Consider the following 144,179-nt stretch of genomic DNA (forward strand, 5'->3'; position numbering starts at 1 on the left):
GCAATTAAATACCACCAAAAGAAAGCTCTACTTCTGTGAAAAAAAGTATATACATTTTTTTGGGTACAGTGTTGCATGATCGCGCAATTGTCATTTAAAGTAATGCAGTGCCAAATAGCAAAAAAGGCTTGGCCATGAAGGTGATAAAATATTCTGGAGGGCAAGTGGCTAAAAGGAAGTTGCATACTCAGTAAGTGATTGCATCATTCACTGAAAGTGTGTAAAAAACTGAGTGTTTAATATCACTTTAAGGGGACCCTTTGTAGCATCCCCATATGTCTCCTATTTACTGTTATCAGCAAGCAGTAGATCACTAATGCACAGCTTACAGGAAATCCTGATGACATTATGGGAATTCCCCTGTACACTATGCGTTAACCCGAAACCAGTCTACATGGCAGAGTGCACTGTATGTTCTGTACTGCTCTTTGTTTCACTATTCATGCTGTGTGTTACACATTGCACACCATTCCACTCTGTACTCTCTGTTGAACGATTCATACTACACACAGCTCCACTTTGTGCTTTTGGCTCAATTTACTACAGATTACACACAAAAGAAAATAATAAAAAAAAAAGATAATGTTTTCCGAATTTTTTTGTCAGGCTGCAGGCAGCGCTTCACACAAACTTGGCTGACCAATATTTCACTTTCACGCAAAAAAGCTTGCTTTATCAAACAGCATTGCCTGCTACTGTAAGGCTCCATTCACACCGAGCTGAGCGTTTTACAGGCATTTTTTTCAAGTGTTTTTTTATCAGGCGTCTTTGACCGTTTTTTTTTCAGCAGATTTGCAAATATTATAGCCGTTTTTTCAGGCCTTTTTCATTTAGGCATTTTTGCTTTGGCCAATAGAAATAGAAATAGCTGCTGTTTGAACTGAAAATGTCTGAAAAAGCACTTGAAAAAATGCTCATTTCCGCTGTTCAGGCTTTTTTCATTCAAGTCTTTGAGGATAAAATGCTCAGATCTGCCTGAAAAGTAGCGTTTGTACATTTTTGAGCGACAGGCGTTTTTCTACAGGTGACAAAAATCTCAAGTGTACACAGGGGCCACTGATAATAACTGAGCTGATTGGTTGTTACTGCTAAGGGCTCATTCACATTGTGATCCCTATTTTTTATGTGTGTTTTCACTTGTGTGTCTACATGTGTTTGTAATATGTGTGCAATGTGTTATGGGGGCATCTTCAGGTGATTGGATACTAGCAAAAAAAAGGCTCCGGGTCTGAGCAAGCCATGATCTACCAGCAACAGGGATGGGATCTCCTTGTCCCATGATATCCTCAAAGATTTTACAGGTTAAAAAAAAAACAAATCTGACTTTTGTTTTTTTTTTCTGTACATCCTGGGCTTTCACCTGAAAAGATGGAATCTCACCTGTAATGCCCTTCGGGTTAGTTAGGTAGTTTTTGTTAGACAGAGGCTGAGTAGCAGCCTGGGGATGAGTCAGCCTGGGGCAAGAGGTAATGAGGCTACCTCAGGACAGGCTAGGAGGCTCTAAGAGGTCAGGGTTTCTGGAGCCCTCCCATCTCTCTGGAAACCTGAGAGCTTTCTGGAGGAGGGGTAGAGATGGGGAGGAAGCCCAGATCTGCATGTATGAGAGACCCTGGCCAATCCCCTGGCAGGAGGCTGGGCATGGTGTCCAGGGCAACCCTAAAAAGTGGCAGAGCCTGTGCAGCGAGTCAGTGAGTGTTGGGTGGAAGATAGAGTGAGGAGCTGGAGTTTGAAGCCTAGCAGGGGACCCAGGAAGGGGGCCTACCTACGGGCAGTTGCAGGAGAAGAGGAACTCCACTGTGCTTTCGTCTCCAGTGGAGGACATCCTGAAGCAGGGAAGGAGCCAGCCCAGTGAAAAGCCTGAAGGCAGCCACCAACTCATTAAGCTTGCAGGACAGGACAGTGTGAGTACTCTTACACCCCCTGGGCTGGATAAGGGGAGGGGTAGTCATGTGGAAAACCCAACTAGCTTCTCATCTGGGACTGCTGCATTAAATTGGCAGCTTCTGGGCCCCCTTGCCCAAGGAATACCCTAAGGCAGTTTGGGTGAAGAGGAGGATGCATCTAGGGTCTGACAAGGTATACCAGAGAACTGGAGTGCTCTTAAAGGAGAGATTATTTTTTGTTCATATCTGTACATACTGTAGTTGCTAAGGAGTTTGTCCTCATGTTTCTACAGTTCAGTGGGAATCCCATATACCCCTGAACCCCATCCAAGTTTTAAACCCGTTAATAAAATCACAAAACCAAGCTCAAGGACTTGTTACTGACTCCAGTGTGCAAACTGTGGAAGAAAATGCGTGTTGCCTGGCTGTGCAGAGCTTTAGGAGGATCCAAAACTCAGAGACTCCTAAGGGGGTAGTACTACACACTCTTTAAGATATAAACCTGAGAAATACATTGCTAGATCTATTGGGAAATGGGAGATTTAGAATTTGCATAAACCTTCTTTGGACCCTCGGGAAGTTTAGGAAGGTGGGAATCCAATTGCCAAAAGCAGCAGTTAAGTTCAGGTAACGCCTGATGACATGAACCACATTCAAAGAGTGCAAAATGTTGTCCTTAGTTATCTGAGGATTCGGGCAGTAGTACAATATCTTGATTAAGATGGCACGAAGAAACCACCTTAGGTATAAAGGATGGTTGAGGCTGTAAAACCACCTTGTCCCCATGGAGTATCAGGGACAGCTCTCTACAGGAAAGATAAGCCAGTTCCAAAACGCTGCAGAGCCAAAATAATGTTATCCAGGACTCAAGGAATATCCCAAATGGGTTCAGATGAAGAGTTCTGCAAAACACAAAGTACCAGGTTAAGGTCCCATGACATCAATTGTGATTTAACTGGTGGAACATTGTGTGTAACACATTGAACAAAATGCTGCACTAAAGAATGTGAAGCAATATTTCTCTTAAAGATATTTGTCAAGGCCAGCCGCTGCTAGTACACTAGCAAAAAAACCCCAGAGCCTAGTTTACCGGAGAGGATATATTTGGGAGGGGACTTCCTGGCTTTCCTTTTTTACCAGTGTCCAATCACCTAATGGTGTCAGCATAACCAAGTTTTTATGAATATGTACATTCTCCATGTCCCGAGATGTACGAAAAAGAAACATTGATTTTACTGTGCAAGCAATCAGAATGCATTTAGAAAACACACCCAAAAGCATCTGGTGTGAACAAGCCCTGAAAGTAATAGTATTATGGAAAATGATGATCTTTATAGCTTACAGCTTAATTCATTTTTTTCTGCCACTCCCCTCCTCTTTCGTCTGCGGACAGGAAAAATGTTTTCAAAGTTGTATTTACTCTCTCCATGGCCAAGCACTGTCCTCTGTATCCTCATTGGTCTTCCATTCCTAGTCTTCCTCCAGAGTGCTGTCTGGGTTCCCCATGGGTGCCACCGGCATTGGACTCAGTTTTCCCTGGATCAGCATCATTCATTGCCATGGTCATGGTGGCTGGTTTACCTGTGCCATGGCAACCCCTGACACTGTCCAGAGCAGGCACAGGCAGGGCCACCCCCAGAACTGATGTGATGGGGGGGGATTCCTGTAGAGGGGGCTGTCACGGTCCACCCCCCACCCCCCTTGCCTGCTGTCCCTCTGTCCTTTGATCACTCCCTCCCCCCTTGCAGATTCCTTGCGTCCTGCCACAGCCTACTTCAAAGGCTGTGCAGGATGGGAGAAAAAAGCCCCTGTGATGCGGGTAGCACCTCTCCTCAACGAGGCCGCTGAGTCGCGCCCCCCCCACCAGGAATCCCCGGTGCAGGCCGCCAGGGTGTCTCCGCGTGTCCCCCTGGTGGGCGCAGTGTGGGCACGAGGCTTCCCACGCTCTGTGCCCACTGGAGACAAAGGCCGCGCTCACGAAAGCATGGCCAGAGTCAGGGGGGCATGCCTCGTTGCCCTGGCAACGCGACGCTGGGCCGGCCGTTGCAACCGGGAAGCGTCTTGCTCCAGTTTAAAAAGGCCGGAGTGGGACCCAGCCCATGTCTTCTGATCGCGGTCACCTTGAGCTGCTTCTGGGAGGTCTGAATTGAGGCCAGACCCCCGCAGCCATATCCACTGAGCACTCTGCTGATCCCTGGGCTAGGGTTACCTGCTGCTGCTGTGGGCCCAGAAATACTCTGCTGTGTTACCTGCTGTGTGCCCAGAAATACTCCGCTGTTACCCACTGTATGCCCAGAAATACTCCGCTGTGTTACCTGCTGTGTGCCCACAAATATTCTGCTGTGTTACCCGCTGTGTGCCCAGAAATACTCCGCTGTTACCCACTGTGTGCCTAGGAATACTCGGCTATTACCTGCTGTGTGCCCAGGAACACTCAGCTGTTACCCGCTGTGTGCCCGGGAGTATCACTACCTGCCTGCTGTGTGTGTGCCCAGGAATATTTGGCTGTTACCCGCTGTGTGCCCAGGAGTACCGCTGCCTGCTGTGTGTGTGCCCAGGAATATTCAGCTGCTACCCGCTGTGTGCCAAGGAATATCATTTCCTGCTGCCGGCTGTGTGTGCCAGAGGCGACACCTGCCAGAACTGTGAGTGTCTATACCCCTCTTTGCCCTGCCTGGACTATCCGTGAATCCCCCTACTTTCCCTTGCCTGGACTGTCCGTGAATCCCCCTATTGGCCCTGCCTGGACTATCCGTGAATCCCCCTACTTTCCTTGCCTGGACTGTCCATGAATTCCCCTATTGGCCCTGCTTGGACTGTCCGTGAATCCCCCTACTGTCCCTGCCTGGACTATCTGGGAGTCCCCATTACCCTGCCTGGATCAATACTTGCCAGAGACCATCGCTGCTCAAACTTGCCCTACCTGGGGGCCGGATTACAATTATTTTGGCCCTTCCCCTCTCTTCCCTTTCTTTGGGTACCCAGACACTACCTTCATACCCTACTTGAGTGCTTGCAATAGTTTAATAAAGCTTTGTGTGTTTACCATCCGTGTGTGTTCTGTCCTGCCTGGGCTTCCGTCACAGGGGCCTTTAATGTATTGGGTGATTCTGGGATGGAGGGCCTCTGATGTGACTTGGGGACATGATTGTGTGCACTCTCAGGCTCAGGTTTCCCATTCATAAGGAACATTTAAATTTTTTACATTTTAGGCTGGGATGCCATGAGATTTTGCTACTTTTAAATGGTGCCGCAATTGACAATGAAAGATGTGCACAGCATAGGTGAGAGACTATTCCAAGATGATGGCAGGTTGCTGTGGGGTGAAGGGGTAGAAACTGCCCAGCTTTCTTACAGAGGGCCTGGAAAGCTAGCATTGTGGTTGAGAAAGCCAGTGGGAAGGGCCCCGTAGAAGTTTCTGGGTGAATGGTCTGAATTGTGGGAACAGGCAGTTCCCAGGCTGTGATAATCTCTCTGGATAGTGGCACCAGCCACCAGCTTACATCCAGGTTCCAGCAAGATGGTGTTCTCCACCGAGGTGTATTGCCTTTGCTTTGACGTTCTCTTGCCATCTGTAGGTTCTGGCCAAATGGGAATAGGGACTCGGGGGATAGGAGAGCTGAGCTATTTGCCAGAACAGATTTGGATTCTATATGATATAATGACTGACAGTGCCACTACAGCCCTGCCAAGACAGAACAGACAGCAATAACTCAAGAAAACCAGTCAAGAACCAATCCAAATGTATCTGATTATAGGAAACTAGAACTAGTTGCTATGGGTTACTGCAATTTGTTCAAAACAATTGCATTGTTTTACTGCTTTGTTAGTCATGACAGTGTTAAGTGTATTAAGTAAATGTGATTGGTATGCCGATTTCATTAAAGGAAAGGCTTCCAGTAAATCATAGTTTGCCAGCAATGTAGCCTGACCTCAATATAGTTTAAATTTAATCTTGTAAACTAATTTATGTTGTAGCATTGAGTAATTAAAAACAACAAACATTTTTTTTTAGCAAGGGCTGTATTCTGTATATCATACCCCCAACTGAAGATTAGCTTCCTTTTTCAGATTTACAGTGCAACTTACAATTGGTAAATGCCCTTTGGCATACACGGTGTACAAACAACTGCCATTTTTTAATTAGTATTATTAAGTAGTCATCTTACTTTTATTCTTTTGCACTGTATGATGCCCTGATGATCTCCTTTGGCAGTCACTTTCTGAACATATGCACACAAGCAAAGGTTGTGTGGCATTTCTCAAGGTGGGTTTCCTTTTAATGACAACGATGGGCGGTCACTTGTAGTAGAAGCCAATATGACAGGGTGGCAATGCAGGAGCACAACTGTTGCTTAGCTTTAAATCTTTCAGGTAACTACAGTGCTCAGCATATATGAATACACCCCTTTTGAAAAGTAAGATTTTATTCAATATCCCATTGAACACAAGAACAATTTCCAAAATTTTGACAAAACTGAGTTTTATAAAACATTTATAGAATAAGATAGCAATAAAAGTGAGCGCTCTATGGGGTAAGCTGCTAGACACTCAAGGAAACCAAATAAAGCCTTGTGAGAAATACATAAAAAATATATAGTGCAGCGCTATAAATAAGGTGCAAATTATAATACAAAGTATAATCCAAGAGACTAAACGGACAATGGAGCAGTCAATATGTAAAAGGATTCTAAAGTATTGTTAAACAAATGTTCCGTATTGTCACTAAAGGCTACTTGGTAGTCTAATATGTGCTCTCCTTAAAATCCGTGATGATGTTCCAAGCAATGTGGAGAGATTGTGCACTCACCAGATGCACAATGTAAATGTGCATTAAGTAAAATCCACAGAAGCCTCCTTTAAGGGTCTGGTCTGGGATGGGGGAAGATGTCCTCCCTCTGAGTGGTTGGTCTGGTCAGGAACACACGGAGATAATCCTCCCTCTGAGTGGGTGGTAGTGATGGAAGCACACAGGATGATAAGAAGATCCAGCTGTTTTTTTTGACCTGCAGATGAGAGCACATGGCCTGCTGCAGCCACATACTTGTTATTTATTCATAGCACCTGCCTGGTCCAGCAACATTAAGGATTCCAGAGAAGGGAGATCCTGTATCCAGGCACCTGCACCCACCTATCCCTTAAAGGGACCTCTGACCAGCTGGATCTTCTTATCATCCTGTGTGCTTCCACCACTACCACCCACTCAGACGGAGGATTATCTCTGTGTGTTCCTGACCAGACCAACCACCCAGAGGGAGGACATCTTCCCCCATCCCAGACCAGACCCTTAAAGGAGGCTTCTGTGGATTTTACTTAATGCAGATTTACATTGTGCATCTGGTGAGTGCACAATCTCTCCACATTGCTTGGAACATCATCACGGATTTTAAGGAGAGCACATATTAGACTATCAAGTAGCCTTTAGTGACAATACAGAACATTTGGTTAACAATACTTTAGAATCCTTTTACATATTGACTTCTCCATTGTCCATTTAGTCATTTGGATTATACTTTGTATTATAATTTGCACCTTATTTATAGTGCTGCACTATATATTTTTTATTTATAAAACATTTGTTTAGCTCATTACATGAAAGTAAGGTAATAATATAACTTAGATTACAAAATCTTCAATTTTACTCAAATTAGTTGATGCAAAAATGAATACTTCCCACAAAAAAAACTACTGCATCTAGTATTTTGTATGACCTCCATGATTTGTGAGGACAGCATCAAGTCTTCTAGGCATGGAATGTTTGCGACAGATTGCAACATCTGTTTTTTTTTTCCATTTTTCAAGAACAACCTCTTTTAGAGCCTGGATGCTGAATGGAGAGTGATGCTCATCTTGTTTCTTCAGAATTCTCCATAGGTGTACGATTGGGTTCAGTTTAGGAGACATACTTGGCCACTGAATCACTTTCACTCTGTTCTTCTTCAGAAATGCAACAGTGGCCTTAGATGTGTGTTTTGGATCACTGTCATGTTGGAAAAGTGCACGACGACCAAGGGCACAGAGTGATGGTAGAATCTTCTCTTTCAATATAGAGCAGTACATCTGTGAATTCATGATCCCATCAATGAAATGCAGCTCCTCGACACCAGCAGCACTCATGCAGCTCCACAGAAGGACATTGCCACCACCATGTTTCACTGGAGGCACCTTGCATTTTTCTTTGTGCACCTCACCTTTTGCGACATCATACAGTTTTGAAGCCATCAGTTCCAGAAACATTTATCTTGCTCTCATCACTGCAGTGTACAGAGTCCCAGTAATCTTCTTTTTTCAGCATGGGCCCTGGCAAATTCTAGGTGGGCTTTTTTGTGCATGGGCTTTAGGAGAGGCTTCCTTCGTGGATGACACCCATGCATGCCATTGCTCTGCAGTGTATGCTGTATTGTGTTATAGGAAACAGTCATCCCAGTTTAGTCTGCTTCTTTAGCTAACTGCAGTGAACTTGCATGGCGATTTTCTTCAACCCTTCTCATCAGAAGACGCTCCTGTCGCAGTGTTAACTTCCGTGAAACGCTTGGATGCCTCTGTAAGGTGGTTGCAGTTTCGTCTTTGTTCAATTTTTGTATCACTTTTGCTACAGTATTCTGACTGATAAGTAAAGCTTTGCTGATCTTCTTGTAGCCTTCACCTTTCTTGTGTAAAGAAATTATTTTCTTTCTCAGGCCTTGTAACATTTCTCTGCCATGCGGTGCCATTGCTGACAGCATGAAATGGGAAGGGGTTTTCTTTGTTAAGTAACGCCCTTTGATAATCAACTGTCTGCTGGACACCTGTTAAATGAATAATTAGACTCACCAGTAGTTGAATTCTTGATAATTAGGATTTTGTTGTCTAAAATTTAGCTTTGCTCCTAAGGCAGGCCACACATTATACAATTTTCTGTCCAATTTCTTCCCAATTTCCTTTAGATTTACCTTCAACTATGTAGTGCAAGGGCCTACCTAACTGGATACAATTGAAAGTGTTGTTAGGTTTGACCTCCTATTATATGGTTTTTGGTAAATCTAAACCAAAAGTCTCAAGAAAATTGTATAATGTATGGCCAGCCTAAGACTTTCATTGGGGTGTATTCATTTCTGCAATATGGTCTTGAATGAATTTGTTAGAAAAAATACTTTTTGTATGTGCAAATTAACAAATCTTGTTTGCAATCAATGGCCCGCATTCGTGGGAGTACTTTGTAGTATAGTGTCCCATAGAAAATGTTTATTCTGAAAGGAAAGGAAAGAATTTCTGACATCTCTTAGGGTGTACTCATTTATGCTGAGCACTGTATATAGTCATTTGCAGGTCGTGTGGTGAGGTTTTTTAAAGTTGGCTTAGTTCTGATTGAGATTTGCCTAGGCGTGCTCTATTGTATATACTCTGAGTATGGTATACACTCATCCAAAGTCTGTTGTCTCCCCAGACATTAGACGTCATTGGTTGTCACCTTCCTTTCTGTACCCAAACAGGCCTGTTTTTATTAGCATTTTACATATACAGTATTATGTTTTTTTCATGTTTTGAACTCAATAGTTAATTAGAGCCCCTATCAAATTTTTATTGTTCATTGGGTCCTTACTGGGTGGGTGGCTCTCCTTCTTCCAGCCACCAGCACTCCTCTACTTAAGCCAGTGTCCACACTTATGCAGGCCATAAACGGGTCAAATATCGACCGATTTTTCGAACGATAAACGGAAAATTGGTTGTTCGTTTGGCTGACATTACCACCAATTAAAAAAATTGGCCGACTAAATCATAATGTTCACCCCATAACTTCTGCCCCTTGCAGGTCACGGCTCATGTGCCGATTTTTTTATCGTTAAAACGATCGGCCGATTTGGCCATCATTGCTGGGAAAATCGTCCGAACATCCAAATCGGCCGCAAATTTTCCAACATGACCGATAATTTTAAAGTGCAAAAAACCCATAAAACGGTCGACCAATTAACCACTAACAGTGCGAAAATGGGCCAATTTTTTTTCGGACAAAAAATCGGCTGATTTTCGAACCGTCTATGGCTGGCATTAGGCCACTTTCACACAGGTGTTTCCTTTTTTCATCAGATCAGTCACATATTTTGCAAGAAAACATGGATCAGTTCACATCAGCTTTTCATCAGTTTACATACGTTTTTCATCAGTTTTTCATCAGTTTATGTACGTTTTTCATCAGTTCACATCAGCTTTTCATCAGTTTGCATACGTTTTTCATCAGTTTGCATACGTTTTTCATCAGTTTACATACATTTTTCATCAGTTCACATCAGCTTTTCATCAGTTCACGTCAGCTTTTCATCAGTTTACATACATTTTTCATCAGTTTACATCAGCTTTTCATCAGTTTACATACGTTTTTCATCAGTTCACATCAGCTTTTCATCAGTTTATATACGTTTTTCATCAGTTCACATCAGCTTTTCATCAGTTTACATACGTTTTTCATCAGTTCACATCAGCTTTTCATCAGTTCACGTCAGCTTTTCATCAGTTTACATACGTTTTTCATCAGTTCACATCAGCTTTTCATCAGTTCACATCAGTTTATGTCAGTTTACATCTGTTTTTTATCAGTTTACATCCATTTTTTATCCGTTTTTCATCAGTTTACATCTGTTTTCATCCGTTTAAATCCATTTTCATCCGTTTTTGTCTGTTTACATCCCTTTATAGTCCGTTCTGTTTTTTTTTATATGGAACAAAAATAGGATTTTCTTCTGTTCAAAAAAACAGATGTTAACGGATGCGACATTAACAGATGAAAACAGATGATCATATGAAAAACAGAAATACGGAACACCTGTGTGAAAGGGGCCCTACAGTACTTCTTGTTCCCCAGGTGAAGGTCACTGGAGTGACGAACTTTAGTCTGCTTCTTTCTGAAAATTTTGTTTTACTTGTACAACAGCCATCATAACAGTCTATTTAAATATAGTCTTTTACAGTATTTTTGCAAAGTAACATGCATCATTCTAGAAATGATTTGTCATGTAGACTGGAGTGATGGGATGATGTGAGTTGTCCTTGACAGGAAGTTCAGAGAAGTGGAGAAAAAAACAGGAAGCTGTGGCAGTATCTGCCAATATGTTTAAACGAGGCTTTCCTAATACTTTGGCCAGGAGTCACTGCTGAGTGGAAAGGAGGACATTTAAACTGGGCTGCCCTGGATGGTGGAACTTGAGGAGAAGAGGAGATTCTTTCTGACTTAGGCGCACATTAACCTGCTTTTTTTATATAAGGAGTCAGAGGCATCTGGTGTGTGAGCACTTTCTCACCGAATCACATGTGGTGTTGAAGAGTGTATACATACAGTTGCAAGAAAAAGTATGTGAACCCCTTGGGATTACGTGGAGTTTTGCATGAATTGGGCATAAAATGTGCTCTGAACGTCATCTAAGTCACAACAATAGAAGAACACAGTCTGCTGAACATAATACTACACAAACATTAGATGTTGCCATGGGTTAATTGCACATAACATGTAAACATTCACAGTGCAGGGAGGAAAAAGTATGTGAGGCCCTAGCTTAATGACGTCTCCCAGAGCTAATTGGAGCCAGGAGTGAGCCAACCTTGACTCCAATCAGTGTGATGATATTGGATGTGTTGCTGACAGCTGTCCTGCCCTTAAAAAACACACACCTGTTTTGGGTTTACTGGTTTCAAGAAGCACTGTCTGATGTGAACCATGCCTCGCAGAAAAGAGCTCTCAGAAGACCTACAATCAAGAATTGTTGACTTGCATGAAGCTGGAAAGGGTTACAAAAGTATCTCCAAAAGCCTTGATGTTCATGTGTCCACGGTAAGACAGACTGTCTACAAATGGAGAAAGTTTAGCACTGTTGCTACTCTCCCTAGGCGTGGTCGTCCTGTAAAACTGACTGCAAGAGCACAGCGCAGAATGCTGCATGAGGTAAAGAAGAATCCCAGAGTGTCAGCTAAAGACCTACAGAAATCTCTGGCACATGCTAACATTTTTGTTGACAATCTACAATAAGGAAAACATTAAACAAGAATGGAGTACATGGGAGGACACCACAGAGGAAGCCATTGCTGTCCAAAAAGAATATTGCAGCACGTTTGAAGTTTGCAAAAGAGCACCTGGATGTTCCACAGCACTACTGGCAAAATATACTGTGGACAGATGAAACCAAGATTGAGTTGTTTGGGAAGAACACACAACACTATGTGTGGAGAAAAAAAGGCACAGCACACCAACATCAAAACCTCATCCCCACTGTAAAACATGGCGGAGGGAGCATCATGGTTTGGGGCTGCTTTGCTGCCTCAGGGCTTGGACGGATTGTTGTCATTGATGGGAAAATGAATTCCAGAGTTTATCAAGACATTTTGCAGGAAAACGTACGACCATCTGTCCGCCAACTGAAGCTCCGCAGAGGATGGGTGATGCAACAGGACAATGACCCAAAGCATACAAGTAATTCAACAAAACAATGGCTGCAACAGCACAGAATACACCTTCTGGAGTGGCCCAGTCAGAGTCCTGACCTCAACCCGATTGAAATGCCGTGGCATGACCTTAAGAGAGCGATTCACACCAGACATCCCAAGAATATTGCTACACGGAAACAGTTTTGTGAAGAGGAGTGGTCCAACATGACTCCAGATTGTTGTGCAGGTCTGATCTGCAACTACAGGAAACGTTTGGTTGAGGTTATTGCTGCCAAAGGAGGGTCAACCAGTTATTAAGTCCAAAGGTTCACATACTTTTTCCTCCCTGCACTGTGAATGTTTACATGTTATGTGCAATTAAACCATGGCAACATCTAATGTTTGTGTAGTATTATGTTCAGCAGATTGTGTTCTTCTATTGTTGTGACTTAGATGACGTTCAGAGCACATTTTATGCCCAATTCATGCAAAACTCCACGTAATCCCAAGGGGTTCACATACTTTTTCTTGCAACTGTACATGGAAGAACATTCACTGGTTACATCAATAATGCACAGGTTGTGAATGGACTGATGCAATGGTGGAACACAAGGACACTTGATCACAGTGTGTGTTATTTTATGTAACCCTGGGTTGGTTCACGGGCAAAAGGAGAGTGCAATTGTTGCATGGGGAACTTTATTTGCATTTAGGTTAATTACTTATATGTATATTTTAACACACCGCTGCTTCCTTTCATATTATTTTACTTTAACAAGCACCAAGGTACAGTTTAGCAATAGCCAGGATGATAGTCTGAGGATAGTCCCTCAAAATGGACCATGCATTTTCTTCAATAAAGTGGACCTTCACTCCTGGGAGCTACTTTAGAAATCGGTGCTTTAGAAATGGGTGTGGCTCCAATCAAGTCGGAACCGTACCAATATGACCACCGCTGTAATTGCAGACAATAGGGCGAGACTTGGCATGCAATTTGCCAGTCGTATGCCATGGAAATCGCATGGTAAGTCGCACCCAGCGTGAACAGGGACTTATAGGTTATAAGGTAAATGGCACTGAAATCGCACCTGTGTCTATATCAGCGGTACTTTGAAGTTGTGCTTTAAGTTCTGGTTTACACTGGATGCAACTTGCATGCCCTGTGACTTGCAAGCCAAGTCGCACCCTATTGTCTGCAATTGGAGCGGTCATATTGGTGTGGTTCCGACTTGGTTGGAGTCGCACTGATTTCAAAACTAGTACATGCACTACTTTTGGTGCAATTTGCATAGAAATCTGTATCAGATGTCTTGCAAATCGCACCTGAAATCGGCGGGTCCCCCGACTTTGAAATCGTGCAACTTCTCTGTAAGTCACACGACTTCAAAGTCGGGCTTGATGTGAACGGAGGGTAAGCAGAGATATCAGCACTGCTAGTATGACAGAAAGGTTCCATTTCTAGGAGTGTCAAGTCTCAAACTTCCAGGCTGAATGAAGCCACACCCCCTACATCATCACAATGTTTCCAAAACTACAAAAATATTGCTAGCTTAATTACAACAGATTACTGCTACAAGGGCAACTCTATTTAAAACGATTTTTGGGGAATTCTTAGAACCTTAACCGTGGTTCACACCGCCGCCATTTCAGGTGCGATTTGAGAATTGAAATCGTACCTGAAATCGGATCTAATGTGAGTGTCTTAACATATGCAATTTGCTGCAGCGTGATTTCAAAAGTAGTTCTTGTATTACTTTTTCTGCAGTTTGTTGCGATTTCACATAGACTACAATAGAAATCGCACTGCAAAACGCAAGAAATTGTTGAGAAATCTTCACAAGTTGCAAACAAATCTTCAGACAAGAAATCGCAAACAAAACACGCAATTTTAAATTGCATCCAGTGTGAACCAAGCCTAACACATCAGGTGCGACTTGACATGCGATTTGCATACCATGCAACTTGCAAATTGTATGCCGAGTCGCACCCTATTGTCCACAATTACAGCGGTGCGGTTCTGACCTTGTTGGAGCCGCACCGATTTCTAAAGTAGTACATGTACGTTTGGTGTGATTTGCATAGACATCTGTAAAATCGTCGGGTCACCCAACTTTGAAATTGTGCGACTTCACTGCAAGGCGCACGATTTCAAAGTCGGGCTTGTTCTGGGAGGGGGGGGGGGGGTGAATTGGACCACTTTGAAATGGCATTTGGTGTGAAGCAGGGTTTATAACGACAGTGCTGAAAATTGACCTGAGCAGACGGGGTGAAAGTGCACAGCAGGGGCGGACTGACCATTTGGAAACTCAGGCACTGCCCAGGGTCAGTAGGGGGCCCCATGAGATGCCCCTGGTACCTTTTTCATAGGCTTTTTTGGTTTGGGCAAGGACACAGGGGCCCCATGATCCCCTATTGCCAGGGGGCCCCATGAGTTGTCAGTCCGCCCCTTGTGCACAGTGTAGCAGCAGTGGTTAAAATCAATGGCAGCCACCAACTAGTCCCCGGCTCATCGATCTGCGGCTGGAAACCGATAAGCAGAACGCACAGAGCTCACATCAACTCTTCCCCTCCAGATGCCAGTGACGTCCATTCACTTCTAACGGTTTTCACAAAGCCGCGCCTCTGATTGGCCGTCCTCCGAGGCTTGCGGAGGTCGCGCGCACGCTCTCACTGGAAGTCCCGCCCCCTTTGGCCGTGAGTGGAAGTCGGGGGCGCGCACTAGCTAGGCGGGTTCCCAGCTTGAGGTGGTTGTAGCGGTAGTTGTGTGTGACTGGCCGGCCAGGAGACGGGGCTGTGGTCCGTTTAGTAGAGTTTGGCTTTGCCGGGGGATCCGGCTCCAGGTGGCGGCCACTGAAAATAAAGACTGGTGGTAAGTGACTGGGGTTTGTGGGTGTGGACGGACCGCTGTACGGGCGGAGGAGGGGAGGTTAGTGAGCAGGAGAGGCCGGGGATGCGGCCCTCAGGACTTGTAGGCCCTAGGAAGGAGTCTGCCAGCTCTGGTTTTGGGTGGAGAGGGCGGAAGGGACAGAGCTTGTCACAGACTGGACTTCCTCCAGGCGGGTGCAGTGCATGTCACTCGGCCATAGGGACTCTCCCTGCCTTCTCATTACATGGCTGCCTTCCTTCCTTGTCAGTGACTGTGTGCTGTGCCCATAGAGCTGACAGTCTAGGCTGTGTGATTACAGCACTAAGCAGAAGGATGGCTGGAGGGCTTTGGAAAAGTTCTGCATGACTTTCCATCAGGTCTGAAACTTGCTCAGCGCTCTGAACATGTTTATGTCACAGAACTGCCTGACTCTTCGGGATGGTCCTCCCATTCTGTCCAAATCATCTTTTCTATGAAATCTTCCTTTACCCTAGAAAAGCTTTCTATGGAATTAGCTACAACAGCTATCTGAAGATGACGAAACTTGTGGCACTAACATCTTGCTAGCTGCCTAACACGTATACATCAGCATGGAACTCGGGGGTTTAATGCCTAGCTGTCGTTCAAAGCTGTCTGTGGTACACACACTGCACGAGTTGTTACCACAGCTCATGATCAAAGATTCCGATTGGGAGACAGCAGGATGGCTGTCCAATCATGTGACATATGTGAGAACCAATCACCATGGTTACGTGATAAGAGAAGCTGGGCTGTATCCTGGGCATTAAAGTGGAACTAAACCCTCCTATCCTTTTCAGCCAGGGAAGCTGCCATCTTAGCCTCTGTTTGATCTGCAACTGCCATGGTGCTGCACATGTGATCAGTTATGACTCCAGCCATTTGATGCTTTGACAGTTGGGTTGAAAGTAGAAGCAAATGTAACAGCTTGCCGGGAATGTAAGACTGGGTTCACACATTATCGGTGCGGGACACCACATGTGCTTCGAACAGGAATCACACCGCATTCTTGTTCAAATCGCATGTGATTCTTTGCAGTGCAATTTATTTATTTCAGGTACTTATATAGCGCCATCAATTTACACAGCGCTTTACATATATATTGTACATTCACATCAGTCCCTAACCCTCAAGGGGCATACAATCTAAGGTCCCTAACTTACATACACCTACTAGGGCCAATTTAGACAGGATCCAATTAACCTACCAGCATGTCTTTGGAGTGTGGGAGAAAACTAGAGTACCCGGAGGAAACCCATGCAGGCACAGGGAGAACATGCAAACTCCAGGCAGGTGGTGCCGTGGCTGGGATTCAAACCAATGACCCTAGTACTGCCAGGCGGAAGTGCTAACCATTTAGCCACTGAATTTGAGCCCATTCATTTTGGATCGGCTCAGATCGCACTGCACCCGCACAAAAAAAGTGCAGGCAGCTTTTTTTTTTTTGCCATGCTGGAACTGAATCACATGGGTGCTTACATCCATGTGATCTGATTTAGGCAATTGCACTGTGTTTTGCGACCTGTTTTTGGGGTGTCGTTATTCACTGTTTCCTGCGTCACATATTTGTGAACCTGGGATTACTGTTTTTTTAAACCATTAAATCAATCAGTTTAGTTCCACTTTAAGGGCCAGTTCACACTGCATGTGTTTCAGTTGCTTTTTTTTCTGCATCCAAAACGCACAGAAAGTAGGTTATATGGTTGTCAATGTCATAGTTCACATCAGTGCTTGCAGTTCCAGTGCGTCCGGTTGCAGAAAAAAAAAAGTAGAACATGCTGCATTTTTTCAGCACAGAACTGTATTGGAACACAGTAAAATGCATCAAAAACCCACTGGAATGCACGTCCCTATTTCAATTGAAGAAAAATAGGGGGAAAATTAACTGGAATGCATAAAACGCACCAAAAATGCACATGCAGAAACAAATTCGAAACGCATCTGGACTGTGTTTCTATATTAAATTGATGGCGCTATAGAAGTACCTGAAATATATAAATAAATAAAATATAGCATGAACCAGCCCTGGAGCAGAACTAAAGGCACCATCCTTACCTTTTCTCTAACTGCCCAAAGTCCACAAGACGTCCCTTGCTGGCATCTTCTATCTGGCAGCTGGGTATCATTAGAGTCAGTCATCTCAGCACACAGCGATATAAGCTGAGCAAGCACATAGATGTATTTTATTATAAGGATCCATTCACAGTAGACTGCGCTGGGTGGTTATTCCAGCACAGTCCCACTGCATGACAAGGCACAATACCTCGTCTCCTGTGTACCGGAGTCACACAACTGTGTTGTGGTGGTGTTTGGGCATGGTACACTGAGAAAGTAGTTTTTTTTTTTTTTTCTTTTTCAGCACAATGCAGCATGAAGCACCTCACAGTGGCCCATTGAACTTTATTAAATGTCTGTGTGACATTACAATAAAGTTTATTTAAAAAAAAACAAAACAGGAACCGTGCAATACATAGTATTGAAAGCCACACACCAGCTTCTGTTATAATGAATGGACTCGTCCCTCTACACCAACTAAAAACACTCAGGCAGTTTGTAGTACATGTCCTTACTGCAGTGTTTCTTGCCTAAAACTAGAATACTTTGGAAATAGGGATGAGCTTGTGTTTGATATTTCGGGGCAAACCCGGAGGTAAACGGCCATTTCTGGGTTAATGGGCTACAGCTGGAACATGCCCTGCCCTGCAAATACACACACAGAATGGTATATTTGTGACATCATTGACCTGAGGTCATTGATGTAAGTACACCCACACCTTTTTGTACCATCAGTACTGGGGTGGGAGTCCCCTTTCCCGCAGCTCATTGGACCAGGAATGACAAACAAAGGCCAATTCCTATCTGAGTGTCAGTCTCAGGCCCTGTTCACACTTGAGCTGAGCGTCTGGTGATTTTTAAAAATTCTTTTTTTTTTTTTCTTTTTTTGGATGGTGCTTTTATTTATTTTTTTAGCAAGCATTTTTGTATGCGTTTCAGGTTTTTCTTCCTTTTTTTTTTTTTTTCTTTTTTACATATTTCTATTGAAGTATCTTTGGGCCTAAATTGTGAACAAGCAAACAATGCGATTCCTCACATGTGAATGGGCACCATGAATATAACACCATGGAAAACCTAGTGTTTGGTGAAGCTTCAGATCACACAGCTGTGGGGCCTGGCTTCTAGGCCACCTGCAGCCTCCCCCATACAGCACAACCTTTTTTGCAGCAAGTACAGTGGATATAAAAAGTCTACACACCCCTGTTAAAATGTCAGGTTTCTGTGATGTAAAAAAATTAGAGATAAGTAATCTCAGAACTTTTTCCACTTTTAATGCGACCTATTAACTGTACCACTCAATTGAAAAACAAACTAAAATCTTTTTTTTTTAGTGGGGGGGAGTAAACCTAAAAATCAGTGTGGTTGCATAAGTGAGCATACCCTATTACAACTGGGGATGTAGCTGTGTTCAGAATTAAGCAATCACATTCAGAATCATGTTAAATAGGAGTCGGTACACACCTGCCATCATTTAAAGTGCCTCTGATTAACCCCAAATAAAGTTCAGCTATTCTAGTAGGTCTTTCCTGACATTTTCTTAGTCGCATCCTACAGCAAAAGCCATTGTCTGCAGAGAGCTTCCAGAGCATCAGAGGGATCTCGTTGTTAAAAGGTATCAGTCAGGAGAAGGGTACAAAATAATTTCCAAGGCATTAGATATACCATGGAACACAGTGAAGACAGTGATCATCAAGTGGAGAAAATGTGGCACAACAGTGACATTACCAAAAACTGGACGTTCCTCCAAAATTGCTGAAAAGATGAGAAGAAAACTGGTCTGGGAGGCTGCCAAGAGACCTACCGCAACATTAAAGGAGCTGCAGGAATATCTGGCAAGTACTGTCTGTGGTACATGTGACAACAATCTCTCATATTCTTCATATGTCCGGGCTATGGGGTAGAGTGGCAAGACAGAAGCCTTTTCTTATGAAGAAAAACATCCAAGCCCGGCTAAATTTTGCAAAAACACATCTGCAGTCTCCCAAAAGCATGTGGGAAAATGTGTTATGGTCTGATGAAACCAAGGTTGAACTTTTTGGCCATAATTCCAAAAGAAATTTTTGGCGCAAAAACAACACTGCACATCACCAAAGGAACACCATACCCACAGTGAAGCATGGTGGTGGCAGCATCATTCTTTGGGGCTGTTTTTCTTCAGCTGGAACTGGGGCCTTAGTCAAGGTAGAGGGAATTATGAACAGTTCCAAATACCAGTCAATATTGGCACAACACCTTCAGGCTTCTGGTAGAAAGCTGAATATTAAGAGGAACTTCATCTTTCAGCATGACAACAACCCCAAGCATACATCCAATTCAACAAAGGAATGACTTCACCAGAAGAAGATTAACATTATTGGAATGGCCCAGACCTGAATCCGATGGAAAATCTGTGGGGTGATCTGAAGAGGGCTGTGCACAGGAGATGCCCTCGCAATCTGACAGATTTGGAGTGTTTTTGCAAGGAAGAGTGGGCAAATATTGCCAAGTCAAGATGTGCAATGCTGATAGACTCATACCCAAAAAGACTGAGTGCTGGAATAAAATCAAAAGTTGCTTCAACAAAGTAGTTGTACAATTTATAGGTCACATTAAAGGTGGATAAAGTTCTGAAATTATTTTTGTCTTTTTTTTTTTTTTACATCACAGAAACCTGACAATTTAACAGGGGTGTGTAGACTTTTTCTATCCACTGTATCTTCCTACATAGGCAATGAAAGCCGCTACTATCAATATTTACCATGCAGCATATGCAACAGCCACTTTTGGGAGATTTTTGTATTCTACGCAGATTTTGTATTCTACGTGATGTAGGGGGCGTGGCTTCATTTAGCCTGGAAGTTTGAGACTTGACACTCCTGGAAGTGTAACCTTTCTGTCAAACTAGCAGTGCTGATATCTCTGCTTACCCTCCGTTCACATCAAGCTCGACTTTGAAATCGTGCGACTTACAGTGAAGTCACCTGATTTCAAAGTCGGGGGAGCCGCCGATTTCAGGTGCGATTTGCAAGATTTCTGATACAGATTTCTATGCAAATCGCACCTAAAGTGTATGTACTACTTTTGAAATCGGTGAGGCTCTGACCAAGTCGGAACTGCTCCAATATGACCGCTCTAATTGTGGACAATAGAGTGCAACTTGGCATGCAGCTTACAAGTCGTAGGCATGCACCAAAATTTTGGCCACCGAAACATCGTCCGACAAAAGCCCTTATTGGCATTTTGCCGATAGGAAAAATTTAGCTGATACAGGAGACTGTGTGTACTGCAGATGTGAAGGAGGGGGGGGGGGGGGGAGACAGTTGAGAAAGGCAGGAGAGGAGCAGTGTATACAGTGACTGGCTGTCACTATGGGGTTTATTTACTAAAGCTGGAGAGTCCAAAATCAGACTCCCTTCTGCATAGAAACCAATCAGCTTCTAACCTCAGCTTGTTCAATGAAGCTTTGGCAATGAAACCTGGAAGCTGATTGGTTTCTATGCAGAAGGGAGTCTGATTTTGGACTCTCCAGCTTTAGTAAATAAACCCCTATATGTCAGTGCTGGTTTTTAAATGTAATTACCGTCTTATTTTTTTCTTCACTATAGCTCACAGAATTAGCTGTCACTTGGAGCTAAAGGAAACTTTGTTTCTTCTATCTCGGGAAAGAAACGTTGTTTCTTTTAACTCGGGGAAATAAACTTAAAGGAAACTTTGTTTCTTTTATCTAGGGGGAAAGTGACCGCTAATTTTTTTTGTTTTCATTTCGGAGGTATCCAGGTGTAAATGGACTCAAGGCTGTTACATCTGGCTACCCATAGAGGAGAATGGAGGGTCCGGCTGGGTCTCCCTGAAAAATGGACCCGACCAGATTGCCCATGTGAAAAGGGCCTAAGTGGCTGACATTCTGCAGCAGGGAAAGTGAGTATGCTACAGATTGTCTGCATGTGTTTAGTGCAGGGGTAGGCAACTTTAGCATTCCAGCTGTGGTGAAAGTAAAAATCCCATCATGCCTTTAATAGGCTGTTGATCTTGTATCAACTTATGAGACTGAGGTTCCAGGTTGCCTACTCCTGGTCCTGAGTAGGATGTGCTGACAGGATCACTTTAAGAATGACATTATTTGTTCTACCGTCCATATTTTCCATTTGCAGCTTTTTGGTGGTGTGTTAGCAGCGCTGAATTGTGACGTTCGGTTGAAGGCTGTTTAGTTTTGGTAGACCCTGCTGCCGATTTCAGTAACTTACTCTCTGTGTAATAGTTTTACAAGGAATGTGTCAATTCATTGTCATAGGTTGCTAATTTTAATACACATATTTGATGTGCCTGCATGAGGTGACATTATAATGTTTTGTTTTCTTGTAATGCAGACTAAGCATTTATTAGCATTCTAATGCCTGTGTGTAAAATGTTCAGCTTGTTTGGCTGTTTTCTTTATATCTGTCCAGTTCTTAATAGTAGGTTTGTAGTTGCTTGTGGTTGTCTGCCCATTAAATTGCTAGTGGAGCAGCTGTCACAGGAATTTAACATCTGTATATAGTGAATATTCATGTGTCTTTTTGTTTTTTGATAGTGTGGGGAAAGAGTAGAGTATCTGTTCCTTTATTGCTTTCTAGGCCCCTTCTTTGGGGAAGTTCACCCTCACCTCCTGTCGTGTGACAGTTTTAACTGGAACACTATGTCAAATGAAATTGTGGCCAGGATGTCAGGGGAAAATCTTCTAAACGGGCTTGATATGAGAAGCTTGACTAAGGCTTGATTCACACTGGATGCGATTTCACTGCATTTTCTGAAGATTTGTTTGCAACTTGTGAAGATTTCCCAACGATTTCTTGCGTTTTTCCCTAGCGTGTTTCAGTGCAATTTCTATTGTAGTCTATGTATGTGAAATCGCAACAAACTGCAGAAAAAGTAATACAAGAACTACTTTTGAAATCACGGTGCAGCAAATTGCATATTTTAAGACACATTCATTAGATCCGATTTCAGGTACAATTTCATTTCCCAAATCACACCTGAAATCGCGGCGGTGTGAATCGGGGTTAAGGTTCGAAGAATTCCCCAAAAATCATTTTAAATGGCAGTAATCTGTTATTAAGCTAGCAATATTTTTTTTGTAGTTTATTTATATCTGTGGCTTCCATTCTTATTGGCTGAGGCGTTGCTTTGTGGATTAGTCAGGTGCTCGGGTTGAGTCTGTATGTACATATTCTGAAAAACGCCATTGCTTCAGGCAGACAGAGATGTATGCACATGTGCATCTTTGCATTTTACACAAATTGTGACTTCCATGCTTTACAAATGTGCAGTATTTTCTAGTCCTAGCTTTATAAATTAACCCCATGACTATAGTCACTAGGGTGAAAAAGGGGAGGTAAAATGTAAGATTAGTAAAGCCAAACTGCAGGATCTGTTCTCCCTTCTGTAGGCCTTTCTATCAATATGTTATGCTCGGAAGTTTTTAGGCACATGATGTTGCAGGGTCCTCCTGGCTTTTTGCTCACTTCTCGGTTCTGGAGGACTGGTCCTCAGTGATGGAGACAGCAATTGATGAAAAGCTGTGAATGCAGTGCCCTGTGTTAATGCTCCCTGGGGCAGGCCCATGATGCCCTGCACTCAAATGATGACCACAGTCTTCCTGGTTGAATGAGGAAAGGAATCATTGAGCCCAGAAGACTGAGGACATCTTGTGGAAGAAAAGAGATACTTCTGGTAGTAAATTTAGCTTACAGTTGGGGTTAAACTGCAGACTTAAACTATAAAGTTAGAACTATGTTTTGAACTCAATCGCGCAACACAAAAATACTAATTCCTGCAAATATTTTCAGACTTTTCTGATACATTTTTGTGTTTGTACTATTTACACATGCTTTGTATGTGATTTGTTTCTAGATGCACTTCTTCCCTAATAAAGTTTGAAAGCATGTAGAATTAAGCGTGCACATTTTATGCATTTTGCTAATCTTTTTAGCGCTCATTCATACCTGAGTGATTTGAAGAGTGTGTTTCCAGCAGCACTTCAATATTCAGCACCAGATTTCCATATTCTATTGTGTCCATTTGCTTCTGAGCACGTGCTGTTGCTTTACATTCAGAAAAAGTGAACCCCAGTAGTCTTCAATGGAGCGCCTAACAACTGTTTCTTCCTCCTCCTAAGGCTCACCACAGACATTAGATCTTCCAACCACTATGTAATGTAAGGGCCTGCCTGATTGAATAGTTTAGCTAGGGCCTAAAAATACATAGTTTTTCGTAACTATAATGTTGATTGGTCAGATTATAACCTGTAAGTTGATCCTAACCAGCTTTTCACAAAAACACTGAAACCTAAAAAGTGCAGAAAAACTGCTTGAAAATCACATGAAAATGATTTAATTGTGAAACCAGGCCTAAATTATATTCACAAAGGCTCAGAATGCTGGCAGCACACAAAGGGCTACTAACCCTCACTACTAACCACTTTCCGTCCACCCTATAGTAGATTTACTGCTACAGGGTGGACGTTCCATGCATAATCATGTATATACACGTGAGTTTGCTCTCCCACTGTAAGGGTCGCGCCTGTGTGCTGCTGGAGGACCACTTCTACTTTGATTGGACACAGCAGAAACCGATCAACAGGTGCTAGCCAATGGATGAGTACCGGCACCCATTGAATGTGAAGGAGGGGGATAGCTCTGCCTATGCAAACGCGGCAGAGCTGTGTCTTGTCAGCGGCAATCTGCTATGTTTTCTTTCCCTGCAAAGCAGAGAATAAAATTAGCAGATTTCCTGGAAAAACACCTAACTGTACACAAAACACATAGCTAGGCACACAGTTAACCCTTTGATCATGCTTGATGTTGAACTCCTTCCCAGCCAGTGTCAGTACAGTGACGGTGTATATTTTTTAGAACTGATCACTGTGTTAGTGGCACTGGTTCCCACAAAGTGTCAGTTTGTGTCCGACTGTCCCCTGCAATATCTCAGTCCCGCTATAAGTCACTGATCGCCGCCATTACTAGTGTATATTAAAAATAAATAAAAATCCATTATATACCAGAGTTTGTAGACACTATAACTGTTGCACAAACAACTCAATATACAATTATTGAGATTTTTCCTACCAAAAATAAGTAGCAGAATACATTTTGGCCTAAATTTATGAAGAAATGTGTTTTTCTTTTTTTAAATAGTTTTATTGTATATGTTTTACAGCAAAAAAAGAGTATTTATTTTATTTTTTTTTTTTGGTTTATTTTTTAATTTTCGGTCTTTTTTCGATTACAGTGCAAAAAAATAAAAAAACCCAGTGATGATCACATACCAGCAAAAGAAAGCTCTATTTTTGGAAGAAAATGGTGAAAAGTTCATTTATGTACAGTGTTGCATGACTGCATAATTGTTGGTTAAAAAAAAATGCAGCGACGTATAGCAAAAAATGGCCTGGTCATGAAGGGGAATTAAATCTTCTGGAGCACAGCTAAGCAGGAACCATGAGACAGATCCTGCAATAGATATATTACAACTTACAACTTGAACCCTGACCTCTTCTCAATGGTTTCTGTTTAGAGTGAAAATCTGTCTCCTCTTTAGTAATCTGTCACAGTTGTCTGCCCAGAAGTTCAGAGGAATAGGTCGCAGATACATGTAGATCTCTCATATAGGCTTTGCTGAGTGAGAGGAAGCGTGATTTGCATCTGTGTTGTTAGTTTGCTTCATAAATGCCCCTCAGTGTGTAGTAGTGTAATGTAATTGAAAATAATGTGCGAAATTCATAAAACACACTGCAGAAGATTATTTGGACAGATTTTCTATAAGCTTGCAATTCAAAGTGGAACTAAACTCTCCTAATCAGCGTAAACTATTAATCCCTATCCTACTAGCCTTCGTAAATAAGGTAGGGTTCCACTGATACTGCTACTGCATACTTGCAAGAGTACTCGTGCAAATGCTCCCGATACCCAAAACGATTTCTTTGCGGTGCAATTTGAGTCCAGACAAAATGTATGGGCTCAAATTGCACTGCAAATAATCGCATGCTGTTTGATTCCTGTCCGAAAGTACATAGTATATCTTGCATGTCAAATCCAAAACCACGTCCGCTTGCAGTGCTCACAGGACTGGAGAAGATGTAGGACGTTCTGGAACCCCTGCGGTTATGGGGCAGAAGTGATGCCAGCTTGGGGGAGGTCTGCCTGTACATCTCCTCTCCTCACCCTGTGAGCACAGCAAGCATCCATGGTTTTGGATTTGACATGCAAGATTTTTTTGTGTACTTTTTGTGTAGTTTTCGGCCTAATTTCGCTTCGGCCGAAAATACCCCTGTTGGCCGAAATGAAAAAAAAAAGCACCTATACAAGTGCCGAAAAAACCCCGCCTCTTGCTGCCGCCCTGGCCACCGCTCGGTAGTTCAGCGTTACCTGAGATACCATCGATCCCGGTGCTGGGCATAGAGATAAAAGAAGGAAAGGTGGCCGCTACACATCTCCATGCCCTTGGAGGACCGGAGCGATGTCGCTTCCTGTTCCGGCCATTTTTTTTTTTTTTTTGATCCAATGCTTTACGTTGCAGAGGAGAGATATAAAGTCTTATTGACCCCATATCTCTCCATAAAGAGGACCTGTCAGTGAGTATTTCTATCACAAGGGATGAATGCATTTCTTGTGATAAGAATAAAAGTGATTACATTTTTTTTATGTTTTAAAGGAACAGTGCAAAAAAAATTAAATACATTTTTTAAAAAAAGTTTAAAGTGCCCCTGCCCTCCCGTGCTTGCACATAGTGGTGAACGCATACGTAGGCCATGCCCACATATGTAAATGTTGTTCAAACCACACACGTGAAGTATCGCCACGAACGTTGGAGCAAGAACAATAATTCTTGTGCTAGACATCCTCTGTAACTTTACACTGCTAACCTGTAGAAATTTTTAAAGCATTACCCATGGAGATTTTTAAGTACTGCAGTTTCACGCCATTCCACGAGCGTGCACAATTTTAAAGCGTGACATGTTGGGTATCTAATTACTTACCATAACATCGTGTTTCGGTTTTCGGCCAAGTGCATTTTGAATTTTCGGATTCAGCACCAGAATTTTTCATTTCAGTATACCACTAGTTATAACATTATTAAACTGTCGATTGCTGCACTTCTTAGCTCTTTCCTGTCTTTCTATACTTTTATCACACTAAAGCGGTGGGGGAAACCACATGCGATTCGGACAGGAATCACACCGCATTTCTATTCAAATCACATGCAATTCTTTGGAGTACGATTTGAGCTCATTCATTTTGTATGGGCTCAAATTGCACTGCAAAGGTATTGGTACTCTGTATCGACGAATCCTTGACCAAAATTATTAATACTCTCACCGGTAAAGAAAACTATATTTACTTGTTTGAATTTTTTCAATTGCTTCATGGTTTCGGGCCTATGCCAAAATGTTGTCATGCATCCCATGAGTCTTTATGGGCATTTTTTTCTTTTGTCTGGAGTAGGGGCTTTCCCAGCTAAAACACACTGCTGCCTTCATGCCTGAGCTAAGGGCAGATAGATATCAGCAAGTAAATGCCACATATATCATCTGCCCTTACTCAAAATGGCCACAGCTAGAAATGTTAGGGGATGTTTTTCAAAGTAATTTCTCAACAAAATAAAGCATGGAGACATGGATGGGTGAGTTTACTTTGAAAAATAAAAATGAAATAACCACTTGCCGAACAGCCACAGTACATTTACTGCAGCAGGTCAACACTGCACAAAATCACGTAGATATACGTGATTTTGCATTTCGGGTAGGGGGCGCGCACCCGCCCTACTCGCACCGCCGATCGCAGCCATGGGTGTCAATCACTGTGATTACCTGCCGAGCCCGGCAATTAGCGGCAAACACTGATGGGGAGGAAGGCTGCATTGTTTACAATGCAGCTCTCCTCCCTGTCAGTTTGAGCACACTGATCCTGATCGCTGAGCACAACCTTCCGGATCAGTGTGCTTAGAGTGAAGTACACACCCCCCCGTCCCCTAGTGAAACTCCCCTCATACAGTTAACACTTTGATTGCCTTCTGTTAACCCCTTCCTCCCCAATGCCATTAGCACAGTGCCAATGGGTTTTTTTTGCACTGATCGATGTATTGGTGTCACTGGGGATGTCCGTGACCCCAAGTCAGTTCCCCCCAGTGTCAGAATATCCGCCGTAGTCCTGCCGTAAGTCGCTGATTGCTGCGATTATTAGTATTAAAAAAAAAAAATTCCAGTATATATACCACCATTTGTAGACGCTATAACATTCACGTAAACCAATTAATTTACACATAGGATTTTTTTTTGTTAGTGAAGACAGGTCACAGAATACATTTTGGCCTAAATTTATGACCAAATTTGAGTTTTCAATTTTTTACTTGACATGTTTTATAGCAAAAAGTCCAAAATATTGTTTTTTTTTCAAATTTGTCGGTCCTTTTTTTTTTATGTGGGGAAAAAAGACGTAAATTTAATTTGGGTGCAGCATTGCATGAACATGCAATTGTCCATTAAAGCAACGCAGCGCCGTAACACAAACCACTTCCTGAGCACCCTATAGCAGAAATACTGCTACAGGGCGGCAAGGGTGCGCAAAATCATGTGTGTATATATATGTGATTCGCGCTCCCGTGGTTTTCACTCCCCTCCCAGATAGTGTTGGATTGCCCGTCAGTACACCAGTCATCACATTTAACCCCTTGATTGCCAGGAGCACGCTCATACACAGTAAACCTCCATTGCTAGTATAGTGTCTGAACAGATCAATATCTTTGATCAGATCAGCACTATACCAGTGTTCACATTTAGTGTAGCGTTCGCAAAAACGCAGCATTAGCGGGACCAGCCCCGGCACCTGCGTTTAGCCCCTACACTTACCCCCCAACCCCCTCCTCCCCACTGTCAAGTGACAGTAACAGGTCACTGTCACTTGATACATTGCACACAAAACCGCAGTGTTCGCAGAATCAGGCCTGATCTCACTTGCCGATAAATTTTGATGACTCTCATATGCAGCGGAGTGCAGTACTAGTGCCACGCTACCTTTTTGGTGAACTGGCGAGCACCAGCGGCCTAGTACATCCTGGTCTTCCACATACCAGCACTGCATTATCGCTTGGTGACGTGGCGAGTCCCGTAAGTGCAGTACAAGCTGGTGTGGCGGCGAGCACAAGTATTGTCCAGCAACCACCAAGAATTTGCACACAGGCCCATAGAGCCCCTAGTATCCTTCCGGATGTGCTTGCAAATCCTGATCGGCAGTCCACAAATTCTGCAGTACCCGTACTTCCCCATCCACTTCCCAACCCGAAATTCAGGTGGAAACAGCAAATTTAACTACTCCCCTTGATTTTTTGGAGCTGTTTTTCACATAAGATCTGTATGCATTGATTGTGGATCAAAGCAATTTTATATGCACAACAATTTATCACCTCCAACCCAAATTCAAACCTTGCCAGACCATTCCCATGGAAACCCATTATGGTCTCTGAATTAAAAATTTTTTGGGGGCCTAACCCTCAACATGGGCATTACTAAACAAAAATGAGTTGCGGTTGTATTGGGCCGCAGACCCGATTCATCATATGCCCGTGTTCTCTACTGCCATGGCCAGACATGGATATGAGAGTATAACGTGTTTTATGCATTTCAACAACAATACACTCTGTCATCCTCGAGGGGACCCTGAATTTGACCGGCTCCACAAAATTCAGCCCCTCGTAAATCACCTTAACCAAAAATTTGCAAATGTCTATACACATCAGCAAAACATCTGCGTTGAGTCCCTCATTTTTCTGGCCGCCTTGCATTCAAACAATTTCTCCCCAGCAAGCGTGCCAGATATGGGGTCATGGGGTCAAGATGTATGAGACCTTTTGAGAGAACAACAGGCTATACATATAAGTTTCTGATTTACCAGGGAAAGATCACATCACGTGGAACCCCCCGGATGCCCAAACTACATGGGGAGCAGTGGCAACGTAGTTTGGGACTTGGTGTCATCCTTTTTCCATATGGGTTACCACTTATACGTGGACAATTATTATTCAAGCGTGCCACTATTTAGACATTTATAGAATCTTGGAATTGGCGCATGTGGCACCGTGTGACTTAATGTGTGCCGACCATTAGAAGTGGGTGGATGCAGGGTGGTATATTCGAATGGTGGGCATACCACACACTTTTTCTGGCAGAGATTTCTTCTCTTTTTTTTTTCATTTAGCCCACAGGCTGCATACCAGAAGAAAAAAAATGCGCATAGCATATATATTCCCAACAAGAACCAGTGACATACTGGTACATCACTGGGCTTTGGTTATACCAGGATGATGCCTACAGCTGAAGTCATCATCCTGGTATTGTTTTTTTCAGCCTGCGATTGGCTTTCATGTAAAAGCAATCCTAGTGGCCAATCAGTTGCAGGATTGCTTTTACAAGCGGCGGGAAATGATGTCCCCCTCCCCCGCTGCCTTCCACAGCCTTCTCGGACAGTCCCGTGCCATCGGGGAAATGCAGCTGGTGTTCTGCCAACTGACCATAGAGCTGATAGGAGACCAGAATGGTGCCAATCATCTCTAAATTCTAAGAAATCAGAAGCTATGAGCATTTCATCACTTCGGAGGATATAAACAGCGCCATTTGTAAATTGGGAAAGCACCTGATCACACTGATCTTGGTTTGATTAGATAATGTAAGGGCAGAGGAGATATCCCAGAGTTCTCAAAAAAGAATATATGACCATGCCCATTGAAGTTATAGGGGATATTTCCATTCCCTGTGATGGCATTAAAGTGATAAAAAAAAAACGAAAAAAAAACGAAAGGGACAGTGCAAAAATAATGAAAAAAAATTTAAAAAAAAGGACCCCCCCATGTGCGCACAGCTTTGTATGCAAGCGTTGACGCTGTGCCGGTATGTAAACAGCGGTTGTACCATGCATGTGAGGTATCGCCCTGAACGCCAGAGCAAGGGCAGTAATTATAACACTAGACTTCCTCTGTAAATCAAGAATGGTAGCTTGTAAAGGATTTTAAAACGTTGCCTATGGATATTTAAAACGTATGCAGTTTGTCGCCATTGCACGGGGCATGTCATGTTTGGTATCTATTTACTCGGCATACCATCATCGTTTATATTTTACCAAATAATTGGCCAATATATTGTGTTTTTGTGCATTAAAAGTAAAAAAAAAAAGAAAAAATAATTTTCTTTTAAAACGTGCTGCTCGAGTACTATGCGACATAAAAAAAATTGCAGCACCCACCATTTTATTTACTAGTGTTTGCTTTAATAAAGTATATCATGTTTGGGGGTTTAAATTCATTTCCTAGCAAAAACTACTGTTTTTTTTTTTTTTTTTTTTTTTTTTTTTTTTTTTCATGTGAACAAAGTGTCAGAAAAGGCTTGTTCTTCAGGAGGTTAGAAGAGTGAGTGATGTGTGGCATAAACTTCTAATGCTGGGTAAAAAATGCCTCCACCCCCCAAAACGACACCTTTTTGGAAAGTAGACACCCCAAACTATTTGCAGAGAGGCATGGTGAATCAATAGAACAATTTTTTTTTTTTTTTGTTTACACAAAATTGTCACTTAAATGATTTATTGCTCACACATGCCATGGGTATATGTGGAATTACTCCCCAAAATCCATTCTGCTACTTCTCCCGAGTATGGGGGTACCATATGTGAGAGACTTTTTGGCAGTCTAGCCAGGAACAGGATCCAAAAATCCAATAAGCACCTTTAGGCTTTTAAAGGGCTTTATTTCCTCATTACACTTCCTGACTACCTATCACAGTTTCGGAGGCCCTGAAATGCCAGGATAGCACCTAACCCCCCCAAATGATCCCTTTTTTGGAAAGTAGGCACTCCAGGGAATTTGATAAGAAGCATGGTGAGTATTTTGCAGATCTTTTGTTGCCACAAATTTTTGAAAAATGAAGAAAAAAACAAACATTTTTTTTTTTTTTTTTATATTTCAAAACCTTGTGAGAAAAAATAAGGTCTGCAAAATACTCACCATGCCTCTATTTAAATTCCTTGGGGTGTCTACTTTCCAAAAAGGGGTAATTTGGGGTGGTTTGGTGCTAACCTGGCATTTCAGGGCCTCCAAAACTGTGATAGTGAGGAAGTGAAATGAGGAAGTTACGCACCTTCTGGCTATCAAACTGGTTATTGGATTTCAGGCTCCTGTATGTGGCTAGGCTCCCAAAATGTCTCACACATGTGATATCCCCATACTCTGCAGAAGTAGCAGAATGTATTGTGGGGTATAATTCCACATATACCCATAGCTTGTGCAATAAATATATCATTTAAATGACAACATTGTGTAAAAAAAGAAAAAAAAGTTTTTATAATTTTCTAGAAACTTGTGGAAAAAATAAATCTTCCATGGACTTGAATATGCCTCTCAGCAGATAGCTTAGGGTGTCTACTTTCCAAAAAGGGGTCATTTGGGGGTGTTTGTACTATCCTGGTATTTTATCACCTCAAGAAATTTATATAGCAAAAAAAATTAAAAACCCAGCGGTGATCAAATACCACTAAAAGAAAGCTCTATCTGTCTCAAAAAATTGTTAAATTCATATGGTTATAGTGTTGCATGACTGAGTAATTGTCGTTCAAAGGGCAGCTATGCTGAAAGCTTAAAATTTTCCTGGACTGGAAGGGGTGAAAGTATCTGGGCTTGAAGTGGTTAAGGTGGAACATGTTGAGCAGCAACCACCACGACCCCGCGTCCTCTGCTGGCTCCTCTCCTCTGCCCCATGGAGTGGATCCCAGCCCAGTGTCCCAGACCCCCGGAGTCCCCCCTTTCCTTCACCGGGCAAAGAACCCCTCAATTCCCCACACAGCCCCACAAAAGCAGGGCCCCCAAAGGACACCGCAGCCCCCCCCCTACACAGCCCCCCCAATGCGGTTTCCATTGCAATACATTTAATGGATCACAGAGGAGACATGCAGGGTCTTTCAGACCCTGCATGTCTCAAGGAGAACCTGTCACCAAAAAATCACATAGTAGACTGTGTCCCCTATGTGATGGGAAAAAAAGTTAAGTCAAACGTTTTTGTTAAGAAAAAAAAAAAAAAAAAAAATATATATATATATATATATATACCCAAGCACATAACATCCCCTCAGAAAAGATTTGAGGCCCCCCACATATATGCACATACGAACGTAAACCCACACGTCAGGATGCCTACTCATGAAACCGTTGTTTGTGACACACATGTTACATATCGCCGTGCACGCTGGAGTGAGAGCAATAATCCTAGCACCAGACCATCTTCGTTAAATTGATGACCCGTAGGGGCTTTTGAAGCATCTGTATAAAATATAGGGTATTGAAGTTTGACACAATTTCATAGGCACACACACATTTCCGTTTTCGCATGTTGGGTATCTATTTACTCGGCACAATCTCGTCTTATATTTGTCCCAAAAATTTGGGTAATTTATTGCGTTTGTTTGCCCTAAAATTCACGTGTCCTACCCACGCTGTCATTTGCGGCCGCGGATGTCAATCAGTGTCCTGGCCAATAATTACCTGCCGGTGCCCGGTGATTACCGAGCATCTCTGACTGGGAGGACGATTGTTTTGTTTACAGCTCGAGCACACTGCAAAATGTCCATCGCAGTCCCGCTAAAAGTCGCTGAAGGCCGCCATTACTAGTAGAAAAAAAAAATCCCATTATCTATACCACCATTTGTAAACGCTTGTAAACGCGGAAGCCAATTTAATTTACTCGTATTGTGATTTTTTTTTTTTTAAAGCAAAGACATGTAGCAGAATACATTTTGGCCAAAATTTATGACAATTTTATTTTCTTAATTTTTTTAAATTTGTTTTTTTTACTGGATATGTTTAATAACAAAAAGTGAAAAATGTTTTTTTCTCAATTTTTTTTTTTTCGCGCAAAAAATTAACGCACACAAGCAATCAAATAACACCGAAAAAAAAGCTCAATTTGTGGGGAGAAAAAATTACATAAATTTAATTTGGGTGCAGCGTTGCATGACCACACAATTGTCAATTAAAGTAACGCAGCGCCGTAACACAAAAAAATGGCCTGGTCATGAGGGGGGTAAATCCCCGGAATGGCAAGTGGTTGAAAACAAAACCATAACCAAACCTGTCTATTATGCAGGATTTATATAGCGCCAACAGTTTGCTCAGCACTTTACAATATAACGGGAGACAATACAGCAACAATACAGTTTAATACAAGAGGGTTTGGAGGGCCCTGCTCCTTGGAGCTTACAATCTAGGAGGGAGGGGCTAGTGGTACAAAAGGTAGTAACTGTGGGTGATGGACTGGTTGGAAGAGTCAAAGATTCCAGTATTAGCTGAGGGCAGGATAGGCTTCCCTGAAGAGAGAGGTTTTCAGAGATCGCCTAAAACTGAGCAGAGTAGGCGATAGTCTGATAAATTGGGGTAGAGAGTTCCAGAGGATAGGGGAAGCTCTGGAGAAGTCCTGGAGACGAGCATGGGAGGAGACAAGGGAGCTAGAGAGTAGATGGTCTTGCGAGGAGTGGAGAGTACGGTTTGGGTGATATTTGGAGACAAGATTGGTGATGTAATTTGGGGCAGAGTTATAAATGGCTTTATACGTTATTGTTAGTGTTTTGAATTTTATCCGTTGGGCAATGGGAAGCCAGTGGAGGGATTGGCAGAGAGGGGGGCTGATACAGAACAGTTAGTAGGGTGGATAAGTCTGGCAGCAGCAATCATGATGCATAGAGATGGTACTTAAAGCCATGGGAGTTTATCAAGTGACCAAAGGAGGAGGTGTAGATGGAGAAGAGAAGGGGTCCAAGGACAGAACCTTGAGGAATCCCTACAGAAAGAGGGAGTGAAGAGGAGGAGGCAGCGTTATAGGTAGCAGGAGAACCAGGAGAGAGCAGAATCTCTGAGGCCAAGAGAGTGGAGTTTTTTTTGAGGAGGGGATGGTCAACCGTATCAAAAGCTGCAGAGAAGTCAAGTAGTAAGAGTACGGAGTAGTGGCCATTGGTTTTGGCAGTTAGTAGATCATTAGTGAGTTTTAATAGGGCAGTTTCAGTGGAGTGTAGTGAGCGAAAGCCAGACTGTCAAGGGTCAAGAATGTTGTTGGTGAGGTGGGAGCTCAGGCGATTGTAGACTAAGAGTTTAGAGGTAAAATGGGGTCCAGGGAGGGCTTTTTAAGTATGGGAGTGATGTGCGCATGCTTTAGAGGGGAGGGGAAGGCACCAATAGAGAGAGAAAGATTGAAGATGTGAGTGAGGGAGCATAGGATGGAAGAAGAGTGTGACCATAGTAGTTGTGAGGGGACAGGATCCAGGGGGCAGGTAGTGAGAGACGGGCTTCTGAGAAAACCTTAGTGACCTCTTTGGTAGTAGCAAGGTCAAAAGAGGAAAGTGTTGAGGGAGGTTTAGTATAAGGTATGCTAAGTGGGATGGATGTCTGTGCAGTGGCGATGCCCCTACCAATTGCGTCAATCTTGTTTTCAAAATGATTTGCAATCTCGTGAGCAGTGAGTGAGGTACTGGGTGGAGGTGGAGAAAGTAGAGAGTTAAAAGTAGAGAAGAGACGACGAGGACTGGATGACAAGGTATTAATAAGAGTGACAAAGTAGGCTTGTTTTGCAGCATGAAGGGAGGAATTGTATGTTAAGAAAGCAGATTTATATCGGGTGAAAGCTTGGTGGGATTTGGTTTTACGCCACAATCGCTCCAGCGCATGACTATGTTGTTTAAGATTTCTGGTGTGGTCAGTCTGCCAAGGTTGTAATGGTCGGGACCTGATGCTTCGTGTTGTTAGAGGAGCAAGTGAGATGAAAGTGAACTGTTGTAGACAGCAGTGGCCAGGTCAAGGCAGGACAGGGGAGAGATTCTGGCATAGAGTTGGTCAGTTGCAGAGTGCAAAGGAGCAGGGTTCAAGTTGTGAAGGTTTCTGCGGGTAATTGCTGCTTGGAGGGATAGGTGTTTGAAGATGAGGAGACTGTGAAGGTGATGAGATTGTGATCAGAGAGAGGAAATGGTGTGTTTGTGAGGTTGTAGGGAGGGTAAAGATGGGAGAAAACAAGGTCTAATGTATTCCCATCAGAGTGAGTGGAGGACTGTATACATTGTGCTAATGCGAAAGATGAGGTTATGTTGAAGAGTTGGGATGTAGCCGGGTTGTTGACATTAATAGGGATGTTAAAATCTCCGAGAATGATAGTGGGTAGTTCAGAGGAGAGAAAGTAAGGTAGCCAGGCAGAGAAATCATCAAGAAAGCGGGACGCCGGTCCAGGAGGCCGATAGATCACTGCAATCCTCAGAGAAATGGGAGAAAACAGCCGGATGCAGTGAGTCTCGAAAGGAGAAGGATAGAGAGGGAGGGTTAGGGAGGACTTGAAAGGTGCTGAGTGGGGATAGAAGCAAACCAACCCCACCACCTTTCCGACCACAGGGTCTGGGTGAGTGGGTCCAGATGAGGCCTCCATAGGAAAGTGCTGCGGGAGAAGCAGAATCTGCTGCTTGGAGACAGGTTTCTGTAATTACTAGTAGGTTAAGGGAGCGGGCGACAAAAAGGTCATGGACAGAGGTGAGCTTATTAGACAGAGCAGGCTTTCCAGAGCGCACCTGAAAAAGGGAGGGTGGTTTTTGGGAGCATATACTTACCTGCTGTGTGCAGTGGTTTTTGCACAGAGCAGCCTGGACCTTTCCCTCCTATTGGGTGCCCCCACAGCAAGCAGTTTGCTATGGGGGCACCTTGGCATATGCACTCCCAAGCTGCTGCGCCATATGTCCACAAGGAGCTGTGCTTGACCCTGCCCCCTCTCTCTTCTTATTGGCTCACTGGCTGTGATTGACAGCAGTGGGAGACAATGGCTCCCACTGCTGTCTCACCAATGAGGAGAGGGAGTTCTGGGATAGCGGAGACTCCAGTGCACATCGCTGGATTTAAGGGGTGGGGGGGTTGGGGGGGATGCTGCACAAAGAAGGTTTTTTACCTTCATGCATAGAAGTCTGTGAAAAAATGTTTTAGCATAGGACAGCCCATTGATTTGCATGTACACCTGTAGAATGCAATTCAAATTAACATTGTACACATGTAAAATACATAATGGCAACACAGATTTCTGTTTGTCCTTTTTTTTTTTTTTTTTTTTTTTTTTTTTTTTTACATTTCTTTATGCAGCCGTGTGCAAGAGGCCATAATCTATCTTCTGTAAGCTACTAATATCCCCACCCCAATGTAATGGTGAACAAAAGGCAGATATGTTAGTTGTCAAGCCTGTTTGCCATTGATACTGTGGAAGAGTAAGTATAGTCACCCAGGGACAAGAATTGTTATTTGGAGGATTAAAGTGGTTGTAAAGGCTCAAGAATTTTTACCTTCATGCACCCCAGGCCCCCTAATACTATAGCTCCCTCTCAATCCAGTGGTGTGCATTTGAGTCTTGGCTATTCTAGGACTCCCTCTCCTCATTGGAGACAGCAGCTGGAGCCATTGGCGCTGGTGGGGGATCCAAGAAAAGGGGAATCAGGGTTGCTCTTTGCAAAACCACTGCAGACAAATGAAGCCAGTAGTATCACTTTCACTGATGAAAATAAAGGGGAGAAAAACCTAATGCTGGCTTCTACTCTAAGGACTGATAAGCTGATATATAAACCTTTTTTATTTTGCGTTTAGATATGGTTTAATGCAGTGTTTCTCAACCTTTTTTCAGCCAAGGTACCCTCTAAAATTATGGACAGTCTTTAGGCACCCTATTCTTAAATGTAAAAACTGTTCTAATAGTTTAATATAATGCAGCAACTTCCATTCATGTAGGACACCCAACATTAGAGGTGATTTTTTTTCTTCTAAAGCAAATACACTTTTGCACACTGGTACTGACTAGTATTCCAATGTTTCTTTTCTCTCTGTTTTTCTGCATCACTGAGCTAATGTGACCCTAGCACTGATGGAGAGAGGCAGGGGCGGGTCAAACAAGGATGCTGTGCAGGCAGCTGACATCCTCCTGATGATGTCATTGGCTGTCAGGACGCCGGCAGCTAGAAGGTCATAGTGGTGCACAATGAAAACCTATGGCTTTGTGTAGCTAAAAGGCAGGCTTGTTCCACCCACTAGTTTTGTATACAAGTTTTGTGAAATTTTTAGACCTTTTGACAAGGCACCCCTGAAGAAACCTCAAGGCACCCTGGTTGAAAAAAGATGGCTTAATGTTATGTTTTTTTCTGTAACCCTTTCAATACCACTGAAATAAGGCTTATGTCTGTCGACAGAAGAGCGGGAGTGTTTTACATACCTTGTATGTGTTCCAACTTCACAAGCGAACTGCTTTTAGATAATGTGCTGCAGAAGTACAGCTGCTGGGTTGCTTTCGTGAACACTGCACCTTTCAAACATCTTCAACGTTGCTTTGCTTTGTTAGAACACATTGCAAGTTTACTTGTAGGGAAAAGAGACTGTTGTGTGGTAATTGTGTAAATAAGCACTGCACAGTGACTGCATGTAACTAGATTTAGAAGCATATCTAAATAATTTCAGTGGAATTGCATGCCTTTTACATATACATACTATCAGATGAGCACAATGAACCATGAGTTGTGGTTCGTTTTTTTTTTTTGTTTTTTTTGATTTGAGTTCGTGATCATTCAGCTATGCTCTAAGCAAGCTTATTGTCCCAGATGAACTATATGTATATAGTTTGGTAAGCAGTAAGATGTAATTCAATTGCACAAGTATGTGACAAATATGTACTTATGATTTAATCTACATTTTTGTTTATCTGGGTTTTGTATTAATGCTTTTAACTTAATGTGTTCATGGCTGTTTATACCAGTTTATTCATATTTTATGTAACGTCAAAATGTAAGTGGTATTAACACCTTTCCATCCAGACTACAGCAAATTGACGGCCGAGTGGGATGTTCCTCCTGAGTTGGCGTCATATGACATCTTCTCAGAAGGCGCCGCTTACGGGGCTGTGCAGCGGTGCGCTCTGTGTCCGGCTGTGTCCACCGATGTCAGTGTCATGTGATCACAGTGACCAATCACAGCCGATCACATGACAATTGGAAGCAATGAATGGCTCCTTTTTATGCCATCCATTGTATACAATTGTGTTGTTAGCTGTGATTGGTCACAGCGATCACATGGTACAGACATGGCACAGTCCATCTGTACCATGTGATTAGCTTTGGCCAGTTACAGCGAATTGTAACAGAAGATACAGAATGAATCCGTTTCATTCAGTAAAAATGTAATAAATTGGTATAAGCAATGTGTGTGTGTGTATGTATATGTGTGTATGTATGTATGTATGTATGTATATATATATGTATATATATATATATATATATATATATATATATATATATATATATATATATATATATACACACAGTTGCAAGAAAAGGTATGTGAACCCCTTGGGATTACGTGGAGTTTTGCATGAATTGGGCATAAAATGTGCTCTGAACTTCATCTAAGTCACAACAATAGAAGAACAGTCTGCTGAACATAATACTACACAAACATTAGATGTTGCCATGGTTTAATTGCACATAACATGTAAACATTCACAGTGCAGGGAGGAAAAAGTATGTGAGGCCCTAGCTTAATGACTTCTCCCAGAGCTAATTGGAGCCAGGAGTGAGCCAACTTTGACTCCAGTCAGTGTGATGATATTGGATGTGTTGCTGACAGCTGTCCTGCCCTTAAAAAACACACACCTGTTTTGGGTTTACTGGTTTCAAGAAGCACTGTCTGATGTGAACCGTGTCTCGCAGAAAAGAGCTCTCAGAAGACCTACGATCAAGAATTGTTGACTTGCATGAAGCTGGAAAGGGTTACAAAAGTATCTCCAAAAGCCTTGATGTTCATGTGTCCACAGTAAGACAGACTGTCTACCAATGGAGAAAGTTTAGCACTGTTGCTACTCTCCCTAGGCGTGGTCGTCCTGTAAAAATGACTGCAAGAGCACAGCGCAGAGTGCTGCATGAGGTAAAGAAGAATCCCAGAGTGTCAGCTAAAGACCTACAGAAATCTCTGGCACATGCTAACATTTTTGTTGACACATCTACAATAAGGAAAACATTAAACAAGAATGGAGTACATGGGAGGACACCACAGAGGAAGCCATTGCTGTCCAAAAAGAATATTGCAGCATGTTTGAAGTTTGCAAAAGAGCACCTGGATGTTCCACAGCACTACTGGCAAAATATACTGTGGACAGATGAAACCAAGATTGAGTTGTTTGGGAAGAACACACAACACTATGTGAGGAGAAAAAAAGGCACAGCACACCAACATCAAAACCTCATCCCCACTGTAAAACATGGCGGAGGGAGCATCATGGTTTGGGGCTGCTTTGCTGCCTCGGCCTGGACGGATTGTTGTCATTGATGGGAAAATGAATTCAAGAGTTTATCAAGACATTTTGCAGAAAAACGTACGACCATCTGTCCGCCAACTGAAACTCCGCAGAGGATGGGTGATGCAACAGGACAATGACCCAAAGCATACAAGTAATTCAACAAAACAATGGCTGCAACAGCACTGAATACGTCTTCTGGAGTGGCCCAGTCAGAGTCCTGACCTCAACCCGATTGAAATGCTGTGGCATGACCTTAAGAGAGCGATTCACACCAGACATCCCAAGAATATTGCTACACTGAAACCGTTTTGTGAAGAGGAGTGGTCCAAAATTACTCCAGATCATTGTGCAGGTCTGATCTGCAACTACAGGAAACGTTTGGTTGAGGTTATTGCTGCCAAAGGAGGGTCAACCAGTTATTAAGTCCAAAGGTTCACATACTTTTTCCTCCCTGCACTGTGAATGTTTACATGTTATGTGCAATTAAACCATGGCAACATCTAATATTTGTGTAGTATTATGTTCAGCAGACTGTATTCTTCTATTGTTGTGACTTAGATAACGTTCAGAGCACATTTTATGCCCAATTCATGCAAAACTCCACGTAATCCCAAGGGGTTCACATACTTTTTCTTGCAACTGTATATATGTGTGTGTGTGTGTGTGTGTGTGTGTGTGTATGTATGTATGTATGTATGTGTATATATATATATATATATATATATATATATATGTGTATATGTATGTATATATGTATATATAAAATTAATAAGCATACTATCACCAGTCAGTATTCCTTCTCACCGCCACGCCAGTTATATGATAAAGCTGTACTGGACTGGTAACGATAAATAAAACAAAAAATTGTGAATTTTTTTTCATTTCTTCATTTTCCAAAACATTACGATGAAAAATTACAACTTCAAAAAACTTGCCATGCCTCTTACTAAATACCTTGGACTGTCTATTTTCCAAAAAGGGGTTATTTGGGAGATATATGTACTATCCTGGCATTTTTTGGGCCTCAAGAAATGATAGGCCGTCAGTACTAGTGGTGCACCAAAATGAAAATTCTTGAACTGAAAATTCAGGATGCATTTGGCCGAGATCCGAAATGGACAGTTTTTAAATATATTTTTTATATATAATTGTATTAGACTGTTTAATATTATGAATTTAAATGAACATGAGGCCTCCCCATTGAGGCCTGGTTCACAATCATGCGTTTTTTAGGGTTTGTTTGCAGAAACGCTCTAAAGTCCATTTCACTTGGTTTCCTATGGGACACTTTCACATCTGATTTTTTTGAGCTGCTGCATTTTTGGAAAGGGCCAGGGACTTTCTTAAATGCAAAATGTGTTTTTGGTTCAATAGACTTCAGTGGAGACACTGCAGAGACCGCATGTAATGCAATTTTTTTTTTATGAGTTTTCATGCTTTTGCCACTTTTTTGATGCGTTTTTGAGTTATGACCAAAAACAAATTAAAAAAATGTGAAACGCATCAAAAAGTAAGTCAAAATGTGCATGCAAAAATGCAAACTGCACTGCAAAACGCAAACTACATTGGTGTGAACCAGGCTTAAAATGCATAAAAACATGCACATGTGTTGCGTTCTTGATGTGTTTTGTGTTGTTAATCTGCCCAGCAACAAGTTTGCCAAAAAAATGTAAAAAATGCGAAATGCATAAAAAATGTGACAAAACGCACGCGTTGTGTTTTTGATGCATTTTGATCTGCCCAGTAAGTTAGCCAAAAAAATCCTTTCAAATATGTTAATGCAAACCACACTGCAAAGTGGACAAAATGCAAACTGCATTGTTGTGAGCCAGACCTGAAATGCATATAAAACCCAACAAAAACGCACACGTGTTGAGTTTTGATGCAGTTTTTTTGGTCACATGACCTATGAAAAAAATCACTCCAAAATGCCGATAACACTATTTTTGGATTCCGATATTTTGGTGCATCCCTAGTCCGTACATTAGGACAGATATTTTTTTCAGATATATCCCACAGTTTGTGAACTCTAACTTTCCTGCAGACTAAATAATATACACTTATTTTGGTTATTTTCACCCAAAAAATGTAGCAGAATACATGTTGACCTAAATTTTTAAAGAAAAGTTATTTATTTGCAAAGTTTTAAAGAAAATTTTTTTTTCTTTCAAAATTTTCAGTCTTATTTATCAAAAAACAAAAATAAAAATCAGTGGTGATTAACCCCTTCACGCCTAAGGGTAAAACAAATCTTAAAGCCTAAGTACAATTTTACAACTTTGATATATGTTAGTAAAACTGTACATACCACCACAACTACTTTGTACATCCAGGTGAATTATACCTTGTTTTTTTCCAGGACAAATTGGGCTTTCGTTTGGTGGTAAATGGTAATGGATATCTCCTGATTTTTTTTATTTTTTAAAAACTGGCCCAAAATGGTAAAAAAAAAAACATTTTTTTTCTATTTAGCTGTGTGTTTCTTGTTACTACCATAACCTACCACCAAAGAAGAACCCAAAATAAATTTTCCAGTTCTTGAAGATTGCAACGATACCATATATGTGCATGTTATTTGTTTGTACCTCTACTACAGCCCAGAAACAATAGTGTGCATTTTTTTTTTTTTTTTTTACCTACACCGCGCTGACACTAACTGACACTGATACCAATTAACCACTTCTCGACTGCCCTATAGCAGAAATATTGCTACCGGGCGGCACGGGTGCGCAAAATCACATGTGTGTATATATACGTGATTTTGAATTTCCGGGTAGGGGGCGCACGCAAGCCCTACCCGCACCGCCATTCGCCGCTGCAGCTGTCAATCACCGGGTCCCTGCCGGTGATTTCTGATGATCTCCGACGGGGAGAACTATTTTGTTTCTCCTCCCTGTCAGCTCAAGCACACTGCTTTGGATGGCTGTGCAAAGCACAGCCATCCAAAGCAGTGTGATTACAGTGAAGCACACTGACACTCCCAGCACAGTTAACTCTTTGATCGCCCCTCATGGTAGCCCCTTCCTGCCCAGTGCCATTAGTACAGTGCCAGTGCCTTTTTTTCTTTTTTTAGCACTTTTCACTGTATTGGTGTCACTGGGGATGTCGGTGACACCAAGTCAGTTCCCTCCAGTGTCAGAATGTCTGCTGCAGACCCACTATAAGTTGCTGATTGCTGCCATTACTAGTAAAAATTAAAAGGTAAAAAAGTGTGTTTTTTTTTTCAAAAATGTTTTTTGTTTAATGGCGCAAAAATTAAAAACCGCACAAGTGATCAAATTCCACCGAATGAAAGCTCAATTTGTGGGGGAAAAAAGGACATAAATGTTATTTGGGTGCAGCATTGCATGACCGTGCAATTGTCAGTAAAAGTAACACAGAGCCGCAACACAAAAAATGGCCTGGTCAGGAAGGGGGGTAAATCCTCAACAAGGCAAATGGTTAAAAAAATATTAAAATAAACCCTGACCTTTGACCCTAACACTGGCACTGAATTCGATCAAACATTGATCTAGCTATTTTTTATCTTATTTTTTAGTATTTATCTTATCTTTTTTTTTTTTAACAGGTTTTTTTTTTCTCTCTGCAAGGAGAGAGATTCCTCCATTCAGAGAGGAAAAAAAACAATGGTGGCGGACTTCACAGTGACTGATCACTGTGATAGCCAATCAGTGGCTATCACAGGGATCATGTGACCCGGGATAGGGAGTCCTGGGTCCCGATCGTTAGAATGGACCTGGGGCTCTCAGTGTCTTTGTGCTGTGAGCGCGCTATGTGGTGCACTCCCAGCACAAAGACAGGTACGCAAATATGTGGCCCCACAGAAAAAAGCCCAGTTATGTGAGGCCGCATTTGTGTGATGTTGGTGTCAAGGGGTTAAATACCACCAAAAGAAAGCTCTATTTGTGTGAAAAAAAAATGGTAAAAGTTTAGTCTGTTGCGTGACCACATAGTTGTCATTCAATGTGCACCAGCGCTGAAAGTAGAAAACCGGCCTGGGCAGGAAGGGGGTAAAAGTGCCTGGCATTGAAGTGGTTAAACTCACAATAAAAAATTTACTATATTGCAATTATATTGCAAGGATTACCAATCCTTAATCACTTCCATAGGACACAACAGTCACGGAGATTACCGGGAGCGCTCCACCGGGGGCGCGCAGTAGAGTGTGTTTCCGGGAGGACGTCATATGATGCCCTCCCAGAACTGGCCGGCCACAGTGTAGCCGTCATTCGGCTATCTGCGGTCAGCAACTGGTTAAAAAGCACATAACGTGTGAGAGTAAGTGCTTGTTCACCCCAGCTCACACGCACATCTCACCAGCTCACATGCACACCTGTTGTGTGTACATGGCACATAAAATCCAGTTGTTTTCTACATTTCCTAGCGCTGAACCTGTGTTTTAACCATTTTTTGTTGCTTTGAGCTGTACAGGATTTGATCGGCAGCTGCGGGAGCCAATGGCTCCAGCTGTTGCCTCTGTGTCCGCCTGCACAGCAGGGAATGTGTCCTCTGATCTCTGCTGAGCTGACTGATGGTTTTTCTGTATCTGCTACGCTTGTGCAGAGCAGACACTGACACAATCCACTCCCCTCTGTGATCGGTCGGATGTAAACAGATTACCTGTTCGTTTACACCCGACTGCTATCCTATCCGCTAGACAAATGAGGAATTTGTCTATTTTTAGTGGATTGGATGTCGGAAGGTGTAAATAGACACATGTCCATTTACATCCTCTGCTCCATCGAGGATAATGCATGGTCCGATCTGGTCTGCCTAAAAAACCTGCAGGTGGACCCAATCGGTCCGCCCGTGTGAAGTGGACCTAAGAGCTGATTCACACATGTGCCCTGTGTATTGAAGCTCAGGTTTCTCAGCTAGTTGAAACAGTAGTTCAGCGGTTCAGATCAGGTTCAGGACAGTTTCAGGTCAGGATTTTATCCTGTTCCCACATGTGCGGTTTAGAAACTGTTCTCATAGATGTCAATGGTTTGTAATCCGCACCTGAATCAGAGTACATTGCTCAAATTGTACAGGATTCTTTTTCAGTCCGCACTGCCAGTGCACGAGACATATGTGAACAGGCACCATAGGCAGCAATGTTATTTCACGTGTCATGCGGATTGGAATTGGTTCAAACCACATCCAATCCGCATATATGTGAACCGGCACATGACTACGCTGCTTCAAAAAATCTGCTAGCTGATTGAACGGAACCCCCGCAACAGGCTCAAAGAAAAATACAGAACCGAGGCTGAGAGCCATCTGCTGTGTGCTGGAGGGGGGGCTCCCTTCCTGGGAGGCTGAGGTGTTGACTTAAAGTTCTATCAGAGATCAGGTAAGAACCAGACTTGCTGCTTTGGATTTAGGCTAGTACATACTATACGGGAATGTGCTTTGTTCATTTTTCATGTCTGAGGTTTACAACTACTTTAGATGTACAGTACATTATTATTATTATTATACAGTATTTATAAAGCGCCAATAGTTCGCTCAGCGCTGTACATTACATTGTCTTATAGAACCTGTATTTTGCATGTTTTGAAAAACAGATATTTGAAGGATAAGCAAATTATCTGCTGCTGCTATCTATCATCTTCTGAAAACTAAAATATCAGAATTGCTTGGACTAACCCATTAAATAGCATATACGTGCTAATGTATGTCCTTAACCATCTCTTTAATTGTAAGGGAAAAATGGGTGTTTAAGGCAGTGTCGCAGATAAATCACTGAATACAATTTCCTTTTATCTGTTTTTTTATGTAAGGGAAGTCTTTGGAACTCTTTTTATAATGAACATTGCAAGTGTGTTGTATGACTAACTTGAAAGGAAAAGAATTACTATTAACATACTATAGAAAAACAGCTCCTACCTTTTTTGTATAGAGTGTTCTTGCAAATGTGAGACACACCTTTTTGCTTTTAACTTTAAATCCAATGAATACTGTAGAAAGTAGTTGCTATGTACTTTAAAGTAAATGCCAAATTTCTTATTCGTACAGTACAGGACACAGGATCTTGGTTTTACCCATGGGTTATATGCAGCTACCTTCTGGCAATTGCTTGCTGGCAAAAAAAAAAAATGCTGCAGTGTCCTTTCTTGTGTAACTTCTATCACTCCCAACAAGCCTTAAAGTGAATCTAAGGGCTGTAATTTAAAAAAACAAACATGTTATACTTACCTGCTCTGTGCAGTGGTTTTGCACAGAGCAGTCCCTTTCTTCTTTTTGGGTTCCCTGTTGGTGATCCTGGCTCCTCAAGACCAGAAATGAGTCTCATCTCCATATGAGAAGAATGTTTTGGCTCAAATATTGGTTGGCGGAATTCTTGTGCAAGAGGTACCTTGAGAGGATGCCTTTCAAGGGAGAGTGCTTGTTTGGTTCTTTCTTAGACAAGTACATCAATTAAATCATGGGTGGAAAGAATATTCTCCTCATCCAGCAAAAAAACTTGTGCTCCTGCAGGGTAGTCCTTTGACTTCTGAGGATAGAAAAAAGTTTTTTTTTTTTTTCCCCCTCAGGCCTCACGTTCTACAAGTCTAAACCTGAAATGCACTTTCATCAGATTTCGTGGACCAAATTTTTAAAATTGTTTTATTGGATATGTTTTATAGCCGAAAATCTTTTTTTTTTCTTCAAAATTGTTGGTCTTTTTTGTTTATGTAAAAAGGGGGTAAATCTTCTGGAGGTCAAGTGGTTAACATACCAAATGTTTTGTTTTTCATTTTGTGGATACAAATGTGTTTTACTTATGTCAACAAACAAAATTTAAAAATTTCCTATTATGTGTAGTTGTTAGTGCAAAAGCTTGCTTATAGTGGTTGCGTAAATTTGTATTCCAGTTTGAAAGGTGTTTTGTTATGCCTAATAATATTGAAATGGTTAGGTGGAATTCTGTTGCTAATCAAGCAGTAACTAGTCTATGTTCTGCACTTTTCTATTTAAGTATGGCTCCTTTCATAGTAAATTAACAAGCTGTATTTTTATTTGCTAAGTAAACTTAATTATATTTGTTTTTGCAGGTCTGATATAATCTTTATTCTGATATTGGGTGAATGCTGTTTACATGCTGAGGATATCAGGTATGTGTTTTGTACAAAACTAGACAACCTACTTTATGGCTGGAAATTTAAAGTGTCACTAAACCCACAAGAAAAAAATCTGTATATGCAGCAATGTATCTCTTACATTTTAAGCTCCAAGGAGCAGGGTCCTCCAAACCCTGCTGTATTGAACTGTATCGTTGCTGTATTGTCTCCCTTTTATATTGTAAAGAACTGAGCAAACTGTTGGCGCTATATAAATCCTGTATTATTATAGTAATAATAATGTATCCTTGTCATGCTCACTCTGGAACCAAAGGGGTTAATCTTCAGCTTTGTGTTTAACTGCTTCCCCGCCGCCCTATAGCAGAGCTACTGCTGCAGGGCTGCGCAAAATCACATATTTATACGTCAATGGGGGTGCGCGCGCCGCCATTGACAGCTACAGCTGTCGATTGCCGAGGAACAGTGACAGGGGAGAGGTCTGTGTGTAAACAACACAGATCACTCTTGTCAGCACGAACAGGCTGCTTTGTATTGCTCTGCACAGCAGGAGGGGGGTACCGCCTGGAACTTCTGAGACCGCCGCCACAGAGGTTGTTAGTGACGGAGTTCTCAAGATGTGTAGAGAAGGCCTCTGCCCTGCTCTCTTCTCTGCAGGAGTTGGAGAGCAGAGGGTCGTTATCCAGGTCTGGTGGCTTATCTGGACAAGCTCCTGTTTGCAGACTTGGTAACGGCTGTCGAGGGACATAACCTTAGTGGTGAGACACCTGGAGAATTTAAGCTGACTAATAAACTTATACAAGTCGAATTTGGTCCCAGCCCAAAGGATGGTGTACCTGGGCAACAAACTGGATTCCACCCTTCAGAAAACTCTTCCATCCCGGCGGTACAATGGGCAGGTTTGCCTCCAGCTGTTCACTCTGGATGTCTACTGTTGCCGGCAGGAGTCTTTATACAGGTACCCCCCTCCAGATGAAGAGGACCCTCTGGTGGTGGAGGAGGTCAGCCAATTTGGCCCAGGGGCTGTTATGGGCTTTACCCATCTCCAGGGAAGTTGCAACGGACACGAGTGCCAGGGTTTGGGGAGCGCATCTAGAAGGGTCCGTGGCGCAGGGTTCTTGGCTACCAGAGGAGAACAGATCCTCGAACTGGAAAGAACTCAAAGCGGTATCGCGGGCCCTTGTAGCCTTCCGGGAGCAGCTACGGGGCCAGCATGTACGTATCCTCTCGGACAACAATTCCGTCATGGCGTATGTCAAAGACAGGGAGGGACTCGAAGCAAGACTCTGTGGTCCCTGGCCTCGGAGCTGCTCACCTTGGCCGAGACCAATGTAGCCTCCTTATCTGCCGTCCACCTGAAGGGGGATCTAAACCAGGTGGCAGACTTTCTCAGCAGGAGACAGCTGAGGGAATCAGAATGGTGCTTAGTTGGGAGATCTACCAAGCCATCATAAGGGAGTGGGGGTCTCCATCCATAGACCTTATTGCGTCGGGCCAACATACCATAGTTCCGTTTTTCTTCCCTCTAAACCGATGGGATAGGGTGTTGGCAGTGGATGCACTAGCGCAGCGCTTGGACTTTTTCCTGTGTTCTCCCTTCCCCCTAGTCTCCTTATTGCCAGCAGTTCTGAGGAAATTCAGATCCGAGTGAACTCCCCTGATCCTGATAGACCCGCACTGGCCCAGACTAGCTTGGTTTTCAACCCTGGTGGCCCTGGCTGTCTACCCTCTTTGGATGTTGCCGTGCTGAGAGGACTTGCTGTCTCAGGGTCCGGTCCTATGTCCCCAGGTAGACAGATGGAACCTAGCGCCCTGGTTTCTGAGGAACAGCTGCTGAGGCGCAAAGGGTTTTCAGCTAGGGTAGTAACCAATCTCCTAAATAGTAGAAAAGAAGAGACCTGTTTTATCTACTTTAATATCTAGAAGCTTTTTAACAGAAGTTGTGCTCAGATTTCCTTGGAAACATATAAGTTCGTTTCAGTCCTGGAATTTTTGCAGGTGGGGGCCGACAAGGGGCTAGCGGTGAGTACGCTGAAAGGCCAAGTATCGGCTCTTTGCGTATTCCTGGAGTCTCCCTGTAATGCAAGGCTGGATACAAACACCAAGAGCAAGTCACAAACACCACACAGTTACAAGAGCGAGTCACAAACACCACACAGGTACAATTAACCAGCACTTACACCATTATTCTAAGCATGTGGGAGACCCGCTGCCAAGTGTACAGCTGCCCTGGCACATCATACAGCATCCACTCAGCACCCCAAGAAATAACAGAATCCAACTGCAGTATTCTTGCACTGTCAAAACCTCTACTTTTATTAAAACACAACTTACAGGAGGATATATCTTAGTCATCACAATCTACATAACGCACACCAATAGTAATGTGAGCATTACAGCATGAAATAAGCCCATCTTTTGACAGCGTCACAGCATAGAATTAATACATTACCGAAGCTATGGGAAGACAGGAAGGAAGAGATCCCATCGGAACCATGATGCACAGGGAATCGTGGAGAAGCCTTGAAACACGTTTGACCGATGAACCCATGTAGCCTTGGCAGGAGTCCCAGCGTCAGAGCGTCCCCTTTCGCATGGGAGGGCTTCTAGTCTCACTGTGTCCAATTCTCTTGTTATATACCCCATTAAGCTCTTCTGGCAACTTTTCCAAAATGGGCGGGCGCCACACCTATCTCATGAGGCGTTAGCAGAAAGGTCCCCTGAGGTAAGAGTCGCACCCAGTATCTTTACTGGACAAACAAATTCTTATCTGGTACTCCCAATCCTAATGAAACGTCTCTTTCTACACAAACAACTTATCTACTCTTAATTTAAGGATTTCTAACTTCTCAAACAAGTAAACATTTTTAAATACACAAACAAGTTCTTATCTAATTTAAGCAGTCTAATGTAACATTTCTTCAGGTCACAAACAAGTTCAATCTCTCAAACACTTCTTATCTGCTTTAAGCAGTCTGTCTTGTGACTGTTTCTTTAGCCTAGAGAAATGACAGAGTAATTTCTCGTGCTTCTGGCATATGGGCAACGGTGCTTTATTGTAAAGTTCCCCAAGAAACAAAGGGTCCAAGGCCAAAACATTTCATAGGCATTACACTCCCTTAGTCAGGGAGGGGCTAGTGGCTAGATTCTTTAAGTCCTTGACCAGAGAGAGACCAGTAAGAGGCCCTTTCCAAAGTGGAACCTGAAAAATGTGCTGACAGGCCCCCCGTTTGAACCTTTGGATTCAAGTTCCCTCAAAACCCTGACCCTCAAGACAGTATTCCTGGTAACGGTTACTACAGCGAGAAAAGTGAGTTGGAAGCCCGATCAATCATGGCCCCCTTCCTCCAGATTTTTGCAGATAGGGTAACGTTTAGGACGGACCTGGCCTTCTTACCCAAAATAGCCTTGAGATTTCATCGAGGCCAAGAAATTACTTGTACCTTCATTTTGTTCTAACCCCTCGTGTGACCAGGAAATTTCACACGTTGGATGTTAGAAGATGTGTTCTCCTTTATTTAGATAGGACTAAACGGGTCACAAAGTAAGATTCCCTTTTCTTATCATTTTGAGGAGCAAGCAAGGGTTGTAAAGCCTCTAGGAGCACTTTAGCGAGGTGGCTAAGACTGCCAATTAGACCGGCGTATCTGACCGAGGGTCTGTAAATCCCGGAGGGCATCATGGCACACTCCACCTGGGCCATGGGGGCCACGTACGCTGAGCTGGCTGGTGCAACCCCAGGACAGATTTGTAGGGCTGCTACCTGGTACAATTACAACACCTTCGTTAAGCATTATAGACTTGACCTGGTCTCAGTAGAGGAGCAGGCCTTCAGACGCAAGGTTCTACATGCGGTGATCCTCGTGTATCCTCTCAATGTGCTGTCCTGAAAGATGGGGAGGGGGAAAAAGCAAAGTTACACTTACGGTAATGCCTTTTCCAGGAGTCTTTCAGGAAAGCGGCAAGTAACTTTTTCCTGTCATGGAACCCTTGAAAAGTATTTTCAGTCTCCAGGCACCCCAGTCTCTAAGGCTTGGTTCACATGACTGCATGCTGGGGAATGTGTGCAGAATTGGACGCATTCCTGACACGCAGACAAAATGCACTGCTCTTTAAAAGACGCACAGGGGTACCTTAATGGTACCCCCATGCATCGGCAAACATGGTACATTTTTGGTGCAGTGCAATTTTAAAAGGGTCAGGAACATCTTTCCCTGCGTTTCTGCCAGTAGGGCAGTCCATTGAAATGATTGGGCTGCCCTACACACAAATTCACAGATGTTAACCAAAGGCTTGTTCACACATGAGGCTGGGGAACAATAAAACCATACAGTTGAGCCATTTTTTTACCACCTCCAATTGCTCCCCCTTTAGCTGCAGAGGCAGCAACTAAGGTTGTACACATGCTGTAGCTGCAGCTGGTAGTATGCCCCCAGGTTAATGGGGTTGTTCTGCGATCGCATGCATTTCATGCGGTTGTAGCACATTGATGCTGCATTTAGAGGGTTAAAACAGGCGGAGGAAAAGACATATTCCCTCTTCGCTGCCCGTCGAATGCCTCTGATAAGCAATCCGAGCATAGATTGCTTTTTAGAGGAACGGCAGTCCTTGCTGCTATTATGAATGAAACCTGAAAAAGCAGTTCTGATCTTACAGGATTAGGGAACAAGATTCTAACAAACGTACAGCGCATTCATAAACTTTTCAGACCCCATTCACTTTTCCATTTTGTTATGTTGCAGCCTGATACTACAGTTTAAATTCATTATTTTCTCATTAATCTACATTCAGTACACTATAATGACAAAGTGAAAGCAGAATTTTAGAAATGGTTGGAAATCTATGAAAAATTTAAATATCACATTGGAATAAGTATTCAGATATTTTACAACAACAATTTGAAATTTAGCTCAGGTGCCTCCCATTTCTCTTTATCTTGCTGAAATGTTTTTACACTTTAATTGGAGTCCACCTGTGGTAAAATAAATAGATTGGACAGGATTTGGAAAGGCACACTCCTCTCTATAAAAGGGCTCACAGCTGACAATGCATACTGTATCAGAGTAAAAGCCATAAGGTCAAATGAACTGCCCGCAGAGCTCAGAGTCAGGATTGTTGCAAGACACAGATTTTGGGAAGGCTTCAAGGGAGAGAAGGGCCTTACTAACAGGGGAACAAGAACTCCATGGTCACTCTGAGCTTCAGAGATCCTGTGTGGAGTTGGGAAAAAAGTTTCAGTAGGATAACCATCACTGCAGCCCTCCACCTCAGTGAAAAACACATGAAAGCCTGCTTGGAGTTTGCCTGATGGACTCTTGACTGTGAGGAACTAGATTCTCTGGTCTGTTCAAACCAAGATTGAACTGTTTGGCATCAGTTCTAAAAGTTATATCTGGAGGAAACCAGGCACAGCACATTATCTGCCCAATACCATCCTAACAGTGAAGCATGGTGGTGGCAGCATCATGCTCTTGGGGTGGGGGGGTGTTCAAAAGCAGGGACTGGGAGACTGGTTAGGGTTGAGGGAAAGCTAAAATAGAGCAAAGTACAGAGATCCTCAATGAAAACCTGTTCGACAGCTCTTAGGACCTCAGGCCAGGCCAAAGGTTCACCTTCCATCATGACAACGATCCTAAGCACACAGCCAATACAATACAGGAGTGGCTTAGGGACAACTCTGTGAATGTCCTAGAATGCCCCATCCAGAGACCTGACTTGAATCCTATTGAACATCTGTAGATGGCTGTCCACTGATGGTCCCCATCAACCTGACTGAGCTTGAGAGCTTTGCTAGAAGAATGGCAGAAAATTCCCCAATCCAGATGTGCAAAGCTTGTTGGGTCATACCCTAAAAAACCTTGAGGCTGGAATTGCTGCCCAAGGTACTTCAACAAAGTACTGAGTAAAGGGTAAATGTGATATTTCCTTTTTTATTTTTAAATACACTCACAGACATTTCTAAAATTTGATTTTCATTTTGTCATTATATGGGGTACAGAGTGTAGATTAACTGCTTCCCACTTGGCCAAAGCACATAGACGGCCGGGTGGGACAAGCGCCGTTCTGAGTGGCTGTGCCTGTATATTCTCTCAGAATCTGGGCACGGGCGTGGCACTCTGGTGATGCTTTTTATCTCCTGGGTCAGCAGATGGACTCTGTGATTGACCCTTCTGATCACATGATGGTAGTGTCCAATCACATCCATCATGTACTGTAAACATTGCAGGCTGTCACTTGATTGACTATTTCTCCTGACACAGAGCCCACAAGTGAGTCGGAGAAGCCGATCTGTGTTGTCAGCGAGGGTTCAGTGAGTTTTGAAGCATTTTCACTGCTTTCACACACTGATCACCCAGCCAGTGCCTCACCAACATTCGTTGCAATACCACCAGTGCCCCATCGACATCCAAACACCATGTCTAAAAAATACCCCAGCAAGGAGGCATTCCAGATACTGAGAATGACAGATGAGAGCAGTGGGGGAACTCTTGCTGTCAGACTCAGATTCTGAGTATGAGCCAGTTGATAGCAGTGGTTCAGTATCCGATTCTGAAGAGCAGAGAGTCCCAACAAAGTGATTCGGGTATCTGAGGAGGAGAAGGCTGCCACAAGAAGCACTTTAAATTCTGGTGCAGTGGCGAGCACAAGCAATGCAGCACTCCCAGATGATAGGCCAGGTACTAATAGCTGGGTGTCACGTCCACCACAAAGTAGGGCCCATACTAGCCTCCCAGACTTGCTTTTAAATCCCATATGGATCCCCTCTAATTCGGCAGAACCTACAATCCTACCTTTTACAGTGCAGCCTGGCCCTCAGATAATGTTAATGGAAAATGTTACACCAATTTAATTTTTTTCATTTATTTTTTTTACTGATGATTTGTTGAATTTCATTGTGAAGCAGCGTAACCTTTATGCCAACCAATACATTGCCAACAATCCCAATTAATCGTATGCCTATCCATTTGCGTGGAAGCCTTTTGGAGGAATTTAAAGTTTTTCTTGGACTTACATAGCATATGGGGCTGACAAAAAAAAAAAAATGAACTCCATGCCTACTGGTCCACCCACCCCGTACATCACATGCCAATCTATTCTTAATATATGCCCAGAATACACTATGAGATGACCATGAGGTTTTTACACTTCATTAATAATGCCCAGTGCCCTCCTTGAAATCATCCTAATTACAACAAGCTGTTCAAAATTCGGCCACTCAATCTTTTTTTCAGTACTTTTTCTGATTTATTTTTCTATTGACAAAAATTGTGTGGATGAGTCCCTCGTCCATTTCACTGGAAGGCTGGGCATTAAACAGTATATCCCTAGTAAACGTGCCAAATATAGGATAAAGTTCTACAAGGTATGCGACAGGGCCACAGGATATACATATATTGTCAAAATTTATGAGGGAAAGGACATTTGGCTAGATTCCCCTGGATGCCCTACCTATGTGGAGCCAGTGGCAAAATAGTTTATCTACATACAGATGGTAACTCTTCTCGAATAGTGGTTACAAATTTTTACACAAATCTCCCGCTATTCTGCCATCTCTGTCTCCATCAAACTGTGGCCTGTGGAACAGCAGGGGCCTCCTACAAAGATTGAAGAAATACTAGCCCTAAAGTGTAGAGATAAGATACACCTATATCCTTTCCTCAATCCACGATTACACCTCGGTGAAACAAGACAAGGTCCCCAAAAACTCAAGTGCATACACGACTTTAACCAGTTCATGGGGTGGGTGGATATGAATGACCAAATGCTACAGCCCTACTTGCAGTCAGGAGATCAATTTATTGGTATAATAAGGTGTCCATCTACTTTTTTTAGTTAGGCCTATACAGTTTATATGTCATCTTTTGTAAGTGCACCAATTCTACCTGGAATATCAAGAGGACATTATTACAGCCTTTCTCTATCCAGGTGGTCATGCCCCTGAACAAATTTGCTCTAATTCAGTGAGCAGGCTTCATGAAAAACCTTTCCCCGATAATCCTCCCTCCAACCTAAACAGGCTGCAAACCCCCCCAAAATATGCTGTGTATGTTTCAGTAACAGAATTCGCTGTGACACCCGATGGGTCCCTCCCAGCCAGACCTTTTTATTGGAGAGAGCTTCCTGATCTATCATACTTAACTACACTATTAGTAAAGTATATGTGAAGATATTTTTCCAGTGTCCGCTATCTGCTATTTCCCTGTATGACCATGCCTCTGCCTGCTGTCTGAATTGACTCTGGACTGTTTATTGACTATGCATCTACTTGCTGCCTAAACTATCAACCATGTTTCTGCCTTCCACCTGAACTGACCTCGGACTGTTAATGGATCATGTTTTGCCTGCCACCTGAACTGATCTTTTGCCCTGCCACTGTATTAGTGGGTTTCAAGATAACACGGGGAGTCTCATGTATGTGAGGGGCTCCCAAAAAAAGTTACACCCAAGCACATAGTTTACACCACAAAAACGAACGCACCCTGGATGCGTTCCAGATATGTTTTTGCTTACAGTTCACACCTCACTCCTGTTCCGTTGCGGGGTTTTTTATGTGCTTTGGTGTGTTCCAGTATAGTTCTGTACAGAAAAAAACATGCAGCATGTTTTTTTTTTTTTTTTTTGTTCTGTATCCGAAACTGACTGGATCTGACTGCACTGGTGTGCACCAGGGTCATTGGAATACATGGAACACACTGCATGCATTTTTGATGCAGAAAAAATGTACTGGACTGCATCTGTTGTGAACCTGAGGGGTTTATGTAATCTTCAGGCCTAAAATGATATTTTACACGTGTAAAGCGGACTCTCTTACAGGGTACTGTCTGGATTAAGGGGAATGGACCGGTCACCTAGGCATCTTCAGTTTGATATATCACAAGTGGGGAACCCCAGATATAGACATCCAGATTCAACAACAAACTACCTCTGTTTTTAGTCAGGACCGAGGAACCTCTGGCGCTGGCTTCGGATGCCTCGATAATTCCCTGGTCTCAGTTCAGGCTAATCTATGCCTTCCCTTCAGTGCAAATTTTGTCTCTCTTGCTGAAAAAGATAGAGCAAGAGAGGAAAACTGTGACTCTCATTGCACTAGTCTGGCTTAGAACAACCTGGCATACACATACCCAGATGTCTAGCAGACTATTCCTGGCCTCTTCCCAGCAGGCCAGGTCTGCTGTCTCAGGGCTCTTTTTTTTTTTTTTATCCTGCTTCTCAGTCTTTAGCATTAACTACATGGCAGTTAAAGCCCAATTCTTAAAAGATGCAGCTGTCCCTGAGTTTGTCTTATCTTGAAAGCAAGAAATGCCACTTCCAGGAAGGTCTACTATTGTACCTGGTAATCCATTTTTTCCTGATGTGAACACAGGTATCTAATCCCAATGTGCCTTCTATTATGGCCTTCCTACATTTAGGTCTTGACCAGAAGTTGACCTTAAGCATTATGAAAGAACAGATTTTTGCCTTGCCTATTCTTTTTCAAAGATCTCTGGCTGCTATTTCCCTTGTAGAAACTTTTCTTCAAGGCATATCTTGCATTAAACTCCATTGAAGTACCCGGTGCTTCCTTGAGTTCTTAACTTGGTTCTCTCTGCCCTGCAGAAAGCACCCTTTAAACCCATCAGGAATATTCCCCTAGATGACCTCTTGCAAAGTAGCTTTTTTTGGTTGCTATCACATGTCTCAGACTTGTCTGAATTGGTCGCTGTCTTGTACATAGCCATTCCTCATACTTCTCAAAGACAGGGCTTTTTATACATCCAAGAACAGCCTTTTCCTCCCAAGGTGATATCAATCTTCCATCTCAATGATGACATAGGCCTACCATCCTTTATACCATGCTTCAAAATCTCTTGTTGCCTGGAAATAGAGCCATTTAAGTTTATCTCAAAGCTACAGCTTCAATCAGATGGATTCCCTATCTGTTCTGTCCTCAGGACCTTGCAAGGGACTCCCTCCTTCCAAAGCCACCATCGTCAGATGGATAAGATATCTAATCGCTAGCGCTTATGCTCTGAAAAACAACTGCGCTTTTATGCACCCACTCCACCAGATCAGTGGGAGTTTCCTAGGCATTTAGACACCAAGCCACTGTAGCCCAGCTGTTTAAGGCTGCTGCCTGGTCCTCTGTTCATTCTTGTTCAAAGTTCCACCAGGTAGATGTCCAGTCTTCTGCAGAGGCAGATTTCAGATGGAGGGTTCTAGCAGTGTCATTCGTAAGTTTTGTCTTTTTGACTCTTGTTGGACCGTTTGGCACAATTCTGTTTGCCTAGTTGTTGCCCTCCCTTCTTATTCACTGCTTGGGTACATCCCAGGGTCTATGAATACTTTGCCTGTATCCTGTACTGTACGATTAAGAGTTTTTTTACTTGTATAATCCATATCTTGGAGAACAGTACAGCACCCTCCCTTCTATTTCTTAGGTACTCTGCATTGCTTGCTACAAAATTTAAGGAGTGTGGTAGAGTCAAAGGGACGGTGCCCAGTGGGTATGTCCTCGAAACCTTACCAGTGTCCGATCACCTGAAGATACGAGCCAATAACCCAGGGTCAATGAATACTTTGTGTTCTTTACTGGACTCTAAGATATGGAACCTCTGTCAGGTTTTTCATTGCTGTCTTTGTCCCTGTTGGGTAAACGTATCCTCTCTATTACCAGTGCAGAAAGTAAAGGAAAATTCAAAATATTGAGCTGTCACCTGAGCAGTAATAGAAATCCATTCATCACTTTGAAATGACAATTGTTTAAGAGTATATAGCCCCTCCCTTTCACTTCCTGTTCTGTATGCAGGACAACAAGTAAAGGAAAATCTGAGTCACAGAAGGCCAAAAATACATATGGGTTTCAGCAATTACCAACTCTGCTTTAAGTAGAAAAAAAAGAAGTACCTTGATATTCTGTAACCATTAACCCGTTATAAGTCAAAGTTGCACCAACACAAAGAACATGCCTTAAAAGAACTGAGAGCCCAGACAGAGACACCTCAGGAAGACATCTGAGCTGTGCATAATGTTTAGCCCCATAAAAGAGCAGCTCTTGGGCTATGCATGGACTTGCAGTTCATCACAACTGAAAAGCCAAATGTCATAATGTTGCTTTCCTGAGACCTGTCATGTAAATCACCCGATTCCAGCTCCCAAAAACGTATTCCCCATCTATGTGTACACAGTTCTTCTATTGCCTTAAACTCCATTAACATAACCATGGTAGTCAATAGGCTACTTAAGTGGCCTTCACAGATGGGTGCTGCACAGCCCTCATTCCTGATCCAGATGTCCCCTTGACCGGTGCTCTCCTCTACTTCCATGCTTTCTCTACATTTTGCTTTTCTAGAAAGCTATGCTGCTCAGGCCACCAGGGCTCACTCTAAAGGTATAAGCAGCAAAATCCACCTAGCTACTTGCTTCCAGCTGTGAGTATTTAGCCACTCCTAGCTGAAAGAGGCTGCATTTCAGTGCCCATCTCCCCAGCTGACTGGCTTTGTTTTCTTGTTTTCATGTTTTCTTATAGTATGAGTGACCTTCATATCTTTGATTATATTTATTCAATAGTAATATTTACTGGTTTACATATATATTATCTTTCCTTCAGTCTCCATAAACACATGTAAGCTTTGTTTATTTTATTCTTTTTTGCTTTTCTCCTTAAAACAGTAGTAGATAAATAGCTTTGCACAGCTTGCTGGGAGGAAAAATCCAATGTAGGAGTACAAAGGCATGGAAAATATGCTTTTCAAACAGTAACCACTTGTTCTCCGAGATATGATAAAGTTGAGGGTTTGGGTGTTTTAAGAGTTTATTTTAGTTTACTGTGAGACTCATCGTATACTTAAAGTACTATTAAAGACTGTATGACTGTCTAAACAAGTACTGAATCCATTTACTATTAATGCACAAGCCTCATAAAACAAAAACTACCTTTCCCTTCCCTGACTGAACCATATCCTCCTTTCCTTCATTTTTATCTCACATGCACACCCTTTCCAGACACTGCAGTTCACAGTGGAAGGGTTTCAGCGACAGGCAGTGCTGTCAATCCAGAAAGCAGTGAGCAGGACTAGCGTGGCCAGATGCTGATTGACAAGCTGCAGGCTTGTCAATTAGCAGTGAGAATGCTGATAGCCACGTTTCTGCAACATTTCTTTTTCATACCACTGTATTGCAAGCAGGTATAATCTACATGATAGATAAATGCCAAAGACCAGCTCTGAGGAGACTGTGGCTTTGAATCAGTAAAAACCGCACGTAGAGGTATGGCTTTATTGTGCAAAAAATCATGAGATGTATCCAAACAACACCCAGAGCAATGATAAACCCAGGTTGTCAAGATGGAATGCCTGCTCATCCCTTCCCGGCCTGGGGATGCAGGTGACTGGGCATTCCATCTTGACAGCCTGTCAAGACATACCTCTACGTGAGGATTTAACTGATTCAAAGCCACAGTCTCCTCAGCGCTGGTCTTTGCCATTTATCACTTCCTTCAGTGTGACACTAGCAGCAGTGGACAATGGCTCCCATATTTGGGCCTATGCGCTTGGACCTTTTGTTCCGATAATCTACATGATAGTGGCAGATCTGCTCTGAGTTCATGAGAAGTGTAGCATCATTGCCACATCATCACAGGAATCTGCATTAGGTGGACTTCACTTGCAGGCTCAACAGGTATGTGTGGGACTTTGTAGGGGGACTTAGAGAACACTACCGGTGCCGATGTACTTATAACTAAAGTCTAACTCTGGGCGAAGAAAAAACTGCAAGGGTTAAATGCTTGCAATGTCTAGGGTGTAAAGCAGGGGTGCTCAACCTGTGCCCCTCTGAGTTCTCTGATGTGGCCCTCGACCTCAGACCAGGGAAGCACGGGTTTGGTGTTCATTCTGAAAGTGCACCAGAACTCCTGAATGTAGCAGATACATAACCGCAAGATATAATATTAGTCTATGGCAAAGCGTAGCTAACGCTCAGAAAAGCCATAAGTGCACTGCACCTATGGTGCGGGTACACCGCAGCTCATCAGTGTGAAAGCAGCCTTATGGGGGTTTAGGACAGTAAGGGCTTGTTTACATTTGTGGCCTGGGGGGTGCTAAAACCCCATAGCCGAGACATGGTTTTACCACACACCCCCAAGTGTTGGTGTAGCTTCGAGGTCGTACAGTTGTGGCCAAAATTATTCAACCCCCACTGAAATTGAGTGTTTTGGCCAGTTTGACATTGCTTTTGATCATTCAGTCATCTTGCTTACATTTACATTAAAGAGGCACTTGTAGGTCAGACAAATATAACATAACAGTTATAATGAAATAACCACAAATGTCTTTTCTGTGCTCACAGCATTATCAGTTTTATTCAACCCCCAAGTGACATTCAATCTTAGTACTTAGTACAGCATCCTTTTACAGTTATAACAGCTTTTAAACGTGAAGCATAGCTTGACACAAGTGTCTTGCAGCGATCTACGGGTATCTTCGCCCATTCTTCATGGGCAAAGGCCTCCAGTTCAGTCACATTCTTAGGCTTGCGCACTGCAACTGCTTTCTTTAAGTCCCACCAGAGGTTCTCAATCGGATTTAAGTCTGGTGACTGCGATGGCCACTCCAAAATGTTCCAGCCTTTCCTCTGCAACCATGCTCTAGTGGACTTGGAGGTATGCTTGGGATCATTGTCCTGTTGAAAGGTCCAACGTCTCCCAAGCCTCAGGTGTGTGACGGACTGCATCACGTTTCCATCCAATATCTCCTGGTACTGAAGAGAATTCATGGTACCTTGCACACGCTGAAGCTTCCCTGTACCTGCAGAAGCAAAACAGCCCCAAAGCATGATTGACCCTCCACCATGCTTCACAGTAGGCAAGGTGTTCTTTTCATCATAGGCCTTGTTCTTCCTCCTCCAAACATAGCGTTGATCCATGGGCCCAAACAGTTCTAATTTTGTTTCATCAGTCCACAGAACACTATCCCACAACTTTTGTGGTTTGTCCACATGGCTTTTGGCATACTGCAGTCGACTCTTCTTATTCTTTGGAGACAGCAAGGGGGTACGCCTGGGAGTTCTGGCACGGAGGCCTTCATTACGCAGTGTGCGTCTTATTGTCTGGGCTGAAACTTCTGTACCCACATCTGACAAATCTTTTCTCAGTTCCTCAGCAGTCACACGGGGACTTCTCTCCACTCTACGCTTCAGGTAGCGCACAGCAGTCGAAGTCAGCATCTTCTTTCTGCCACGACCAGGTAGCGTTTCAACAGTGCCCTTTGCCTTGAATTTGCGAATGATGCTTCCTAAGGTGTCTCTTGGTATGTTTAACATCTTTGCAATCTTCTTATAGCCATTGCCCTTCCTGTGAAGAGAAATCACCTCTTCTCTTGTCTTCCTGGACCATTCTCTTGCCTTCACCATGTTTGTAACCACACCAGTAAATGTCTAGAAGGAGCTGAGTATCACAGTCATTTTAAAGCTGCCTAATTGGTGCTTATTATGCTTGATTGCTGCTCGGTGACATCCACAGGTGTTTTCAATACCTGATGGAAAGCACCTGTATGAACCTCTGTTCTTCAGAGTGGTAGTCTTTAAGGGGTTGAATAATTGTGGCAATGAAGAAACCACATAAGAACCATTTACTACTGTATTACATAAACAATTGATGTCATTTTAGTTGCATTTGGGTAGTTACAACGTCCTTGTAGGATTTGATTCTGAATACAATTCCAAATGTACACTATAGTCCCTAAACCCCTTTACAGCATTGGGGGTTGAATAATTTTGGCCACAACTGTATATGTGATTCACCCCATGCTCCAGGGGGCCCATGTGGCCTCCCTCTCACATTCTGTTTTATACTTGGGCAGGAGGGGTGAGAGGCAGCATACATAGGAACCAATCCTCTCCAGCTTCCTCCTGCAACTGCTAAAAGCCAGCTTGTCCTCATCCTGCAGGAGGAAAATGTTCATTATGCTATTAAAATTAAGAATTTCGAAATTCTGAACCATTTCATTTCATTGTGGTCCAATACCAGTTACCAAATCACTTAAGTGGCCCTCGCTCTTCAAAAGGTTGAGCACACTGGTGTAGAGAGGCTGCATTACCTACCTGACTTCAGTTCTCTTGACATCATCATGTACAATGTAATGCTATAAGCTACAGGTCAAGCAGATACATGGAATTTTGCTGGAGCTAGGAGAAGTAATTGGTACAGCCTCTTTTGCAACCCTCTAGCCTTAATGAAAATTTAATCCTTGCTTCTGGAATGTGATGGAGTTTCTTTCCAAAAATCCTGTTCAGTTTACAAGTAAAAAAAAAAGACATTCAGGAGGTGGCTTCACCAGTATTTGAATGCTTCTTTGCATCACCAGTACTTGAATGCTTGTTGGCATCACCTGCATAGTTCTCTGAAAAGCTAGATGCGGATCATTGTTCAGAGACCAACGCAGGTGTAAGGCATTACACGTTTTAAGTAAGCATCTCTCCTGTAGTAATGGTGTTGCATGTGTTTGTAATGAACATAACTGCACACAATGCAGGAGATACTCATCCCTTGCAAAACATACAGAAATCACATGAAAAACATACTGCAGTGCATAGGCAGCTGATTAAATTGCATGTTAAAGATGCAGGATACGAATGTTTAAGCACAGAAGTGTGCATGGACCCTAGCAATGAGTGGGTATCTCTAGCACTCTGGAAATATTTTCTGAAGGAAACAAGCTAGTCACTGATTGATTTTAATATTTGTCTGTTATATTCAGGAAAGCAATGGACACAGAATCTACATGACATGGTTAAATAATGAGTAAAGAAAACAGAATAAACATGCGAGTGAAGGTGTTTATTGCTGGCTGTGTAATTCTCCTTATTTGTCAGGGAGAAATGGCAGAGAGAGAAGGATCCAAAGTTACAGAAGGAGTTCAGAAAGATTCCCATAAAAAGGCATAATTCTGCAGAACAGGGACATAGATTAATTACTTGGAACAGCATTGCAACTTGGCACAGAAACCAATGTGTCCTCCCAGCAATCCTCAAAAAACGGATATATACATTTGTGTTTGCCCACTTGCAAAGAAATAAAGGGTTTAGAAGTTTTATCATAGGTGTATTTTAAATGATAGTTATAAATTGCATGTCAGTGAGTAAAATAGGTATTTGATCCCCTACCAACCAACAATAATTCTGCCTCCCACAGACTGGCTATGGGCTCATGTGGTACACAGATTAGTCCTGTCAGTTTTAAGAAGGTGCGCCTAACAACTCGTTATGTTTACAAAAGACACCTGTCCACAGAATCTTTCCTCCATTCAAACCTCACCACCATGGGCAATAACCAAATAGCTTGCAAGGTTCATCAAGGACACGATTGTAGACCTGCACAAGGCTGGAATGCGCTACAAGACCATCAGAAGAAGCTTGGTGAGATAGACATTTGTATCTTTGTGGGGTTTTTTTTTTCAGAATTTCAGGTTGATATTCTCTCTATAATTTAAAATACACCTATGATTGTCACACTGTATTATTTTGGTCCACTTTTCTTTACAGATCTTCCCTAAATCCTTAAGGTTTCTTGGCTGTCTCTTGGCAACTCGAAGTTTCAGCTCCCTCCATACATTTTCTATAGGATTAAGGTCTGGAGACTAGCTAGGTAACTCCATGACCTTAATGGTGCTTCTTCATCAGCCACTCCTTTCTTGCCTTGGTAGTATGTTTTGGGTAATTGTCTTGCTGGAAAACCCATCCATGACCCATCTTCAGTGTTCTGGTTGAGGGACGAAGGTTCTCATCCAAGATTTTACAATACATGGCCCCGTCCATTGGCCCCTCAATGTTGCAAAGTCGACTTGTACCTTTTATTAGAGAAATGGCTGCACAGCATAATGCTTCCACCGCTGTGGTTGACTGTAGGTATGGTGTTCTTTGGGTCCTAGTCAGCATTTTTCTTCCTCCAAACATGTCGAGTGAACACCAGAGAGCTCAATTTTGGTCTCATCTAACCACAGCACTTTCTCCCAGTCCTTCTCTGAATCATTTAGATGTTCATTAGCAAACTTCAGACGGGCCTATACATGTAATAGAAAAAATATATATATAATGGCGCCTATGGAAAAGGAAAAAAATATATCTATATATATATATCTATAAATCACTTATTATAATATACCAGCTGCAAAAAATCACCATAAATCAATAAGGTGTAGTAAATAACACAAAAAAAATTTTGCGCTAGTAAATATAAAATTATCTCCATAAATCAAATATATAAATGGTGCAAAAAAATATACATATATATATATATATGAAAAAATGTCCACACTTTAAAAAATATAACACAAAAAACGTGCACCAAAAAATATATATAAAGTGACAATACCACCACCAAAATTAAACTCACCAGAGCTAAAAAAATATTTTTAAACCATGTATTGCTCTGGGAACAGTAGTATTAATAATAATGATAAGTCATTCATAGATGTATCTTCAAGGAATAGTATTCTGCAGAGCCCAGATCCACATAGACCAATTTCAGATGGAGCAATTTACTTTCAAATCAATTATCATCAAGGAAATCCACTTCTCAAGAAAGCCACCTTCAAACGTATCCAAAGAGGGAAATGCCAGACACTCGGAAGAAACAGAAGAGCTTCATGGTGCAGTATTATTAAAACAACATCTTTATTTAGTACTCATTGTACTTAACTCAAAGGGTGTCCCAGCCGACACCAGCATCAACAGCAATCACAGCAAAACAGACCCAGCTACTCGGCACATGCGCAGTAGCTCATTGGAAACGTAATGACGTCACATCGATCAAGCTCCGCCCTACGCGTTTCGTCATCGACGTCCTCACGGAGCGAAGACGTCGATGACGAAACGCGTGTAGTTCTGGGTTGATCTCTCACTTTTCTCATGATCATCCTTACCCCATGAGGTTAAATCTTGCATGGAGCTCCAGACCGAGGGCGATTTGATGGTTATTTTGTATTTCTTCCATTTGCGAATAATCGCTCCAACAGTTGTGTCCTCACCAGGCTTCTTGCTGATCGTCTTGTAGCCCATTCCAGCCTTGTGCAGGTATACAATCTTGTCCCTGATGTCCTTTGACTGCTCTTTGGTGTTGCCCAATGGAATGGGCATTTGAATGGAAGAAAGAGATTCTGTGGACAGGTGTCTTTTATACACATAACTAGGGGTCATTAGGAGTACCTTCTTAAATTAACACGACTAATCTGTGTACAACATGAGCACATAGCCAGTCTGTGGGAGCAAGAGTGGTTGGTAGTAAATTAAATACTTATTTTACTCACTGAACTGCAACTCAATTTATAACATTTGTATTGTGTCTTTTCTGGATTTTTGGTTGATATTCTGTCTCTATCATTTAAAGTACACCTTTGATAAACATTTTAGACCCTTCATTTCTTTGTAAGTGGGCAAACTTACAAAATCTGCAGGAGATCAAATAATTTTTCCCACTATAAGTATTGCTGGGGGACATCCCATGGTGAAGACTTAGAGTATGTCCATTACTGATTAAGAAATAGTTTTTACTTACCCAGGGGTGTGGACATTTTTAAAAAAATTACTTGTCCAAAGACCAAAGGTGCCCCAATCTACTTGTCCCTCATGACAATCTACTTGTCCTGATAAAAAAGACCCTGCTTGTCTCCCCTGTACTACACTGGATGTAATGCAGTGTATATCGCACTGCATTACATTCTTTCCCGGCCTCTATTGCTGGCAAATCTGTCAATGGGGATACCTGCCTGCACCTACTGAACTGGTCCTGGGCCCGCGGATGGGCAAGCGGAGCCTGGGAGACAGTGGACAGGGGGCATCATAGTGGGCTGTGTGAAAGCAATCAGGCAGCAGTGCTGCCGCCCAAATGCTTGCACCTGACAGATGAGCCCTACTGCTTGCTTGTAGCAGGGCTAAAGATAAAAAAAAAAAAAAAAAAACTACCTGCACGGTGCCCAGAGCTACAAGTTGCAGGCATCGTGTGATATGAATTGAACATCCCTATTACCTTTTTATTTAACTGTAAAATCCTTAACTTAATTGTACAGGACTGCTATTCATAAACCATGGGATATATGCTGCTACCTTTGGGTGATTGGCAGAAACTTTTGCTATGGCCCCTCCTAGAGTGCACCTATATAACTCCATGATGTTCCTGTTTTTTTTGCTGGTTTCTTTAGGTTATTGATGACTTCTCCTTCAGAGAAATAACTTATTTTTTTAATCTATTGAAGTTTTTTTTCATCTGATTCTTCATCATCTGACTGCTCATTGCCTTGCGCTTGCAGTGTCCTGATCAGTTACCCTCAGTGTGTACCTCGGGGGTCATACCCCAACTTCACTGTGAGATGGCCCGCCTGTAATTTTTACTTATGATTCTGTGTTCACCCTGACACAAAGTGCAATCTGTAACGTTGGCTGCAAGGTGCTACACATCCAGATCCAGGTTATGTCCACTGTGATTGGTGAAGCCTGGACCTTTTATAGGCCCAGCATCATAATTGGTGTACTGCGTACTAGTCTTTGCCTAACAACATCTGCCTCTCAATGGCCAAAACCGTGCCCTAGGAGACTTGCTTTATCTAAAAAGACTTCTCCCATACACACATAGGATGATTGTGCACTTTGAGGACTGGCTCAGCCCAGAAAAATCCTCAGTTGGGAGCATCTGTTGATAATTTCATTAATCTGGAGTGTCCCGGACCTCTGAATTCAATCTCTCATTTTAAAGGGTTAGAGAATAGAACTGGGTACTGAATTAAGTCCAAGTGTCATGTTGGTGCTATGACTCAGATCCTTCACATCATGGCCCTCTGTGCTCATCACAGTTCCTCCCCCACCCCCCTTTTACATAACAAACCGCCCCATCACGTTCCACCCCCCCCCCACCCCCCACCAATCACTGACTACTCCATCACAGACCCCCCCTCCAAATCACAGACATCATCCCCCCCCCCCCCATAACAGTTTGCCCCATCACGGTCCTCGTTGCATATTACAGAGTCCTGTCCCATTCTGGATCCAGACCAGAGTCCGCCATTTAGTGATGCCTGCAATAGAAGTTCTTTTCTTGCCCACTTATCGCTTTTTTACTTTCCAGTCTGCCAGAATCGGACCTAAAAAAGGGCTTTGATGACTGTCTTGCGCCAGCTTAAGGCCCAAGGAGTGGTTCTACCATTTCTACAGAAGAACAATTTCAGTGCTTCTTTTCACAGCCCTAAAGCCAAATGGGAGGCATTAGCCCAGTACTGGACAGATTTTTTTTTTTTTCCAAAATTCTGAGTGGAATGTACGAGATCTGTCATTGCTTCCTCAGACAACGGAAACTTCTCACTGGAACATTCAGAAGTTTAGAAATCCTTCTGTAACAATGCCTTCAATAAGGTTGCGAAGGTTGTGAGAAAGCACTTTGCTTTTACCTATCATGAGATGTTTCTTGTGTGACACCTTGGTAATGAGACACCTTTTTGTAGGCCATCAGTTGAGACTGACCCAGTTGATATTAATTTGCACTGACAAGGGGCAGGATTGCTTTTCAATTAGTGATAGATTTCAACAAAATGTGATTATTTTAAATGGGAGTATACCCACTGTATAACCTATAATCTATAAATACCAGTCTTGTACTGTACTCCAAGATATTGAATATACTAGTAAGTCAAAATTCTTATTTTCTTGGAGTACAGTACAGGACACCCTCGTCTCTGACATGGCATTTTTTTCTGATTGCTAAACAAAATAAGCATTCCTGCAAGTGGGAGGGGTTGTATGGGGCTGTCCTAACAATTTTGTTTGCCAGTGTCCTTGCTATATTTTTCTCTATTCTTGAAGCATATTCAGGTAGTCCATGGTTCAGTATACTTTTTTACTGTGGATATGTTACTCATAAAGGATCTGGTTTGTGTTTTATTTTTCCCTCCTCATTTGTCTGCATTTGTTATGTGTAAATTAGACATAAAAGCCATACCTATTTTTTGTTTTTATTTTATGTGCAGAATCTCTCTAACAAGAACACAATAAAAACCTGAAAGGTTATAACCCTCTCTGCATCATTCAAATGTAAAAAAAAATGATTGAATGTCCATGGTAAATTTAATTAAAGCTTTTTTTTTTTACAGTTTCCCTTAGAATTTGACAAACAGAATACCATCATGCGCGAGTACAAGCTCGTGGTTCTTGGTTCTGGAGGTGTTGGGAAGTCTGCTCTGGTAAGCTGTTTTGGGTCCCTATTGTATACAATTGCATACTTTCAAAACAAATTCAGGTGTCCTCACAATTCTTAACACCATTTGTTAAAGCTGATCTCGAGTATTTTTTTCCCCACAGCAACAAATGTATAGTCTCTGTGAGTGAAGCTAAGCCACACTGCCAGTTTGTGTGTACCTTCCCTCCTTTAGCTGTGTACAGAAGGTTTCTGTGTCTGTGATGTCACTCCTCCCAGCTGCCTTTCAAATTTATCTGGCTTCTTTGCCCGTCTTAAAACTACACGTCCCATGATCCTTTGAATCTCTGTAGTTTCAGGGCATGCTATGGGAGTCACTTGTACCAGATCCGGGAGTTGATGTAGGTGGCCTTTCTGGACATTCATATGGGTGGCGAAAGGGGCGTAATGGTTGTCACCGCTTTCAGTCCATTCCTCTCTACAGTGAATAGTGTGCTGCTCAGCCGGTAAGACGCAAACCATATCTAGGGCAAGAAATTACATAAATAAAAGGCACACAAATGAGATTGATCACATGACTTGTTTTTTTTATTATTTTGGTCTGATTTTGGTCCCTTCATTATATTTATTGGTGAAGCCACAAATTATTTTAAGTGTGGTTTTGTGATATGTGCCTCTATAGAGTGCTGGTTAGTGCTCCCCCTTATATTGATATCAGACCCTAAAGATGAATCTGTTTCTGGTATGAATATTAAAGGGGAACCCCACACTTTTTTACATTTATGCCAGACTTGCTCTTTATATACTGTAAATATCACAGGGCTTAAAATTTCAAGTCTAGACCTACTAGCCAGGCACAAACCTTACTCTCCACCAATTGCCCCACCCAACCTTGCCCAGGTCCGCCGCCAGCCCTGCCCCCAACCACGCCCCCTTAAAGCTTATGAAATTACATTTTTCTTTAGAATAAAGAGTCCAAAATATAAAAAACTGTAATTATAACATAGCGTTATGTCAATTTTAAACATAACAGCAATAGCTTAATAGCAATAGGGTGCAATCAAAATATCAAGTTTTACAGCTTTAAACCCGTAGTGAACATTTTGTATTTTTTTTTGTTTATCTCCTGCATCTTTAAAAAGAGACTTTAGTAACTAAAGTCTCTTTTAAAAGATGTAAGTTTAGTTTACAGAAGTATAGCATAAGAAAAAGTGCTTATTTTGATGCCAAAAAGCGTGGAATAATAGTTACTGTAAACATGTATTTTTTTATCTCCAGCAGAAACCTTAGAGAAGTGTGGCATAAAGAAAAAAGTGCCTCTTTCAATGGCCAAAAACATTGCATAAAATAAATAACAATAGTAAACATTTTGCATCTTATTAAAAGAGAGCTTAGAGAAGTAGTGCATTAAGAAAAAACAAAGTGCTTATTTAGATGCCAAAAAACATGGCATAACAATAGTAAACATTTTACCAAAGATGTGCTAATAGAGCAGCCATGGTTTGTGTTGTACAGCAGGACCAAGACTTGTGTAATACCCTTTTTCTGATGCAAAATACCACTTCAATGGCTGTGTGTGGATTGCATTCTATTCAATTAAGAAAAAAAACACCAAAAAATAATTTTTTTTGGATGCCAAAAAGCAGTAGAAAGCCAGTTTCACATCAAGATTTGCAATGGTTTTCGTTGTACAGCAGGACCAAGACTTGTGTAATACGGGCCTCTCCTCATGTCCCCCGCGGCGGGAGAGAGTGTACCTCTCCTCTAGTCCCCCGTGGCGGTGGAGAGGGTGTCTCCTCTCAGCGGAGGAGAGTGGACCTCTCCTGCACCTGTCCCCTCAGCGGCGCTGCCAGTGTAATGGTGGTGCTGAAGAAACCGGAAGTTGGAAACCGGAGCTCGGCTTCACAATGAGGCTTGGAGCACAGGTGCAGCCGCTCCATCATCTGTGCTCGCCGCTTGCCACACAAGAATTTCTCCTCGCATTTGGCGAGCGGCTTTTTAAAGCCCTGAAATAGCAGACCCTATTGATGGATGAGGGTCTGGTATGGATTTTACCCCCTTCCTGCCCGGGCCAATTTTCATCTTTCAGTGCTCTCACAATTCGAATGACAATTACTCAATCATGCTACGTTGTACCCAAACAAAATTGTATCATTTATTAACACAAATAGAGCCTTTTTTGGTGATATTTATTCACCACTGGGTTTTGTATTTTTGAGACCTAAGCAAAAAATACTGCAAATTTTGAAAAATAAAGACTTTTTTTTAGTTTTTTTGAAGTTGTAATTTTTTCCACAATTCTTTGGAAATTTTTTTTTTTTTTTTTTTTTTTTTTTTTTTTGGCATATTAACAAGTTATTTCTCACAGCTGGCATAATCATACTTGCATTTGCACCCCAAAACACATTCTGCTACTCCGGAGTATGGCGATACCACGTGAGAGACTTTTCCACAGCCTGGCCATATACAGAGACCCAACATCCAAGTAGCTACTTCAGGCATTCTAGGAGCATAAATTACACATCTAATTTTTTGAGTACCTATCACAGTTTTGAAGGCCCTGGAGCACTAGGATGGTGGAAACACCCACAAAATGACCACATTTTGTAAAGTAAACACTTCAGTGTATAGTTATTGAGGTCTGATGAGTCTTTTGAACATGTCATTTATTTTTTCCACTAGTTTTTGAAAATGTGGTTTTAGTAGAGCAGTTGTCAGCAGAGGACAGCATTGGACCGACCAGGAATCAGGCAACAGCCACAAGAATAGTCAAGTCAGCAGGCAGGAATGTGGTGGATTAACAGGCCAGGGTCAGAACAGGCAGCAGACAAGAACATGGTCCATAAAATGTCTTGGGTCAGTACAGGCAGCAAGACTAGATATGGTCAACACAGCCAATATTGGTCCAGGCAGGAACATGGTCCATAAAAAGTCCTGGGTCAGTGCAGGCAGAGATATGGTCAGGCAGAGAGTATTGGCCTAGGCAGCAGGAAGGAACTTCAGGCTTAGGGCCTCGGTTTGGTAAGACTGGGGCACAGGGGTAGAGGCTTCGTCCCACCCAATCGCTTTGAATTCTCCAGACTAGCACTCTGATCTGGGCATTACAAAACCTGGAGACAATCAAAACCTGTTGTTCTCTACTCGGAACTCTACTCTGAAGCCCCTCTCTTGTGAGACGTCTGTTTTATCTTGAATCCCACTACTACAGTAGCAGGGCAAAACGTCACTCCACGCGGCAGGCAAAATACATAGTCATTTAACAGGCTGAGGACGATGCAGGTGGAAGGTAGAAATGTGTATGATCAACAATCCAGATGACCGGCAGAGACCGTGTCTAAACAGGCCAGGGTCAGTTCAGGTGGGAGGCAGAAATGTGGTTTATAAACAATCCAGATGGAAAGTAGAGGCATTGTCAATAAACAGGCCAGGGTCAGTTAAGGTGGAAGGCAGCGACATGGTCAATCAAGGCAGCAGACAAAAGATCAGCACAGTTAATAAAAATGGGGAAATGACAGGCTGTAGAAATAAGGAGAACTAATACTTTAGTGACGTGCGATAACATCAGAAGCATAGGCTCGGTTGGGAGGGACATTGGGGACAATGAAAACTGGTGTCTCTCCTAGCTCCCTCTCTGTTGCATACCCTACATTTTTTTGGACTACATTTTCCTGGTTCTAATAGTGAAATATTCTCTGGGTAAAGGCATTCATGAAGGCTTCATCAGGGGGTTGTGACGCAGTATTAGTGAACGGATCTATTTTCATATATAAGACGCACCGGATTATAAGGCGCATAAAGCGAAACAAAATAGTCGGATAAGTCAGACTTTATTCAAATCATTAACAATAACTGTCAATATTACACAATAGATCCAGTCAGACCACAATATTACACAATATTAAAGCGAAACAAAATAGCCGGATAGGTCAGATATTACACAAAAGAGTATGCTCACTTTTTCAATCATTCATATTCTATGAATCCATCAAATTCCTCGTCTTCGGTGTTGGAATTTAACAGTTGGGCGATAGCGGCATCAAGCAAGCCTGGATCCCTCTCGTCATCATCCGATTCAGTCTCATTGCTGTTGCTTGGCTGTTCATTGATGATTCCGGCCTTCGTGAAAGCTCGGACGACAGTTGAAACCGATACCTTAGCCCAGGCATCGACGATCCATTGGCAGATAGTGGCATAACTAGCCCGGCGTTGCCTGCCTGTGTTGGTAAATGTGTGCTCACCTTCTGTCATCCATTGCTCCCATGCGGCTCGCAATTTAGCCTTGAACGCCCTGTTGACACCAATATCTAGTGGTTGGAGTTCTTTGGTCAATCCTCCAGGAATGATGGCAAGCTCCGAATTGGTTTTCTTCACTTGGCTTTTGACAGTGTCAGTGAGATGAGCGCACATAGAGTCGTAGATCAATAAGGCCGGAGACTTGTGGAAGAAGCCATCTGGTCTCCTGACGTAAACTTCTCTCAGCCACTCGCTCATTTTCTCCTCGTCCATCCAGCCTTTTGGATTGACCTTGACGATGATCCCAAGAGGAAACGTTTCTTTTGGCAAAGTCTTCCTCTTAAAAATGACCATGGGTGGTAGTTTCTGGCCATTAGCCTGGCAACCGAGAACTACAGTGAAGGATGATTTCTCATTCCCTGTGGTGTGTAAAGATACAGTAGACGTCCCTGTTTTTTCTACAGTACGGTTCGCGGGGATGTCAAAGGTGAGAGGGATCTCGTCCATGTTTGTGATGTGGTCTGACTGGATCTTCTTTTCGATGATCTTGTCCTTGCAGTAAGTGCGGAAGATGGCCATCCTTTCTTCATAATCCTTTGGCAGTTGCCAAGTGCGAAGTGGTAGTTCTTGTGCGGATGGAGAGATGACGCCTTTTCATAAAACGGAAGCACCAAGAAGGACCTCCTTGAAATTCGTTGATCTTCATATCTCGTGCCATCGCTGTTGCCTTAAGTCGAATGGAGACTGTAGAGACGCTTCTACCTGCTGTTCTCTGTTCAGTAATCCACTGCTCAATTTTGTCCTCTAATTGTGGCCATCTTGCCTTGTTCCCTCGGAAACTCTTCTTCGTCTTCTTTACTTGACGCAGGTCATCTTCTTGTTTCCTCCACTTCCGTACCATTGATTCATTAATGTTGAATTTTTTCGCTGCTGCTCTATTCCCATGTTGTACTGCTTGGCTGATGGCCTTGAGTTTGAAATCCGCGTCGTAAGCATGTCTCTTAACAGGTGCCATTTTGGGGTCCTTAATTACCGGATTTGGAAGCACAGTACATATCAGGAAATGTAGTTTTCGGTAAGTGAAAAAGCTTTGATTTGTTGTTGATTGCTTGGCTCTGATTGGTTTATCATCGCCAGGATAAGCTCGAATAAGCAAGGGGAGTGGCTTCGTCGCTTACCAAAGTCATAATAAAACATTTTGACAAATTCTTCAGCACAGTGTGAACATACACTGTTCATACATAAGGCGCATTGGAATATAAGGCGCATTGCCGATTTTTGTACAAATATAGGGATTTTATGTGCGCCTTATAGTCTGAAAAATACGGTATACTCCTAAAGGAAGGATCTCCCAATTTTACCAGCAAAAGTACATGTCTAGCAGGTTCCAGGGAAAGTGAACCGAAAGCGTGTATAGCCTAATTGCAGGCATCAAAGGAGGTGAGCGCACATCTTCACTATTTGAAGGATTCACAAAAGTCACAAATTGAAGAACAACAAGCACCAAGTCACTATATTTAAACAATTGTTTATTCAATGGGACTATTATTTTGATGATATTTGGATTCATACTAATCACTACTAATTATTTATGAGCATTTGGTTATTTTTATTTATGGGGGATCATTTAAATGCGTTTTAGTTGAGGGTTATTAGTTGGTTTATTATTTTTATTATATTAAATGAGGGTATTATGAATATAAATGAAATTGAGGGTATTAGTAAGTACATCATGTCACTAATAGATGATTTATGAGCACTTGGTAAAATATTTTTTTAGAGGAATATTTCATGTGGAATTATTTTGATATTTATTTGGAGGAGATTGATTAGTTGAAACTATCTATTTAAATATTTTTTGGTATTTATACACTTTTATTAGTTATTTGTATCATAATTTGAATTAATTTAATGGTAATAATTTAATTATTATTTATTGAGAAGTATTTAGGGGTGCAACATATATTTGTAGATATTTCCAACACAGTTGTAGTTATGTGTTTCATGTTTGCGATCCTCTAGTAATTATCACACCTGTGGCTCGCAAGTCACTCTGATTCATCTATACCAGTAAAAATACGTACTCGCCAAATGCGGATCTTTAAATACGCATGTAATTAGTATGACCAGAGCTCCCTCTCTCAGGATGGGATGGATGAGTTGGGCCGTTTTAACGGACTCTCCTCCCTCTGGGTGGTATGCAGCTACAGAGACGTCTCCCTTGGTGTGTGCGAATAGAATCCAGCCAGAGGCCTCCTTAATGGATGGGTGGATACTTGTCAGCCAGTATTGGAACAGCTCCCTCCTCTGGAATGGTGCCACATGAGATTCTGCTCCTATATCATCTAGGATGGGCTCTTTGGTCTGTTCAGCCACCTTTTAACCACAGAGGGTAACATCATGAAGCAGCAATAGTCCTGATAGCAGCAGCTCCTCCTGCTCCGTGCTGAGTGTCTGTGGGAGAGAAGTCCCGGCGTCAGTACTTGTCTACACTCCCACACCTGTTCAAACAAATCTGCAGTGATAACATCTTCTATAAACTTGAGGAAGGTGGTGGGTCTTTCCTTTTGACTTTTGATTGGTGATGTATGCATTAACTAGTTGCCGACCGCAGATAGCCGAATGGCGGCTAAACTGCGGCCGGCCAGTTCTGAGTGGACGTCATATGACGTCCTCCCAGAACGCGCTCTCCTGCGCGCCCCAGGGGGCGCGCACCCGGCGATCTCCGTGATCGCTGTGTCCTACGGACACAGCTGATCACGTGATGTGGTAAAAGGCCGATCCCAGCGGCCTTTTACCACGTGATCAGCGGTGTCCAATGACACGCTGATCACAGGGAAATGCAAGTGCCGGTTCTCGGCTGCACTTTCCTCACGCTGTCAGATCGTGAGGAAAGTACTGCCGAGAACCGGCAGTTGTCAGAGCGGGGATCGGCACCGATCATCAGGGTACTGATGATCAGTGCCCTGATGATCGGTGCCCAGCAATGCCACCCGCAAGTTCCGCCCACCTGTGCCCAGCAGTGCGCCCACTAGCTCCGCCCACCTGTGCCCAGCAGATCACCCACCTGTGCCCAGCAGTGCACCCACCTGTGCCACTCTGCAGTGTCACACACCTGTGCCCAGAAGTACAACCTACCTGTGCCCAGCAGTGCCACCCACCTGTGCCCACCCACCTGTGCCCACCAGTGCCACCCACCTGTGGCCACCCACCAGTGCTGCCCACCAGTGCCACCCACCAGTGCAGCCCAGCAGTGCTGCCAGTCAGTGCCACCAGTCAGTGCCCAGGGGTTGTGCCAGTCAGTGCCGCCAGTCAGTGCCCAGCAGTGATTCCAGTCAGTGCCGTCTATCAGTACCCATCATCAGTGTCACCTATCAGTGCCGCCTATCAGTGCTGCATATTAGTGCCGCCTATCCGTGACACCTCATTAGTGCTGCCTATCCGTGCCACCTCATTAGTACTGCCTATCAGTGCCCTTTAGTGCTGCCTATCAGTGCCGCCTATCAGTGCCCATCAGTGCTGCCTCATCAACGCACATCAGTGAAGGAGAAAAAATACCTATTTGAAAAATTTTATAATAGAAACAAAGAAACTTTTTTTTTTTCCAAATTTTTTGCACTTTTTTAATTTATAGCGCAAAAAGTAAAGCGCCCAGTGGCGATTAAATACCACCAAAAGAAAGCTCTATTTGTGAGAAAAAAATGATCAAAATTTCATATGGGTACAATGTTGCATGACCGCGCAATTGTCAATCAAAGTGCGGCAGCGCTGAAAGCTGAAAATTGGCCTGGTAAATAAGGGGGTGTAAGTGCCTGGTAGGCAAGTGGTTAAAAATGGCCATATGGAAAAAGTATACTGCAACTTTTTTTTATACAAGTAGAGGAACATTCTTTGTTGATAAATAGAGCTGTAGCATTTGGTCTTTTAAATCCACCCCCCCCCCCATGGGGGGCTTGTCCAAGATGGCGACCGGAGCGGCTGCATAATCAGGAGCTCTGTCGCCTCACCAGCTAATTCGCTGCCATCCTGGTGAGCACCAGAGGTCCCGCCGTCCCTGCCTGCACGCAGAGGAGAGAAGCCGAGTTGATTTGGCCCCTCTCCATGATGACGGACCTTTGCGGCCTAGTCTGGCGCCGTGCTGTGTTGTGAGTGCAGCCTACTGTTGGGGAGGGCTATTGGTGGCCATCGGGTCCCCCATCCGGGCTCCGGGGACTGTGCCCTGCAGTTGTGGGTCCGGAGGTCCTTCCTTGAAACAAAACGCTGCCACTACTGGGCCTGAAGGCCTGCTGTGGCCAGCAGCCACCTAGGGGAGAGGAATCTGGGCTCCCTATACCCCCTCTGGTGGGCTCTGGAAGCCAGCACCCCAGAGGGTCCGCATAATAACGGCCCTTGTGCCCTATCTGACCCCAAAATGGGCTGGGGCCTGCATCTGGGCCTCTGGCCTTTAGTGAGAGCACCTGACCACAGTTTATATCTACTCCTCCCTCCCTCACTCTGATAATCATTTTTACAATATACAGATTGTTTTGAGGCGTCTGATTGCACCTATGTAGCCATAACCTTATATCTGCATCAGGCTTTATTGGTCCCCTGGAGTTATTCACATCCTTGGCTATATAATTTTCAGTTGATCACCCCCAGGAGACTTCCTGCATGCCGTCCACCAAGAAGAAAAGGGGGTAAATGCTCAAAAATCCCTTACAACATATTTACTGAAGACACAGGAAATTTGCAGCATGTCTCAAGATAATACAGACCAAGCATCCCCATCCTGTCTTGCGCAGGATACCATAGCTCATCCATCTGCACAAGACAGTGAGTATGCACAGCAGCTTACAAAGGCAAAATTGGAATCTTGTTTGGTGACTATGTACACTAAGTTGGCTGCTAAATTCCAATCAGAACTCCACAAGAGCACAAACGTCCTCTCTCAGGAAATAGCTGCACTGGGCTCCAGAACCAATCGTTTAGAAACAAAACATGATGAGGTCAGCTTAGTTTATGGCGAGCTCTCCAGAGACCATGATCATCTACAAACGGCATTTACAAAGTTTCAGGCGTAGGTTGTGGATCTTGATAATCGCAAACACAAGAATAATCTGTGCATTCGGGGAGTTCCGGAGACGGTGACTGATCTTCCACAAGCCACAACTAAATTGTTCAAGTTCTCCTTCTGGACCACGACCCTAGATCCTTTGCATGTGACCGTATCCATAGAGCTCTACGTCCAAAACCTCCTAATGATAAACCGCCTCGGGACATTGTTCTGTGTATGAAAGATTTCCCGACCAAAGACATACTCAGGGCTGCGATCTCTTCTGAAGGTTCAACTCTGCAAATCTTTCCGGATGTCTCACCGGCTACATTGGAGAAGTGCAGAAAAATGTAGGAAATCACATTTGTCTTTTTTTCAGCTCACATCCGCTGCAAATAGGGCTTTCCCTTTAAGTTGATCCACACAATCGCAGCACATACACAGCCATATCTCTTCTCGAGGGACAAGAAATCCTGGCTAAATTAGGCCTGGCGGACGCTCCTTCACCTCAACGTCCACCTCCTACCCCTCGAGTATCTCCTATCTGGAACACTCCATCTCCACGAAGGGAAAGAAGGCGAGTCAGACAAGGACCGGGATGAAAGGGTTTTGCTCATTTGCATATAGTTAATATTTTGATAAGATATTGAGACATGCTGCAGACTCCTCATATTCATATATGTCTGTTAATTTTGATTTATCCCTTAGCTATTTGGACGTGCAACAATTTTGCATGGGTCTTTGGACCCTTAATTTACAAAGCCCGTATGCTGATTTTATGGAACTCCTTAACACCTGACCCCACCTTGTTACCGAGCATGGCTCGAGATGTCACTGCCCAGATGTGGAGTGGCTGCTCTGCTCCCCATGTTTTACGGTGGCGGGGCTTGGGCCCGGTTGGCCCTTTTGATGTTAAGTTTCTTTATCCTTTCAGGAGAGGCAGCTATCCTACCTGATCCATGGTTTGTTGTGATTCCTTTAGTTATAGGGGCTCCTAGGGCCCTACTTCTATTGTTTTATGTTTTTGTTCTTTTGATAATTTTGGTACAGGATGGTAGTCATACACAATTTTGTGTACATACCAGCCGCAACCTTGGGACTTGGATGCTCCATAAAATGATACTGACAGATTTCACCTTACACGATGTAGATCTGGATGCTCCACTGATTAGACAAACTTTTTTTGATACTTCTCAGATGGTTATAATAATGTTGACTGATACTATTTTTTTGCCATGGGTGGTTCATTGTATCTCACAATGTCCAGGGTTTCAATTCCCCAAATAAGCGCAAAACTGTCTTCCTCCAGTATAGATGCCTAGGGGCGAAGATTATTTTATTACAGGAATCTAACTTTGTAGCCTCTAAACATCCCACATATTTTCACAGATCTTACAAGCAGGGGTTTTACACCTTACATTCTACTAAAAGCAGAGGCGTAGCAATTTTTCTTCAACTCGTTTCCCTTTGACGCTCAATATGATCATCGTGACCCTGAAAGCAGAGCCATTTAAGGAGGAGGAAAGAGGTGATGCGGGATGATGGGGATGAATTACTATAGGGGGGATGAATTACTATAGGGGGGATGAATTACTATAGGGGGGATGAATTACTATAGGGGGGATGAATTACTATAGGGGGGATGAATTACTATATGGGGGATGAATTACTATATGGGGGATGAATTACTATGGGGGATGAATTACTATATGGGGGGTAAATTACTATATGGGGGATGAATTACTATATGGGGGATGAATTACTATGGGGGAATATTACTATACTTACTATGGATGACACATACACATCATTCATCTACTCTTGGTCCGGCCCCCGGGTCCAATATATGAACCCATTGCGGCCCTCAAGTCAAAAAGTTTGCCCACCCCTGGTCTAAGCCGATTCCGACCCCATGCATTCTTTTCCCTGTTTGTTTTCCTGGATGTCTGTGGTTATAGCCATACACTGATTCTAGGCAGTGAACAACCATGTTTACACATTGTATCATCTCACTATAACAACTCATTGCTAGTTTATTACAATTGTAATACATCACTATTGTTTTCACAAGGTACAAAAACAGTGGTTTTCTCTAAATCAGCATAAGCCCTGCCTGTTAAAGTGTATGCAAATCCCACACATTTTTTAGCTCTGGATAGATTGTGGCATGGTTAGTTTCCTGTTTAGGTTTTTATTGCTGTCTGTGTCCCCACTATGACTATTGGCCCTCACTATTGGTGATCATTGTCTCTGGCACAGAAAGCGATGGGCAATCCATAATTTTAGAGTTGTCATAAAACCAGGGGGTGAGGGAAAATCTTCCACTGGGGAAACATGTTTTAGTGACTACTGTCTAAGAGGGGATATCCCTTCTTTTGGACAGATTACTACCTGCTGTGTAGGGAAAGGAAGTGACATTAAATATTGCAGACAGAACACAGACAGCAAAAAATGCATTGCAGTGCATCACAAAGTTGTTTCGGCCCTTACAGAATACTTGATATGGTGTGTCAGAGTTATGATATGGTGATGTGGTGTTTTACAAGGTTGAAATATGCAATTAGGAGGTGACATATCACCTCCCCTCTGCCTGGCGAACGCCTCTGAAAAGCAACCTGACCGCAAAGTGCTTTTTAGAAGCACGGCAATCTTGTCTCACATCTAAACCTAGACATATACACTGCTCAAAAAAATTAAAGGAACACTTTTTAATCAGAGTATAGCATTAAGTCAGTTGAACTCCTGGGATATTGATCTGGTTAGTTAAGTAGCAGAGGGGGTTTTTAATCAGTTTCAGCTGCTTTGGTGTTAATAAAATTAACAGGTTCACTAGATGGGCAACAATGACACGAACCCCCAAAACAGGAATGGTTTTGCAAGTGGAGGCTACTGACATTTTTTTTCCCTACTCATCTTTTCACTAGTTTTGCATTTGGCTAGTGTCAGTGTCACTACTGGTAGCATGAGGCGATACCTGGACCCTACAGAGGTTGCACAGACAGTCCAAACTCCTGCAGGATGGCACATCAATATGTGCCATTGCCAGAAGGTTTGCTGTGTCTCCCAGCACAGTCTCAAGATCATGGAGGAGATTCCAGGAGACAGGCAGTTACTCTAGGAGAGCTGGACAGGGCTGTAGAAGGTCAATCCATCAGCAGGACTGGTATCTGCTGCTTTGTGCAAGGAGGAACAGGATGAGCACTGCCAGAGCCCTACAAAATGACCTCCAGCAGGCCACTGGTGTGAATGTCTCTGACCAAACAATCAGAAACAGACTTCATGAGGGAGGCCTGATGGCCCGACATCTTCTGATGGGCCCTGTGCTCACTGCCTGGCACCATAGAGCTCGATTGGCATATGCCATTGAACACCAGAATTGACAGGTCCACCTCTGGCACCCTGTGCTTTTCACAGATGAAAGCAAGTTCACCCTGAGCACATATGACAGATGTGTGAGGGTCTGGAGAAGCCATGAAGAACTTTAACATCGTTCAGCATGACCAAGTTTGGTGGTGAATCAGTGATGGTCTGGGGAGGCATATCCATGGAGGACTCCCAGACCTCTACAAGCTAAACAATGGCACCCTGACTGCCATTAGGTATCAGGATGAAATCCTTGGACCTATTGTCAGACCCTACACTGGTGCAGTGGGTCCTGGTTTGCTCCTGGTGCATGAAAATGCCCGGCTTCATGTGGCAAGACTATGCAGACAGTTCCTAGAGGATGAAGGAATTAATACCATTGAATGGTCCCCACGCTCGCCTGACCCAAATCCAATAGAACACCTCTGGTCCATCCGACACCGCCAGGTTGCACCTCAGACTGTCCAGGAGTTCAGTGATGCCCTGGTCCAGATGTGGGAGGAAATACCCCAGGACACCATTCGTCGTCTCATTAAGAGCATGCCCTGACATTGTCAGGCATGCATATAAGCACGTGGGGGCCATTCAAACTAGTGAGTACCATTTTGAGTTGCTGCAATGAAATTTCTGCAAAATGGACTAGCCTGCTGCATCATTTTTTCACTTTGATTTTTGGGGTGTCTTTAAATTCTGTCCTACTGTAGGTTGATAATTTTGCATTTCCGTCAAACAATGGGGCATCCTTACGTTCCTACCCAGTCCATATCTATATAGATATCCAGCATGAGATTTTTCCCCATTGAGGTCTGATGTGTTTTCAAAAAGTTTTTTGAGCAGTGTAGTATTCCACTTGTGCAGGGAGATTGGAGAGAAGGGCAGAGGACCTTAACCAGCAAAGACAAAGAGTAGTTAAACACTTCCTGAAGAGGAGAGGACTGTGACATGCAAGAAGCAAGGGGGCTGTGCTGGGGAATTGGTTAGGCAAGTCCAAGATACCCTGCAAGTGAATAAAAATTATTTGTGGAAAAGAAAATTACTGGAAGTAATAATTTTAAATACTTGATTTTTCTGTGCTTTTACATCCATTTAAAAAAAAATGGTGACCAGGATCATTTTAAAGCCAGTAAACAGATAGATTAGTATCTGTTGATAATTGCCAGCGCTTTAAGAGAAGAATGCAATATGTCTACAAGCAGAATGACCTTTAATTTTGAGTTTTTATGTGGTGTGTATAAATTGAGTAACTTTTTGCTTTAAGTAATTTTAGGCTGCATGTTTGGCCTATTTTTTTTTCCCCACTTTGAATGGACTTGTACTTGACCAAAAAATAATATAGAAAATTATTTAAATACTCAAATGCAGAAATGTTATACATGATCATATATGTTCTATGTATGTACATACACAGGTGTAGTTAGTGATATAAAATAGAACTCTACCGTACTTATTTATTTTGTTTTGGGGTGTCCATGGGTTTATATGTAGTAAATTCTGTTCTGAAAAAAAAAAAAAAAATCTTACATGACTGGTATAAAATGTCTCAAATGTTTTTCAAAGTTCATTGCTACTGAATAAAATCCATTGATAGGTTTATAATAGGGATGCACTGATACCGAGTATTTCCATGAGTACTCGTGAAAATGCTAACAATACCGAAAACCGATACTTTGCAGTGTGATTTGCATCAATACAAATTGCACCGCAAAGATTAGCATGCGCTTTGAACTGGAATGCGATTCATGCCCAAATGTGGTTTCCCCACTGCTGCTCTTGAACCCAGGCTTGTCATAGCCTGAGTTCAAATGGGAGTGGTGCGGGAAACCTCCCTGCAGGGATCCCAGGCTGTGCGGAGAGTGGGATAGAGGGGAGATGTATATTATGGAGGCAGATGCTGCAGTAGGAAAGGAGAAAAAGTGGCAGGGATTTGAAATCCCCACCACTTTCTTTTCTCTCCTTGCAGGGATGACAGTTTGGGCTAGAGGGCTTTTGACTGGTCAGAACCGTCAAATGGAAAATCAGATGCCGTCTAGCCCGTACTGTCATCGCTGCATGAAGAGGAGAGAAAGCCATGGGGAGTTCAGATCCACAGACCTGTGAAGCGGCTTTCTCCCCTCTTCCTTGTAGTGATGATAGTACGGACTGGACAGCATCTGATTGGTCAGCACGTCCACGGGTTCACACTGGAGCAATGGGGAAACCGCATGCATTTTGGACAGGAATCGCAATCCTGTTCAAATCGCATGCTATTCTTTGCGATGCTATTTGCGTCCATACATAAATCTCACTGCAAAGAATCGCCATCAGCGCGAGTACTTGACCAAAAGTATCGTACTCGGTGCATCCCTACTTTTAACTAATGACAATTTTTCACAGAATCAGATTTTTGTTTTTAAGGAAATTTTTGAAGAGAAACTTGGTAGCTGTCAGTTTTGACTTCTTTCTGCAAATGCTATTTGCCTGGCTGTCTTTCTGGCCCCTTGCTTCAGTAGTTTACCAACCCAGAACAAGTATGCAGATAAAGACTTCTGATTCTTCTCTGACTTTATTGTTGTGCATACTTATACAACCTGTGATTTCTAAAGTACTGAAACCAGTGAGTCTGCATAAAACCCAGGCAACTGCATTTTCAGAAAGAGCTTAGCAATGGCAGCTCCTCTATTTTCCTCATGAAAAGTTTTACTATGTGGTATTTTAATTTCAACAAGTGTTACATGGATTTGTTAATGCTTTTCTATTTCTGTGTCTTCTAGACAGTGCAGTTTGTTCAGGGAATTTTTGTAGAAAAATATGATCCCACTATAGAGGATTCATACAGAAAGGTAAGTTAACAAGAATCTATGTAACTTAAATATACAATTTTTGTTTAGCGATTAAAGTGTTTAACTTTTACAAAAAATGAAAAAAAAACAACTTGCACTCTCCTCATGCCTCCAGTCCTCGCACTTACCTTTGTGGATGATTAGCTGTCACTACCCATGCAGTCGGTGTAGCTGTCTGGGGATTTGAAATTCCAATAATTCTTCCCCCTTTTCTGTAGAACGTCAAGGACGGATCAGAATTACCTTATTTTTCGCTCCATAAGATGCACTTGACCATAAGACGCACCTAGGTTTTAGAGGCGGGAAACAAGAAAAAAAATATTCTGAACCAATGGACTGCAGGGGATGACCAGAGACGGCGGACAGTACACTGGATGACCAGAGACGGCGGACAGTACACTGGATGACCAGAGACGGCGGACAGTACACTGGATGACCAGAGACGGCGGACAGTACACTGGATGACCAGAGACGGCAGACAGTACAGGGGATGACCAGAGACGGCAGACAGTACAGGGGATGACCAGAGACGGCAGACAGTACAGGGGATGACCAGAGACGGCAGACAGTACAGGGGATGACCAGAGACGGCAGACAGTACAGGGGATGACCAGAGACTGCAGACAGTACAGGGGATGACCAGAGACTGCAGACAGTACAGGGGATGACCAGAGACTGCAGTCCTTTGGGGAGGGAGGGGGAGCGGGTACCTGAATTTGACAGTTGTCCTCCCTTTAGTGTGGGCCCCCGGCTGATAGCCGGGTGCCCACTGAGCATGCGCGAGAAGCGCTACGCTTTGTGATTGGTCCGGCGTCTTCTGGGACCTGTCATGTGTCCCAGAAGACACCATACCATTCACAAAGCGCAGCGCTTCTCGCGCATGCGCACTTGGCACCCGGCTGTGACAGCCGAGAGCCCACACTAAAGATACCGGCGCGGGAAGACTGTACAGCGCTGGACCGAGGAACAGGTAAGGTTCTACTGCAGAGAAGAGACGAGCGGCCTGCCTGGTATTCTGACATGGTGGCGGCGGCGGTGGGAATACCGGAACGGCCGCTCCATAAGACGCACTGACATTTTCCCCTCTTTTTTGGGGGGAAAAAGTGCATCTTATGGGGCGAAAAATACATTATTCAGTTTGGCCAAAGGGTCGCATGCCAGCCCTGATCAATCTGAATCACTCTGATCTGTCCCAGAAGCCCTACAGAAAGAAGGGGAAGAAGAGCAGGGATTTCAACCACCTAGGCCGTTACACTAGCTGTGTGGGCAGTGACCCACAAAGATAAGTGCAGTGAGTACCGTGGGGAGGGAGTTAGGGTGTTCACCTTTTTAAAGTGGTTGTAAAGTCTCATGTATTAATTACTTTGATTCTCTCTGTTTTTTGTCCCTGTTTAGTGTGTGTTTGTTTTTTCCTAAAATTATAATGCTAAATACCTTCTTTGCAGAGCCTTGCTGTACTGTCATGTGACCTCCCTCTTCTTTCCTTCCCTATGTAAGGAGATTAGAGTAAGAGTACAGCGGGAGGGACTGAGATGAATGCAAGCTGGCAGAGGGAGGTCACATGTCTGCACAGCAGGACTCTACAAAGGTTTTATGGGGTTTTTTTTGTTTTTTTTAAATCGGTTAATTTTTATTCACCAGATTTTTACAAAGACACAAAGAAAAGTAAAAAAAAATACAAAAACTACACAGAAAAAAAATTAAAAGGAACAGTACACTTAACATTGAAAATGCGAAACATAGGATCTAGGCGGATATGCAGAACAGGTACATAGCACCATTCTACCATATCGTGCAATACATATGAGACACTCTGCAGTCATCAGAAAAAAGGAAAGGCTAACCACAGACAGTATCCAATTAGACGAACCAGAAGTACTAAGGTTATCTTGCTAATTTCACCCTCCACCCCTATTTCATGTGAACTAAGCACATAACACATTAGTTATACCTTTACTGTCAATCATCCACCGTGTTGTCCTGAGAACCAGAGATGTGGGAGGTATTATTGGAATCCAGCCACCAGGACCATATTTTTTTATTCTTTTTCAGGCATCCCCTGTGTTTATAAGTAAGTTCCTCTCTGCGTAAAGTGAAGATGATGGCATCACGCCATTGGGTGTGTGTAAAGGGGTATGTGTGAGACCCATTTCTGCAGTAAGAGTTTACGGGTCAAATAAAGAGACCGTGTCCTCAATAAATGCATTTTGTCAGGTAGTACACCCTCTGCAATAATACCTAATAGGCTAGTTTGGGGTCCATGAGTACCTGAGTGGAGCACAAGGAGTTCAAGGTATCAAAAATAGATTTCCAATAATGGTGTAATTTTGGGCAGTGCCACAACATATGTATAAAGTGTCCCTGTGTCTATGGCACATCTAGGACACAGTGGGGATAATGCTCTTCCCCAGGAGTAGAGTTTCAATAGAGTATAATGTATTCTATGTAGTATGAACAATTGAGTAAGGTGTGAAGGGGATAGAGACTTTTGGTAACATTTCAAGGGCATGGGTCCACTCCTCATCTTCCAATGGTACTATGTCCTGTTGATAATTGATAAAGCTATTCACCTGAGTCCTGCCATTGACCACTGTCTGGAGGGCGGAATATATGTCCCCTATCAACCCCCGTTTAGTACAGGTTGTGGAGATTGCCATAGATAATACTGTAGAGGGGTTATATTTAAACTGAAATGTGGACCCTTGACTCTGCATCGCATGAAGCTGTTGCAAATATTGAAAAAAAAAAAACATTTGTGGGAAAGCTGATAGCGGGTAGCAATGATATTAAACGTTAACACATCACTCTCATGTATTTCATAAACTGAATACCAGCCCTTTTCCAATTCTCAAATCCCTCCAGTTTTTCCAATTCTGGGAAGCAAGGGTGATTCCATAGCGACATGTGCTTAGTATAGCCGGTATGTCTAGTAATATCCTGTAGTGTGGTCCATAATTTATGTACCAGGTGAAACGTTGGATAAATACGCTTCACTTGAAAATGGTGAGCCACTACCAGCTGTACAAGTGGAGCTATAGGGAGTTGTGACAGAATAATACCCTGTATGGGATCATGTAAATTTTACTTCATTCCAGCCATACTAATATTGTAGCTGGGAAGCTATAAAATAGTCTAGTGTTAGGTACTGCCAATTCTCCCCCATCCTTCAGGAGCTGTAATGGCTAATACAAAAGGCTTCTTGAACAAAGTAAAATATAGAAGATAAACCGCCTCTTATTATTATTATTATACAGTATTTATAAAGCGCCAATAGTTTGCTCAGCGCTGTACATTACAAAGGGGGACAGAACATGTGACAGAACAATACCAATACAATGCAAAACATGAGGGGATCGAGGGCCCTGCTCTTTCGAGCTTACAATCTAGGAGGGAGGGGATGGTGGCACAGGAGGAGATAGCTGTGGGGGATGGAGTGGTAGGAAGAGTGGAGGAGGTCAGCAAGTTAGCAGGGGGTGGGGTAGGCTTCCCTGAAGAGATGGGTTTTCAGGGTGCGCCTAAAGGAGAGGAGAGTAGGTGATAATCTGATGGGTTGGGGCAGGGAGTTCCAGAGGATGGGTGACACCCTGGAGAAGTCCTGGAGGCGGGCATGGGAGGAAGAGACCAGGGAACTAGAGAGAAGGAGGTCTTGTGAGGAGCGGAGTGTGCTTGCTGGGCGGTACTTGGATATTAGGTCAGTGATGTAGTTCGGGGCAGTATGGTGGACAGCTTATGATCCTTCTAAACCTGTCTGCAGGAAAAATCCACACCATTAGCCACTAAAATGGATACTCCCCTGGAATTTGAGGTGTATGTTGAATGGTATTGGATATGATATTGGTTCCTTTTCAAATAATGTAAAGTGTCTGGGTGGAGATGAGTTTCCTGCAAGCAGATCAAAGAAGGAGAAAACCTTTTGAGGGTAGTAAACTTAGCCAGCCTCTTAGAGGGGGACGCTCAAGTCTCAACTATTCCAAGAGTATCATTTGGTGGACTCGTGTTGGAAGTCATGAAAATCAAAAACAGGATTCCATCCGCCCCCAGCAGGCAGATACTAGATAAGGTCAAAAAGAGTCCGACAGTAAATGTTCAATACAAAGAGCAGAAAGTCCTCATGGAACCTTCCGTTATCAGATCTCCTCCGTGTACATCATAGGGCAAAGAGGCATCATGCTCTGGTAAGCATTGGTTGATGCTGACTGGCAAAGTCTCATGAACTGCACGATAAAAAATGGTTGTGAAGTTCACAAATCAGAAAAAAAAATTGTAGAAGAAAAAAATAAAATGTAACCTGAGAACCAGTCAACCGGAACAGTAGAGTAACACAACAATTCGCTCCATGTGGGAGCCACTACTTGGGGGGCCTTGTGACCAGGAAAAAAACTATGAGCGCACCTATGCAGAATGCACACCATAGCCCACATAACAAGGACAGCTTTTGCCCAGACCCAGGCGATAACCTGACACATAACCTGCCCATGATTTAGACAGGCAGGTTACATTTCTTGATAGAGCTATACATTTCTTGATAGATCATAAAGTGGTATCGGGCCTCAGCAGACAATAGGATGGTCAGGTGGAATGAGGATATTGCCTTGGTCGCCGGTAGGTATCCAGCCAGTGGACAGCAGCAGCTGGTTATTCAAAAAAATTAGTACCCTGAGAAACTATAGCGATCACATGATCACTGGGAACTTCATTTGCGGGTGGGGAGCGCTGTGTTAGTACAGCCAGAGCGACGTACCCTCCGCCGCTTTTCCTGTAGCTGACGCATGTCCACAGTACATTGCGGGTGGTTGCCAAGCGGATAAATAAAATGTGTAATTCTGTTCATCCAGGTTATGTTCTAGACATCTCTGCCAGATACTGTGCAAAGCCATGGTCATTTATTTTTCTTTACAAAAGTTAAAGCCATGCAGCTTAGTCAAAAGTAGAAGGAACAGTAGCTCAGTGATGATGCTCATTCCACTAGTCTCTAAATTGCATTCGTTAGGCCAATGTTGCATCCCCCCCACCTCTTATAGTCTGATGGCTGATGTGCTGGTAACTTCAGAATGCCATCTCAAAGACTGTTTGCGGTACTGTTTGAAAACAGGTATTGGGGAGTATTATCAAATAGTGGTGCAAGAACAAGCTTGCTGCACTCTTCTGAACATAAAAAATGAAGTAGATACTGCCCTTAGAATAATAAAGCGGTGAGAATAGTCTGCTTCCTGTTTTGTGTGGCTGTGACAGATACAACGGAGAGACATACAGACTGCTAATTTTTTTGCGCAAACATCGACTTGCTTATGTCTGGGGGGGGAAAAAAAGCAGACATAAGCAAGCAAATGTTTTAACCAAACCTGCATTTTGTGTGTGTGTGTTTTCCTCCTAATATTTTGTCCTCTATGTTACAGCAAGTGGAAGTAGAAGGGCAGCAGTGCATGCTTGAAATTCTTGATACTGCTGGAACAGTGAGTAAACTGCTTTTTATTTTTAATTTTTTTTCTCTATACCTACCATATTAACATTAATGAAAACTAATAGAATATTTTTGCTGTGTTTGCACATTATTACAATCATTGTTTTATGTTCTCCATGCACTTCAAGGTACTGTACAGTCTTTAGGGTAGTAAAATATACATGTGGTTTCCAAGTAAACTGTTTTGGTAAAAATTATGTTGCACCTCCAAAAGCACTTGACATCAATAGCTTTGACCACTGCCTTTACTTCTCAGACTCATCCTTAACTCCTTCAGGAGTTGTTCCCTCCTCTTTTATCTAGGAAGGAAATCTCTGCTGGGTTTATGGAGGAAATTGCAGTTTGTTAGCCGACAGAGTTCATTTCTAATTTCCTTTAGCTGAAGCTACTTTTTCAGTCAGCGGAGGATGTAGAAGAACATACCTTATCCTTGTTTGATGAACTGGTAAATGAGGAGTGTCAGCCTGCTAATTTTAAGTCCATAACTTAATGTTACTAAACCCAGGACCCTGCATTCACGATCTGGTCTCCCACAGTACACACTACATGGAAATATAATTTTAGTAAATATAAACTGCTAAATACTCTTATCAGCAGTTATAGTAGTCTTGTGACTTCTCTCAGTTTTCAGCAGAGCCCTGTGCTGATCACATGTACTCTCCCAAGAAAAAAAAAACCTTTCTAGCAATACACACCAAGCTGAGCATGTGTAGAGTGTCTCCACATGATATGTCTCATCAGGAGATAAAAGGGGGGCACTGGAAGAATGGGAGGATCAGAGAATAAAGGATCAAACATCCTTTTTACACAATACAGAGGATTAACCCCTTAGTTAGTATAACAAGCATGCTTTATTGCATATAAAGACTGATTTTACAGTTGTGGGTTTAGTAACACTTTAAGGATACCATTTCTGTGTTTTTTGACACAATGCCTAGACCTAGAAAACCTCAATCAACCACATCCAAGACTACCAAACCTAAGTTCTCTTAGGAGCTCCTATCTTGTTAAAACCTTTTGTGAACACTCACTATTGAAACTATTTTTTTTTTTTGGGTTTTTTTTTAGAGCAGAATCCGGAATCTGTAGTACAGTTAAAATCCACATTGACCACCCAGAGAGTATTGTGGGTCCCCCCCCCCCACAAAAAAAAGGTGGAGTTACTTTTTAAAGATATGTGCACTGGTGGTTCAGAAAAGGAGGCCTGATGATTGGCAGGTTATAAGAGGGCTGAATTAACATTTGTCCCAACCTCCTGAAGGTTACAGTATAACCCAAATTTCTAAAAAGAAATATTATCCTCCTAAAAAGATTTTATGGTATGTGCATATTCTTATTTTAACCTTCGGCCTCATGCACACAGCCATAATTTTACTGTGTATTGGAGCCACAGCTGCAGTGCATTTTTGCACATAGGAATGCATTGCAGAAAACGCAGTGGATGCATATATTCCTTGCGGGAATCACATCTGTTCCCACACCCACAACCACCCGCTGCCAAATCGCGCTGCTCTTACGAGATGCTCGGGGCTGCCATTCATTCAGAGTGGCATTTCTATGCATCTCAGCCCGCATCGTGTTTTTGGGTGCGGGAACCGCAGGGAAATCACATGGTCAAAAAATACCATGCATTTTCTCTGAGACCATATTCTTAAAAAGATGCAGGCACGGCAGCCCATTCAAATGAATAGGCTGCTGTGTCCGCATTTTAGTGGGCCACATGGCCCACACAAGTGTGAACCAGGGCTTAGATATGTTACTTATTTACTTTAAAAGAGGTCACTCTCAGTACAAACTCTTAATAATCATTTCTGAATTTTGTTCATTATCTCTAGTTTCTGTAAAAGGATGTAAATGCACACAATCGTTTAATGGCTCCTGTGACTTCAGGTGGTAAGCGCAATTCCTTGCCCTTTCCAATAACTTTTGAAAGCAGCATACAGCTTCCAAAACAAGTGTACACGAGTATGGCAACATACAGCTATTCACCTGTATTGGTGGCACATAGCTCCTCGAGCGTGGGAAATCGCTAGGGATTTTGCACTTGAGGACACAGGAAAGTCTTTGCATGAGGCCTAGAAAAACAATGAAAAGTGATTTTTAATCTTGATGATCAATGCCTTTTATATGTAATGTTGGCGCATCTGTACTTAAAAAAAAAAAATAATAAAAAACCCTGTCAGTCTCCTGTGTTTTCCTGGCTCACATTCATTGTACCATTGATGGATGTGCAGTTCATTTTTCATAGGAAACTGCAGGTTTGAAGCCCTGTAGTCAACCTAGGACATGCCAGGATGGCATATCCCACACTTCAGCCTTCCATTTCATAATTCACAGTAGCTCTTGTTCAGAGGCTGGTGATGTCTAGTGATACTCAATGTACTTAGTATAGTTTCCTTCCCCATTCCTCAAAACACTTAGTCATGTGACCACGCATCTGGGCTCTTTCTGATTTACAAATACTATAAAAAGGATGTTTAGAAACTTAGTTTTATCCCATCAATAGAATAGCAAATAAAACATTTAGGTGTTGCATTAAGATGTGGTGCAGGTTAGGAATTTGCATACTCTTTAAAGTGGAACTTCACTTTCTCAATCAACATTGTCTATTTTTAATCCTCATGCTGCTACCATTGATAAATGGATAGGAGAGTATATCCTATTTGCTTGTTTTAAATTTTTTTTTTTTAATATGTCTTAAGTTACTTTCTGGTTTCCATGCCTAGGCAAATGTCATACATCCCAGCAGTCTTCAGAAGGGGAGAGTTTTCAGCTCAGCCAATGCCAGAGCTAAGAGCAGATGGATTCCAGGAAGTAAATGCTACATTATTAATCTGCCCTTACTCAAGATGACCACTGCCAGAAATTCCAGGGGGTGTTTTTCAAAATGATTTCTAAGCAAAATAAATCATGGAGACAAGTTTGCTTTGAATATTAACAATTTAAATAGCATTTTTGGTTTGTGGTGCTCAGATGCAGTGCAGTTTCACTTTAACTCTGGGAATGGGTGTAAGTTAGCAAAAAAATCTTTTAGCGAATTTAGTATGTACCCAGACAAACCCAGGTACCCTTCATTTACCACCCACTACATCTGTACACTTCTGTCTCTTACCACCTTTAGTGCCTGTACCCTCCATTCTGTCACAACCCACTGCACCTATACCCTGCCTTTCACCACTGCAACTGTGAATTTCACAAACGCCCCCTCTCTTAACAATAACTTACTTGCTCTTGGGGGGAAATTATATACGTGAGCAGAGGTTTTCAAAATCCGTGTAAAAAAAATGCTGCAATTTCTGTTTATTTTAATTCGGTGTGATGCTAATAAGCCTGGTGTTTTTAAAGCTTTACTACATGTGGTTTATAGGCAGTTTCATTAAATATGGTAGTCTAGTTTTTTTATTGTTGTGTTTTTGTTTTTTTTTTTCTTGGTAGTATCTAACAAACCTTTTTCTTTGTGATATTTCTAGGAGCAATTCACCGCAATGAGAGACTTGTATATGAAGAATGGTCAGGGATTTGCACTAGTATACTCTATCACTGCACAGTCAACATTTAATGACTTGCAAGACTTGAGGGAACAGATTTTACGAGTAAAAGACACGGAAGATGTAAGGATTTTATTTTTCTTATTGGTCTGGCTTCTAAGGGTTTTCCAGAACTTACTGTGCATATTTAAGTCTACAGTTATTCTGCATGAGGTTGTCGTTTTAGTTTTTTTTGTCCCAATCTTTCCTCTTGTTCTACCTCTGTTAAAATGGCTGCATGATCACATTCTTTTTTTCATTTTGATGTCTTGTAGTTGACTAAGCCGACTCAGTAGTCAGATCTGCAACTATTTTCACACTTTAAACAGTAGATGACTGTAAACCTGGCCTCATGTACATTTAAAAGTAGCTTGCCAGAATGAAATCCTGACATGTCATTGCTCATTTCTTTTGAAGGTGTATGCTGTAGGGCTGTAATACTTATTCTTCCTGTTCTGCTTGATCAGTTACTGACCTGGATGAAGTATATTTTTATTGCGTGTCTGGGCACCTAATGTGGATGTCCTGATATGTCTCTACATGGTAAGGCTCTGCCCTGGAACAAGCATGTTTGTAACTGGTGTCTGGGCAAGCTAATATGGATTTTGTTGCTCTGATTGGGATGATGACTTTAGAGCATTCACCTTCAAAAACAGGTCGGTAGTGGAATCTCCTATACCTCTCCTACCCTTACAGGTTCTTTATTTTCTGAAAGCAGAAACTTTGAGAAACTGTGGCAGTTACCATTTATTGAATCTGTTGTCAGTAAAAAATACACTCAAATTCATTTTAGGGTACACAAACACAATATAATATATTTTTGGCAGAAATATAAGAGATTTGGGTTGAGTAAATGGATACCAGTTATTTCAAGTCCTAAAATTGAGAACTTGTGAAACAAAAAACTGATGCTAAATGATGGTTTAAAAGGCCATACAGCTCACTATTTTAGCGTTATCAGTGAATTAAGGTCCTAGAATTATTGCGCTCACTGGCATGTGTGGTGATGTCTGTGTATCCCAATCGAAACCTGCAGCTGCTGCACCTGCTTGCGATTTTTACCGAATTCAGCTGCCTGCACAATGAGACATACTTTATTACAGGTAACCATTGTCAGGAAAGAATAAGAATTTGTCAAATGTATAATCCATTTTGGAAACAGTACAGCAGTCTTTAATATATCTCGAGAGATGCAAATAATACAGTACAAAATGTGGTGCTATAAAAAAAGGAATACTCACAATAAAATCACAAACTGCATAGTGCAGAGAATTAATAATGAAGAAACAATATAGTGTTGGTTTAGGACAGACAATGTACATTAACAAAGTATGCCAAACAGAAGTAAATTATTAAAGTACAAACGTAAAGTCCATACAGAAAGCGTGCTGGTAGTGATAGAACCTTGTTATCAATCTCCTTCTTTCTTTGTTCCCCCTCCTTTTGAGTTTATGATCAATACATGTTATTTCACTTGTGCTTGGCATATTTTGTTTATGCACGTTGTGTGTTTTTAAACCACCACCATATTGTTTCTTCATTATTGATTTTTCTGCAGTATGCGTCATTTGTGATTTTATTGTGATTATATGCTTTTTAGCCCAATTTATTTTATAGAACCACACTTTATACTGTATTAAGGAAAAACAATTGGCAAGACAGCTGTATAGATTTGTTTTTATTTTTGTTTTAGCTTCAGCTTTAAGAAGTTTGTATAGTATTTTCACTGTTTACTGCAAACATGTAATATTTTAATTAACACGTAAAATATATCTGTTTGATGCAAATAGTTTATTTAATGTAAATGCTTTAACAACTTTTTTGCCAGCTACACGATGGTTATGCATTATTTTTCCATCTCTGTGAATGAATGGTGCAGCTGTGGTTAGTTAGATACTCTAATGGGGGAGATATATATATATATATATATATATATATATATATATATATATATATATATTAGTGTCCTAATCCAACAAGGCGCAAACAATGCACAATCTGCCTCAAAATCCAGAGCACCAGGCTCCTTCTCTACCCCACTGCCTTTGCCTGAGTTGGATCCCTAAATGCCTGTTTTAGAAGAGGTAGGCATGTTCACATGTGCTGTGTTTGTGGCTCAAAGACTGTCCAGCTGAAGCTACCTGTAAGACGCCTCACATGTATGCCCTTTTGAAGGAGAATGCCTCCTTGGTGAAACACTTGACAAATTCATGAAAGATGTCAGAGGAGAAAAGGTTCTTCTTCCACAGTGGAAACTTCCAAAATTCTGTTATTTTCGACACAGTACTTGGAACATGAAATCCACCAAGTCTGCTTCAAGGCCGTGCTCGCAATGAAGTGGCATCTGTTACAGTTTGCCTTTCTCTGAGTCACAGATGACCCAGATTTGTGGGCTTAATTGGTTTTGAAAGGGGTACAGAATAGTTAGAATCTCTCCAACCAAAAACTAATCGATAGCAGTCAGATTTTCAAAATGCCCTGAACCATCTCTTCTCCCAGGGAGTGGTTGATTGAGTACCTCTTTAGGACATGTTCCCAGGATTCTGTTTAAGCCTGTTCACAATACCAAAACCTATAAGCGTATTTGTCCTATCCTGGACTTAAAATCCATAAACCTTCAAGTTCCAAGGTTTCATGGATTTCACAAGGTCCATTATTGCTGCTCTGAGACCAGGAAAATATCTGGTATCTGTAGATATCCAAGATGCCTATCGGCATATTCCCATTGACCTACCTCATCAGTTCTTCTGTGCTTTGCAGTAGGAAACAAACACTTCCAATCTGTCGGGTTGCCATTCGTCATATTCTTTGCTCCCAGAGTATTCACAAAGGTACTTGTACCCTTTCTTGATCTTATCCAGGACATTCAGGACTTGTTTCCTTTCCAGTTATCTGCAAACGTTTTCAAAACGATTCAGATACTTCAGGCTTTCAGATGGGTAATCAAACTTCTAAAAATCTGCTCTCCGACCTTATTTTTTTCCTGGAATACTGGGGCCTCATTCTACACACAGCCCAAGTGAAAGTCTTTCTTCCAGCAAACAGGTCTCTCTCAGATCTCACGCTCCTGCCTTTGGATAAAAAAAAAAGTCTGAGATTCTACATTTTTGTTTTGGTCCTCATGGTGGTCTCCTTCGAAGCTGTTCCCTTCACCCAATTTCATTCAAGGCCTCTCCAACAGAACATCTTGTTGACTTGGAACAAACAAGTATTCTCCTTTTGATGTTTCTACTGTATTTTCCTATCGAGTCAAGCAAAAAACTCCCTAGCTTGGTGGATTTCCAACCCAACATTGACAATGGGGAAGTAGTTTTTACCATACCACTGGAAGGTGATAACAGATGCCAGTCTCTCAGGCTAGTAGGCATGTTCTGATCTCTCACAGTTTAGGGAATAAGGTCACCAGAGGCAGCCAAGCTCCCCATCGACATCTTGGAGCTCAGAGCAATAAAAATGGCTCTGCACCACTGAACTCCTGTTTTTCAGGAACACAGAGCTGACACCAGATGCTATGATTATTCCCAGAACTCGGTTCAGCCTCATGTATGCTCTTCCTCCAGTGTGAATTCTGGCTCGAATAATCTGCAAAAAAAGCAAGAGCAGAAACTAGTAATCCTCATTGCATCATACTGGCGCAGAAGAACCTAGTACACAGCCATATGCAAGACTTTTAGGACATGACTCCTTGCTGCTTCCAAACAGGCCAAGTTCCCCTCTTCCATCCTACTTCTCAGCCACGGTTCTAAAGCCATGGCTTTTTGAAGCCCAGGTCTTGAGAGATGAGGGGGGGTTGTCATTTCCATGTTGCTAATAGCAAGGAATGCCACTCCAGAAACATCTACTATTGTACCTGGAAATCCATCTTTGTCTGGTGTGAACACAGGCATGCTGATCCCAGAGATTATTCTGTGTGCTTTGCATTCTGGCCTTCTTACAATTGGGACTTGACCATTACTTTGTACTCTCAAAGGACAGGTGTTGGCCTTGTCTGTTCTTTCCCCAAAACGTCTGCTTTGACTTATCTTATACAGACCTTTTATTCAGGTGTTTCTTGGACCAACCTACCCTTACAGCCTTAGGAGCTGCAATTTGGTTTTCTCTGCCTGGCAGAAACGCCTCAGGGAACTCTTGGATGGTCTCTCCTGCAAGGTCGCCTTCTTGGTGCTTATCACGTCTGTCCGTTAATGTCCCTTGCAACGAGTAATATCTCATTCTTCACAAGGAAAAAGTAGTCTTTCTCCTAAGACCCTCCTTTCTCCATAAGGTGGTGTCAGTCTTCCATATCAATGAAAATATAATCCTTTCCTACTTGTGCCCTGCTCCAAAACACACAAAGGAGATTGCTTTTGTACTGTCTGGACTTGGTCAGAACCATCAGATTCTGCCTTAAAAGCTACATCTTCTATCAGTAAGACAGACTCCCTGTTTGTCCTGCCCTCAGGACCTTGCAAGGGACCTTTTGCTTCAAAATCCACCTCCGCTAGGAGGGTAATACAGTTCATCTCAGGAGCTTTTAAAGCCACCACCTACAGGTGAAATTAAAAAAATTAGAATATCATGCAAAAGTTAATTTATTTCAGTAATTCAACTTAAAAGGTGAAACTAATATATGAGACTCATTACATGCAAAGCAAGATAGTTCAAGCCGTGATTTGTCATAATTGTGATGATTATGGCTTACAGCTCATGAAAACTCCAAATCCACGATCTCAGAAAATTTGAATATTGTGAAAAGGTGCAATATTCTAGGCTCAAAGTGTCCCACTCTAATCAGCTAATTAAGCCATAACACCTGCAAAGGGTTACTGAGCCTGTAAATGGTCTCTCAGTCTAGTTCAGTAGGAATCACAATCATGGGAAAGACTGCTGACCTGACAATTGTGCAGAAAACCATCATTGACACCCTCCATAAGGAGGGAAAGCCTCAAAAGGTAATTGCAAAAGAAGTTGGATGTTCCCAAAGTGCTGTATCAAAGCACATTAATAGAAAGTTATGTGGGAAAAAAAAGGTGCACAAGCAGCAGGGATGACCGCAGCCTGGAGAGAATTGTCAGGAAAAGGACATTCAAAAGTGTTGGGGACTTTCACAAGGAGTGGACTGAGGCTGGAGTCAGTGCATCAAGAGCGACCACACACAGACGGATCCTGGACATGGGCTTCAAATGTCGTATTCCTCTTGTCAAGCCGCTCCTGAACAACAAACAACGTCAGAAGCGTCTTACCTGGGCTAAAGAAAAACAGACCTGGTCTGTTGCTCATTGGTCCAAAGTCCTCTTTTCTGATGAGAGCAACTTTTGCATCTCATTTGAAAACCAAGGACCCAGAGTATGGAGGAAGAATGGAGAGGCACACAGTGCAAGATGCTTGAAGTCCAGTGTGAAGTTTCCACAGTCTGTGTTGATCTGGGGAGCCATGTCATCTGCTGGTGTTGGTCCACTGTGCTTCATTAAGTCCAGGGTCAACGCAGCCGTCTGCCAGGAGATTTTGGAGCACTTCATGCTTCCTTCCGCAGACAAGCTTTATGGGGATGCTGACTTAATTTTCCAGCAGGACTTGGCACCTGCCCACACTGCCAAAAGCAGCAAAACCTGGTTCAATGACCGTGGGATAACTGTGCTTGATTGGCCAGCAAACTTGCCTGACCTGAACCCCATAGAGAATCTATGAGGCATTGCCAAGAGAAAGATGAGACCTGAGACCGAACAATGCAGAAGAGCTGAAAGCCACTATTAAGCATCCTGGTCTTCCATAACACCTCAGCAGTGCCACAGGCTGATAGCTTCCATGCAATGCCGCATTGAGGCAGTAATTCCTGCAAAAGGGGCCCAAACCAAGTACTGAGTACATATGCATGCTTATACTTTTCAGAGGTCCGATATTGTTCTATGTACAATCCTTGTTTTATTGATTGATTGCAAGTAATATTCTAATTTTCTGAGATTGTTGATTTGGGGTTTTCATGAGCTGTAAGCCATAATCATCATAATTATGACAAATCATGGCTTGAACTATCTTACTTTGCATGTAATGAGTCTATCTCATATATTAGTTTCACCTTTTAAGTTGCATTACTGAAATAAATGAACTTTTGCACAATATTCTAATTTTTCGAGTTTCACCTGTAGTTTTGCTGTCGATTCCTTTTCTTCAAAATACGACCAGGTGGATGTTCAATTTTCTGAGGATGACTCTTTCCATTACAAGGGTTCTTACAGCAGCATTCTGAATTGTCAGTTGACCTTTGTTGTTGTTGGGCCTGTAGGCTCAGTTCTGGTTGCCTTGCAGTTGCCCACCTTTCTTTATTTCTTGGGGATGTTCCTGTATTTTTCAATATCAAGCCTTTGTGTTGTACAAGTATGATAAAAGGAATTTTGACTTGGGTGTAAACTTTGTATCTTGGAGTATAGTACATTGCACACGTCACCCTCTGTTGCTGTGTTTTTCTGCATTGCTTGCTAATGACTCGCTGAGGATGTCCAGGGGATGTGTCCTCAAACGGTTTGCCAGTGACCAATCACCTGAAGGTACCAGCCTTATAACTCAGGGTCTATGAATGTCAAGCATGTCTCCTGTACTGTACTGCTAAAATATAGAATTTGCCCCGGAATCAAATGTTTTTTTTTTTCTCAGTCAAAATTCTGATTTCAGCTCTTCCCTCAAATGTTCTATGCTGATATAGCTTAGTAACTGTCACATTCACCAGCAGAAACTTACTCACCCAGACTTGTATTGCAGCAGAGGTGAGGGAGTATGTCAGACAAGTTACTTTTACGAAGAGCTGATTACTGAGTGTACTAGGTCTAACACTGGTGCTTACAGGACTGCAGAGTCAAATTTAGACACTCTGGACAGCTGCAATAAGGGCATCCAGGAGATAATGTTGGTTGTTGATGCATTCAACTGAGCTTGAAATAGAAATGGTTTTCTTCATTGTTGAAACTTATGAATAGTTTTATTTCAGTATGTTAAATACTAAATCTTATTTTTTTTCTCCTGATAAAGGTTCCCATGATTTTAGTGGGCAATAAGTGCGATTTGGAAGATGAGCGGGTAGTTGGCAAAGAACAGGGACAAAACCTAGCCAGACAATGGAACAATTGTGCCTTTTTAGAATCTTCTGCTAAGTCTAAGATCAATGTAAATGAGGTTAGTAGTGATTTGATATGATATTTGTATTCATTATTTCTGTATGTAAATTTTTTTTATACAGTTTTTATGTAATTTTAAAGTTTTAGGGAGTGTCACCAGCAGTGCTGCCAATTAATATGTAGCCTGACCTTTGTTATAAGCAAAACGTTCCTATTTCCTCTTTCTGGTGTGAAGCCAACTCTCTAGGAAGCTGGCATCATTTTGAAACCCTTATGCAGCACTTCAGCGACCTTGTTCCACAGGGCGGCACTTTTTATAAAAACTTATTACACACTTTTACCTATTGTCTATAGCAGTATTACTTAACCTTTTTTTCAGTCAAGACACCCTTTAAAATTATGCACAATCTCGAGGCACCCCGTTCTAAAATGTGAAAAACTAATAGTTTTACATAATGTAGCAGCGTTCACACATGTGGGACACCCAACGTAAGAGGTTATTTATTCTTCCAAAGCAAACACACTTTTGCATACTGGTACTGGCTACTATTCCAGTGCTTCTCTTCTCCCTTGGTTTCTCTCTATTGCATCTAACATGCAGTGCTGAAAGAGAGGGGCAAAAAAAGGATGCTGTGAAGGTGCCCGGTATCCTGTTTATCGACCAATGATGTAATTGGTTGTTAGGATGCTGGTGGCTAGAAGGCGGTAATTGTGCAAAATTAAAAGCCTGTAACTTTGTGCAATTAAAAGACAGGCCTGATCCACCCACTGCCTTGTATATAATTTTTGGGCAATTTTTAGGCATTTTGCCAAGGCACCCTGGTTGAAAAGGCTGGTCTATTGAGACAGTAGTTCATACTGCTGCTTACAGGGAAAATGGGCACTAGGCACATAGGAAACTGAAGGTCAACCCCCCAGGGCCTTAATCGCTCCCACCTGCTCAGGTACAGTTAAAGTGGCCATAGATGGTTAGAAAATCAAAGAACGATCGTTTAAAAATAAAAACAACCATTCAATAGCACATTTTATTCACCCATCAGTATATCAAAGTTTTCCACCTATCAGCCACGTATTTCCATTAGTTTTCAGCATTAAAAGTACTGTTTTTCGTTCAATCCGTGTTAAATTTATTTTTTTCGATCAATTTCACTACTCATATTTAGGTAATCGTTCGAACAACATTTTCCAACATGACTGTTCATTTTTTTTTCCACCATGAAGAACTGGACATTGATATCAAATTCACATTAACCATTACAATATCTAATGATCAGTTCTGTTGAATTTTCAATCAATATCCCATACATCTGTGGCCAGATTTGGTGTCCTCAGCAGAATGGATGTTACTTTCCTCCTTTTTTGCTTGAATTAAGGAATATTCATCCATTAGCTACTGATAGATTCAGGCCGGATATTAGAGGAGGATATTTGAGGTCCCGGATATTTAAGTGCAGATTTTCACATTTCATTAAAAGCATTGTACACCTTCAGTTTGTTTTTCTTTCATATGTATTACTGCAGTTACAGTCCCTGTCTACTGTTTAACTATCACCTGCACCAGTCCTAGACTGAGACCAAGGATTATGGGATAGATAGTTTATTCACAGGTAGTGTCAGTTTTCAGACCACCGAGAGGTCATGCATTAACCCCTGCGTGACTAGGGTCAAAACAAACCTTAACGCTCAGACCCAATTTTGCAACTTGACAATTAGTATAACTGTACATCACAACTACTAAGTGTATCCAGGTGGATTGTACCTTGTTTGTTTTCAGGACAGATTGGGCATCACCTGATTTTGTTTTATTATGAATGGAAAAAAATTGAATGGAAAAAAAGTGTAGAATATTTTTTTTATTTTAGTCTTATATAGTTTTATGACATTACACCACCCTACAAAGTAAATTTGCCTACTCCTGACCATCACGGTGATACTGCATACCCATTGTAGGGCCAAGAAACAATAATATGCATTCTTTTTTCTCTTATCTAAACACACTGACATGCTAGCACTTAGGCCTCGTTCACACCATACAGAGAAGGAAATAAGTATTTGATCCCCTGCTGATTTTTTATGTTTGCCCACTCACAAAAAAATGATCAGTCTAAAAATCGAATGGTAGGTGTATTGTAACACTGAGACATGCATTTCTTTTGAATTTTTTGTTGCTATTCTGTCTCTTAACAAATTATGCACAGATTTGCATGTTCATGAGGGAAATAAGTATTTGATCCCCTATCATTCAGCAGGATTTTTGGCTACCAGGTGTCTTCCATACAAGTAACAAGCTGAGATTAGAAGCAGTCTCCTAAAGGGAGTGCTGCTAATCTCATTTTGTTACCTGTATAAAATTAAAGACACCTGTCCACAGGAGCAATCAAAGAATCAGATTCCAAACTCTCCACAATGGCAAAGACCAAAGAGCTGTCCAAGGATGTCAGGGACAAGATTGTAGATCTACACAAGGCTGGACTGGGCTATCAATGTATCGCCAAGCAGCTTGGTGAGAAGGTGACAACAGTTGGTGCAATCATTTGCAAATGGAAGAAACACAAAACAACTGTCGGTCTCCCTAGGTCTGGTGCACCATGCAAGATCTCACCTCGTGGAGTGTCAATGATCATGAGAACAGTGAGGAATCATCCCAGAATACATGTGAGGATCTTGTCAATAGTCTCCAGGCAGCTGGGACCACAGTCACCAAGAAAACAATTGGTAACACACTACGCTGACAAGGATTGAAATCCTGCAGTGCCCGCAAGGTCCCTCTGCTCAAAGTTCATGTCCAGGCCCGTCTGAAGTTTGCCACTAAACATCTGAATGATGCAGAGGAGGACTGGTTGAAAGTGTTGTGGTCAGATGAGGCTAAAATCGAGCTCTTGTTTGGAGGTGGAGGAATGCTGCCTATGACCCCAAGAACACCATCCCAACTGTCGAACATGGTGGTGGAAACATTCTGCTTTGGGGGTGTTTTTCTGCTAATGGGACAGGACAACTGCACCGCATCAAAGGGACGATGGACGGGGCATTGTACCGTCAAATCTTGGGTGAGAACCTTCTTCCCTCAGCCAGGGCATTGAAAATGGGTCATGGATGGGTGTTCCAGCATGACAGTGACCCAAAACACACGGCCAAGGCAACAAAGGAGTGGCTCAAGAAGAAGCACATTAAGGTCCTGGAGTGGCTTAGCCAGTCTCCAGACCTTAATCCGATTGAAAATCTGTGGAGGGAGCTGAAAGTTCGAGTTGCCAAACGTCAGGCACTAAACCTTAATTACTTGGAGAGGATCTGCCAAGAGGAGTGGGCCAAAATCCCAAAAGTTATGTTTTGTTAAGGGGATCAAATACTTATTTCCCTCATGAACATGCAAATCCGTGCATAATTTGTTAGACATGCATTTCTTTTGAATTTTTTGTTGCTATTCTGTCTGTGTTACAATACACCTACTATTCAATTTTTAGACTGATCATTCTTTGTGAGTGGGCAAACATTCAAAATCAGCAGGGGATCAAATACTTATTTCCTTCACTGTTTGTGCAGAAAAACTGATGGAAACATACATACAGATTTCACTTGCGGAACAGTTTACATCTGTTTTCATGCTCCCTTTAAATAGTTTTTGTATGCATTGCAGATTCCTGCACAGAAAAAAATCTGCACGTGATACTAGTTTTGCGGTGTGAACAGGGCACATAGAGAACAATTGATTTAATTGTGCCCCTGCAGAACGCTTGCAGAAAAACTAATTAATATAAATATAGTTCTGCGCTACCTACAATATGAATTCATAAACCCAAAATTATATAAACGGAACAATCTGAAATATTAACTGTGAATCATAAAACACAAAAGTCTCTGAATATTGATTCCTTCAGCTGTAATAATACTTCATATCATCTTCCTCATGTGATCAAATCCTCTACCAAAACACCAAATGTGCCCTCACCTGAAATTTTTGACCTCACAAAGTTAGGTCAGGACCTCGTAGAGAGGTCCCGTCCGACAATAGGTGTTTCACTGTGTCCGGAGGACACAGCAGGCACTGGATCGCGGTGCTGTGTGCTCCCAGGGAGCGCACACAAGCAGGGTGCGGGGAGGCCGTTTATAAACGGCCACCCGACCCTGCAGTGCCGTCGTCCGGCCGTTTATATACAATGGCCGGTCGGGAAGTGATTAAGTACTGTAGTTTGTTTTTGATATACACTGCTTGTGAGAGATTGTCCAGTATAGCTTGCAGAAAAACTGACATCTCTGCATCATTGTGTGAATGAGCCCTTACTCTAAATCTAAAACCTTTTATTCTTACCTAAAACACACTACCACTAACTGCCACTGATATTAACTCTGACACGAATACTCACACTAGCTGACATTTACACTGCCACTGACGCACTCAAACTAGAACAAGCCCTAATCTAGTTCATCTTTATTTTTTTTTAACAGACTTTCTTTTTACAGACTTCTCTAGTGAGGAGGAAATTATACATTGTATATTTTCCTGTGCTAGGATAGAAGTCTGTTTTTCTTCTTCAAAAAGGAGAAACCGCACAGGAATGGGCGATTGAGTGAATGATCACTGTGACAGCCTACAACAGCAATTTATATGTTCAAAAGCTGGTTCTTTCGTTGCTGGATCATTAGAGACCCAGAGCTGTCAGCGACGGCATGGTTTCAGTGCTGGGAGTGTGTTTCCAGCAAAAACACAGGAGCACATATATGTGGCACCCAGAATTAAAGCCCACTTCCTGGACACTGCATATATGTGTGAATTGATCTTAAATCGATTATCCTATGCTGTACCTCTTGTTTGAACACAAACAGAAACTTTCAACACTGTAATGTGAAGATTTACCATAGGCTGTGTGTACAGGGCAACAAATGACACCATGACATTACATGATCAATGCACAACTTGTGAAGGCGAGAAACACAAGGTGCAAGTAGTAGGAAGATTTATTATGCCTTTCTGAGTTCTCCCTGTGACTATCTATTTGTGTTCCAATTAGCACAGGACTCAACTTTCAGTTCAGGACAGTTATCTGGCTAATACGTGCAGAATCATCTGGCCCAGAGCTGTATCAGTGTTCATGTCTGTCTCTGAAGTCTCACTATTTTGAGTACCTAGCAGGCTTATACTGTGTTGAGCTTTTCCCTCTATTTGGATGGAAGGCTGTGTGTGGTATTTGCTCCAAAAGCAGATGTAGCAGGCTGGCCTTTCTTTGTGAAGGGGTTAAAATTATTTTACTACTAGTTTGCCTTGTCTTTTCATAGAATTTGTAAGATGGCTAGTAGCGGGAACACTCCTCTTTATCGAATCGTCAATTTAAACTTCCCAGCATTTGTTCTCATCAGTGCATCAATGGTGGCTATGTTCATATATACAGTGGGACCATGGAGAATGAAAGTAGTCACCCTCTAACAGGAAATTGGATCACAGCAGCAGAAAGAAAAATAGGAATTTAGATCTTAGGAGGAGGCAGCACTACTTTTAGTTAAGAATCCATACTTGAATAGAAAATTACTATACTTGTGTGGCCTATAAAGTTGTTTCTTACAAATGCCTCAGTAACCTGTATATTGTATTGTGCTGATTGTATTTATTTATTTTAGATCTTTTATGACTTGGTCAGACAGATAAATAGGAAAACACCAGTGGAAAAGAAAAAACCTAAAAAGAAATCTTCATGTTTGCTGCTTTAGACCCTCTTCAAGCAGCAGATCTGAGCCAGGTGAATGTTAACATTAATTATTCCTAACATAGAACAGATGTTTGTGTGGATGCACATTTAACTCCTTTTGTGCCCACAGTACGCATATTTGTGGGGTATCGGCAGGTGGCCCTTGACATGGAGAGGTCGCATATATTTGTACAAAAGTGTAAACAAACCTGTACTGAGAGTGCATGCCCTGCGTTTCCAGTGCCTAATGATCAGGTGCCTAATGATCATGTGACTGCCATTCACGGCAGTAACATCATAAACCCTGCCCTGCCTTCTGGCATCAGACATCCCATAAAGGGATGGGAGGCGCTGGCATTAAGGGGTTAATACTTGTATGATAGATACAAATAAAAAGTTCTAGAGCCTAGAAATCTGGCCTAGGAGTTAGCACACTCTAAAGTTGAATTCCAGCCAAGACATTTTTTCATTTTGGATAGGGAATCCATTGGCATGTGTTTGTCATTCGTACCCCAACTGGGGAGATTTCCTGTGAGGGAAGCAAGTTTATGGAAATCTTTTTAACAGGGTCACAGACCAAAACAAATTTTGAATGTTTGCTCCTTCCTGTCCCGGTGACAGCCTCACCTTCTGTTTGTTCATAAGGACAACACAGAAAAGGAAAGTGAGGGGAAATCTCCCCAGGAATAAAAGCCTAACAAACAGGCTGTCACCCACTTTGGCCTCTTTCACATGGGGCCAATATATGCTTTCCCCATGCAGGGCCATGTTTTGCTAGCATGGGGTTGGACAGGTGTTGCGTGCATCCTCGTGCCAGTAGTCCCATTGTTCTCTGTTGGGAAACAGAAGCTGTATGGATAAAGTCACTGTGTCCCAAGATAATACCGGTGTGGGTGCTGGTCCCTGAATGCACACACAGGGTGAGTTTGGCGACCCACAGGAATGTCATACTGGCGTGCAGCCACTGTGACCCAGTAGACAACAATGGAACTGCTGGCGCAGGGATGAACGCAACACCTATCCATCCCTATGCCAGCATGGGGCACACATACTCAAGTGAACAAGGCCTTTGTCTAAAACTAAACTTGTCTGGAATTGGTCTTAAGTAGCTAAAGATGCTTGATTTTTAGTGTGTGTGTGTTCGTTCCATATTTAAACTTTGCTAAATATTGGTCTAGGTACCAGGATCACTTATCAGATGCTGCACATTGCTGAGCTACTGAAAACATTTCTATTGCTTCATAGCAAGCAATTTGATTTAATAAATTATACAGTAAGAGTAACAGGGAGTCTTTACTTTGACCGGGCAAAGTAATAGGCATCATAGCATAGGGATTTCCACAGGCTCTGATGGCTAACTGGTTGGGGCAACTTCCGGCCAACCTGGGAATTGTGATTCACCAGAAGACCAGACTGTTCTAAAAGCATGCATATGACCGCTGTAAATCTAGGATTTCAACATGGAAACCTTCATACCTCCTCTATACTGGAAAGATAAATCTGGATATGGTGGTATATGTAGAAGCAACATCCTAAACAGAACAATGCATGTGTTGTACAGATATTATTTTGTTTTTTTGTTTTTTATGTAGAGTACAGGAATGAAGAACTGTTGCCTAGATGGAAAGTGCCAGCATTCCGAGATGTAAAAAGAAATCCAACCATAATTTAACAAATCTGAAAAGGCTCCTTTTTATTTTATATATTATGTAAACAATTTAGATCTCCAATACTGTTTGCACAAGGTTCTCTTAAAACAAATCGGCTGTATTTCTCTCTGAAAACAAGACCACCACCGTGTCAACTTTTGCAATAGTGTTGACAGCAGATGTGAAATAAAGTTACTTGACTTCATTTTGAATGATTCTATGAGAGCATGAATGCATTTCAAATGTTACATGTTACTAGTTTAATTACACGGTTTTCATATCGACTTCCAAATCCTGTTTGTAGTCATGCCTGTGTCAAGCCCTAAGATGTAGCATATATATATATATATATATATATATATATATATATATATATATATATATATACCCTTTAAAGATCTCAATGGGGCTAATACCTTTGAGTCACGATGACTTCATTTTATATTTAAAACCTATGAGTTTATCATTACTATCATCTTTCCATTATAATTAAAGCTGAACTCCAGACTGGTGGAATAGTAAAGGTACGTCCTTAACTTGTTCAGTCTGTTTTGCTCTTTTTTCTGTTTTCCTAAACAGGACATATGCCCCGTTTCTTCTACTTTTTTGTCAGTGAGACTGGGTACTGTTGTTTTCTCCATAAGGAGAAATTGCTCCTGGTAGCATTTCTTCCTATATGTACTGTTTTAAAGAAGAGCTGTGAAGTGTAACATCACCACTTTCACACGTGGGTACAGTTACACATTTCCCAGTTGCAAGTTGCCAACAGCCAGTGAATCTCACTAAGCAGCTCCCGTCTGCATGCCCAGCACCGTATGCGGACTCCAACGAAATCATGGGACTTATACTTCATAATTCCCCCTTCAGAAAACCTTCATAAAACCCCTTCAGATGTGCCGTGCCTGGTCTGCTTTGATTCTCTGGTGCTTGGGTACGGTAAACTATGCAGAATGAGATGACGATGTCACATGAAATAAGCCTTCATTCAAATGTTAACGGCATTTTTTTTTAAAATTTAATAAATAACATGTTACCTGCTCTGTGCAGTGGTTTTGCACAGAGCAGCCTCAGTCGTCCTCTTTTTGGGTCTACCACCAGCACTCCTGGCCCCTCCCGCCTGCTGAGTGCCTCCAGAGCAAGCTGCTTGCTATGGAGGCACCCAAGCAGGCCCACTACCAAGCTGCTGCTCTGTGTGTCCATTCACATACAGAGCTTCGGCACAGCCCCTCCCCCCTCTCTCCTCATTGGTTCGCTGGCTGTGAATGGCTTCCACTGCTATCTCAGAAAATGAGGGAGAGTTCCCAGAGAGCCGTGGCTCTTGTGAACATCACTGGTTTGCAATGGGGGGCTGCTGCACACAGAAGGTTTTTTACCTTCATGCATAGAATATATGAAGGTAAATAACCTTAAACTTTTACAACAACTTTATTAAAAAAAATAAGGCATTATTTGCTAAAGACACAAGCGTTTTTGTCCGCAGAAAAAGGGCACTACAGGTGAAAAGTGGGCATGACCTGGAGTTCAGCTTTAAGAAGCATTTAGCGTACAATGGTTTTGGGGAGGGACGGTGGGTTCTTTTTATAGGGAAAACTGGGAAACTGATTTCTATGAATTTCAAAACTGAAATATATAATATACTAAACTCTAATATTGCTTCTTGTTTTACTGTCACAGATTAAATTACAACTTTTATGAAGATTAAATTTTAGTACATTTTCATTTTTGTGATTGTGTATTTTTTCCCATATTTTAAGCCACACAATTATTTTTCAACTGTTTGTCTTGTTTTATCTCAGTAGCTTATTTATGTGTGCCTTATTATTTTCCAAGTTAAAATGTCAGTTACTGAATTGTACTTTTCATAGCATAACTAATAAATATAATCTATTTTACAAATACATTCCCCATGATAATCCATGCTTTCACAGTTGTTTTACCTGATCAGTTGTTTTATTTGCTCAGGTAATGTTTCCTCATGCCTGTTGATTTCCACAAGTGGAGGTTTTATTTATACACAGGATGATGTACTATGATCGTAAAAAATCATCAAAAATGCAAACATAACCTGTTATTAACCTGTTGACAGCTGAGCGGGACTAGTATGACGTCTTTCCGGGCCATGCTGTGGCTTGACCTGTCACTGGCTACCTACGGTACCATATCTTAAAATATATAAGCACAATCCAATATAGTCCCATAACCAGTTGGGTATCAGCCATAAATACATTACGCAAAACTCTATGAAGAGACTTGAACCAAGACTCTAGGTAGGCATCGACAACATCACTCCCTTTAGTGTGCTGAAGAAGAGCACATAATCAACCCGTTTTGGCTTGTTATCGGTGCTCAATTCAAATACCTACATCACTGATGGTATGGGGGTGGATTAGTGCAGGGCTTAAAATTTCAAGTCTAGACCTACTAGCCAGGCAAAAACCTTACTCTCCACCAGTTGCCCCACTAAACCTTGCCCTTGCCGTCAGAGTCCCCCTTTACATCAGGCGTCCCCCCTCCGAGTCTCCTTTACATCAGAGTCCCCCTTTCATCAGGTGTCCCCATCAGAGTCCCCCTTTCATCAGGTGTCCCCATCAGAGTCCCCCTTTCATCAGGTGTCCCCATCAGAGTCCCCCTTTCATCAGGTGTCCCCATCAGAGTCCCCCTTTCATCAGGTGTCCCCATCCGAGTCCCCCTTTCATCAGGTGTGTCCCCATCAGAGTCCCCCTTTCATCAGGTGTGTCCCCATCAGAGTCCCCCTTTCATCAGGTGTCCCCATCAGAGTCCCCCTTTCATCAGGTGTCCCCATCAGAGTCCCCCTTTCATCAGGTGTCCCCATCAGAGTCCCCCTTTCATCAGGTGTCCCCATCAGAGTCCCCCTTTCATCAGGTGTCCCCATCAGAGTCCCCCTTTCATCAGGTGTCCCCATCAGAGTCCCCCTTTCATCAGGTGTCCCCATCAGAGTCCCCCTTTCATCAGGTGTTCCCCTTTCATCAGGTGTCCCCATCAGAGCCCCCCTTTCATCAGGTGTCCCCATCAGAGCCCCCCTTTCATCAGGTGTCCCCATCAGAGCCCCCCTTTCATCAGGTGTCCCCATCAGAGCCCCCCTTTCATCAGGTGTCCCCATCAGAGCCCCCCTTTCATCAGGTGTCCCCATCAGAGCCCCCCTTTCATCAGGTGTCCCCATCAGAGCCCCCCTTTCATCAGGTGTCCCCATCAGAGCCCCCCTTTCATCAGGTGTCCCCATCAGAGCCCCCCTTTACATCAGGTGTCCCCATCAGAGCCCCCCTTTACATCAGGTGTCCCCATAAGTATAACCTCACCCTTCCCCCTTGTACTCACAGATCTTCTCGTGAATGCAGCTTCTCCTTCTTTCCCTCCTTCGGTCATGTGATAAGTCACATGACAAGGGGAGAGAGGAAGGACACTCTGCCTTCACTCCTTAGTGCCGTCTGTCTATTGCCCCCGCAGGCAGAAGAAGGAGAAAGCCTAGTCCTCCCTCCAGCAAGTGCCAGCAGCTGCTCCCTGTTACAGGAGTGAAACTGCGATAACTCCGGTCACTGAGGAGCGACACCAGCAGTGCACCCCCCTCAACACAGTGCTCGGGGCAGGTTGGTGCTACTGGTAGCACCCGCCCCCCACCCTCCAATGTGGCGCCTTGGACACACTTGCCCACATGTTATTTTCACTAGCCAAATGCGAGCAGGCGAGTGGGAATTTCATGCCTTAGATTAGTGCATGTGGAAAGGGCAGTTTGTGTGTCTGGAAAGGCACCATCAATGCTGAAAGAGAAATCCTTGTTTTAAAGCACTCATCCAGACAACACTTTTTTTTTTTTTTTTTAACCACTTGAGCTCCAGAGGATTTACCCCCCTTAACCATTAGCCGCCCGGCCAATGGCCGTTTGGCGGCTTCAAAAGTGTCTCTGCACTCCGGGTGCACGCCATTTGGCGTGCTCCCGCACATGCGCAGTTTGCGCTAATGTAGAGCGGCGCAGCAGTGCGATCTGTCACCGGCCGTGCACCTCGGACACGGCCGATGACAGATCCGAGTACCGGCTCCCGTTGCTGGTACCATGTGACCTGCTGTGACCAATCACAGCAGGTCACATGACAGTTGTATACAATGGATGGCTTCATTCATGATGCCATCCATTGTATACTAGTGCCTAGCTGTGAATGGTCACAGCTAATCACATGCGCATGTCATGTAATTAGCTGTGACCAAATCACAGCTAAGCACAAAAAAAAAAAAGAAAAAAAAAAGCTGAATGAATCGATTTCATTCAGGTAAATGCTTACTTATAGCAAAGTAATTCTTTGCTATAAGCAAATAGTGTAAAAAAAAAAAAATACTGATCACTTCCCCATAGTAACATTGTACTACTTTGGTCATAGTAAAATATGAAAAAAAATCTTAAAAAAAAATTAAATATAATAAAAAAAAATATATATTTTTTTTTTCCATACTGTCACCAGTCAGTGTCCCTGTTCACCGCCATGCCAGTTATATGATGACGCTGTACTGCACTGGTGACAGTATGTAAAAAAAAAAAAATAGTGAAAATAATTTTTTTAATTTTTTCATTTTCCAAAAAATTATGACAAAAAAATACAACTTCAAAAAACTCGCCATGCCTCTTATGAAGTACGTCGGACTGTCTACTCTGCAAAAAGGGGTCATTTGGGGGATATCTGTACTATTCTGACATTCTTGGACCTCAAGAAATTAGATTGGCTGTCAGTACTTCAGGATTGATCAATATTCAGATCTATACCATAGTTTGTGAACTCTATAACTTTCCTACAAACTAAAAAATACATCCTAATTTGGGTTATTTTCACCAAAGACGTAGCAGAATACATCTCGGTCTAAATTTATGAAGAACAATTATTTATTTGTAAACTTTTATAACAGAAACAAAGAAAAATGTTTTTTTTTCAACATTTTTGGTCTTTTTTTGTTAATTTAGCAAAAAATAAAAACCCCAGCGGTGAATAAATACCACCAAAAGAAAGCTCTAGTTGTGTGAAGAAAATGATAAAATTTTAGTTTGGGTACAGTGTTGTATGACCGCGCAATTGTCATTCAAAGTGTGAGAGCGCTGAAACCTGAAAAATGGCCTGGGCAGGAAGATGTAAAATTGCACGGTATTGAAACGGTTAATGACCAGGCCTCTTTTTGCTACTCGGCGCTGCACTAATTCAACTGATAATTGCGCGGTCATGCAATGCTGCACCCAAACGAAATTTACGTCCTTTTTTTCACACAAATAGAGCTTTCTTTCGGTGGTATTTGATCATCTGTGCGCTTTTTATTTTTCACGCTATAAACAAAAAAAGGCCAAAAATTTTGAAGAAAAACAATATTTTTTACTTTCAGCTATAAAAAATATATAGTAAACTCAAAGTTGGTTATAAATTTAGGCCAAAATGTATTCTGCTACATGTTTTTGGTAAAAAAAATCCACTGACACTGTACTAATGGCACTGGGGAGGAAAGGGTTAACTATTTTGCAGGGAAGGGTTATCTGAGTGAGGGGGAGTGTTTTACTAGGGGCGGGGGTGTGTGCTGGACAGGACAAGGCTGATCGAGAGAGAGAAACTCTTCTGTCTCGATCAGCTCGTCCTCGAGCTGACAAGGAAGTGACAGATAGCACAGCTACTGCAGCTGCGCTCTCTGTCACTGTTTACCGCCAATCGCCGGGAAACAGCCGCTAAGGACCGGCTGTGACCCGGCTAAAGACATCCGCTGCAGTGATCGGTGGGACAGATAGGGCGGCGGCGCGCCTCCCTATTTGTTTACAAAACACACGTTTTAAAACGTGGTTTTGCCTGCCAGTGCCGCCCTGCCGCCGTATTTCTACAGTGGCTGGGCGGCAAGTGGTTAAGGAAGGCCTTGCATACACAGCAGGACAATGCTATACCGCATCCAGGGCAACAGCATTGCTTTGCAGTAGAAGATTCTGGGTGCCTATGTGGCCTTCTTGCAGTCCAGATCTTTCATATTTTCTGTTTCAAAATGTTGCAAATATTTTCAATTGATGACAAAGACCCAGGACTGTTGAGTAGTTAGAATCCTGTATCAGGTTCTCAGATGTTAAAAGAGGGGATGCTACGCCGTGGTAAACGTGGCCCTGTCCCAACTTTTTTGAGACCTGTTGCTGCCATTTTCAGGATTGGCTTTTTTTTCCCCTCATCTTAAAATAGTACATTTTCTCAGTTTAAACATTTTGATATTTTTTTATTGTGAAAAAACTATGGGTTTATAAGATTTGAAAATCATTGCATTCTGTTTTTATGTAAATTTTACACTGGGAAGCTCTAAAGCACTTTAGTTGCAGTGCCTCTTTTGGGTGGCCCAGGGAGGTCCTTACATATGACGTTAAAGAGTTCCAGCTGAGAAAAAAAATAAGCAACTACAAAAAGTGTAGCTGCTGAATTTTAAAATACAGCCGCTTTCCTGTCTCTCGGACTACGGTGGGGGTGGGGATGGAGGAGGACAACTTCTGCTTCCAATCGCCTAGGTGATCGCAGTGGAAGTGGGAGCGGGTACCTGTCAAATTCGGGTACCCGCTCCCCAAAGTTGCCAGTCCTCAATGGGGAGCGGGGGACAAAACATTACCACAGAACTTCCCCTTTTGGGTGGAGCTCTGCTTTAACTGCCTTCCCTCTTGATGCATCTGTTTTTTTCTTTTTGTTGGCTGTAAGCTAAGCTTTTTCTGGCTAGCTTGTTGACAGCACCTGATTCCTGTCTAAGTAGGTACAATTTCAGGAGGATTTAACCGATTTCCGACCACCCAATAGCAGAACTGCACATGGACAGTTGTGTTCAAAATAATAGCAGTGTGTTGAAAAAAGTGAATAAAGCTCAAAAGCCTTCTAATAGCTTTTATTTCCATACACACAAATGCATTTGGAACCCTACACATTCTATTCCAAATCAAAACATGAAGAAAAATATATCGAATTTGTGTTGTTCCTCTAAAAAAATTGAAGAAAAGTGAATATTAGACTGTTCAAAAAAATAGCAGTTTGTATTCTTCTTTACAAACTCAAACATTCACTATATAAACTGAAAAATGTTTGAAGATTTTGCTTTCCTTTGAATCAATTAATATTTAGTTGTATAAGCACTGTTTCTGAGAACTGCTGTACATCTGTGTTGCATGGAGTCAACCAACGTCTGGCACCTGTGAACAGGTATTCCAGCCCAGGATGATTGGACTACATTCCACAGTTCTTCTCTATTTCTTGGTTTTGCCTCAGAAACTGCATTTTTGATGTCGCTCCACAAGTTTTCTATTGGATTAAGATCCGGGGATTGGGTTGGCCACTCCATAACGTCAACCTTGTTGGTCTGGAACCAAGATGTTGCACGTTTACTGGTGTGTTTGGGGTCGTTGTCTTGTTGGAACACCCATTTCAAGGGCATTTCCTCTTCAGCATAAGGCAGCATGACCTCTTCAAGTATTCTGATGTGTTCAAACTGATCCATGATCCCTGGTATGTGATAAATAGGCCCAACACCGTAGTATGAGAAACATCCCCATATCATGATGCTTGCGCAACCATGTTTCACTGTTCTCACAGTGTACTGTGGCTTGAATTCAGTGTTTGGGGGTCGTCTGAGAAACTGTCTCCGGCCACTAGACCCAAAAAGAACAATCTTTCATCAGTCCACAAAATGTTGCGCCATTTCTCTTTAGGCCAGTCAATGTGCTCTTTGGCAAATTGTAACCTCTTCAGCACGTCTTTTTTTTCAACAGTGGGACTTTGCGGGGGCTTCTTGCAGATAGCTTGGCTTCACAGGTAACTTTAGACCTTCTTTGATCTTCCTGGAGCTGATTGTTGGCTGAGTCCTTGCCATTTTGGCTATTCTTCTATCCTTTCGAATGCTTTCTTCCACATCTTTCAGGTTTTGGTTGCCATTTTAAAGCATTTGCGATCATTTTAGCTGAGCAGCCTATCATTTTCTGCACTTCTTTTATATGTTTTCCCCTCTCCAATCAACTTTTTAATCAAGGTACGCTGTTCTTCTGAACAATGTCTGGAATGACCCATTTTCCTCAGAATTTCAGAGCGAAATGCACTGTAACTAGCATGTACAACATTTGCTGCCTTCCTTCCTTAACCAGTTGCCGACCGCAGATAGCCAAATGACGGCTACACTGTGGGCGGCCAGTTCTGGGAGGGTGTCCTCCCAGAACGCGCTCTCGTGCGCACCCTCGGCGGTCTCCGTGATCACTGTGTCCTATGGACACAGGTGATCATGTGATGTGGTAAAAGGCCAATCACAGCGGTTTTTTTACCACGTGATCAGCCGTGTCCAATGACACGCTGATCACAGGGAAATGCAATTGCCGGTTCTCGGCTGCACTTTCCTTATGCTGTCAGAACGTAGGGAAAGTACTGCCGAGAACCGTCAGTTGTCAGAGCAGGGGTCAGCACTGATGATCAGTGTCCTGATGATCGGTGCCCAGCAGTGCCATCCAACTGTGTCACTTACCTGTGCCCATCAGTGCCACCCACCTGTGTCACCCAACTCTGCCTGTCAGTACCCATCATCAGTGCTGACTATCCATGCCACCTCATTAGTGCTGCCTATCAGTGCAGCCTCATCAACGCACATCAGTAAAGGGGAAAAATTACCTGTTTGCAAAATTGTATAGTAGAAACAAAGAAACCTTTTTTTTTTAAATTTTTTTGCTCTTTTTTTGTTTATAGCGCAAAAAATAAAACCCCCAGTGGCAAGTAAATACCACCAAAAGAAATCTCTATTTGTGAGGAAAAAAATGATAAAAATTTCATATGAGTACAATGTTGCATGACCACGCAATTGTCATTCAAAGTGCGACAGCGCTGAAAGCTGAAAATTTGCCTGGTAAGGAAGAGGGTACAAGTGCCGGGTAGGCAAGTGGTTATATAGGCAATAATTGCCACCTGTTTTTCAAAGAATGAATGACCTCACTAATAGAACTCCACACTGCTATTATTTTGAACATGCCCCTTTCAATTAGTGATTCAATTACACAGAATCAGCAGCATGCATGTCATGACTGTTGGGTCTGTTGGATTTCTATTACTCTACTACACCTGCTAGGAAATTATCTGCCATGTAGAAATATAATTTCTACCAAAAAAACAGTGATTGATCAGGTTAGTGATATCTGACTGCTATTATTTTGAACACAACTGTATATATATGTGATTTTTTATTTTTGGGTGGGGGGGGGGTACGCCACCATTCGCAGCTGTTGATCACCGAGTCTCGGCTGGAGATTCCCCCCCCCCCCCCCCCCGGCACTCGGTGATTGCCAAGGCACACTAATGGGAGAGGTCTGTGTGTAAACAATACAGATCTCTCCCCTATCAGCGCCAGCATGCTGCATAGCAGAGCAATACAAAGCAGCATACTTACACATTAACTCACACACAGCACAGTTTGTAAAACACACAGTTAACCCTTTGATCGTCCCATGTTAACCCCTTCCTGCCCAGTGTCATTAGTAGTGTCAGTGGTTTTTTATTAGTGCTGAGCACTGGGGATGTCAGTGGAAGTTATAAGTCGCTGATCGCCGCCATTACTGGTATAAAAAAAAATTTCAGTATACGCTATAACTTTCATATAAACCAGTTAACCACCTCCCGCCCGCCATATAGTAATATGATGGACACAAGGTGGTTCTCTCGTTCTGGGAGGATGCCATATAACGTCCTCCGATTCTCACCGCACATGCGTGGCGATCGGCGGTGCACGGAAACAGCGGATCACCGATCACGGAAAGAGCCGAAGATGTCGCCTCGGTCATGTGATCAGCTGTGTCCAATCACTGCTGATCACATGTAAACAGGGAAATGACAGTTATCGGCATTTCTCTCCTCTCGAGCTGTCACGCTGACAGCTCGAGAGGAGAGCCGGTAATCGGCTTTCCGCGGAGGGGACATGTACACTGATCATCAGGGCACTGATGATCAGTGTAGCCCCAGCAGTGCCTACCAGTGCACATCAGTGCCATGTATCAGTGCTGCCTTTCAGTGCCTCCTCATCAGTGCAGCCTATCAGTGCTCATCACTGCAGCCTCATTAGCGCACATCAGTGAAGGAGAAAAATCACTTATTTACAAAATTTTATAACAAAAACTAAGAAAACATTTTTTTTCTTCAAAATTTTCAGTGGTTTTTGGTTTGTTTAAGAAAAAATAAAAAAAACCCAGAGGTGATTATATACCACCAAAATAAAGCTCTATCTGTCACAAAAAAAATGATAAAAAGTTCATATGGGTACAGTGTTCCATGACCGTGCAATTGTCACTCAAAGTGTGACAGCGCTGAAAGCTGGAAATTGGCTTGGGCAGGAAGGGGGGTATAAGTGCCCTGTAGGCTAGTGGTTAATTTACATGTTTTGGGATTTTTTTTTTTTAGCAAAGACGTAGCAGAATACATTGGTCTTTTATTTAGAGCGCAAAATATAAAAAAATCAAGGCACTCAAATACCACCAAAAGAAAGCTCCATTTTTGGGGGAAAAAATATATAAATTTAATTTGAGTACAGCGTTGCATGACCACGCAATTGTCAGTTAAAGTAACGCAGCGTTGTATCGCAAAAAAATGGCCTGGTCAGGAAGGGGGGTAAATCCTCTAGAGGTCAAGTGGTTAACTACTGCTGTGATCACTCTTGGCTGTGTTTTGTTTGTTTTTTTCCCCTCCGGGAAGTTTTAATCCACCCCTTGCTGTACTGCTATACCCTGAGTGGCTTATTCTTAGAAAAAATGGAGGATGGATGTCAGGCTTTAGGCAAACTTTCTGCTAGTGGGTCCATAACAGTGTGTGGGTTGGGGAAGGGCTTCTTTCTCCCTTTAGGCACTTACCATAGCTCTTGTTTGAGCAGAGAGGAATTTCTGCCTCTGGCAGAAAACCCACTGCCATGTTGGAAACCTCTAGCCTCAAAGCCCACAAAAGACTCCATTTTCTTCTCCATTCTTTCTGACTGTTTTGGCTTTTGCCTTGCCACAGGACAGAGAGGAAGAGGAACTACCATTACCTGAACAAAGGGTAGAGGGAGTGTTTTCTTTTGATTCAGAAGAATCTCCGAAGGTAGAGGCCATTTCAGCCATTCTCTCTCCAAAACTCAGTACTATTTATACTGGTGGATGAGAAGTACTCCTGTTTAACCACTTGCCCTCCTGAGGATTTACCCCCCTTCCTGACCAGGTCTCTTTTTGCTATTTGGTGCGGCACTATTTCAACTGATAATTGCACGGTCATACAATGCTGTACCCAAACAAAATTTTCGTCCTTTTTTTCACACAAATAGAGCTTTCTTTCGGTGGTATTTGATCACCTGTGCAATTTTTATTTTTTGCGCTCTAAACAAAAGACCAAACATTTTGAAGAAAAACAATATTTTTTTACTTTTGGCTATAAAAAAAAATATATAGTAAACTCAATTAGTCATAAATTTAGGCCAAAATGTATTCTGCTACATGTTTTTGGTAAAAAAAAAATCCCAATAAGTGTATATTGATTGCTTTGTATGAAAGTTATACTGTCTACAAGCTATGGTATAGATACTGCAATTTACTCAATTTTTTTTTGCGCTGCACTAGTTCAACTGATAATTGCGCGGTCATGCAATACTGTACATAAATGACATTTATGTCCTTTTTTTCACACAAATAGAGCTTTTTTTTGGTGGTATTTGATCACCTGTGCGCTTTTTATTCTTGCGCTATAAACAAAAAGCGAAAATTTTGAAAAAAAAAAACTAATTTCTGTCAGAAAAAATATCCAAAAACCTCTAATTTCGTCATAAATTTAGGCCAAAATGTATTCTGCTACATGTTTTTTTGGTAAAAACAAAAATCCCAATAAGTGTATATTGATTGCTTTGTGTGAAAGCTATAGCGTCTACAAACTATGGTATAGATACTGCAATTTACACAGGTTTTACTGTCTGACTGCCTATCACATTTCTTGAGGTGCTAAAATACCAGGACAGTACAAACACCCCCAAATGACCCCTTTTCGGAAAGTAAATACCCTAAGCTATCTGCGGAGAGGCATGTTGAGTCCATGGAAGATTTATTTTTCCCACACGTTTTTGGAAAACGACAAAAACCTTTTTTTTTTTTTTACAATGTTGTCATTTAAATGATATATTGCTCACACAAGCCACTGGTATATGTGGACTTACACCCCAAAATACATTCTGCTACTTCTGCTGATTATGGGGATACCACATGTGTGAGACGTTTTGGTTGCTGTGACATTCAGATGGCAGGGTCAGAATTCGATGTAAACAACATGACATCCTGCCTTGTATCAATGGTTCAGGCTGGTGGTGTAATGGTGTATGGGATATTTTCTTGGCACAAACAAGGTGTACCTAATAAAGTGGCCGATGAGCGTATATTACAATTTTGGTTTTGGGTTTAATACTGCTTTAAATACTGGTCTGCTGAACTGAGAAGCACCTGGAGCATATGCCTTTGCTGGTTGATGTCTCTTTGTCAAACATATACAGTGCCTTGAAAAAGTATTCATACCCCTTGAAATGTTCCACATTTTTTCATGTTACAACCAAAAACCTAAATGTATATTATTGGGATTTTATGTGATAGACCAACACAAAATGGCACATAATTGTGAAGTAGAAGGAAAATGATAAATGGTTTTCAATTTTTTTTTTTCCATATAAATATCTGAAAAGTGTAGTGTGCATTTGTATTCAGCCCCCCCTGAGTCAATACTTTGTAGAACCACCTTTTGCTGCAATTACAGCTGCAAGTCTTTTTTGGGGGGATGTTTCTACCAGCTTTTCACATCTAGAGTTATATTTTTGCCCATTCTTCTTTGTAAAATAGCTCAAACTGTGTCAGATTGGATGGAGAGTGTCTATGAACAGCAATTTTCACGTCTTGCCACAGATTCTCAATTGGATTTAGGTCTGGACTTTAACTGGGCCATTTTAACACATGAAGATGCTTTGATCTAAACCATTCCATTGTAGGTTTGGCAGTATGTTTAGGGTCGTTGTCCTGCTGGAAGTTGAACCTCCAACCCAGTCTCAAGTCTTTTGCAGACTCTAACAGGTTTTCTTCTAGATTGCCCTGTATTTGGCTCCATCCATCTTCCCACCAACTCTGATCAGTTTCCCTGTCCCTGCTGAATAAAAGCATCCCCACAACATGATGCTGCCACCACCATGTTTCACGGTGGGGATGGTGTGTTCAGGGTGCTGTGCACCCACGTATAGCATTTTCTTTTAGGCCAAAAAGTTCCATTTCGGTCTCAACTGACCAGAGCACCTACTTCCACATGTTTGCTGTGTCCCCCATATGGCTTCTCACAAACTGCAAATGGGACTTCTTATTGCTTTCTTTCAAGAATGGCTTTCTTCTTGCCACTCTTCCATAAAGGCCAGATTTGTGGAGTGCATGACTAATAGTTGTCCTGAGGACAGATTCTCCCACCTGAGCTGTGGATCTCTGCAGCTCCTACAGAGTTACCATGGGCCTCTTTGCTGCTTCTCTGATTAGTGCTCTCCTTGCCCGGCCTGTCAGTTTAGGTGGATGGCCATGTCTTGGTAGGTTTGCAGTTGTGCCATACTCTTTCCATTTTTGGATGATGGATTGAACAGTGCTCCGTGAGATGTTCAAAGCTTGGGATATTTTTTTTTATAACCTAACCCTGCTTTAAATATCTCCACAATGTTATCCCTGACCTGTCTGGTGTGTTCCTTGGCCTTCATGATGCTGTTTTTTCCTAATGTTCTCTAACAAATCTCTGAGGGCTTCACAGAACAGCTGTATTTATACTGAGATTAAATTACACAGAGGTAGACTCTATTTACTAATTAGGTGACTTCTGAAGGCAATTGGTTCCACTAGATTTTAGTTAAGGGTATCAGAGTAAAGGGGGCTGAATACAAATGCATGCCACACTTTTCAGATATTTATTTGTAAATATTTTGAAAACCATTTCAAATTTTCCTTCCACTTCACAACTATGTGTGTGTTGGTCTATCACATAAAATCTCAATAAAATACATTTAAGTTTTTGATTGTACCATGAAAAACGACAAAATGTTGAAAATTTCAAGGGGTATGAATACTTTTTCAAAGCACTGTACTATCATGCTTGGAGGCAGGGCCATCTTTAATATTAATTGGAACCTGGGCAAACATTTTCCTGGACCCCCTGTGCAATTTCGCTCTCCACCTGCTCTGAGACATGCAATAAATAGCAGCTAGACTCAAAATCAGTTTACTGCAGCAGATCAGGCAGCAATTGGGATTGGTTGCTGGAGGTTACAGCATATCATTACCACTCTCTGACTGGTTGCTGAAGGTTACAGCACACATTATGGCCCACTGATCAGTTATTAGAGTTTATAGCACACGGTCTCTACTTTCTTATTGGTTGCTATAGGTTACTGCACATCCTTACCGTTCTCTGGTTGCTAGAAGTTACTGCTCATCGTTAACCACTCTCTGGTTGCTACAGGTTACTGCACATCATTACTGCTCACCCACTGGCTGCTAGAGGTTACTGCACATCTTTACCTCTCTCTGATTGGCTGCTCCAGTACTGCATGTCATTACTGATCACTGATTGTTTGACAAAGGTTATTGCACATCATTACCACTCACCTATTGGTTGCTAGAGGTTACTGCACATCTTTACAACTCAGTGCTTGCTAAAGGTTACTGTACATCATTACTGCTCACTGATTTTTTGTTAGAAGTTACTGCACATCATTACTGCTAACTGGTTGCTAGAGGTTACTACGCATCATTATTACTCACTGATTGGTTGCTAGAGATTACAGCAGATCACCACTGTTCACTGGTTGCTAGAGTTTATTGTACATCATCACCACTCACTGATTGGTTGCTAGAGGTTACTGCACATCACAACTGCTAACTGGTTACTAGAGTTTACTACACATCATTATTACTCACTAGTTGCTAGAGATTACAGCAGATCACCCCTGTTTACTGGTTGCTAGAGGTTATTGCACATCATTACCACTCACTGATTGGTTGCTAGAGGTTACTGCACATTATTACTGCTCACTGATTGTTTGCTATTGGTTACTGTGCATCATTACCACTTACTTATCGATTGCTAGAGGTTAGAGAACATCATTACAGCTCATTGATTGGTTGCTAGAGGCTATAGCACTTAATTACATCTCACTGATTGGTTGCTGAAGTATACAGCACATCTCACTACCTGCACACCATGGACTGAGAAAATGAGGGCACCCACTAATATATATAAGACTCCTAGGGATCCTGGGATCAGTGGCAGTGCTGGGGGGATGGGATGAGTGACAGTGCTAGTGCTAGATGGGGGTGGGAGGTGACATTTCTACACTGACCACCAATGTTAGGGGGGATTTACACTGACAACCAATGTAACGGGGGATTTTATACCAATAACCAATACATTTCTACCCTGGCCACCAATGTAAGGTGTAATTTACACTGACCACCAATTTAAGGGGGCTTCTACATGGACCACCATTGTAAGGGAGGATTTGACACTGACTACAAATGCAAATTAGGATTTGTTACCGACTATCAATATAAAGAGTAGTTTCTACACTGGCCACCAATTTAAAGGGGATTTACAATGACCACCAATGTAAGGAGAACATTCACACCGCAACCCAATGTAATAAGATAAACACTGAAAACTGATGTAATTGTAATGAGAGATTTAGCCAATGTTAACATCTGTGCGTGTTGGGAACGCATGCAAAATAGCTTTCCCGATACCACAGAAACATGCTGCCCTTTAGCAGATGCACAGCAGTGCCATTAAACATTAATGACACCCTCACGCATCTGCTGAAGTGCGCGTTTTCACATGCATCAAAATTCACGGTGCAGTGGCATGGTGTGGCTTGGTGTAATTTTGAAAAAGGGTCAGGGACTTTTTTTTTCCACATTTCTAGCACAGAGCAGGCCATTAAAATGAATGGGCTGCCCTACACGTGACATACATCATTATCCACTCTGCACCCCAAACCTTCCCCATCCTTTTCACTCCACCTTAACTGTACATGCCTCCTCTGCTCATCTTTACACCCACCTTCCTTACCTCTGTACATCCCCTTCTTGCTTACCTAATTTCTTTTCTGCCTACATCTGCACCCCCCCATTTCGCTTACATTTACAGAACAGGCTGGTGGGCTCAGTGACCACAGTTGCAGGCAGGACTTTCAAGCATGCCTCTGTTTAGCTCTCTGCAGTGGGCAGCATTCAGTAGAGGTGATGGCAGCTGGAACCTCAGGGGGGCATAATATACATGTGAATTCCACCATTATTTACATATGAATGCCACATTGCTGCCACTATTTACATATGAATGCTGGTTATTTACAGGTGAAGTCAGCATAAGTGACAGCACTTCACACTTAGATATCAGGATGCAGTGGGATACGAAGACTTCAAGAGACAAGAAAAAGTACATCTGGACAGTTGGCAAGTATGGGGCAGTTGCTTTGGGCCCCACAGAAATGACTGGACCCAGGGCAGCTGCCCCTTTTGCCACACCTTAAAGACGATTCTGCTTGGAGGGGCTTACTTTTCATGGTGCAAGTAGAGAATATTTTATCCTAGACTATACTGTGTGGGATGTATCCTGACTTTTCTCCAGTCAGGTCTGGATCAGCTTATAGCCTTGAATACCCTCAAGGGACAAATTTTGGTCCTCTTGCAGCGTCCTTTAGCCTTTCACTCTCTGATAAAGGCCTCTGTGCAGAGAGTTGCTGATTTAGCCCCCCTAGTAGCTCTCGGGTGTCACTATTGGGATCTCAATATGGTACTTACGGCTCTTCAAGTCTCCCTTCAACCCTGTCTGGGATATTCCCTTGGCTTAGTTCATTAGCAGGGTGATTTTTCTTGACGCCATCACTTGTGTTGGGCGAGTATCAAAGTTGGCGGTATTGTCTTGTAAGGAACCTTTCCTGGTGTTGCACAAAAATAATGTCCTGACATCTAAGCCTTCCATTCAGCACAAGGTTGTCTTCTCCTTTCACCTTAACCAGGATGTTGTCTTGCCATCTTTTGTTCTGACTCCTAAGCACCCCTGAGAGGTCAGCGTGGATGTGGTAAGTGCTATATGAGTTTACCTGTTTGCTACGGCCTCTTTTAGACTTTGTTTCTTTTTTTATTCTTCATGAAGGCTCTCACTGTTTCTTTTTCCACCATCGCTAGGTGGATTTGTCATAATATTGTTCAAGCCTAATCCTTACAGGATAAGATTCTTCCCTTTCTTGTCAAGGCCCACTCCACTAGGTGTATGGGAAATTCTTGGGCCTTTCAGTATCAAAATATGTTTTGCAGATTTGCAGGGCTCCCACATGGTCTCCTGTTAACACTTTTGCTAAGTTTTACCAGCTGGATGTTCAAGCCTTCGCTGACGCTTGCTTCACTTAAGTGTTTAGTGTCAGAAAAAAAAACACTGCCAGTGTGTCCAGGAGCAGCTGCATTTTGGCGTGTCAAGTGCTTGAGTGTTAATTCATTTTAATGGCCTGACCCTTCTTGGTCCCTGAAGTAGATAGCTTTTGCTCCAAAGGGTATGGGAGATCAAAAAGGAGTGCAATTTTTATCAGGAAATTTAGTAACGATTAGAGGGTGTCAAAAGAAGAGACTAAAATGAACACTGGAATGTGAAGTGAAAGGGATAAATAAGTCGTTGGGAGGAGTGGCTGCAAAACTGAGATGAGGGGAAGATAATGGGCTGTGGAGTGGCAGTAAAAGGGGAGTTGAGAAAAAGGACAGATTATCCTGCAAATTTTGGATGATAATCTTCTAGTTGGTTCTACATTATGGTCTTTTTGGGGATCCCCTATGCTGTGGGATCATACATTTTTCAAAAGAGCCAATAATTAAATTTTTTTCAAGGAAAACCTAGCTATTTTACAGCAGAACTCAAACACAGTTAAAAAGAAATGCCTACCAACTATAGGGAGAAATACTTTCCTTATTCCAGGTTCTTGCAGTAGCCAGTCATCGGTTCATTCTCTCTCCAGTGCCAGAATGTGGACAGGCACTCTCATCATCCTCATCATCCTCATCATCACCATGTACAGTACACAGCCAAATAACAAACACTAAGGACCCATTTATTTATTGTGTTGCTTTACTGCAATGCACATTATATGTATTGTGGTTCATTTATTTTGAACGGCACCCCAGTTAATTAAGGTAATGCACTTGCATTGTAGAATGACACACAATCATGCTTTGCACACAATTACACAATTTAGGTCACATCCGATTTTTAGGACATTTACTTTCATTTACAGACAATTTATTTCAATGGGCTGCCTTAATTTAACACATGTTAATAAACTGAATAAATGAAATGGACCATAAAATATTTAGACTATTTTTCTAAAAAAAAAAGCACCTTTTGCCTGCAGTGACCCAATACAATCTACTGTAGCATCAAAACAGGGGCTCTGGAATCTTGTGGGCAAAATATTCTTAGACATTTCCACACCCTGAGTCTACAATGGAGTCCACTGCACAGTTGAGGGAGACTATAACCTAAAATAATTTACAATGGGAAACCAAAGTGTAGTCGGATGACCTTTTAAAATAGAAATCGGGCCATATATGCATCTCAAAGTCCTAATGCACCTTGTGCCTGAGAACATAAAGGGTAAGCTAGTGCATGCATCTGACCATAGAAGGAGAATCTGAAATACAAGAGAACCCTAAGAAAGCAAGGTCTCAGAAGAGTCAATAACATTAAATAACGCTGCTGTATCTGTTCAAATTCAACACTTACATCTCTCTCTCCTCTTTCTCCTTTTCTGACATAAAAAGCCACTGCTTACATCCACATATAAATCATCCAAATGAAATATTGCTTCTGATTGACCATTACACCAAGGATTTACTTGCTATACTGTATGCCACTACTAACATTTGCACATGCTTTTTTCAAGGCTCCATACTGCTTTTTAAATATACCTTTTCGTATCATAAAAAAAAAAAAAAAAAAAATTTGATCCTAGATGGACAATTCAAGGGCTGTAGATACTAGTTAGCAAACACTGATATTATTCCTGAAAAATGTTTAAATTAGGTATGAGTACTGTTCGTGATACGTTTCTTTATTTCTTTATTTTTTTTGTCTAAAAATATATCTATGTATTTATTTTGTTGCAAGTGCATGAATACAGCTACAATCACCTCAAAACATTTATGAATGCAATGTCATTTCTTAAGCCAATTCAGGAAATCCTAATGTACATTTACTAAATAAAAAAAAATGTAAAAACTACAATAGCATAAACAATTTAAAAAAAGTAATACAAAATGGCATACGCACACTATGCCTGGCTGCCCTGACCTGGAGGCTGCACTCAGTGATGGTGCTGATTTCTGTCCTTATGACATCTCTCGGAACTGAGTCTTCTGTGTCTGTCATCTTCTTCTTGGCATACTTTGCATGGCTGTATAATATCACAAATCGCCACAGGTCAGAAGTTCTGCTGCACCAACTGTTATAGAATTGTCATCTCAGCTCTGTTGTTCCAGCTGTTGATTTGCCTACTTATTTCAGCATTTGACCACACATAGAAGCTGAACAACTGGGACAAATACAAAAGTGTATTTCTCCTCCACATATGTAAGGTCATTTTTTTTTTCTTAGGCCTGCACACCGTAGACCAATCTGACAATAGACTGTAAATGCCTACTTTTTCTTAGTTATTGCAGACATTATTTGGCAATCTTTAATGCACCTCTCTGGACAGAAACAAAAAACATTTCCATGGACTGACTGAAAATTGCAGTTTTATATACAGCGCCCTGAACAAGTATTCATACCCCTTGAAATTTTCCACATTTTGTCATGTTACAACCAAAAACGTAAATGTATTTTATTGGGATTTGATGTGATAGACCAACACAAAGTGGCACATGATTGTGAAGTGGAAGGAAAATTATAAATGGTTTTCAAAATTTTTTACAAATATCTGACAAGTGTGGTGTACATTTGTATTCAACCCCGAGTCAATACTTTGCAGAATCACCTTTCACTGCAAGTCTTTTTGGGGATGTCTCTACCAGCTTTGCACATCTAGAGAGTGACATTTTTGCCCATTCTTCTTTGCAAAATAGCTCAAGCTCTGTCAGACTGGATGGAGAGCATCTTAGAACAGCAATTTTCAAGTCTTGCCACAGATTCTCAATTGGATTTAGGTCTGGACTTTGACTGGGCCATTCTAACACATGAATATGCTTTGATCTAAACCATTCCATTGTAGCTTTGGCTGTATGTTTAGGGTCGTTTTCCTGCTGGAAGGTGAACCCCCGCCCCCGTCTCAAGTCTTTTGCAGACTCTATCAGGTATTCTTCTAAGATTGCCCTGTATTTGGCTTCATTCATCTTCCCATCAATTCTGACCAGCTTCTCTGTCCCTGCTGAAGAAAAGCATCCCCACAACATGATGCTGCCACCACCATGTTTCACGGTGGGGATGGTGTGTTCAGGGTGAAATGCAGTGTTAGTTTTCCACCACTTATAGCATTTTTTTTTTAGGCCAAAAAGTTCCATTTTGGTCTCAACTGACCAAAGCACCTTCTTCCACATGTTTGCTGTGTCCCCCACATGGCTTCTCGCAAACTGCAAACGGGACTTCTTATGGCTTTCTTTCAACAATGGCTTTCTTTTTGCCACTCTTCCATAAAGGCCAGATTTTTTGGAGTGCATGACTAATAGTTGTCCTGAGGACAGATTCTCTCACCTGAGCTGTGGATCTCTGCAGCTCCTCCAGAGTTACCATGGGCCTCTTGGCTGCTTCTCTGATTAGTGCTCTCCTTGCCCGGCCTCTCAGTTTAGGTAGACGCTATGTCTTGGTAGGTTTGCAGTTGTGCCATACTCTTTCCATTTTCAGATGATGGATTGAACAGTGCTCCATGAGATGTTCAAAGCTTGGGATTTTTTTTATAACCTAACCCTTCTTTAAACCTCTCCACAACTTTACCCTGACCTGTCTGGTGTGTTCCTTGGCCTTCATGATGCTGTTTTTTCACCAATGTTCTCTAACAAATCTCTGAGGGCTTCACAGAACAGCTGTATTTATACTGAGATTAAATTACACACAGGTAGACTCTATTTACTAATTAGGTGACTTCTGAAGGCATTTGGTTCCACCAGATTTTAGTTAGGGGTATCAGAGTAAAGGGGGGCTGAATACAAATGCACACTTTTCTGATATATATTTGTAAAATGTTGAAAACCATTTATCATTTTCCTTTCACTTCACAATTATATGCCACTTTGTGTTGGTCTATTACATAAAATCTCAATAAAATACATTTACATTTTTTGTTGTAATATGACAAAATGTGGAAAATTTCAAGGGGAATTAATACTTTTTTAAGGCACTGTATACTTTTATCATTGAAGTACATGCATTTAAATGTTTTTTTTTTCATGTGCTTTTGGTGCATTTTAAATGTGTTAATTATACAGAGCAATTTAAACTAATAAATTAATGGAAATTAATTCATGCATAAAATGGTAAAAGCGTCTTCACATACACCTAATTCATTACGCTACATCTTACTTTGTACTATTGTCCAAATGTTTTCTGATATTCAACCACTAGATGGTGCTATATTCATTATATAAACATAGAGTACAATGATGTAACATAGAGAGAAGTCTACACATGTGAGTAAGAACAGAGTAATGCATGACCTGGTTTTTCAATATGCCTGTAACCGTTAACCTTTTCTGCCAGTCATGAGCACAGGGATTTGATTAAACAAATACAATATATACTAGTAAGTCTGATTCTGTCTTTTATTTTACTCCTCTTTCCACCGCGCACAACAGTATTAGATCTATTACTATATTATGCTTGTCACTTCCACTGTCTATGCAAGGCAAAGTATTACATTCACCTTAAAGGGTAACTCAACTTTCATGGAGGAAAAATAGTAACAAAAAAAAAATAACATATACAACTGCTACATAAGTCATATTGTAATTGAATAATATTAAAAATGACCTTTCCTTTTCAATATGCAGTGTTGTAATTTTCTGTAAAATGCAATGCAAAATGGCAACCTGGAGGCCTTCTATACACAGATGATGTACAGTATGCCCCTCTGGAAAGTCATTTCCTACTTGTGTGATTGGCTTACTGATTTTCTCAGAAGTCAGCACGAAGATGCAAGTCAGATTTTGGGCATCCCCTGCAACAAATATGTAATTTTTGGTGAGATAATCCCAAAGGGAAGTCACATCTAAAGGGATGCAGACCCTGCCACTTTCCTCAATAGAGCCCTGCAAGTGCTGCAGCGGATTGATAATTATAAAGTCACTCACATTCACATTCACTTTGAACATGAGCACAGACAAACAAAGAGCTATTTCTTCAGAATATTAAAAAGAAAGGAATCTGCAGCAAAGTTTGTTATAATCCCTGCAATGTACAAAGAGCATATTTACCTCCCGTTTTCCCTATAGCAGGGCGGCACAGGTGTGCAAAATTACATATACTATATATATATATATATATATATATATATATATATATATACACATACACACACACGCATGATTCATGCTCCCATGGTGATTGTGGGCTGGTGGGGTGCACATGTGCCCCTGCTGACCCGCGAGTGCCATGATTTGATCCCAAAGGGATCAATCATCCGATTTAGGCCAGTGATGTTAGGGCAGGGATTGCTCATTCGATATTTAGATCTTCCTGTACCTGTGTTTACACTTACACAGGTACAGGAAATGATGAAATCTTCTCTCTCTGGGCACATTCCATCTCAGAGAGAGAAGAAAGGAGACACAGTGAGTAAATCAGCACACTGCTCTGTCAACAGTGTCATTAGTACAGTGTACAGATTTTTTGCTGATCACTGTAGTAGTGTCACCGGTGACTTCAGATAGCATTAGTGTCAGTTAGCATCCCTTCCAGATAGCGTGATTGCCCGTCAGTACACCAGTAATCACATTTAACCCCTTGATTGCAAGTAACACGCTCACATACACAATAAACCTCCATTGCTAGTATAGTGTCTGAACGGATCAGTATCTTTGATCAGATCAGCACTATACCAGTGTTCACATCAGTATAGTGTCCCCAAAAACACAGTGTTAGCGGGATCAGCCCTGAATTTAGCCCCTACGCTTATTCCCCCCTCCTCCCCTCTCCCCCAGCAAGTGCAGTGTCAGTATTTCACTGTCACTTGATACATTGCATACATACCGCAGTGTTCACAGAATCAGGCCTGATCTTTGTTAGCACTTGCATGTACATTTTTTTATTGTAGCAGGTAAGCAGTCCCTAATACCAAGGTGCTCTTTTTTCCGTGAATCGCACTAGGTACCTATAAATTTAGTGGTCAAAATGTCCATCGAAAGGTACTCTAGTGAAGAGGCCTACAGGATTCTGAGCATGTCAGGTGAGAGCGAGGGAAAAGCCTCACTGACAGAATCCGCCTCATTATACGAACATGTAGACAGCAGCAGCATCCTGACAGATAACTCACACAATGGAGAAGAGGTTCCTGCTAAGATCAGGCGTACCCGACCCCATTCCTAGGTTGCAAAGATGTTACAATCGCATGATAATTCTCATATGCAGCAGAATGCCAGTACTAGTGCTGCTCTATCTTTTGGTGAACTGGCGAGCACCAGCTGCCTAGTACATCCTGGTCTTATGCATACCAGCACTGCAGTATCATTTGGTGATGTGGTGAGTTCAATAAGTGCAGTACAAGCTGGTGCGGTGGCGAGCACAAGTAGTGTCCTGCAGCCATCAAGCATTCGCACACAGGCCTGTAGAGCCCCTAGTGTCCTTCCGGATGTGCTTGCAAATCCCGATTGGCAGCCCACAAATTCTGCAGCACCTGTACTTCCCTTATTCACTGCCCAACTTGGAATTCAGGTGGAAACAGCAAATTTAACTACTCCCTTGATTTATTTTAGCAGTTTTTCATGGAATATCTGTATGCATTGATTGTGGATCAAAGCAATTTATATGCACAAAAGTTTATTGCCGCCAACCCAAATTCAAACCTTGCCAGACCATTTACATGGATACACATTACATTTTCCAAATTTAAAGTTTTTTTGAGCCTAACCCTCAAAATGGGCATTATTAAAAAAAATTAAATGCGGTTGTATAGGTCCACAGACCCGATTCATCATATGCTGTGTTCTCTGCTGCCATGGCCAGGCATAGATATTAGAATATAAGACATTTTATGCATTTCAGCGACAATACACTCTGTTGTCCTCGGGGTGACCCTGAATTTGACCGGCTCCACAAAATTCGTCCCCTCGTAAATCACCTTAACCAAAAATTTGCAGATGTCTATACTCCCCAGCAAAACATCTGTGTTGATGAGTCCATCATTAATATTTCTGGCCGCCTTGCATTCAAACAATTTCTCCCCAGCAAGTGTGCCATATATGGGGTCAAGGTGTATAAGACCTGTGAGAGGGCAACAGGGTTACATATAAGTTTCAGATTTAAGAGGGAAAAGATAGTCACGTGGAGCCGCCCAGATGCCCAGACTACATGGGGAGTTATAGTCCCAAACTATATACAATATAGTTTGGGACTTGGTGTCATCCTTTTTCCATATGGGGTACCACTTATACGTGGACAATTTTTATTCAAGTGTGCCACTATTTAGACATTTGTACATTCTTGGAATTGGTACATGTGGCACCGTGCGACTTAATTTCTAGGGCTTTCATCAAACGAAATGTTTTTGTCCTGTCTGCAGGCATCATCCTGGTATTGTTTTTTTCAGCCGGCGATTAGCTTTCATGTAAAAGCAATCCTAGTGGCTAATTTAAAAAAAAAGCATCCTCATCCCCCTGCGCACTCACCTGCGTGAGCAAGCTTTCACCCCGTGCTGGTATGTAAACAGCGGTTTCACCATGCATGTGAGGTATCTCTGTGAACGTCAGATCAAGTACAGTAATTCTAGCACAAGACCTCCTCTGTAAATCTAAAATGGTAGCTTGTAAAGGCTTTTAAAGTGTTGCCTATGGATATTAAAAATGCATGCAGTTTGTCGCTATTGCATGGGGCATGCGCAGTTTTAAAGCATGTCATGTTTTTTATCTAAGGTAAAAATATACAGTAAGCGCTCAATAATAGTGGCAGCAGCTGAACATAAAGGAAAACGCATATAAAGTCCCACGATTCATAAATATAAAAATGCAGCGCTTAAAGAAAGTGATAAAACACAGTCCAGTGAAAGAAGTGCTCCGTGATTCCTAGTGCAAATGGTAGAAATTTACACTAACCAGATAGCGTAAAAATATACGCATGTGTGTATATATCCTGTGGAATCCCCTTCTCCACTCAGATCTGGTCAAAAGAATAGCCGGAAAAGGTAGGTATCCTACGCCCTCATGTGGTGAAAGAGTGGTCCAGCAGGTCAGAGCGATGCCTATCTGAGAAAGCCTCCCCCTTCACAGGAGATCCTTTAGGGCTGTGAAAATGGAAGAAGCTTCTCACAGGAGACACAGGGGAGTACTCATAGTGTAGTAGGTAAGGCTTTATTGTAAAACATCTGTGCACAATGAACAGGGTATAGGCAGATATGGATGAACACACTGACCCCTTGATATTAAAGATGGCCGCCGGGCCTCCTCGTGGCACCGGCGGCTTAGTGTCAACGGCGTCCTGGGTCCCACCTTTTTTTTTTTTTTTGTAGTAGGTAAGGTTTTATTGTAAAACATCTGTGCACAATGAACAGGGTATAGGCAGATATGGATGAACACACTGACCCCTTGATATTAAAGATGGCCGCCGGGCCTCCTCGTGGCACCGGCGGCTTAGTGTCAACGGCGTCCTGGGTCCCAGCTGACGCGTTTCGTGCGCACGCACTTCTTCAGAGGTGGAACATAGGACCGCCGTGACCGTCTCTTCTAACATATATACCGTATCTCGTGCATGCGCACTAATGCGGCGCCAACTTGCCGAGGTCCGGGCGTCCGCAATCATCAAGTGCGCATGCGCGAGTGCCATTTTACCATGGGCAAAGATGAATGCAGGCATCTAAACAACGGCTCCCTCCTAGTGGAGTCCGGGCGTCCGTATTTGCGCAAACGCGCATGCGTGGGCGCCATTTTGCCATATGCCAAAAGACACAATACCCAGCGCTGACAGAGACAGTCTTGATGATATCAGACGTCATGTGTGCTATGATACAGTTAAATATTAAATGGTCTTTTGTGGGGAAACCCTTTCAGGAGGTATCCAATATGGAATAATGTTTGGGAGAGAAAAATTAATTTAAAGGGATTCCCAAATAATGTAAAATAGCCAGGACAAGGGCTCATAGAGTTAATGGTGAATAAACCAGTGTCCTAATTGGGGGGCCAATGGGTCCATAAACCCCATTGAGTAAACCAATGATTAAAATATAAATTTTAATAGAGTATCAAGCCCCATATATAGGTGATAATCCTATATATTAGGCCAAAGCAACATGGTAAAATAGCATTTTAAAAATAAATAATAAAATACCTGTCACATGGAGATACAAACCCACAATAGCAAGGTAATCAGATATAAAGTAAATACACACTTATGTTATCCAACAGAATAATTACAATACTAAGAAAGACATGTGTCATAAGCATGTACCATAAAATACAGAATACAAAAAACTGGGAATATAATCCAGTTCTAATGGGTGTCCTAAATGGATGTACGAATATTGGGGTTACACAAAAATAAAAATGCCATGCATATAAAATGAAAATGAAAATAAAATAAATGTATAGTGGCTCCCTGTTGACTCAAGGATATATCAGCATAGTTTCATGTGTCGATGTCATGCGTTTGACCCTCATAGGTTCAGCTGTTATCGATATAACAGTTGACGTCAAGCTCAATATTCAAGCCTGCGGGGTACAAAGTGTCCAATTCAAAAATATATTTAGTCTCCATCTGTGAGACCGCCCTGGTCTTAAAAGTTCCTCTCCAGTGTGAGGTTACTACATCAATACCAACAAATCTCAGACTGGAGGGGTCTCTATGGTGGTGTTTCCTATAATGGAGGGACAGGGAGTGTTCCTTGTACCCTTTTTTTATGTTATTGACATGTTCCCGGAGGCAGTCCCTAAGCCGCCTAGTTGTCCTTCCAATGTATTGCTTGGAGCAAGGGCATTCTAGTAAGTATACAACATACCTACTGTTGCAACAAATGAATTTTTCAATATTGTATGATTTCCTAGTCTGGTTAGAGGCGAAAGTATCAATCTTTCTCTTCCTCACCCCATTGCACTTGCAAGCAATGCATTTGTTACATGGATAGAAGCCAGTATAGCTGAACAGAGAGGGAGATGGTGTAGGCAAAGAGACCACGTTAGGAGCTATTTTATCTCGCAGAGTAGAAGATCTGGGAAAGATAACCTCAGGTTTATCCGGGAGTATCTTAGTGAGCGTGGAATCAGCCTTCAAGATCCCCCAATTTTTAGTGATTATATGTTTTAAGGATCTGTACTGAGTCGAGAATGTGGTGATAAATGGACAAACCAAAGTTTTAGGTGGTTTAGTCTGGGTACTCAATAGTTCCTGTCTATCCATATTAGCTATTAATTCCATGGTGCTATCTAGCTTCTCCTTGTTATAACCTTTTTCAAGGAATCTATCTTTAAGGATATTGGCCTGCGTGTGAAAGACATCAATACTGGTACAGTTTCTCCTAAGTCTAAGGAATTGTCCTTTAGGTATTCCTGCCAACCAGCTAGGGTGATGGCAACTCCCAAGGGGAATAAAGCTGTTGCGATCGGTAGGTTTGAAAAAGGATTTTGTGGCAATACGCCCCTCTAGATTTAATAAAGTAAGGTCTAAGAAATCAATTTCTGTATTACTATAATTATATGACAATTTGATGTTAACCGTATTATTATTGAGAGTGGTGAAGAAATTAATGAGGGACTGCTCCGTGCCATTCCAAAATAGAAGTATGTCCTGGGACCCAGGACGCCGTTGACACTAAGCCGCTGGTGCCATGAGGAGGCCCGGCGGCCATTTTTAATATCAAGGGGTCAGTGTGTTCATCCATATCTGCCTATACCCTGTTCATTGTGCACAGATGTTTTACAATAAAGCCTTACCTACTACACTATGAGTACTCCCCTGTGTCTCCTGTGAGGAGCTTCTTCCATTTTCACAGCCCTAAAGGATCTCCTGTGAAGGGGGAGGCTTTCTCAGATTGGCATCGCTCTGACCTGCTGGACCACTCTTTCACCACATGAGGGCGTAGGATACCTACCTTTTCCGGCTATTCTTTTGACCAGATCTGAGTGGAGAAGGGGATTCCACAGGATATATACACACATGCGTATATTTTTACGCTATCTGGTTAGTGTAAATTTCTACCATATGCACTAGGAATCACGGAGCACTTCTTTCAATGGACTGTGTTTTATCACTTTCTTTAAGCGCTGCATTTTTATATTCATGTTTGGTATCTATTTACTCATCATACCATCATATTTTATATTTAACCAAATAAATGGCCAATATATTGCGTTTTTTGCATTAAAAGTAAAAAAAGTTTATTATTTAAAAAAAATGAGTTTGAAAAATCACTGCGCGAATACTATGACATAAAAAATTGCAGCACCCAACATTTTATTGACTAGGGTGTCTGATTTAAAAACATATAATGTTTGGGGGTTCAAAGTAATTTCCTAGCAAAAAATACAGATTTTTTCATGTGAACAAAAAGTGTCAGAAAAGGCTTGATCTTCAGGCAGTTAGAAGAGATTGATGTGTGGCATAAACTTCTAATGCTGGGCATAAAATGCCCTACCCCCCAAATGACCCCTTCTTGGAAATTAGACACCCCAAACTATTTGCTGAGGGGCATGTTGGGTCAATAGAAGAATTTATTTTTTTACCACAAGTTTTTGTAAAATGACAAAAGATAAAAAAAAACTTTTTTAAACAAAATTGTCACTTAAATGATTTATTACTCACACATTCCATGGGTATATGTGGAATTACTCATCAAAATACATTCTGCTACTTCTCCTGAGTATGAGGATACCACATGTGAGAGAATTTTTGGCAGTCTGGCCACGTACAGGACCCCAAAATCCAACAACCACCTTCAGGCTTTTAAAGGGCTTTATTTCCTCATTACACTTACTGACTACCTATCACAGTTTTGGAGGCCCTGAAATGCCAGGATAGCACCAACCCCCCCCCCCCCAAATGACCCATTTTTGAAAAGTAGATACCCCAAGGAATTTGATAAGAAGCATGGTGAGTATTTTGCAAATCTCGTTTGCTGCCACAAGCTTTTGGAAAATGAAGAAGGAAAACAAACTTATTTTTTCTTTTCTTTTTTTATATTTCAAAACCTTGTGAGAAAAAATTAGATCTGCAAAATACTTGTCATGTCTCTTTTTAAATTCCTTGGGGTGTCTACTTTCCAAAAAGGGGTCATTTGGGGGGGGGGGGTGTTGGTGCTATCCTGGCATTTCAGGGACTCTGAAACTGTGATAGGTAGTCAGGAAGTGAAATGAGGACATTACGCACCTTCAGGCTTTCAAAGTGGTCATTGGATTTCAGGCTCCTGTATGTGGCTAGGTTCCCAAAAAATCTCACACATGTGGTATCCCTATACTTGGAAGTATTAGAATGTATTTTGGGGTGTAATTCCACATATACCAATGGCATGTGTGAGCAATATATCATTTAAGTGACAACTTTGTGTTAAAAAACAAAAAAATGTTTTTGTCATTTTCCAAAAACGTGTGAAAAAAAAAGAAATCTTTCATGGACTTAATATGCCTCTCAGCAGATAGCTTAGGGTGTCTACTTTCCGAAAAGGGATCATTTGGGGGTGTTTGTACTGTCTTGGTATTTTAGCACCTCAAGAAATGTGATAGGCCGTCAGATAGTAAAAGCTGTGTAAATTCCATTATCTATACCATAGTTTGTAGATGCTATAACTTTCACACAAACCAATTAATATGCAGTTACTGGGATTTTTTTTACTAAAGACATGTAGCAAAATACATTGACTAACTTTGAGTTTATGATATATTTTTTATAACTGAAAGTAAAAAATATAGTTTTTTCTTAATTTTTTTCAGTCTTTTTTTGTTTATAGCACAAAAAAACCCCAGAGGTGTTCAAATGCCACCAAAAGAAAGCTCTATTTTTGTGAAAAAAGGACGTAAATTTAATTTATGTACAGTATTGCATGACCATGCAATTGTCAATTAAACTAGTGCAGCGCTGTATAGCAAAAAATGGCATAAATTGCAATATCTATACCATAGTTTGTAGACTCTATAACTTTCACACAAAGCAATCAATATATACTTATTGGGATTTTTTTTACCAAAAACATGTAGCAGAATACATTTTGGCCTAAATGTAATACTAACTTTGAGTTTAATATATATTTTTTATAGCCAAAAGTAAAAATATTGGGGGGTTTTTCAAAATTTTCGGTCTTTTTTTGTTTATCAAATAAATAAAATAAAAAGTACACAGGTGATCAACTACCACCAAAAGAAAGTCCTATTCATGTGAAAAATATAAATACATTTTGTTTGGGTACAGCATTGCATGACTGTGCAATTACCAGTTGAAATAGTGCAGCACCGAAAAGCAAAAAAAAAGGCCTGGTCAGGAAGAGGAGTAAGTACTAAATTCCTCTGTTCTGCCACTAAAATCAAAAGCAAAGCCCTGCCTAAGCTAAAGGTTACTGGAGTAGTAGATAGACTCCCCTGTGACAGTGCTGATTGGTCCAATGCTGTCAAATGGGTAATCTACATCCTCCTTTACAGCTGGAAGTAATGAGTATTTCCTTTGGCTCATAGCAACAATAAAGAGGTGGATATACTGCTGGGTAGTGAGGGTGGGTGGCGGTGGGGATTTCCTTGAATGGGTTATAAACAGTTTAAATAGTTGTGAGGCTAAGTGGTTAAGTGACCGGCCTCAGGTGATACACAGATATGCAACAAATCCTCCTGCATAAGCTGTACCTGTGCCCATCAATGCCATATACCTGTGCCCATCAGAGCTGCCTTTCAGTGCCGCCTATCAATGCCAGTCAGTGCCGCCAGCCAGAGCTGCCTATCAGTGCCGCCTAACAATTCCAATCAGTGCGGCCTATCAGTGCCATATATGAGTGCTGCCTTTCAGTGCCCATCAGTGCTTCCTCATCAGTGCCGCCTATCAGTGCCCATCACTGCAACCTCAATAGCGCACATCAGTGAAGGAGAAAAATTACTTATTTACAAAATTGTATACAGAGATTGTTTTCAAAATGTTCAGTCTTTTTTAGTTTGTTTAGCAAAAAATAAAAAACCCAGTGGTGATCAAATATCACCAAAAGAAAGCTCTATCTGTGTCAAAAAATAATAAAAATTTGGTTTGGGTACAGTGTTGCATGATTGTGCAATTGTCCTTCAAAGTGCGACAGCGCTAAAAGCTGAAATTTGGCCTGGGTAGGAAGGGGGTAAAAGTGCCCGGTAGGCAAGTGATTAGGGGTCTCCAAAGTGTGTAGATCCTAACCAGACAGGGCAAGTGGAGAACCAGAAGCTGTAGTTTGAAGAGAACCCCCTAACCACTTGCCTACAGGGCACTTTCACCCCCTTCGTGCCCAGGCCAATTTTCAGCTTTCAGCACTGTTGCACTTTGAATGATTATTGTGCGGTCATGCAACACTGTACCCATATGAAATCTTTATTATTTTTTTCACACAAATAGAACTTTCTTTTGGCTGTATTTAATTACCACTGGGTGTTTTTATTTTTTGCTAAACAAAGAAAAAAAAAATTCTTAGTGTCTGTTCTAAAAATTTTCTCCTTCGCTGATGTGCGCTGATGAGGCTGCACTGATGGGCTCCGATAGGTGGCACTGAAGGTCACTGATAGGCAGCACTAATGGGCACTGACTGGCAGCACTGATAAACACTGACTGGCGGCACTGATGATCACTGACTGGCGGCATTGGTGGACACTGAGTGGCAGCACTGATGGACACTGAGTGGCAGCACTGATGGACACTGTTGGGGCTGGGGGCTGCACTGGACTGTCTTGGTATGTAAATACATTTGCTGCTTACCGGCTCTCCTCTTTCACAGCGTGAGGGAAGTGTGGCCGATAACTGGCAGCTGTATTTACATTATGATCAGCTGTGTCATTGGACACTGCTAATCACATGATAAAAGGGTGCTGTGATTGGCCCTTTACCATGTCATGTAATCAGCTGTGTCTGATGCACACCATGGACACAGGGCTTGCTGGGTGGGTGCCCCAGGGGGCGAGCTGAAGGCACGGTCCTGGAGAACGTCATATGACGCCCTCCCAGAACTAGACAACCTCACTGTAGCCATCATTTGGCTGTAGCCCAGTCGTCAAGTGGTTAAAGATGAACTTCAGTCGCAATACTTTTCTTTTCCTCTCTTATCTGTTATCCAGGGTTGTCCTCAATTCAGGTATTCACCTGGCCAGTGAATCCAGTGTTATCTGCTGCTCAGGTCCTGCAGACCCGATCCTACGCTGCCATCTTTCTAACATATCAGGAGCCCATCTGTCTAACTCAGATTCAGCCAAACCCTGATGATGCGCATAAGGCCCACCCACTGACCGCATTGAGTCCCTGCATGTGCAGCCTCTTGGGATATGTGATGATATGTATACGCCTAGGCAAGAATGGGACCAGGAGCAGGGCTGAAGATAAATAAATAAATTGTAACCAATAATAAAAAAAAAAAAATAGAGGGGAGGAGGGTCCACGTTAATTAAAAGGAAGAGAGAGAAATATATGAACACAAAATGGAAGGACAGGGCAGACTTTAGTAAGGCACAATATTGCAGATAAATTCCATGATGCAAAAAGCTGTTTGAGGTCAGCACAATACAGTACAGTAATTATCTTGATAGCATGGGAAGCTATCCAAGTTTTAGAGAAAAAATAGGGTTCAATCTAATGGTGAATTAAAGAGTAATAGGAAACTACAACGAAGTATGGCTATGTATGCTACATTTTTTTTAATCTAATGCCACAACTGAAATACTGGTCATGTTTATATTAGAATCAAATTGCACAATCTCCTTTCCATCTACCAAGCTGGCAATACATGTGGGAATTTTCTGTCAACTTCAGAATTCACAATTACAACAGTTTAAGCATTTCTATTTTGATATATATAGTAGGAATAGTGGCAGGTAGTGATGAACTGCAGATTCAGTTCAAATGTGGGTTTAGTCTGAACCCAGATGGTTCGTGTTTCAGTAAACAGTCAAAAAACTGGCTAAATTTGGACAATTTGCTGACATAATTACTTGGCTGTTGTTTGTAAACAAACCTGCTGGGGATCTGTCATTTATTGCAAGTTGCACAACCATCACAAAGCCTAGATTCACACTAGTGCTCGGATCGTGAGTGGTGGTCCCCCCCCCAATTCATACCATTCCCTTTGGCTCTGGTGCTGATTTTAAGGGGAACCTGATGCCAAACTTAAAAAAAAAACCTAACACACACTACTGCTGTGCATGCTCGGATAAAGGTCCAGTATGGATTTTGGAGGGAACCCCCACGCCATTTTTCAAAAAATGGCAGCATGGGGGTCCCCTAAAATCCATACCAGATCCTTATCCCAGCATGCCTAGCACTAGTGTGTGCTAGTTTTTTTTTTTAACTTTGGCGTAGGGTTCCCCTTAAAATCAGCACCAGAGCCAAAGGGCCTTATATGAATTGGGGGGGACCCCCACACACGATCGAAATGGAAGAAGGTGGCCTGATCTGATGCATGACATTTTCTTTTATATCATGTGGATGGCCGGGTGAATGTGCATCGCCTATCTAGGGAATCTAGGGCACTAGGATGAACTATGGGAAGGCAAGCTGGTGGAGGCTGTGTGATACTTTGGTTAATGTTCTGCTGGGAAACCTTGGGTCCTGCCATTCATGTCTATGTCACTTGACATGTACCACCTACCTAAACATTGTTTCTGACCAAGTGCACCCCTTCATTGAAACGGTATTTCCATATAGCAGGGGCCTCTTTCAGCAGGATTATGTGCCCTGCCACATTGCAAAAATGGTTCAAGAATGAATTGAGGAACACAACAACGAGTTTGGGGTGTTTACTTGGTCTCCAAATTCTCCAGATTGCAATCCATGTGAGGATCCATGGGATGTGCTGGAAAAATGTCCAATCCATGGAGTCCCCACCTCACAGCTTGCAGGACATAAAGGATCTGTTACTGACAGCTTGGCACAAGGTATACCACAGCATACCTTGAGAGGTCTAGTGGTGTCCATAACTCAATGGCTCAGTGTTATTAAGTAGTTGTATTGTGGGACGTGGTGCATTTTACAAATTCTTTCTGGGTCTTTGGATTACCACCCAGCAAGTACCCATAGGCTTTCTCTATCATATAAGTCAACTGGTAGTCAAGCTTCCCTCCTGAACATCAGCCTGTATGGTGAATAGCCAGTAGCATAATTTTCAGTGCTGTAGTAGGCATGCACAATAGCTGCAATGTGTCTGCTCTAATGTTTATTCCCTGCAGAAAGAATCACAAGCATATCTAGCAGAGTGCGATTAAGTCCTTCTGGCTGAGGATCCCCTTGAGGGTGGTAGGTGTTTGTTCTTGACTTCTGAATACCTACCAGGTCTAACAGTCTTTTAATGAGTCTACTCTCAAAGTCTCTTTCTTGGTCAGAGTGAATGCACTGAAGTAGGCCGTAATGGATGCAGAACTTTTCTACCAGAACTTTGGCCACCATAGATGCTTGCTGGCCTTTGGTTGGGTATGCTTAGGCATACCAGGTGAAGTAAACAGTTACCACTAAGAAATTACCCTGTCCACTTGAGTCAGGCTCCAGACACAGAGGCCCTGATTTAGTAAGAATTGAGTCTACCAGCAGACGCTGAACATTCAGGCAGACTCAATTCAATCAATCAAGACCTGTCAGCCTTCAGAAAGGCGTCTAGCAAACTCGTTGAAAAGAGTCTACTTGTAGACTCTTTTCCTGTTAGTAAATCCGGAATCACGTCTAGCACATTTCTAGATGCAATAACGGATATGTTCGCTAGGTGGCGCACAAGCGCGGGCTTTGTCTCATTGGCATTTTTCTGTTTGCATATGAGAATACTTATAATTTAAAATAAAAAGTACACCTATATTATTATAATTTTTTTTTTTTTGGGTTGCTGTTTCTCCAAAATGATCAGACAACTAATGCATTTCCTAATGAATGTCATACATTCTATTTTCAAATGTCAAACATTTTCACACTTATATCTCAAATAATTGGGAATGACTAGTTCTATACGCATCACACATCTGGGGGTGCAGCGGTATGCTGGTAGCTATGGGATAGTCATCCAGCTCCATCCATCCATCCATCCATCCATCCATCAGGGTGGGTGCCAAAATGGTCCTGGGGAGGAATTAGCTCAGCCATCCATCCATCAAGATGGCGGACACTACTCAATGTCGGTGGCGTGGCGTCAGCAATAGGGCTTCACCCAATGCATTTTGTGTACCAACATGTCCTCAGGGGCACACCAATAGGACCAATAGGGTGTTGGTACATGAAACGCATTGGGTTTTTTACGCTTCTCAAACGCCTATGAAAATTCTGCACATGGCAGCACATAGTGCTGTTCACATGGAAGTGTTAGCATTGCGTCATGGAAAAACTGGCGCCTCATGTTGAGTCAGGAGGAGTTGAAGCCTCTCATTCAAGTCTATGGTGCCGCTCCTCAAATGCCTGGCAGATGTTTGCGGTGTGGTTGCGAGGTGTTTTCGGAGCGTTAATACCATTTAACTTCATTACAGGCATTTGAAGTGCAGTTTTAACACTTGGCAAATGATTATCACATGCCTCAAAACCGCACATAGGGCGTTTGGGGAGCATTTGAGGAGCATTAAAAATGCCTCCCAAACACCTGTCAAACATTATAGGGCCATTTGACAAGAGTTAGAAATAAAGTCAAGTGTGAACGACCCCTTAAACCTCTCTCCTTATACAACTTGACCCCCCCCCCCCCCCCCCCCATCATCACCTGTTCCATCTGCAAATCTATGTATCACTGCCCCAGTCTTTTTCTTTAACTATTTATTTACTGATCAAGTTAATGTGTCTCATTTCCTATCACCTCCAGCTCAGATCTCACATTATTATAGGATTCCTGATTGTATCTCACCACTAGTCTGATTGAATTCACAATTCCTGGTCAGTCCCATTCCCTTATCTATAATAACCTTTAGGGCCAGTTCACACTGCCTGTGTTTCATTTGCATTTTTTTGCATCCAAAACGCACAGAAAGAAGTTCACATAGTTCACATCAGCGCTTGCAGTTCCAGTGCGTTGCAGGTGCTGCCAAAAATGTCAAACAGGCTGCATTGTTTATGCATAGAACTGTACTGGAACGCGGTAAAATGCCCTGGAACGCATTAAAAACGCACATGTCCCTAATTAAATTTAAGAAGAAGAGAGGGGAAAAAATTAACTAGAATGCATAAAAAAATGCACTGGAACATGTCACAAACACATCCAAAATGCACTGGAATACACCAACACCGCATCCAAAATGCACTGGAACACACAAAAAAACACATCCAAAATGCACTGGAACACACAAAAAACGCATCCAAAATGCAGTGGAACACATCAAAAACACATCCAAAATGCTCTGGAACACACTAAACATGCATCAAAAAAGTGCATGCAAAAATCATCTGGAACACATCTAGACTGTGTTTCTATAGTGTGAACTGGCCCTTAGGACTTGTTCACACCATTTGTGGTGCAGAAACGCATGCAAGAGCATGTTTTTTCCAGCACAGCAAAGAAATGCAATGCCCTCTGCAGATGTGCGCACGTACCATGATGAAAAATTAAGTGCACCTCCACACGTCTAGTAAACACAGACATATTCACAGCCACCAAAACGCATGGCACCACACTACTGTTCAGTTAGGTGCAACACAGTATTTTTGCATGTTCCCACACGTTAGGCAGCCCATTGAAATTAATGAGCTGAGGAAAAAAAAAGTAAAAAATGCCCCATTCACTGGTCCTCTGACCTGTACAGCATGAATGAGTGGGTTGTTCATGTGGCTGGAGCCACCTGTTACACTATGGGGACACAGCAGCTGTATGAACTGTCAAGGTCCTACCTTCTCCCAGAGGTTATGTTACTCCATGTGCTGGCATCCATCTTGGATTTATGCTGAGCATGGTGGGAAGCTTTTATGCCTTCAGGTCTCTGAGGTCCATCCCCCAGAGGGGTGTGGCTGAGTACATATAAGCCTGTGATCCGCACATGCTCTTTGCACTTGTGTCTTGTGTCTTTGTCTTGCTACAGCTCTGTGTATATGCTCGTGACTCTTCTGGTATTTGACTCGGCTTGTGACTAGACCATTCTCTGTGTTTTCCTTCGATCTGACCTTCCGTTGCTGAACCCGGCCCGTGACCTGTGATTCTCTGCCTACTGTTCTGTACTGTTTTGTCCCGTTGTTGTTGACCCGGCTTGCCTGACTACGCTATTGTCATTCTCACCAGCTACACG

At 42.2% G+C, this 144,179-nt stretch overlaps 1 protein-coding gene across 1 annotated transcript; it reads left to right on the plus strand.

Moving 5' to 3' along the window:
• The first annotated feature begins 14,976 nt into the window (after positions 1 to 14,976).
• Positions 14,977 to 108,310, plus strand: RAP1A (RAP1A, member of RAS oncogene family). The gene is made up of 9 exons (XM_089668309.1): positions 14,977 to 15,144; positions 46,564 to 46,623; positions 67,695 to 67,784; positions 83,120 to 83,188; positions 88,585 to 88,641; positions 92,120 to 92,260; positions 99,179 to 99,322; positions 104,875 to 104,993; positions 106,535 to 108,310. Exons 3-8 carry the CDS (start codon positions 67,728 to 67,730, stop codon positions 104,962 to 104,964), a joined length of 558 nt encoding a protein of 185 aa, XP_089524435.1. The 5' UTR covers positions 14,977 to 15,144; positions 46,564 to 46,623; positions 67,695 to 67,727; the 3' UTR covers positions 104,965 to 104,993; positions 106,535 to 108,310.
• The last annotated feature ends 35,869 nt before the right edge of the window (positions 108,311 to 144,179 follow it).

Source organism: Staurois parvus, unplaced genomic scaffold, assembly GCF_062004578.1.
Source record: "Staurois parvus isolate SC_StPar_1 unplaced genomic scaffold, SC_StPar_1.0 ptg000056l, whole genome shotgun sequence".
NCBI lineage: Eukaryota > Metazoa > Chordata > Amphibia > Anura > Ranidae > Staurois > Staurois parvus.

What these genes read in the sequence shown, in the direction of transcription:
- RAP1A (XM_089668309.1), top strand. Translation starts at nt 67,728, where the DNA reads ATGCGCGAGTACAAGCTCGTGGTTCTTGGTTCTGGAGGTGTTGGGAAG. An exon ending in TAGAGGATTCATACAGAAAG is followed by an intron (nt 83,189 to 88,584) that starts GTAAGTTAACAA and finishes TCTATGTTACAG; the next exon opens with CAAGTGGAAGTAGAAGGGCA. An exon ending in GAGTAAAAGACACGGAAGAT is followed by an intron (nt 92,261 to 99,178) that starts GTAAGGATTTTA and finishes CTCCTGATAAAG; the next exon opens with GTTCCCATGATTTTAGTGGG.